The 144,179-nt window shown below is 39.2% G+C and overlaps 1 protein-coding gene, 1 long non-coding RNA gene and 1 pseudogene across 6 annotated transcripts in view; 2 read left to right on the forward strand and 1 right to left on the reverse strand.

The window, feature by feature from the left end:
* Positions 1-4,862: 4,862 nt before the first annotated feature.
* On the reverse strand, positions 4,863-11,267 carry LOC123382913 (annotated as a pseudogene).
* Positions 11,268-21,059: 9,792 nt separating this feature from the next.
* On the forward strand, positions 21,060-71,444 carry LOC109495580. 2 transcript variants are annotated; one of them, XR_006591837.1, is made up of 4 exons: positions 21,060-21,267; positions 55,160-55,198; positions 56,371-56,579; positions 70,129-71,444. It is a non-coding gene; the product is annotated as an uncharacterized LOC109495580 (long non-coding RNA). The 2 variants fall into 2 exon arrangements; XR_006591838.1 differs by lacking the exon at positions 55,160-55,198.
* Positions 71,445-100,103: 28,659 nt separating this feature from the next.
* Positions 100,104-144,179, forward strand: part of RABGAP1L (RAB GTPase activating protein 1 like) — a 762,235-nt gene continuing 718,159 nt past the window's right edge. For all 4 annotated transcript variants that reach the window (XM_023247520.2, XM_023247522.2, XM_023247521.2 and 1 more), the window contains exon 1: positions 100,104-100,237. The gene's annotated coding sequence lies outside the window, so the exon portion shown is untranslated. The remainder of the gene's footprint in view (positions 100,238-144,179) is intronic.

Raw genomic sequence — 144,179 nt, forward strand, 5'->3', positions numbered from 1 at the left:
TGAGATCATGACTCGAGCTGAAATCAGGAGTTGGATACTGAACCAACTGAGCCACCCAGTCGCCCCTGAGAGATATGTTTTAAACAAGATGGAGAGGACACTTTCTTTTACTCCATGCTTTACTTTCCTTGGGGGAATGTTTAGAGTTCTTCATGATGTCCTAAGAGCTTAGGGATTAAAGATGAGCTTGGGGAGACTGACTGGCTCAGTCAGTGGAACATGGGACTGTTGATCTCGGGGTTGTGAGTTCAAGCCCCAGGTTGAATATAGAGATCACTTAAAAATAAAGTAAGTGGGGTACCTGGGTGGCTCAGTCAGTTAAACGTCTGACTTCATGAGTTTGAGCCCCACGTTCAGCTCTGTGCTAATAGCTCAGAGCCTGGAACCTGCTTCAGATTCTGTGTCTCTCTCTGCCCCTCCCCCACTTGTGCTCTATCTTTCTCTCAAAAAACAAATAAGCATTAAAAAAAAAATAAGTAAGAAAGTGCTCTCCCACTTGGGACAGATCATGAATCAGACAGATCATCTTCCTAGATGTCCCTATGGTAGACTCTTCATTGAAGATGAATATTCAGCTACATCGTACTCCATGAGTTTGTTCCCCTTTTGTTATCCTCTAGGTTTGAATAAAATCTTATTTGAATGTTCTAGTGTTTTCTCAGCTGTGCCACTTTCTATCAATAGGAGAGTTCTCTTGTCATCTGTAGGCCAGTCATTCTCATGCAGGCCAATGTAGTATTGGTAATGCGAAATACCTACAGTTCCCCCAGAGGAAAAGCAAATCTCAGGGGATAATAGTCAGTTTTTCTCCACCTGGATATTTGTCTTCTGTTGTCAATCTCGGACAGGTAGGAAGACTAGTACAAACCCTTGCTGTACCACTTATTGGCTGTGTGAGTTTATACAAGTTAGGCTTAGAAAGCTTCAATTTCCCTCCCCATATATACATTAAGGATTGTAAAATGTATCTAACATGGCTTTTATGGATATTAGAAAGAGGAAATACATATAAAGCCTCTAATACAATGCCTGACATCTACCACTCAATGAGCTAGAGTTACTAAAATTATCATAGGTAGTATGTGTTGCATTAGGCTGGTGATTTTCAGTTTTGTGGTGAACGTTTAAAAACTGTATTATATCTTTAGCTCTGACCCTAGAGATTCTGGTTGGAGGTATTAGTTTGGGGCCAGAGATCTTTAATTTTTTTGAATTTTATAGGTGATCCTATCCTATTGTCTGAGGTAAGAACCAGTGATATAGATCAAAGGTCAACAAGCTTTTTTGGTAAGTGGCCAGATAATAAGTATATTAGGCTTTGCAGGCCATACAGTCTCTGTCACAATTTCTCAACTCTGCTGTTGTAGAAGGAAAGTGGCCACAGAAAAAATGTAAATGAGCATGATTGTCTTCCAATAAAACTTTATGTACAAAAACAGACAAAAAGAGATGGTGGGCTGGATTTGGCCCCCAGATTGTTGTTTGCCAACCCTGTCTTATATGAAGAGAGATTTTATTTGCCAAAGTCAGGGAAAGTATTTTATCATTATTATGTTTAACAGTAGCATTAAAAACCTTACATGTAATGATGAATGTTTGGTGTTAAACACAATTAACTAAACAGACAGAGCTCCTGCCATCCAAGGAATTAGTTTCTGAAACAACAACAACACAGACATGATGTTTATAAGTATCCCGTATGACTAATTGTCATATAAACAGATGACTGTACGAGACTAAATGTGAAACTGAGTTCAGAGGTGGGCAGATTTTCCCAATGCTCTTGACTTACAAATATCAGATAAAATAAAAGGAGCATTCAGTAACCAATGGAAAGAGGAGAACAATACCCCAATCCTGCCTCTATAAGCAGGAGGCAATAAGGGAGCATCTTTTAGATCTTTAGAGCACCTGGCTGGCTCAGTTGGTAGAGCATACGACTCTTGATCTTGGGGTCCTGAGTTTGAACCCCACGTTGGGCAGGGATATTATTTGGGGAAAAAAGAAAAAAGAAGGGTCCTTTAAATGAAACTTCATGGCTCTCTACATAGCCAAATTTGCCTTTTCTCAATTGTAATTTCTTCATCAAACACATTATTGTCAGATTTATCCTCTGAGGTAAAGGGCTACATTATAGTTGCAGTTTAATGAAACAAGTGACTATTTCCTTTATTTAACCTGGAACAACAACAACAACAAAAATGTTTCACTTTCTCAATAGGAATGGTAAAATAGAAGAAAAACCAGTGGACCAACTTGTGTGTGTGTGTGTGTGTGTGTGTGTGTGTGTGCACGTATATATGGGTATGTTTAAATCGAGTGATGGGTAATTTAGTAACCTTCTGCCTACATTTGTAGAAATGATGCAATCATAGTTGGGGAGGGCAAGATTCTCCTACATCTCCTTGTATTTCTGAAAGATGGACATACATAATGAGTTATTTATAATTTTATGGCTGCCCAGTTCTTATGCTCCCCTCCTTACACTATTTGGGAGTTTTCCACTTGGGAATGTTGGTAGGTGGCAGGACCTCTTCTCCAGATACTTGCCTTCTGCCCTTCCACATCCCCACCTGCTCCACCCTTACAGTAATCCTAGGATGAGGGAAAGTGACCTAAGCCTGGTAGACTGGATGGTGTTACTTGGGACTTTGAATCTGGACTGTGTTATGAAGAATAAGCAGCATTCACCCCACTCACATGTGTAATATCCAGAGTCTAGTGGCCCAGTGGCAGCTATCTCTGGAGTGGTATTCAGTATTCACTGGCAATGGCAGTGGATACCCTAACCAGGCCATTTCAAGACTGACTTTAACTGTGATTCTGGCTATCTAGCTTCCCTCAACTTCCTTCCTTACCATCAAAACTGTGATCCAAAGTTCCTCCAGAAAATTCCTTTTTCTGAGATGGCTTAACATATAAAGGAAAGTTACAGAAATCAAGGGATTGCAGAAATAATCTATTTTCAGGGTGCCTGGGTTAGTCAGTTAAGTGTGTGACTCTGGATTTTGGCTCAGGTCATGATCTCATGGTTTGGGGGTTCAAGCCCCAAATCGGGCTTTGTGCTGACAGCATGGAGCCTGCTTGGGATTCTCTTTCTCCCTCTCTCTCTGTCCCTCCCCTGCTCACACACACACTCTCTCTCTCTCTTTCCAAATAAATAAATAAACATTAAAAAAAAAAAAAAAGAAATAATCCCTTTTCCCATTTGTCATATAGTTTCCCTTTACTCAGTTTAATTGAAGTTATTCATGTTTGGGGTTTTTGTTTTGGGTTTTTTTTTTTTTTTTGCCCTGATTTTTATGACTCTAGTCATTAGAGTTTCAAAACTTAAGAGTACATCTGTACCTATTTCACTTAAACTTAAGTGAAGGTGTCCTAAATTCAATGTTCCTTTCTGTTACTCAGTTCATTGATTATACCCAAATAATAAGCACTCCTCTCAAGATTTTGATTTGTTTTTTTTTTCACTCATTCTGCCAAGAATGTTTGCTGCCTGCATTAAAAACTGATATTGTGCACATTTCTCGAGGGGAAAGTCTCTATATAAGTCTCTCGTGGCTAAAGATTTTTATGAATGCAAACTACTTTTAATTTTTTTCTTGAATTTCTTTTGCTAACAAGAATCTTCCTAATCGGGGCGCCTGGGTGGCGCAGTCGGTTAAGCGTCCGACTTCAGCCAGGTCACGATCTCGCGGTCCGTTGAGTTCGAGCTCCGCGTCAGGCTCTGGGCTGATGGCTCAGAGCCTGGAGCCTGTTTCCGATTCTGTGTCTCCCTCTCTCTCTGCCCCTCCCCCGTTCATGCTCTGTCTCTCTCTGTCCCAAAAATAAATAAACGATGGACACACACACAAAAAAAAAAAAAAAAAAAAAAAAAGAATCTTCCTAATCAAGCATTTCATTTGAGGCAATCAAAGCCCTCTTTGCTAAATTACATGGAAAAAGGATTCTTTTTTTTTTTTAATTTTTGCAAAAATATTTCAATGAGAACAATTGAAGTGTTCATTTGTGGTTCTTTTCTGCAGAGACTTATAACCTTGTTTCTGCAACATCTAATCAAGCCCCAGATGTTCTCTACTAATGACATAAAAGTCACAGAATGAAATTAATTTGCACCCATTTTATCACAATCACAATAAATATCTGATAACTGGTTATGTCCCAGTCACTGTGCTGTGGTAATACAACAGTGAACATGACAGAATCTATTCCTTCAGAGCTTATAGTTTAGCAGGGAAGATAGAATACTTATAAATAATTAAGCAACCACAAGTGTGAAGGCCAAAGTACATGGCATGTTTAACAGTGAAAAATTGACTGAGTCTAAGATGAACAGAGGCTTCCTCAATAAAATGACATTGAAGCTGAAAGCTACAAGAGGAGTAGAAATGAGGTAGGCAAAGAGAGAGAGAAAGCAAAATGTTTCAGGCAGAGGGGCTACCTGGCTGGCTCAGTCAGTGGAGCATATGACTCTTGATCTTGGGATCATGAGTTCTAGCCCTATGCTGGGCATAGAGTTTACTTTAAAAAAAAAAAAAAAAAAAAACCCAAGACACAGGGCGCCAGGGTAGCTCAGCCGATTAAGTGTCTGACTTCAGGTCAGGTCGTGATGTCACTATTCGTGAGTTTGAGCCCCGAGTGGGCTCTGTGCTGACAGCTTGAAGCCTGCTTCAGATTCTGTGTCTCCCGTTCTCTCTGCCCCTCCCCTACTTGTGCTCTGTCTTTCCTCTCTCAAAAATAAATAAACATTAAAACCAAAAAACCTTATAGTATTTTAAATTTGAAACTCCAGATAACGACAAAGAAATTAGTGTGAGTGCTTTTCCAAAATTTGTTTAAATCACCAAAACTCTTCCTGTTAGACCATCCACTAACTTCCTGTCTATTGCTATAGATGAATCGCTAATTCAAAATCACAGGCATATAATTCCGTGAAGAATGTTTGCTGGGTCTGCTCATATTTATTTGTAATTCCAAAGATACCAGTCCCTTATTTTTCCTTCCTTCCTCTCCACACTCCCCCTGCCTTCTCTCTCTCTCTCTTTCCTTCATACATGTTTTGATTCACTTTATTTTTCTCATATAAAACTCTGTGGTAGCCACAGTTGGAGCCTGGTGTGGGTCTCTAAGATGTCAGTAAATTCCTGATAGGGAAACTTGGTGAACACAGTCTCTTTCCAAAGGTGAGGGGTGAGACAGCTGAAGGTCTTGGAAATGGCATCAACAGTTGCAACAGGTGGCAGTGCAGCCCCTGGCCAAGGTGTAGAGTCATCAGTAGCTTCTTGGGCACAGGGGCTGGGATGATGTCTCTGGGGCAACGATATGGTGCACCTGTGCAGAGATAATAGCAGCCAGTCATCTTGTGAGGGACAGTGTGGGGCTGGCTGATATTGCTTCCCCTCTAGTAGCTTCAGAGCACAGAGATGATGGATAGTTTGGTCAGGATCATGGCCCCACTGGATGGCAGTGGCTACTCCTTGGAGCACTAAACACCCAGACTGACCTGTCCATTGTAATCTCTGATGGCAACAAATGCCTGGAACCTGGTCCACTGGCCAGGATGAGTCTGCTTTTGTACAGGCACAGTCTTCAAAATTTCATCAATGATGAGGGGGAAAAAATGATCTCAGATTCCCTGATGGGCAAGGAGAAGAGATAGACCTACTCCAGGGACTTGATTTTCCTGTACTTGACTAGGCAGTCCAGCGTGGTGACAGGGATCTACTTTTCTTTCTTTCTTTTTTTCCTCTCTATAATTTATTTATTTTTTATAATTTGCATCCAAGTTAGTTAGCACATGGTGCAACAATGATTTCAGGAGTAGATTCCTTAATGCCCCTTACCCATTTAGCCCACCCCCCCACAACCCCTCCATTAACCCTCTGTTTGTTCTCCATATTTAAGAGTCTCATGTTTTGTCCCCATCCTTGTTTTTATATTATGCTTTCCTTCCCTTATGTTCATCTGTTTTGTATCTGAAAGTCCTCATATGAGTGAAGTCATGTGATATTTGTCTTAGTCTCTAACTTCGCTTAGCATAATACCCTCTAGTTCCATCCATGTAGCTGCAAATGGCAAGATTTAATTATTTTTGATTGCTGAGTAATACTCCATTGTATATATACCACATCTTCTTTATCCATTCATCCATCGATGGATATTTGGGCTCTTTCCATACTTTGGCTATTGTTGATAGTGCTGCTATAAACTTTGGGGTGCATGTGTCCCTTCAAAACAGCATACCTGTATCCCTTGGATAAATACCTAGTAGTGCAATTGCTGGGTCATAGGGTAGTTCTATTTTTAACTCTTTGAGGAAACTCCATACTGTTTTCCAGAGTGGCTGCAGCAGTTTGCATTCCCACCAGTAGTGCAAAAGAGGTCCTCTTTCTCTGCATCCTTGCCAACATCTGTTGTTGCCTGAGCTGTTAATGTTAGCCATTCTGACAGACGTGAGGTGGTATCTCATTGTGGTTTTGATTTGTATTTCCCTGATGATGAGTGATGTGGAGCATTTTTTCATGTGTCATTTGGCCGTCTGGATGTCTTCTTTGGAGAAATGTCTATTCATGTCTTTTGCACATTTCTTCACTCAATTATTTGTTTTTGGGTGTTGAGTTTGATAAGTTCTTTATAGATTTTTGGATACTAACCCTTTACCTGATATGTCATTTGCAAATATCTTCTCCCATTCTGTTGGTTGCCTTTTAGTTTCGCTGATTGTTTCCTTCACTGTGCAGAAGCTTTTTATTTTGATGAGGTCCCAGTAGTTCATTTTTGCTTTTGTTTCCCTTGCCTCTGGACACATGTTGAATAAGAAGTTGCTGCAGCCAAGGTCAAAGAGGTTTTTGCCTGCTTTCTCCTCGAGGATTTTGATGGCTTCCTGTCTTACATTTAGGTCTTTCATCCATTTTGATTTGTGTGTGTGTGTGTGTGTGTATGGTGTAAGAAAGTGGTCCAGGTTCATTTTTCTGCATGTTGCTGTCCAGTTTTCCCAGCACCATTTGCTAAAGAGACTGTCTTTATTCCATTGGATATTCTTTCCTGCTTCATCAAAGATGAGTCGGCCATATGTTTGTGGGTCCATTTCTGTATTCTCTATTCTATTCCATTCCACTCATTCCATGAGTGTCTGTTTTTGTGCCAGTATCATCCTGTCTTGATGATTACAGCTTTGTAATACATTCTGAAGTCCAGAATTGTGATGCCTCCAGTTTGGGTTTTCTTTTTTAGGATTGCTTTGGCTATTCAGGTTCTTTTGTGGTTCCATACAAATTTCAGGATTGTTTGTTCTAGCTCTGAGAAGAATGCCGGTGTTATTTTGAGAGGTATTGCATTGAATATGTATATTACTTTGGGTAGTATTGACATTTTAACAATATTTGTTCTTCCTATCTATGACCATGGAATGTTTTTCCTTTTGTCTTCTTCAATTTCTTTCATAAGCTTTCTAGAGTTTTCAGTGTATAGATTTTTCACCTCTTTGCCTTGACTTATTCCTAGGTATTTTATGGGTTTTGGTACAATTGTAAATGGGATTGATTCCTTGATTTCTCTTTCTGTTGCTTCATTATTGGTGTATAGGAATGCAACTCATTTCTGTGCATTGACTTTATATGCTGTGACTTTGCTGAATTCATGGATCAGTTCTAGCAGTTTTTGGTGGAATCTTTTGGGTTTTCCATATAGAGTATCATGTCATCTGTGAAGAGTGAAAGTTTGACCTCCTCCTGGACAATTTGGATGCCTTTTATTTCTTTGTGTTGTCTGATGGCTGAGGCTAAGACTTCCAATACTATGTTGAATAACAGTGGCAAGAGTGGACATCCGACAGGGATCCACTCCTTGTCTTTGACCTTACTTCCTGGAGCTCCTGGCTTCTGACAAAGCTGCCTGGCCTTCCATTCTAGGGCCCTCCCACAGAAGCTCCGTCAGCCGCCATTTGCTGTTTTCTCAGAGAAGTTTCGTACTCTTTCTTAAATGGCTAATATTGTGGTATGATGGTTGCTGTGTACCCAGGCAAGCATTTTATACAGTCATACCTCAGAGATATTGCAGGTTCAGTTCTAGATCACCACAATAAAGCAAATATCAAAATAAAGTGAGTCGAATGAATTTTTTGGTTTCCCAATGCATTAGCATTGCACAATGGCATTATGTCTTTTTCTAAAAATGTAAATACCTTAACTAAAAAAAAATAGTACCTTACAAGAAGCAATCTCCAGTACAATTTAACACTTTCTTGCTTGTGAGCAGGCAAGTGTGCCTCCCGATGGGGATGAGACCAAGGCTGTCTTATCTCTAGGCTGTCTCAGCTTAATGGCAGAGCCTGGCCAAGGTTGGAGGCCTGGGACCAATCCTTTATCCCACCTCAGGAACGGGGTTGGGGAATTTCCTGCCTGTCATGACCGTCTCTGGATTTTAAGTGTGTTAACAGTGTCCTCAATTGTCTCCCATATTGATGACGTGAATGAAACCTTTTAAAATGATGGGGTGCCTGGGTGGCTCAGTCAGTTAAATGTCTGACATTGGCTCAGGTCATGATCTCATGGTTTGGGAGTTTAAGCCCCCTATCAGGGTCTACACTGACAGCTTACAGCCTGGAGCCTGCTTCAGATCCTGTGTCTCCCTCCCTCTCTCCGTCCCTCCCCTGCTTGTGTTCTCTCTCTCTCTCTCAAGAAGTAAATAAATAAACACTGAAAAATTTTTTAAATGTTAATATTGGGGTGCCTGGGTGACTCAGTCAGTTGAGCATCTGACTCTTGATTTTGGATCAAGTCCTGATCCCAAAGTTGTGGGATTTAGCTTCATGCTGAGTGTGGAAATGCTTATGATTCTCTCTCTCTCTCCTGCCGCCCCTCTGCCCCACTCCCCCGCTCACACACACTCTCTCTCATTCTCTCAAAAAAAATATATATATTAAGTAAATAAATAAATCTTAGCCTAAAAATACTTTATTGCTTAAAAATGCTAACCATCATCTGAGCTTTCAGAGAGTCATAATCTTTTTACTGGTGGTGGGTCTCACCTCATGCTGATGGCTGCTAACTGATCAGGGTGGTGGCTGCTGAAGGCTGGGGCAGCAGTGGTGATTTCTTCAAATAAGACAACAATAAAGGTTGCTGCATTGATTGACTCTTCCTTTCATGAAAAATTTCTCTGTATGCAGTTTGATAGCATAAAATTTCTTTTAAAATTGGGTCATTCGGTCCTGTCAAACCCTGCTGTCGTTTTATCAACTAAGTTTATGTCATTCTAAATCCTTTGTTGTCATTTCAACAATCTTCATGGCATCTTCACCAGGAGTAGATTCCAGCTCAAGAAACCACTTTCTTTGTTCATCTGTAAGAAGCAAATTCTCATCAGTTCAAGTTTTATCATGAGATTCCAGCAATTTAGTCCCATCTTCAGACTCCACTTCTCATTCTAGTTCTCTTGCTATTTTCACACATCTGCAGTTATTTCCTCCACTGAAGTCTTGAATCCTTCAAAGTCATCCATGAGGATTATAATCAGCTACTTCCAAACTTCTATTGACATTGATATTTTGACCTCTTCCCATGAATCACAAATGTTCTTTTTTTCTTTTAAATTTATTCATTTTGAGCGAGAGATAGAGAGAGAGACAGAGAGAGAGAGAGAGAGACAGAGCATGTGAGCAGGGGAGGAGCAGAGAGAGAGAGAATCCCAAGCAGGCTCCACACTGCCAGTGCAAAGCCTGATGCGGGGCTTGAATCCATGAACCGTGAGATCATGACCTGAGCCAAAATCAAGAGTCAAATGCTTAACTGACCGAGCCACACAGGTGCCCCTGAATCACAAATATTCTTTTTTTAATTTTTTTTTTTTACATTTTTTTATTTTTGAGAAACAGAGTGAGACAAAGCATGAATGGGGGAGGGACAGAGAGAGAAGGAGACACAGAATACGAAGCAGTCTCCAGGCTCTGAGAAAGCAGTCAGCACAGAGCCTGATGCAGGGCTCAAACCCACAAACTGTGAGATCATGACCTGAGCTGAAGTCGGACACTCAACTGACTGAGCCACCCAGGCGTCCCAAATCACAAATATTCTTAATGGCCTCTAGAATGGTGAATCTTTTCCAGAAGATTTTCAACTGACTTTGCCCAGATTCATCAGAGGAATCACTATCCATGGAAGCTGTAGCTTTGTGAAGTGTATTTCTTAAGTAAGAAGATTTGAAAGTTGAAATTATTCTTTGATCCATGAACTACAGGGTGGATATTGTATTAGAAGTCATGAAAACAACATTAATCTTCATTAAAGCTCAATGGCATCTTCAAATGAGCAGTAATATTTTGAAAGAAATCTGTTTCACTGAACAGTAGTTCTCAACAGTGGGCTTAAAATATTCAGTAAACCATGCTGTAAGCAGATGTGTGGGCATCCAGTCTTTATTATTCCATTTCTAAAGCACAGGCAAAGTAGATTTCACACAATTCTTAAGGGCTGTAGGATTTTCAGAATGTTAAATGAGCATTGGCTTCAAGTTAAAGGCACCAGCTGCATTAGCACTAACAAGAGTCAGCCTGTCCTTTGAAGTTTGAAGCCAGGCATTGACTTGTCCTACCTGGCATTTTCTTAGAATATAAGAATTTCTTTTTTTTTTTTTTTTTAATGTTTATTTGTGAGAGAGTGCAAGTGGAGGAGGGGCAGACAGAGGGGACAGAAGATCCCAAGCAGGCTCCGTGCTGACAGCAGCATGCCTGATGTGGGGCTCGAACTCACGAACCGTGAGATCATGACCTGAGCCGAAGCTGGATGCTCAACTGACTGAGCCACCCAGGTGTCCCAAGGATTTCTTAGAATATAGGAATATAAATGTATTTTCTTAGAATCATTCTCTTGTGTATTGTGGCACCTTCATTAATCATCATAGGAAGATCTGCAGAACCTGCTGCAGCTTCTACGTTAGCACCTGCTGCTTCACCTGCTGCAGTTAGGAGATGGCTTCTTTCCTTAAGCCTCATGAATCTCTGCTGGCTTCAATCTTTTCTTTTTCAGGTTTCTCACTTCTCTCAGCCTTCATAGAACTGGAGAGACGTAGTGCTTGTCTCTGGATTAGGCTTTGACTTAAGGGAATGTTGTGGCTGGTTTCATCTTCTAGCCAGACCACTAAAACTTTCTCCATATCAGCAATAGGCTGTTTTGCTTTCTTACCGTTTTTGTGTTCACTACAGTAACACTTTTGATTTCCCTCAAGAACTTTTCCTTTGCATTCACAACTTGGCTAACTGTTTGGCTCATGTGGCCTGGCTTTTAGCCTGTCTGGGCTTTCAACATGCCTTCCTCACTAAACTTAATCATTTCTAGCTTCTGACTTAAAGTGAGAGACATGTGACTCTTTCTTTCGCTTGGACACTTGCCGCTGTAGGGTTATTAATTGGACTAATTTCAATATTGTTGTTCTCAGAGAAGAGGGAGGCCTGAGGGGGTAAAGAGAGATGGGGGTGGGGCAGGTGGCTGGTGAAGTAGTTAGAATACACACGATATTTATTGATTAGGTTGGCAGTCTTATAGGGGCGTGGTTCATGGCACCCCCAAACAATTATTATAGTAACATCAAAGATTACAGATCACCTTAACAAATATAACAATAATGAAAAAGTTTGAAATATTTCAAGAATTATCAAAACATGATACAGACACATGAAGAGAACAAACACTGTTGGGAAAATGTCACCAATAGACTGGCTCGATGTCGAGTGGCCACAATTTGTATAAAACCCTTCAATTTGTATAAAACACAATATGCGTGAAGTTCAATAAAACGAAGCACAAGACAATGAGGTGTATCTATATGTGTGAAGCACCTCATAATTTCTTTGATAAGATGCAGAAACTTCCATGGCATTTTATCCATTCAGACTTTTTGACCTCAGGTAACCTTGATATTGATAAGGTTACTCAGAGGCCCAGTGACGCTTATGTTTTTAAGTAGCTTGGAAAAAAGCTGCTAAGCCAGGCTGTTGGAGATGCAAAAATGAAACCCAGACCGGAAGGGGCAGGGGGCGACCACCACCACCACTATCAATTACTGTAGTAGTAAAACATTCCTCATGTCTAGACATTGTGTTGAAACTTTTATGTTCGTTATGTCGAGTCTTTACAATCCTAGAAGATTAGTATTATTAGCAGTATCTTGCAAAATAAGGCACTGACGTTTCTAAAGGTGAAGCAACTCACCCCAAATAAAACAGACTAAATAGCAGAGCTAAGATTCGAAACCAGTTCTGTTCATTCCAATGTACTCACTCTACATTATGACAGTGCTGACTCTCTTGGCCATCCCCAACCGGACTGAAGATTTGTCTCAGTTAATAAGATAAAAAGCTAGTCCTGAGCCTGTTTGCCCTGAGATGCATTTCTTGCCTTCTCTGATCTTCTGTTACAGGCAGGACTGGCCTTCTTGTGTCAGCTGGCTTCCTGGTGTGTGTGGCTAATAGGAGGAGTTTAGGGAGCAGCAAGAAAACAAAGCCAGGTCATCTCTCACCAAACCCCCTTCCACCTGTTTTGTGTGGCATCTTGGGCATCAGCCATTTCCTTCCTTCTTTCAGCTGCAGCCAAGCAGGCTTTCACCAGGTAGGTCTTTCCTCCCTTTCTCCCTTTAGCCTAGTGGCATCCTACTGTGGGTAATCTAAAGCAAGAGTCTTGGGTATGGAAATAGGTAGATGCGTTTGTTCCTCTTGGCTCTGTCACCGTGGCCACCACTAACTGGACCAGGGGAGTGGCTCTAACTCGAGAACAGCCCACTATCGGCTAGAGGGCTCCCTGTGAAGGAAACGGGAGCAAGAGTTTTGCCACCGGGTCCTTAGCAACAACCTGTCTGGTGTTTCATCTGTAGATTTTAGGGGGTCAGTTAGTTGGTAGGAGCAAAGGCAGAAAGCAAAAGTTGTTCTGAGTTGTTCTGAGAGAAGTTGTTCAGCAAAGTTGTTCTGAGAGAAACAAAGACAGAGAGAAAATACATTATGTCAATTGCAGAAGACTCAGGAAAGATCAGCAAGCTCTTGTTATCAGGGTGGAGGGATGCTTTATCTGTGCTTGACCCTGAAGAAACTTCTGGAAGAAACTGCCTTCCAGTTTCTATACTGTAGAACCAGGATACCAGTGTACTATCCAGTTCAGCTATACTCAGGTTCCCATCATTCCTGTGTGACCCAGTCGGTGACTATGTCACTTCCTGCTTTCCTGGTTGGCTGAAACTTGTGGCTGAGATTTCTGCTTCTGCTCTTTTTTTAAAAAATTTCCCTGGGTATCTTTCCAATAAACTGTTCACTTCCTGACATAACCTGGGTGTGTTTATATTTTTGTACAACCAGTTTAACCACCTAAAACAGTTTTATATTTCTTCATGTTTATATTTATAGATCATGTTTATATTTCTTCCATCTTATCTACATTGCAACTCCATAAGCTAGGCAGGGCAGAGATTTTTATCACTTAAAAAAAAATTCAAGCTGCAGATTAGCTAAATAGTTTGCCCAAGATCACTGGGCTAAGTGACAGAACCAGGCATTCTTATCCAAAGATGCCATGTTCCCTGTGAACACACAAGCACACACCATCACCAATGATTTGTTTAGCAGGAAAATAGATGTTCAGACATACTAGACATCAGACTTTCACTATTGGGTATCCACGTGTCCTTCGACTTGCGTGGACAACTTACATCACTAGGCATCTTTATGATAATATCTCTCCTATTTGTAGAAGAAAGATCAAGTTGAGTCATAATAGGCAAATATTCTGCAATCAAAAACCAGATGAGCCCATTTATTTTTTCAGAAACATTTACTGGGAACCTACTCTGTGGTGAAAATTTGCTAAATGCAGGGCATACAGAGATGTACAAAACAAAACAAAACAAAACAAAACCACACACACACAAAACAAAAAACAAACAAACAAAAAAACCATCCCTGTGGGAATCTCCAGCCCAAAGGGAAAGAGATACAAATAGCAATAAATAACAATGCAGCACAAAGACAACAAGCCCAGGCAAAGCACTGTCTAGGTCAGATGAAGGTTTGATGAATTCTGTGGGGTGGGTGACAGAGAAGACTTTCTGAAAAATGTAACAATCGCCCAGAGTTTAGAAAGTTGGACTGGAATATCAGTATTTAATGGTAAAAGGGAAAGGACGCTACAAAGGGATTACAAAGGATAGTCAGAATAGAAAAAGAGAATGAGGAGAGGTGATGGCCCAAACGTGAAGGGCGATGGTTTCAAGAAAGGATAGATGAACACCATAAAAGACCCCAGAAGTATCTGTTAAGTCACATATTACCAGTAACAGGCTCAATGGGCCTGGCAAGTAGGAAGTTCTTGGCAACTTTATCCAGGGCAATTTCCCAGGGAGGGTGGGGTGGCAATTAAGCCAGATTTCAGTGGGATCCAGAGTAAAAGGGAGGTAAAATAATAGAGGTATCAAATGTTTCAAGGGTCCCAGAGATGGGGTGCCTGGGTGGCTCAGCGGAGTTAAGCGTCTGACTCTTGATTTCAGCTCAAGTCACGATCTCATAGTTGTGGCACTGAGCCCCGTGTCAGGCTCTGTGCTGACAGCATGCTTGGGATCCCCTTTCTCCCTCCCCCTTTCTTTCTCTCTCAATAAACAAACAAACAAACAAACAAACAAACAAACTTAAGGGGAAAAAAAAAAAGAATTCCAGAGATGAACGAAATCGCGCCAGACTTTTCTAAAGTTAAAGGAGGGTTAGAGAACATAAATGGCATGAGGACTGAATGGAATTTGGGAGAAGAATATCTAAAAAACTAACCTAAATCAGAGAATCTTTGATTACTATAATTTTCTGGTATGCTTTCTGTTTAGTAGATACAGGAATATAATTGGCCTATTTTCTCTTCCCTCTTCCCCATTTTCAAATTAGTACACATGTACTATGTGGACCATTTCCTATGTCCTTCTTAGTGCACGCTATGGAGAGTTTAATTCCTACCCACAAGTGTGACCAGTGACCATTTGACACGTGGTTAGGTATAGAAAGAGTGGACTCCGAATTCAGACCGTCTTGATCTGAATCCTGTCTCCACTTTGTATCTACATGGTCTCCTACAAAGTAGTTAATCCTTTGTTTGTAATACCTGCTTTACAGCACAGTGGGGAGCTTTGACTGAGTTACAACATGTAAAATGCTTAGAACACTTAGAACAGTGCCTGGCACATACAAAGTCACGTTCATGATAGCTGCTATTATTAGTAGTATTAACTGTGGAAATAATAAAACAGAATGTTTGAGATTGGAGTTATGCTGGAAAACCCAGGACTTGTGGAGTGTGTGTGTGTGTGTGTGTGTGTGAATGATAGATGCCCCATTCAAACTAGTTTTACTAAAAGGGTAAACGTATTGGCTCATGTTAACTGTGTTAGATTGTTCATGCAGGGAGAGATTTGTCCTCGCTGCATCTCTAGGGACCATCTGCCCCTCGTTGTCTGAAGGAAGCATTCTCTTCTGTAGCAGAAAGGGGAGAGAGGATGAGGCTGTTGTCCCAGGGCTACATTCTTACAATACACAATGCAAAGGAAGAGAGGCTCCCCACTCGCACCTACATCCTCAGCACAATGTTCAGGGAAGTCCAGGAGAGGAAGGGATTGGCCCAATCCATGGCATGTGCCCACCCTTGTGGTGGGGAAAATGGGGGCCTTAATTAATAACTCCAAGACCACATGGAACCAGAAGTAGTGGCTAAGTAGACTAATCTATGCTATAGTACCTTTTAAAATCACGTGCTCACCACACTTTGCCTTTTATTTTTTTATTTTATTTTTTTTATATATGAAATTTATTGACAAATTGGTTTCCATACAACACGCAGTGCTCATCCCAAAAGGTGCCCTCCTCAATACCCATCACCCACCCTCTCCTCCCTCCCACCCCCCATCAACCCTCAGTTTGTTCTCAGTTTTTAACAGTCTCTTATGCTTTGGCTCTCTCCCACTCTAACCTCTTTTTTTTTTTTTCCTTCCCCTCCCCCATGGGTTCCTGTTAAGTTTCTCAGGATCCACATAAGAGTGAAACCATATGGTATCTGTCTTTCTCTGTATGGCTTATTTCACTTAGCATCACACTCTCCAGTTCCATTCACGTTGCTACAAAAGGCCATATTTCATTTTTTCTCATTGCCACGTAATATTCCATTGTGTATATAAACCACAATTTCTTTATCCATTCATCAGTTGATGGACATTTAGGCTCTTTCCATAATTTGGCTATTGTTGAGAGTGCTGCTATGAACATTGGGGCACATGAAAAGATGTTCAGCGTCGCTCCTTATCAGGGAAATACAAATCAAAACCACACTCATGTATCACCTCACGCCAGTCAGAGTGGCCAAAATGAACAAATCAGGAGACTCTAGATGCTGGAGAGGATGTGGAGAAACGGGAACCCTCTTGCACTGTTGGTGGGAATGCAAATTGGTGCAGCCGCTCTGGAAAGCAGTGTGGAGGTTCCTCAGAAAATTAAAAATAGACCTACCCTATGACCCAGCAATAGCACTGCTAGGAATTTATCCAAGGGACACTTTGCCTTTTAGGTAAGCTGTACTAAAACTCATTTTTATTCATTTATTTTAATTTTTTATCTTCATTTATTTATTTTATTTAAAGTTTTTTTTAAATTTTATTTATTTATTTTGAGAGAGACAGAGACAGTGTGAGTAGGGAAGGGCAGAGAAGGAGAGAATCCCAAGCAGGCTCCGCACTGTCAGTACAGAGTCTGATGCGGGCCTCGGACTCAGGTGAGATGATGGCCTGAGCCGAATTAAGAGTCCTATGCTTAACTGACTGAGCCACTCAGGTGCCCCTAACATTTATTTATTTTTGAGAGAGAAAGAGAGAGAGAAGGGGCGTGAGCAGGGCTAGGGGCAGAGAGAGAGAGAGGGAAACACAGAATCTGAAGCAGGCTCCAAGTCCCAAGCCGCCAGTGTGCCCACAAACTGTAAGAGCGTGACCTGAGCAGAAGTCAGACGCCCAACCGACTGAACCATCCAGATGCCCCTAAAACTCATTTTTAGATAATTCGATAAATGACAATAATAAAAGTAACACTTGCAACTAATACTAGCTGATTGCTTACTATGAGTCAGGCTTTGTTCTAAATGTACTGACATTTAATTCTTACAAAGGACATACAGATAGTTATTTTCAACATCACCATCACTGTCATTATCTCCACTTTACAAATGAGGAAATGGAGGAAAGGGAAAGGTTACGTTGCTTGTCCTGAGGTCATTCAAGAAAAAGTGCTAGAGCTGGGAACTGAGTCCTGATAGTTGGCTCCAGAACCTGGCCGGCAGGCTGTGCCACCAAAGAGGAGGAGGGAAAAAACAGCCCGGTGTGCTCTGATATGAGAAAACGTATTTCCAAATATACTTAGTGGAGATTTTGGAATCAAACCAAAAGATCCATTTGGTTTTGAACTTTTATAAGATGTTGAAGACTCAGAAATGTTTGTTGAAGGCTGGAGTAGCTTTTTAAAAAATTCCATCAGTGTTTTAAATCATCCAAAGAATATATTGGATACAATGTATTTCAATCTCCTAGGAGAATGTCCACAAAAACAAAAAACAAAAACAAAAACAAAAACAAAAACACAGGTTTTGCACATTCTTGGGTATCAGTTGAGAGCCCACTTGTATCACAAACAACTTCATCTACTGAAGGCTTGAAGACAATCTCTTTGTAGAGCTAGCTGAGAGAAAGCATTGAGTAGACTTTTTGTTAAGTTAGAAGCTTTGGTTTGTAAGGAGATCATGGAGCATTTCTGGAGATTCTCCGGCACCTCTGGACACCTTTCTTCCCTCAGGGTTCTGGGATTCTTCCTGTATTCCTTTCTTCTTCACAGTTGCTACCACCCATGTATGTTTTTCCTCACAAAGCTATCTTAGAAACTATGGGACTCCTGGGTAGCTCAGACGTTTAAGTGTCTGGCTTTGGCTCAGGTCATGATCTCACGGTTTGTGGGTTTGAGCCCCGCGTCGGGCTCTGTGCTGACAGCTCAGAGCCTAAAGCCTGCTTGGGATTCTGTGTCTCCCTGTCTCTCTGCCCTTCCCCCACTCATGCTCTGTCTCTGTCTCTCTCTCTCAAAAATACTAATAATAAAAAAAAGAAAAGAAACTGCCTCTTCAGCTTTCTCTAGCCATCTTTAATGACCTCAGGAATGGAAGGCCAGAGGCCCCCCCCCTTTTTTTTTAAGGAATTACTGTTAATTGCTAAGAGGAAACAAACTTGTGACTAAAAAAAACTGACCAAAAAAATGGAGAAGTAACAAATGTTCACAAAATGTCAACAATTTCTTTAAGTTATTCCTCAGATTTTACCAAAATGAGTCTGTAGACTGGGGTTAAACTCATTTTATCAGAGTCCTACCTGGAACTTGCTTTTTGCATAATCATTATTTATTGAGCACTTACATTCTGGGCACTGCTGAAAGTATTTTATGTATATTAGTTCTTCATGACATCCTTATGAGATAACTTATAACTTATCTTATTTCATATAAGGAAATGTAGGCACAGACTGGTTGGTTACTTGCTCAAAGTGACTTATTAAATAAGAGTCATTCAAACTGAGGTTGCCTGGCTCTAAAGTCTACTTTTTTTTTTAATGTTTTTAATGTTTATTTTTGAGAGAGAGAGAGAGACAGAGCACAAGCAGAGGAGGGGCAGAGAGAGAGGGAGACACAGAATCCAAAGCAGGCTCCAGGTTCTGAGCTGTCAGCCCAGAGCCCAATACGGGGCTCGAACCCATGCACCATGAGATCGTGACCTGAGCCGAAGCTGGACACTTAACCGAATGAGCCTCCCAGGTGCCCTTGAAGTTCATTTTCTTGATCATTGCATTGTGTGGGTCCTCTGGTGTAGCACAAATCAGGACAGATAGTTTGATAAGCAGAAGAGTAAAACAGTCCAGGGGACTAAGTAGAAATACAGTTTAGAGGGCTCTGGTAGGCCCTGTTTGTCAGAATACTTGACAGGATCAGAAGTGCCCAGTGACTGGTCCTCTGCTGTTTTTATAAATTGTATTTTCTCAATTATCCAAAGATGATGAATGTCTATCTTAAAAGACGATTTACACCTACCAGACAAAGACACTAATGTAACAGCCATAATGTCAAGTGATGTATGTTCCTTTCCAGTGGCTGGAAACTCTCACCTCCTGTCTGGGACTCACTTTTCCTGGTATCCGGGAAACTGGCAAACCAGAAAGTTTATTAGTAAGAGTAGAATTGTGGCAAGAGAAGTAAAAAATTGGAGGGATAATATTTCTTTAGGCTCAGGACATAGCCAATGGAAAGATTTTTTTTTTGTCTCCCATGTTGGAGGATACAACCTGATGGCTCTTTTTCCCAGATCTGATATCTTCTCCACAGGTCAGGGGTTCAATGGGCATGTCTAATATTTGTCTTGGTAGCTTTTTGGATGTCTGAAAATAAAAATCTTATCCACCGTCATGCATTAGAGGGGGAATTCTCATTCAGTTCTGACTCCGTGCTTTTCTGAGGATCCCACCATCTGGTTTAAAAGGGAGGTGACAGCAGACCACAGTCAAGGTCAGCCATCAGACAAACATTTATTGTGCTTCTTGTAAGTGCTTCACTCTCTCTTGCTAAATGTGTATCAAGAACAGTCCTTGCCCTCACTGTGTAGGTAAGAACAACAAACAGGAAAATCCGTGATGCAAACAAAGTCTAGGTGCCCAGATGCCCAAAAGGTCAAAAGAGAGAAAGATGACTCAAAACTGGTATAGTCAGGGAAGGCTTTAAAATTATTCAAAAAATTTAAGAATGGGTTAAATGTAGATTGGTTGAGGGAAGGGATAGGACATCTCAGTGGCATAAAGATCATGAAGGTGGGGTAACTTTCAAGGAGAATGATGTCACTGAATAGAGAGTTACTGCAGGCTAGGTAGAGGGGAGCCTGATGATCTCAGACCTTCAAAGGCAGCGACAGAGCTTGGGTATGATGAGTGTGGTATACAGGGTAAATGTTCAAGGAGGCCAGCCAGGTGGCTACTGTGGTAATCTGCATCTGAGATGCTGAGGGATCAAACCTGAGCCAGGTGGGAATGGACGGGAGGAACTGACCTTAGGAGGTATTATTAGGCCTTTATTTTCAGATGGAGTGAAATAGAAGGACGGGTTAAAAATAACTCTCAGAATTCTCCTGTGTCCACTGATATTAATGTTTAACCAGTTTTTCTTCCCACATTCCCTTCGCTTTCTTTGAACTCTCTTCCCCCAACCGCATGTAAAACTATGAGGAGTAACATAAGATCAAATATTTCTGATAAACTCTTTTTGGCCAGTTTATCAATGTTTATCTCAATGGGAAAAGAATTTCAAGAATCAAGGCTGCCTTCTTTGGAACATTAAGCATGTGCTTTTCCCCCTTTTTTCTTCTATTTCTTTGTTTCTTTCTTCTTCCCTTTTTGATAGGATGTGTAGTTATCCAAAAGAAAAACGTTTCATTTCCTTAGTCTACAGCAGAATTATTGACTACTACCTTCTTTTGTCGGTTACACGTTTACTTGAAGATCTCTTGAGTTTCATATAGACCTCCGCACACTGTGTGATTCTTCTGCAAACACTAATAAAAATAACCTGAAGTTAATACTCCACCTTTCATTCAGAAGGATCCCAACATTCTTTACAATGTGTACCGATGTTATTATTTTAATGTAGGCACACTACATTTCCTTAGTGCCTTTCATCTGAGGATCATAAGGAGCACAGCACACATTAATTAATTCTTACAACAACCTTCTGAACTATAATTTGTATGTGTCGCTGGTAGATGAATCACCTGAAGGACCAGCAAAACACAGCCTTTGCAGGGAAGCCTTTGTAGGCTTGGCACAACTTATGTGTAAACAACCCAGTCAAATAGTTCAGAGCGGGACAGGCAGCACCATTTTTTCTTTAACTAAAACCACCAATGGAGTTTCACTAAGAGAATTATTACCCAAATAATGACTTATCTAGGTTTCCACAAGCAACACTGGGACCTTTGCAACAAACAGTACCAGAAAAAAAGAAGGAAGTATAGTCTATTAATAGCTACACCCTCAATCTTGTTGTCACTCCCAGGACAAGTGCTTCAGCAACAAAGCAGTTCTTGTCATTAACTGAAGCTTTGATTTAGTATCAACGCAGAGAAAGTGTGCCACCGGCTGACTCATCAACACTTTGCTTCCTACCTAGATTTCCCTAGAGTGTCTTTTCTTCAGGTATGTAGCAGGCCAAGGCCTATTTAGCTAAAGAGAGATTAAATGTTCATTATTGTCATGTGGGATACTTTTTAGAATAAAACAGAAACAAAAATAGAATTTATAGGGGCACCTGGGTGACTCAGTTGGTTAAGCATCTGACTTCAGCTTAGGTCATGATCTCATGGTTTGTGAGTTCGAGCCCCAAGCCAGGCTCTATGCTGATGGCTCGGAATCTGGAGGCTGCTTCGAATTCTGTGTCTCCCTCTCTCTGCCACCCCCCCTCCCCCGCTTGCACTCTGTCTCTCTCTCTCAAAAATAAATAGATGTTAAAAAAAATAGAATTTATAATGGAAAATATTCATAAGATAATGGACTCTTTCTTTTCTAGGTTGACTTACCAAATAATCAAGGATATATATATACCCAACAAATGCATTGCTCAGGGGAACTGAGTTTATACTTTTTCCTGTATTGAAAGTTCACCTTTATGCTAGATTTTTAGTACAGAAATTTTCAAATATATTCAAAAGTAGACAGAATGATATAAAGACCCCATGTACCATCACTTAACTCTAACTGTGATCACCTTGGCTCTTCTTACATATTATGGCCAAGAAGTAAACACTTTGCAGAAAGTCCCAGTACCTTGGTTTGGCAACAGCACAGTTATCTCAAAGAGCCTCATGGAATCCCGAAAGCCTAATTTTAATTCCTTTTAATTGAGTTTATGATACATGTACATGTACATGTCATAAGGCACAGTTATGGGAAGATGAGAAAACTATGTCACAAAATCAAACAATAGAATTGCTAAACCCTAAGTAACAACATTACCTGCCATTTATTAAGTCAAGTGCCAGATGCTTTAGTAGGCATTTATCCCAAATGCTGACCTCTTCTTTAATTTTACTAACGATACCATATGGTAAGATTAGTGTCCCTGTTTTAAAAGTGTGGAAACTGAGGCCTGGAGAAGTTAAGTAAGTGACTCACAGTCATTGCTAGTAAGCAGCAGGATTAATGAGTGTCATTACCTGATTCCAAAGTGTATGCTTTGTTTAGTGCTGGTGGTATAGTGGTGAGCACGGCTGCCTTCCAAAGCCTATGGTTTGTTTTATAAACTGTAGTCAAAGGATCTACTGGAACTCAACTCAACAGACATATGTTACTGATGTTAGGAAGGGAAGGAAAATGGTAAACATCCAATGTGATGGGAACATGGAAAAAACCCCACAAGAACTGTTGAAGTTTTAGCAGCAAAGCTAAGTCAATAGAATTAATCCAGTCTACCTTGCATTTGCTCCATTTAAAAGTAGCCTAGAATTCTCAGGGCATCTGGGTGGCTCAGTTGGTTGAGTGTTCAACTTCGGCTCAGGTCATGGGCTCATGGCTTGTGAGTTCAAGCCTCATGTCAGGCTCTGTGCTGACAGCTCCCAGGCTGGAGCCTGCTTTGGATTCTGTCTCCATCTCTATCTACCCCTCCCCTGCTCGCACTCTGTCTCTCTCAAAATTAAATAAACATTAAAAAAATAAGTAAGTAAAAGTAGCCTAGAATTCTTAACATGACCAAATAAATAAATAAAACATTTGCTCAGCAATACAATAATATAAAAGAGTCATAATTGTATGGTAAGGCATAATTTAACCTTGCCCACTATCATAATGCCAAGTTAAATCAGAAGTCATGCTAAATAAATCAGCACTAATATATTCTCTAAATTCATTATTAGCTCATGCCATTTAACTGCAGTGCATTAAAACTAGAACTTTATTGGTTCAGTCATCCTGACCTTTTCTAACAAACTGTCAAGGTGACAAAAAGCAAGTGGGATTTTGTTTGGCATATTTTTTTAACCAAGTTAGATTATAATTGTAACTATGTACTAACAAGAATTGCATAGTTATCTGACAATTTCTATAACAGCAAGACAGAACATCTTCTACCTCATACATTCTCGTAACATTCTTTACTTCATGTTTGACTTCCTAAGCAAAATTACAAGATTGGTTATTTTGCAAAAATTTCTAGTTTTCATTAATTTTGCCAAATAATTCTTTTTTTCTCAAATAATTGCCAAATAATTGCCAAATAATTCTCAAGTTAGTTAACATACAGTATAGTCTTGGCTTCAAGAGTAGACTTCTGTGGGGCGCCTGGGTGGCTCAGTCGGTTGAGCCTCAGTCAGACTTCGGCTCAGGTCATGATCTAGCAGTCTGTGTGTTCGAGCCCCACGTCGGGCTCTGTGCTGACAGCTCAGAGCCTGGAGCCCGTTTTGGATTCTGTGTCTCCCTCTTTCTCTGACCCTCCCCTGTTCATGCTCTGTCTCAAAAATAAATAAACGTTAAAAAAAAATTAAAAAAAAAAGAGTAGAATTCTGTGATTCATCACTTACATATAATAGCCAGTTCTCATCCCCAACAAATGCCCTCCTTAATGTCCATCACCCATTTTGCCCACCCCAGTCAGCCCTCAGTCTGTTCTCTGTACTTAAGAGTCTCTTATGGTTTGCCTCCCTCTTTGTTTTTATCTTATTTTTCCTACTCTTCCCCTGTGTTCATCTGTTAAGTTTCTCAAATTCCACATATGAGTGAAATCATGTGATATTTGTCTTTGTCTGACTTATTTCACATAGCATAGTACCCTCCAGTTCCATCCACATTGTTGCAAATGACAAGATTTCATTCTTTTTCATTGCCAAGTGGTATTCTCTTGTGTGTGTGTGTGTGTGTGTGTGTGTGTATAATTTTTTTAATGTTAATTTATTTTTGAGAGAGACAGAGCATGAGTGGGGGGGTCAGAGAGAGAGGGAGACACAGAATCCTAAGCAGGCTATAGGCTCTGAGCTATCAGCACAGAGACTGACATGGGGCTAGAACCCACCAACCATGAAATCATGACCTGAGCTGAAGCTGGATACTTAACTGACTGAGCCACCCAGGCGCCCCTATATATAATATATACTATATGTATATATACCCTTGTATATATATATACCCTTGTGTGTACGTATGTGTATATATATATATGAATATATAATATATACCACATCCTCTTAATCTATTCATCAGTTGAAGGACATTTGGGCTTTTTCCATAATTTGACTATTGTTGATAGCACTGCTATAAACATTGGGGTGCATGTGCCCCTTCAAATCAGCACTTCTGTGGCTTTTTTTTTTTTTTAATAAAGGACCTGGGACCATTTTGTACTCAGTTTCTATTGCTCAGTACCTTCTTTTATTTTTTATTTTTTAAATGTTTATTTATTTATTTTGAGAGAGACAGCATGTGCCCATGAGTGGAGGAAAGGCAGAGAGAGAGAGAGAGAGAGAGAGAGAGAGAGAGAAAATCCCAAATCCCAAGAAGGCTCTGTAGTGTCAGTGCAGAGCCTGACACGGGGCTTGATTTCACGAACTGTGAGATCATGACCTGAGCCAAAATCAAGAGTCAGATGCTCAACCGACTGAGCCACCCAGGTGCCCCAGGACTTTGTAAAAAAATATATATTTTATTAGAAACAATTGTTTTATTTTAACTTGTATCTATCTTGCTTCATTAAAAAATGCAAAGTATTTATTACATACACACAATTTTTAAAAAAATCAAGGAGCACTAAATAAGTTATAAAGACAAACAGCAGTTTCTTACCTCACCCTTTTAGACTTCCTCCCAAGTGATTGTCTCAGAAAAAAAATCTTTTTAATTTTCTCCTTTAAATAATTTTAGCTGTTTCTTTGTATGTAGCCATGACTTCCTGGCATGGTAGATGATAACAAAGGGACACATATTGGTTGGGTACCTTACTATATGCCAGACTCTGCTCTATGTGTTGGGGATGCCAGAGGTGACAAAACAGACAAATCCCTGACTTCTTGGAATTTACTATCAAGTAGATTAAATCCTTTTTACAATCCCTCCACCCACTCCCCACGTTTCCAATATAATTATCATAATTTTTAGTTCCACTGATCTATGTTTATATTACACCTATATACATATTAATCATTTCAGTACTCCAAACTACCATGATTATATTTCTTATTTTTGCACTTCCTGAGTACTTTTTTTTTTAACATTTATTTATTTCTGAGAGACAGAGAGAGACAGAACACTAGTGGGGGAGGGTCAGAGAGAGAGAGGGAGACACAGAATCCGAAGCAGGCTCCAGGCTCTGAGCTGTCAGCACAGAGCCCGACGCGGGGCTCAAACCCACAGACTGTGAGATCATGACCTGAGCCGAAGTTGGGTGCTTAACTGACTGAGCCACCCAGGCGCCCCTTGAATACTTTTTTTTTTAAATGTCTATTTACTTTTTAGAGAGAGAGAGAGAGTACAAGCAGGGGAGAAGCAGAGAGAGGAGGGCAGAGGATCTGAAGTGGACTCTGCACTGACAGCAGCGAGCCTGATGTGGGACTCAAATTCACAAACTGTGAGATCATGATCTGAGCCAAAGTTGGTCATTCAACCGACTGAACCACCCAGGTGCCCCAAGAGGATCTCAAGCAGGCTCCATGCTGTCAGTGCAGAGCCCAATGAGGGGCTCAACCACACCAACCATGAAATCTTGACCTCAGGGGAGATCAAGAGTCAGATTCTTAACCGACTAAGACACCCAGGAGCCCCTTGAGTACTTTTAAAATAAAATAAAAATAAAAATAATAGGACTTTAAAATTGCTATAATGCCTCAAACAGATGCACAGTGCACCTATCATCGGTTTTCTCCCAGTGCTCATATATAACAGGAAAGCAACCAGTTCTCTCATTTGAAGCCTCTGTCTTGTTTCAATCTATGTTGATTGTTCTGCAGGTCTGCTTCTTTGGCCATTGCATTACACTGTTTCCTGGATTCCATGTCCTCCTCTGTCTCGACCTATGTCCCTTTTCTGTTGTAGTACATCCTTAGTCAAATCTAGAGGACACACAAGAAATTAACTTCTGGGTCCTTAATACATGAAAATCAGTCAATCAATTAAATAGCACCCAACAACTTGTAAGGACAAATAGTTGTTTCTTGTCCCACCCCTTCAGACTACCTCCCAATGATTGCCTTAGAAAATTACCTTTATCTTTAATCTATCTTCTGGATTGAAAGGAATTTTTCCTTCAGAATTCCGAGAGCATTGCTTCATTATCTTCTACCTTTCAGTGCTGATAACAGAACTATGATGTCGTTCTCTTTACTGTTCCTTTGAATAGGACCCATCTTTTCCTCTCTAGAAGCTTTTAAAATCTTCTCTTTATCTCTGGTGTTTACAGTTTCACAATGACAAAACTTGGTATGAATATTTCTTCATTCCTCAGAATACCTGGATTTTTTCTACTTGTAGACTCCTGTCATTTGGGTCTGGGGAATTTTATAGGATTATTCCTGTGATAGTTTACTCCTCTCTACCTACTCCCTCTGGCAGGAATTCTACAACTTGGATTTTGGCCTTTCTGCATCGATCCTTTCATTTCTTTTATTTTTTTTCTATTTTTTTCTATATTTTTTTCTATTTTCTTTTTTTTTTTCTATTTTTTCTATTTTTCTCTTTCTCAGCCCTTCTAAATATGTTACTATTTTGGCTATTATATTTGTAATATATAGGATAACTTTCATGTTCTCTATTTTTTTAAATAAAATTCTGTTTTGTTTTGAATGGTTGTCATATAACCTCTTCTCTAAAAGTTTTGTAGTTTAAAAAGAGTTTACTTTTCACTACATTGTCTCTGTCTTCTCTGGGTCCCTTTGCTCTATTTACTTAGTTTAGAATGATTAGACAAGAGTCAGTTATTTCATGGGAGGGTCACAGGATTCCCCCCCCCCCCCCCGCACCGGGGGGCTATTCAGTTTCTGTTCTGCAGAGTCAATTTCTATTACTTTATTTGATTTCAGTTTTTCAAAAACTTGTTAAAACTTTTTTTTTATTTGCTGTTGTTTCTTCTCCCATTCTCTTAATTTTAGGGGGAGTCCTAGAGAGGAGAGGAGCTATATCCATATGATCAATCTGCCTTTTTAGCCAGAATCTACTGGAAAAATGTAAAAGCTCTCAAAAAGACAGTTTTTGGATGACTCTTGATGATTGTCACCAACAGAGATAACAAGATTTCCAGAAGCAATCTTTAAATCTCACTTTCAAGTTTTCTGTGTCAGCCCATTAGCTCAGTTGGGCAGAACATGGCAAAATAATGCCAAGGTCATGAGTCTGACCTTCATGAAGGTCAATCAGCCTTACTTAATTTCACGAGCTTCATCATCTCCCCCAACACAAAGTCAAGAATGTTCTTTTGGATAGCCACAAAATGGGCAAGGAATAATCTAGCTTTCATTTTCGGCTACTGTTAAGACTCTGTGTTCTAGGGTATTTCTGCAACATGCTTCTACAGGAACTTAAAAGGGAAAAAAAAGAGAGAGAGAGAGAGAAGAAAAAAAAACATTGGCAAATTAAAGGGAAACAGTGAGAAAAAAGAATACAGACAATATCACTATAAATCAGTTCACTTCTCCTAGGGAGAAATCAACCGATATGTTTTCCAGTGTTTCCCCAGAAGCAGAGTTTAGACGGCAATTTGTGGACAAAGACTAATCGAGGGCTACTCTCTGTGACCACATTGTAAGGGAGTGAGGGCAGCGGTGTGTGTGTGTGTGTGGGGGGGGGGTTGTCGATTTTTGATGAAGCCACACCAGAGGCCTCAGCTGATCTCACAAAAAGCTCTGGAGCCAAAAGTCCTTTCAGAGTTGTCCCGCCTTGAGACCAGGGGACCAGATTTTGTAACTTCACATTGACCTGTTATTGGATGAGGACTACCCAGGAAGGGAGCATGAACTTCTGCAGAAGTTCCAGCTATCAGCTGACAGCAATTTCCAGAGAGTTTTGGTTTTGAAGTTGTGAGTCAGCGGTTAGTATCCAGGCAGATGGTAGAATTCACTATACCATACAGAGTACTGTCCTCTTGAAAGTTCAAGAGCTAAAATATTGGTTCTATTTTCCATGTCTCCTAGATCCTTATGGGAAGAGGAGAATGAGCAGTACATGGCAGAAGTGCAACTATATTTGAACTGAGAAGGAACAAAGGATCTGTTTAGTCCATAACCCAGATAATTAGCTTCCAAGAAACAAAATTAGTGGAATAAACTCTCGGGGCGTTGAGTATTTTATTTCACATTACTTTTGCATTTTGTGCATTTTGAGTATATTTACTATGGTTAACAATCATCCTTGGGTTTTATTTTATTGTTTATTTTTAAAATTGTTTAATGTTTTATTTTTGAGAGAGACACAGTGGGAATGGCGGAGGGGCACAGAGGGGGACACAGAATCCGAACCAGGCTCCAGGCTCTGAGCTGTCAGCACAGAGCCCGACATGGGACTCGAACTCACAAGCCACGAGATCATGACCTGAGCCCACGTCAGATGCTTAACCAACTGAACCACCCAAGAGCCCCTCTTATGTTTTAAACATGAAGCCAACGTTGCCATGTTTAGGTTTATGGGGTTAAATTAGGGCAAATTTCAAAGACAATAGTTCCAGGAAAAAGAAAAACACTCAGAATGTATTTTAACTTCAGTGAACAGAGCACAAAAAAGTAATAGTCAAAAATTCTCATTAGTTTGCACTCTTTATGGAGGAAGAGGAAATTAGTGACTTAATTATATTAGAATAGCTAAGTCTTTAAGCATATATAGAGAAAAACTTTTTTATTAGTACATTGCTTTAATATATACAGCAGGATAGGGGCTTCTGGGTGTCTCAGTGGGTTAAGCATCCCACTCCCGCTCAGGTCATGATCTCTCGGTCAGTGAGTTTGAGCTCTGGGTGGGGCTCTGTGTTAACAGCTCAGAGCCTGGAGCCTGCTTCATGTTCTGTGTCTCCCTCTCTTTCTGTCCCTCCCCTGCTCATGTTCTGTCTCTCTCCCAGAATAAAATTAAAAAAATATATATATATGCATATATATACAGTAGGATGTATAGTACTCCCCATACTTTATGCTCTAAAATTGTGTTTTGTTGTCAGTAGAAATATATTTAATGCTTTCAAAAAAAAAAAAAAAACAACTGAGGAAAATAGGATATCTGCCAAAGAACTCTCATCTCCAGCCTTCCTCTTACTCTATCTCTCTCACTCTTGCCCTCTTCCCAGGCTATTGCTTATACATGTTATTTTATCTCTAATAATTGCATTTTAGTTCTTGGAAAAGGTAGAGTAATTTGATAACATCTCTTGAAGCATTTTGTCAAAAAGTCAGAAATTTAGTTTTTTCTAAGCAAGCATATGTCAAAACCATTCAAGGCAAATAGCTAAATGAAACAACGGTTTGAAACTTTAATTCTGTTGTCTCAAGCTTCAAGCCTGTGGAAAACAGAAGGTGAAGGAAGAAAGGGCACCCTCACAGCCTAAAAATCTTTTTCTCCTTGTTGTTGGGAAACTGAAGAAAATTAGTCAACTAACCCAAAACTTTAAAAGAGGGAGGGAGCAAATTTTTGTCAAGTGGTGAATTAATGAGTTGGGTATGGCAAGACGCAGAGACCAGTGGTGGCTGAGTCACGTGGAGGGAACAGCCGAGCTTGGATTCCAACCAGCAGCTGAATTCAGTGTCATGTGGTCATTGGGAACAAACGCAGTTCATTTCTCTGTGTCATAATCAAGGCTAGGGAGCTGGTTTTAACATCATCTCAGAGAATTTTCAAGAAACTACGGAGGTTAAGCTCATTTAGTTGGATTCTGTTTCAGATGCTCAATGGTTCCTGCCTTTGTGTCAGCAAGGGCTCTGTCACCCACAAAATCTTAGAGCTATAAAATTCTAAATGCACTTTAGGATGGACAATGAAAAGTAAGTTGTCCTCCCTGCTCTGTCCTTCAGACTTCTCATTCCCTTCCCAGAGGCATTGTTTCCAGTTTCTGATATATTTGCCTCTAAGGTATTCTAAAGTGTCAATTTAAAAAATCTACACTTTGCTTTCTATTTTTCCTGCCACCACTACTTGTCACTTAGAATCACTATAATAACCTTGAAAATGAATTTAGTCTTATGAGTTTATAGTAAACCTTAACGGCTCTTGATGATTAATCACTATTTCTTAAAAAAATATTTTAACATTTATTTATTTTTGAGAGACAGAGAGCGAATGGAGGAGGGGCAGAGAGAGAGGGAGACACAGAATTTGAGGCAGGCTGTAGGCACTGAGCTGCCAGCACAGAGCCTGACCCAGGGCTCAAACCCATGAACCATGAAATCATGACCTGAGCGGAAGGTGTAACTGACTGAGCCACCCAGGTGCCCCAATTTCGACTTGTTTTTAAAGTGATCCTATGGGGCGCCTGGGTGGCGCAGTCGGTTAAGCATCCGACTTCAGCCAGGTCACGATATCGCGGTCCGTGAGTTCGAGCCCCGTGTCAGGCTCTGGGCTGATGGCTCAGAGCCTGGAGCCTGTTTCCGATTCTGTGTCTCCCTCTCTCTCTGCCCCTCCCCCGTTCATGCTCTGTCTCTCTCTGTCCCCCCAAAAATAAATAAATGTTGAAAAAAAAATTAAAAAAAAAATAAATAAAGGGATCCTAAAGAGGGGTGCCTGGGTGGTTCAGTCAGTTATGCATCTGATGTTGGCTCAGGCCATGATCCCACGATTCATGGGTTTGAGCCCTGAGTCACCCCTGGAGCCTGCTTCAGATTCTGTGTCTCCTTCTCTCCCTCTGCTGCTTGCTCTATCTCTCTCTCTCAAAAATAAATAAACATTAAAGAAAATAAAAGTGAATCACAACGAATGTATATGTCCTTAAATTTCCCCTGGGACAGATTTCTATAGTTTTCAGGGGTTATACGTCGGAATTTCTTTGGGGGCTAGGCAGGAAATCAAAATATGTAACAAGACTGGGAGAAGCCAGCAGGGAGTTATAGGTAGTGTACGACCTGAAATGCCTAGTCTAACGGTATTTTCAATGACCAAGAATGTTATGTTATGTACCTAGTGCAACTGAACTATATAGCTCTGTGATCCTTCATTATACACTCTACTCTTCTTAAAAATCATGAATATACTTACCCATCAGCAGCCTTCTATACCTAGCCCATTTTCCTAATTCCTTAATAATTATAGAGAGCAGCTCAATAATTTCAGAATCCTGATAGATAATTTGGTTGGGTCCCAAGTATGGAAATGCTATTTTTATCTCATAAGGCAGAATCACAGAATGCTTAAGGACACAGACTCTGAAGCTGAGAGACCTGGGTTTGAGCTTTGGCTTGTACATTAGCCAGATATGGCAAGTTCCCTATCCCTTTGGAAACTTAGGTTCTAATTTATCTATAAAATGGGACTAATAATAGTTGTTTTGAAGATTCTATTAGATAAGGTGGATTAAGTGCCTAGCACAGTGCTTCAAGGCACACCTGCTTGGCACTCAAAAATAATCTCAATTATCATTACTTCAAAGACCTTGATACAAACTTTACACTTCTTTGGGCTGGAATTCCCTCTTAACGAACTTTTTCAGACTTGTTTTAATCCAAAGGCCATTTCTGATAAAAGGTAGAAGCAAGATATTAATTGATTCATTCAATGATAAATATTTATTGAGTAATTTCACACGACAGGTACAATTCTCGACAGAATATTGAAGATGAATTTCCTCTTCTCGGGGAGTTTGCCTTGGAGTGAGGGAGATGGACAGCAAACAAACAAATTAATTAGTATAGGATACAATTTCAGGTACTGACAGGTGCTCGGATATAAAGGGAAGCAGAGCAAGAGCCTAGAGTGTGAAGATGGTGGCATTAGAATGTTGGTAGAATATTGATAAATCACAACTGATGGACACTTGGTTGACACAAAGGCAGAAACAGTGAATTGCATTGCCACTGGAATCAAGAAGTAGGGTGGTTCCTTTTTCTTCACACCCTTCTTAGCATTTTCTCACAAGGCTTAGTTTATTTTGGTTCCACCCTTTCTGATAACTTCATGTTGGATCCAATCTCTCACATTTGCTCTCTACTATAGACCCTACTTTTTGTCTTTTGTATTTTTTTGTTAGGAATTAAGATTACAATATGTTGTACACCTGAAACTAATAATGTTATATGTCAATTACGTCTCAAAAAAAAAAAAAAAACCACAAAAAACCAGCCATAATAGAGGAACAGAAGAACACCACCACCACCACCACCAACAAAAAAAATTAAAAAAAAAATCGAGATCTTCAGAGCACTTCCTGAGTAACCACAGTGACTTCTTTGGGTTCTGCTTGGTGTTAGTCATCACCAGAGACGTGTGCAAATGCTTCCCCTAATACTTTGCTGATGATTACTATAGACATGTAGCCAATCCATGGACCATATCTGGCTTCTCCCTGTACAAACCTTGAGATACAAATCATTTTTTGATCACATTCCCAAAAAATAAATCTCCACAAAATACTGAGAAGGGAAGTCAGTTTTTACTAAAGATTTCATGAAAGGAAAACCGAAGAGTCACAGGCATACCACACAACAGATAAGTTTAACTTCCTGGTTGAACATTTTCCCCTTCCCCAAATGCTACCATCAGCCACAGGGTCTCTCACTCTTTCCTATTCCTTCATATACCCTCTTCTTAGACAGAGTTAACTTAGCACTTTTCAACTTCTCCAAGTTGTAACCGTCAACCTTCCCATAGGAAGCGTCACCTCTCTGAATGGATTTAGCAAAGCAAGTCTGTCCCTAGGAAGGAATTCTCCTGCTCTCTTCCCGTAGTCATCTTATTTATATGTTACATTCCCAACTATCTTTCTCGAGGCCAAATCTTTCTTATGAATTCTTGTTCTCTAGATCTAGTTGCCATTCTTCTTCTCTGCTTGGATGTCCCTTAGGTACTTTATTCAACCATGCCTCAAAGCAAACTTAAATTCTTTCCTGCCTTTCCAAGTCTATTCCTTTTCTATGTCTGCTATAGAAAGCAGAAAATGGCACCAGCAGCCACCCAGGTACTCCAAGGCAGAAACCTGGGAACCATCCCTGACTCATCCTTTCTCACACCTTCTGTGTTATCACTGCCCCCATCCATCAGCAGTTAATCACCAAGTTCTTTTGAGTCTATTTCCTGAGATATTTTCAATTTCTTTTCATCACCACTTGCCATAACAAATGGGTTCCCTTCTGCTCAGAAATTTACCACAATGCTCTATTGTTTGATGAATGGACACTAACATGAGAACACTTTATTATGATGAAAGCGTTGTCAGTTTTCCTCTTAAGAAAGCCATTTACACCTGATTAATTTGTAGAGATACCTTTCACTATACCCTCCCTCTCCTTCTCCTTCTCCTCCTCCTCTTTCTCCTCCTTTTTTTTATTCTTCTTTTTCTTCTTCTTTCTGGCATTTATTTTACTGAAGATACACATGCCTCTAAGGAGAAAAATAGTTTCATAAGGTTTAAAACTAAAACAAGCAGTCCCCATCCCATCTCACCTATTTCTCTGTAGAGGCAGCATTTTTCAGTTCTTTAATTAATTCATTTGGTATTCTAGATCTATATACATGCTGTCTTTCTAATTTTGACTTTTGAGCTTTGGGTCTTATTGGCATCTCACTGTGATAAAATGTTCTATTATGATTATATAAAAACTATTAACAGCTAAATCAAGTAGTAAACTATGATAACCATTCTTGTACTACTTTTTATTTCCCTTAAAATTAATCACTGCCTTAAAAAAATTTTTTTTTAACATTTCTTTATTATTGAGAGACAGAGCATGAGCATGAGAGGGGCAGAGAGATAAGGAGACACAGAATTGGAATCAGGCTCCAGGCTCTGAGCTGTTAGCACAGAGCCGGACGCAGGGCTCGAACTCACAAGCCACGAGATCATGACCTGAGCCAAAGTCGGATGTTTAACCAACTGAGCCACCCAGGGGCCCTAATCACTGCATTTTTGAAGCTTATGCAGTTAGTTTTCTATATACTAATTAGTATTTCAACCCTCAACTCTTTGCCAGTCACTCAAGTCTCTTCTCCATTCCTTCAACTATAACATTACATATCCTTTCAACTTAATCTTCATGGTAAAATGTCCCCAGAGTGTTTTAACCTGCTCTGGTGTGGACCAGCTGTCCACAACATGCCATCCTTGGATGGCCTTCCCCAGTATCATGGGAGTTCTCCTCACACCTCTTCTTGTGTGCCACATATTCCTCTTCCTTATTTTATTTTTTTCCCCTAATTTTGGTGAAACACACATATCAGTAGCTTCCTAAGAAAGAGTACATGGTAGGTTAGTTTTTGAGACTTTGCATGTGTGAAGATATCCTTAATTTACTCTCATAGCTAATTGGTAGTTATGTATGTAATTCTGGGTTTGAAATTTCTTCTTTTCAGAATTTTGAAGGGTGGGGTTCTCCATTGTTGAATAGCTGTCATTATTGCTGAGAAGCTGTATTAGTTTTCTATTTTTTTGTTAACAAATCACCACAAACCTATCAGCTTAAAAGAATATCCATTTATTGGATTACAATTCTGTAGGTCAGAAATCCGAGCACAGTTCTCTGCTCAGGATACACAAGGCCGAAATCAAGGTATTAGATGGACAGATTTCTTTGGGGAGTCTGGGGAAAAATTCACTTTTAAGCTTCTTCAGGAGGCTTGCAGAATTTAGTTCTTTGTAGTCATAAGACTGAGATCCCCATTTCCTTGCTGGCTGGAAGGTAGGGAGAGACCTTTCTCAGCTTCTACAGGTGCCTGCATTTCTTGCCACGTAGCCTCCTTGTCTTCAAAGCCAGTTATGGAGACCCTCCTTTGTGAGGAAGAGCCCCATCACTTTTAGAGGCCCTTTTAATGCTGATTAGGTCAAGCCTTTCTTTTTAAATTTTTTAAAAATGTTTATTTGTTTTTGAGAGGTGGGGAGGAGCAGAGAGAGAGGGAGACACAGAATCCAAAGCAGACCCCAGGCTCCAAGCTGTCAGCACAGAGCCTGAGGCAGGGCTCCAACCCACAAACTGTGAGATCATGACCTGAACTGAAGTCAGACGCTTAACCGACTGAGCCACCCAGGTGCCCCAGGTCAAGCCTTTCTTAAAGTCAATCTGCGCCATATAACATAACCTAATTATGGGGTCAAATGCATCATATTCATGGTACACATATTCATAGTACACATGTACACACAGGATGGGAAATCTTGCAGTTAGATTTCTACCACAGAAGTCCAAAATTATTCTATCTCATGATCTGTAGTTTATGTCCTATTTTTACCTCTGGAAGCCTGGAGAATTTTTCCTTGTCTTCAGGTTTCTGAAATTTCATGATGTGCCTTCCAATGGGTCTATTTTTGATTGAACTGCATGCTATATAAGGTTTTTCAGTCTAGAAATTCACATCTTTCAATTCAATTTGAACATGTTCATTGATTATTTCCTCCCTTTCATTTTCTCTGTTCTTGTTTTCTGGAACTTTAATTATTTAAATTCTGGTCCATCTGGATTAGGCCTTTAATCTTCTCCCTCCTCCACGTTTTCTATCTATGCTTTTTGCTCTACTTATTTTTTCACAGCATCATCTTCCAGATACTAAAATTTTCATTTAGGTTCTCAAAGGTTAATTTACAAGAGCTGATTTTTTGGTTTGGTTTCGTTTGTTTGTAACATGAATGCTTTTTCTATATGGCATCATGTTCTTGCTTTATGGATGCAATGTTTTCTCCTATTTTTTTGAGGATATTAATGAGGATTTTTTTTTTTTTTTAAGTAACCTTCTGTCCCTATAGTCTTTTTTCCCTTTAGGTTACTTCTGCATATTTGTTAGAGGCTTTCCTCAGAAAGCCTGATAACTGATCCTTGCTTATCTGTCTTAAACCACAAAAAGCTGATTGTAAGCTCTGAGCCCAAGATAAAGTCTTGTCAACTGGGAAATTTACTGTACAGAGACCTGCTTTTGACCATCATGTTAAGGAACCCCCAATGCTGGTATTTTTAGGCCTTTCCTTTTGGACATCTCAGACAGTCCTGGAAAGACATCTCAAAGTCTTTCAAATCTTTTGTCTAGAGGCTGTTGGCCAAGTTTTCAACTTCTTGGAGCTGAATGGGGGAAAGAACTGAAGGTGTATATTCCTGGAGGCGTGTCAGGAATTCAAAATCTTCCATGTTTTGGCACCAACAATGTATGTCATGGTTTTCTGTTTTTTAAAGGTTTATTTATTTTTGAGACAGAGAGTGTGAGTGGGAGAGACCCAGAAAGAGAGGGGCCCAGAGGATACGAAGCCAGCTCTGTGTTGACAGCATCAAGCCTGATGCGGCGCTCGAACTCACAAAAGGTGGGATCATGACCTGGGCTGAAGTTAGACACTCAACTGACTGAGCCACCCAGGTGCCTCTATGCCATGGTTTTCTATGTTTATACCCAGTAGAGTGCTTAAAATGTTCTCCTTCCCCCTCATCTTTGTTAATTGAATTTCTACCATTCTTCAGATCTAAGCTCAATTGACCTGTCTAGAAGTAATTCTCCCCACTTGTGTAATGGGTTAAACTATGGTTCATACCACTCATAGTACTTTAATCACACCTGCCTTGAAGTATATATAATTGTTTACTTATCTCTTTACTAGGGACAAACGCATTGAGGGCCATGACTATGTCAATACAATGGAGTCTCCCATCAGGGTATCCTGCCTTTACAGGCTTTTAACAAATGCCTGTTGAATGAGTGTCAGACCAGAGAGTGATTACAAAATTACATCAGTATTTTCCAAGGTGTGTCTCTACTGATTCTTTAATTTAGGACTTTCTGGAGAAACATTTTTGATCTTATTCATTTAGTTTTAGAGACATCATTCAGAAAAGTGCACTGCGTGATTGGAAATGAGACAGGAATACAGAAGTGTAATGGCCCACCATCTTCTTGTGTCAGTCAGGTAACTCCCACACAGAACTGTGAAAGTGTCAAATATATAGATATTAAGATAAAGCTTTTTTTTCCATTTCCTTTTCTGAACCACTGCCAAATTATTGTCAGAGACTTCCATAACAGCAGGCACTACCAATTCTAAAATAGTTTGAAACCAACCAGTAGCATTAGCTATTTTATGGGTAGTTGACAATACATATAAGATGTCCAGTCAAAAAAATTTTTTTTTAATGTTTATTTATTTTTGAGAGAGAGGGAGAGACAGAGTGCGAGTGGGAGAGGGGCAGAGAGAGAGACAGAGAGAGGAAGACAGAGAATCTGAAACAGGCTCCAGGCTCTGAGCTGTCAGCACAGAGCCTGATGCAGGGCTTGAACCCACAAACTGTGAGATCATGACCTGAGCCGAAGTTGGATACTCAACCCACTGAGCCACACAGGCACCCCCTAGTTGTTTTCATTCATTCTGCATTTGTTCACATACAATTCGATCTGAGCATCCTAATCCTGTTCTCCAGGAGAGACTCTCCCAAAAAACCTCCTTTTTCATCCTAGAAAACCCTTTTCTCAATATTAGTCATGTAGACAAGTGCCTGGTATATCAGAAGAACTTTTTCCTTCTATCATTAATTTTTGTGGAGATGTAACCTTCCTTCTCTTTACCTCAATTTTGTTTTGTAAAGATGATAAAGAAAATGCTGTAAATGTTAATCCTTAAAAGTATTTTTTTTTAAATATCTTGGAAGCAGTAACATCTAGAAATTAGGTTTTACCCTGCTTTCTGATGCATTGCAGGAATCGTGATAACAAACCTAAAACCTCCTCGCATTTACTTTCCTGCCAGTTCTTATTTAGTTTCTCCTTACCCTTCAAGCCTCAGCAAAAATTTCATCCCCTTTTCTACTAAGTAATCTAAGTTAAGTGCAAACCAGTTTTGGAAATATAAAAAAGATGAATAAGTAAAACTTGTAATCCTATCATTCGGAGAAAACAATTTATTACCATTGTGGAATATCTTCTAATTCTTTTTGAGGGCACAAATATATACATATTTGAACTTAAAAATTATTTGTGAAGTTAGATCAATATCTTGAATTTTTAACTTAAAAATTATAGTATGCGTATTTTCTCATGTTACAATTTTTTCAGGAGACAGTATAGTTAAGAGGTTAGCTCCTAGAGTCAAACTTTTCTCTGGGTTCAAATCTTACCTCCCCCCCATATTAGCTATATGATTTTGCATTCCACAGTCTGTTTATGCCATAGTCTCCTTATGCATAAAATGGAGATGATAATGAAATATCTATTTCAGAATTTCTTTTTATTAAATAAATTACTATATATTAAACACTAGAACAATACCTTGCACGTAGTAAATAAATGTTTTTGAATTGGAACATAGTACTTTACTATTTGGATATACTATCATTTATATAATTGATCCCTTTTTGAACATTTAGGTTGTTTCCAATTCTTTGATATTGTAAATAGCACTGTAATGTATCAATATCCTTATGCTTACATCTGTGTACATTTACACATCTGATTATTTGTTAAATTCCTAGAAATTATAGGCTATAGAGTAATTGATTTACTATTTATTATTTCTCCCTCTACTTTTTCTCCCTCAAGAGTAAGCTCTATGAAAGTAGAAAATTTGCCTTTCTTGTTTAGTACTTCATTTCCACTATCTAGAAGAGTCCCTGACACATAAGTCCTGTTTGTTATGATAAGTCCTGTTTGTTGAAAAGAGTATATCCATTTTAAGAATCTTGCCAAATTAATTTCCAGAAATTAACACTTCTTCAGAGTGTGTGAGTACCAGACTCATGACTCCTTTTCCTTTTGACAATGTCATTTAAATTCTTCACCTAAAGAATCATTGAAGGGCACCTGGTGGCTCAGGTGGTTAACCGTCTGACTCTTGCTTTTAGCTCAGGTCATGATCTCATGGTTGTGAGTTTGAGCCCTGGGTCAGGCTCTGTGCTGACAACTCAGAGCCTGGACCCTACTTCTGATTCTGTGTTTCCCTCTCTCTGCCTCTCCCCTGCTCATTCTCTCTCTCTCTCTCTCAAAAAATAAATAAATAAACATTTAAAAAATCTTTTGATATCAGCATCCATGGGGGGGTCATTAGTCTTCTGATGTGATGTTTATCATCTGTCGCTAATTGTAAGCTTGTTAAAGAAGGTGCTTAGCCTTGTACTTTTTCTTTCCTCCTCAATGTTTTGTGTATAGAATGTTCTTTTGCTGTAATTAGTCCTGTTTTCATTGTGATCATTCCTATTCTTATGACTACTAGGGTAGGTCAGGACATATTGGTTCTAAGTAATAGCAACTAACAAATTTTAAGGATATGGAGTTTTTTCACAAAACTCAAGGACAAGAATGTAGTGAGAGACTCTGGAAGGGTGCAGTAGGCTCTAGAATGAAGAAATCAAAATGTTTCTCTTCCTCATTCTCTCTGCAGATCAGCTTTTCCCACTTCTCCTGCCTCTTGGGTTTTTCATGTTACAGTTCTAGCCATGTTTAGAGACTAACCTCCCTATTTTGAATCCTAATTCAGACTTTCTGGGGCACCAGGGTTTCTGAGATAGAGAATTTGATTGGCCTGACTTGGTTTGGGTCAAGCTTCCAGTCTAATTAATCTTGCCATGAGAATAGGAATTATGTAATACAACATGGCTACCAGGTGCCCATTTCTGTGAAGGGAGGATCAGTTCTGAGAGAAGGGGGAGAATTAGTTTGAGCTAAGCAGAAACTCCTAAAAGCACTTGCCATAATAATCTTACTCAAATCCGTTCCTCATCTGAATTTGTTGGTTTACATAAACTTTGTGCATCTTTAGATCCCAGAAAGAATATCCAATTTTAGAACTATAAAGATACTTGATAGTCCCAATTATTTTTTTTATCTCTGTCTTTCTTGAGAACTTATTTTCTACACTTAGTATTTGGTATTATATTAAGCAATAGGTTATTTTCTAATGGTTTTATTCAGGGAGCTTTTGATTTCCAAACTGAGTATGCAATCAGAAGTGGAGTAGCATCTCTCAAATTTCATTTCTATATACTTAGGAGGTGTTCAGTTAATATTTGGTCAATAGAGGACAGTATGGTGCTAGCACAAAAACAGACACTAAAATCAATGGAACAGAATAGAGAACCCAGAAATGGACCCACAAACACATGGCCAACTAATCTTTGATGAAGCAGGAAAGAATATCCAATAGAATAAAGACAGTCTCTTCAGCAAATGGTGCTGGGAAAACTGGACAGTAACCTGCAGAAAAATGAACCTGGACCACTTTCTTACACCATACACAAAAATAAACTCAAAATGGATGAAAGACCTAAGTGTAAGACAGGAAGCCATCAAAATCCTCGAGGAGAAAGCAGGCAAAAACCTCTTTGACCTTAGCTGCAGCAACTTCTTATTCAACAAGTGTCCAGAGGCAAGGGAAACAAAAGCAAAAATGAACTATTGGGACCTCATCAAAATAAAAAGCTTCTGCACAGTGAAGGGAACAATCAGCAAAACTAAAAGGCAACCAACAGAATGGGAGAAGATATTTGCAAATGACATATCAGGTAAAGGGTTAGTATCCAAAAATCTATAAAGAACTTCTCAAACTCAACACCCAAAAAACAAATAATCCAGTGAAGATATGGGCAAAAGACATGAATAGACACTTCTCCAAAGAAGACATCCAGATGGCCAACTGACACATGAAAAAATGCTCCACATCACTCATCATCAGGGAAATACAAATCAAAAACACAATGAGATACCACCTTACACCTGTCAGAATGGCTAAAATGGACAACTCAGGAAACAACAGATGTTGGCGAGGATGTGGAGAAAGAGGATCTCTTTTGCACTGCTGGTGGGAATGAAAACTGATGCAGCCACTCTGGAAAACAGTATGGAGTTTCCTCCAAAAGTTAAAAATAGAAGTACCCTACAACCCAGCAATTGCACTACTAGGTATTTATCCAAGGGATACAGGTATGCTGTTTTGAAGGGACACATGCACCCCAATGTTTATAGCAGCACTATCAACAATAGTCAAAATATGGAAAGAGCCCAAATGTCCATCAATGGATGATGAATGGATAAGGAAGATATGGTATATATACAATGGAGTATTACTCAGCAATCAAAAAGAACGAAATCTTGCCATTTGCAACTACATGGATGGAACTAGAGGGTATTATGCTAAGCAAAATTAGGCAGTCAGATAACAAATATCACATGACTTCACTCATATGAGGACTTTAAGATACTAAACAGATTAACATAAAGGAAGCAAAAATAATATAAAAACAGGGAGGGGGTCAAAACATAAGAGACTCTTAAATATGGAGAACAAACAGAGGGTTACTGGAGGGGGGATTGGAGGGGGGATGGGCTAAATGGTAAGAGGCATTAAGGAATCTACTCCCGAAAACATTGTTGCACTATATGCTAACTAACTTGGTTGTAAATTTAAAAAATGGGGGCGCCTGGGTGGCTCAGTCGGTTAAGCATCCGACTTCAGCTCAGGTCATGATCTCACGGTCCGTGAGTTCCAGCCCCGTGTCAGGCTCTGTGCTGACAGCTCAGAGCCTGGAGCCTGTTTCAGATTCTGTATCTCCCTCTCTCTCTGACCCTCCCCCATTCATGCTCTGTCTCTCTCTGTCTCAAAACTAAATAAATGTTAAAAAAAAATTAAAAAAAATAATAAATTAAATAAAGTGGTAAAAAAAAAGTTTTGGTCAATAGACTGAAGTGCTTGATAAGTGCTTTGAATTCTTTGGAAGAGCTAAAAGAACCCATCCTGTCAAGTGAAAAGATTACATCTTGAGTCCTTTCCCCCTAATGTGTACTAGGCATAAAGACACTACAAATACCTAGTAGAACCAGGAATGTCTCTAAAACACATTCCAATTTCATGAGCAACTTTTCATCTCCATCACCACCTTTGTTGAGTTCATCACCATCTATCTGAGAGACTTATTGCATTAGACTCCTGTGCCATCTCCGTGTTGCCTCTCTTGCTCCTTTCCAACCCATTCTTCTCATAATAGGAAAAAGACTCTTCTTAAAATACAAATCTAATCATGTCATTCCTCTGCTTGAAATGCTTCAGTGACTTCATATTTTCCTTAGAATAAAATCCAACCTACTACCCTGGTCTACAAAACTCAGTGTGACCTGACCTCAACTGATCTCTTCAATCTCATTTTTCAAGTCATTCTCCCCTTGCCGGCTGTGCTCTGAGTGTCCAGTCTTCTTTCAGTTCCTCGGGTACATCAAGATCTTTCTCTCCTCGGGACCTTTGCACATGCGATTTATTACCTCTGTCAGGAGGACTGCAACCCCTACAACATTGCTTCTCCTTACAGGTCTCAGCTTGAATGTCACCATATTTTTTTGACCTGATTCTTCCTGAATACCCTCTCTAAGATCATTTTCCTCTGCTCTTTTCTATTTTAGCCTTATGTTTATTTCCTTCAAAGAACGTTTACAACTCACAACTGTTTTATATTTCTCCTTACAGTTTTTGGGGTCTGTCTTCCTCTTTATATTATAAACTGCATGAGTATTTAGGAACTGTGTTGGGTTTCCCCCCTTCTCTATTCTATCTTCAACATCTTCCACAGTGCGTGGCATATAGTAACTGCTCGAAATGTATTTGTTGATTTTATAAACAAATGAGTAATAAGATAAAATAGAAATTAAGATGCTAATTTTCCAGTAGTTTCACGTGGTTCCAGTACTTTCTAGTTGTTCTATGATGGATTAGAAGGCAAACTTCCATGGTTGATACTATGTCATTTTAAGCAAATCATTTCATCTTTCTGCTCTTTAGTGTTCCCATACATAAATAAAATATAATCATACCCTATATGTTTATGGAAACATCAAGGCAATTTGGGAGTGATGGTGAGTGACCATACTAATTATGCATGCAAATTATGTATGTATGTGTGTGTCTAAGAAAATTAAAAGTGTTATCACCTGAATTTCTTTTCCCTGAAAACCGGGACTTTTGTCTATACAAACTAATAGAAGTTTATCTGGCAATAGGTATGATTACATTAGAAAAAGATCTTTTAGTAAATCCCCATGAATCAATTTGTATTTCTTCTTCAATGAGGGTGGGGGTGGAAAAAGGGCTTGCAAAATCTGAAGGAGCTGGGAGGAAGTGTTTTGAAATTGTGACTGTAGAATTCTGTTTTTAACTCTGGACAATTAAGATGTACAGTACTGTCAGAAGTTTCCAAAGCTAATCTTCATAGGCCTGGGATCACAGTTTCTGGAACTTCTTTTTCTAATAGTGTGATTTTTTTATACTTTTATACTTTCTTTTATATTTTTTTACTTTATTAGTATCTTACAAACTTTATTATATTTATGACACTTTGCAACGCATTTTCACATTCATAATCATGGGAGAAATTATCACTATTTTAGAGGTATGGAAACAGAGATTAAGTAATTTGCCCCCAGGCCACTTGGCGGAAGGCATTGGGTGGGAGATGGAGGTAAGGTGGGGAGGTGGACAGGTGCTCTCAAAGCCTTTGGACTTCTTATGCCCTACAGCCATTTCTCTCAGAAGTGCTAGGTCTGCTAAACTGACATTTCCTGGTGGCCCTAATAGAGATCTGCAAGTAAGTAATGGAGGTGAGTTTATAAATGGTACCACTCAAAAAAAATCTATAATTGGGCAAGCATCTGGAGTATTGATCTTAGTGATCTTGCTAATATTCATATATAAAACCTCTTTTCTTTGGTTTATGACTTATTCCATTTTTGGAACACTTGATATGCTTTTTAAAATCATGACTACACAGTTCTGAAAGATTGGTCTATTAACTATTTTGCCACCTAAGTTCAAAACGATCTTGATCTCCTAGTGCCCTCTACTGAAATAGCCATAGTATAACAACTAATTTCTTCTAAGATACAGTATTAAAAGTTCTAAGGATACCAAAACGCCTCTAATTTGGTAGTGACTCTTCAACAAATTCTTAATTTCTAAGTATATTATATTATATTATATTTATTATATTATTATACAAAGAAATTATACTGCCAGTACCTAGCTCAGTGAAACTCAGAGGTTACTCAATAAGTGTTTGGTGAATTAATTTATGTGTACTTTGGTTTATTCTAGCAGCTTTCATGTAACCATCTACTGTGGGATTTTTCTACAAAGTAATACCATTCTTTTGCGGTTTCAATGGGTCCTCATAATTTTCTCTTCTGTTCCTATAGCATTGCCTTGAGACTTGGCAGCCAGAGCGATAGCTAATCTTTTCCCCTCTCACCTCATAGATTGCCATTTTTGGTTTTGCCAAAAATACATAGAAGTTTACAAGAACGTGGGCTCTTGAGTAAGACAGATCTGAGTTTAAATCCAGACTGCCACTTCCTCAAGCAAGTTTCTCACCCTTTTAAAGGTCTTCCCATATGTAGAATGGGGAAATAGACCCAACTCCGAGGATGATTGTGAGGATGCAAATCATATGATGCAAATAAAGGGCTTGGTACAATGCTTGTCACTTGGCAACTGCTCAGTTATTTTTAGCTTTTATTATTTATTATTTTTGTTTTTAGCTTAGGCAGGTTTGGTCTTGAATACTGAATTCACTGGCAGAGTGAATGCATGGGGAAGACCCTCTGATTGTTGCTATACTTGACAGCCTTTGCAGAATGTATCTGTTCAATAAAAATCTATCTACAGCAAGAAAATTTCTGAAGACCCCCACCTTCTAGAATTCTTTTTCGTATCTCACGTTCTAAAAATTTTCAGCCAAAAAGACTTGTCGTGGATTCCTATCCTTTGGGGCTTGTTTATACATATCAATCATTTTTATTAGCTCTTCCTCATTCTTTGTGAATTATCTTCATTTAATAACATGTGAGGGACCTGGAACACAGAGAGGAGGAAACTTGGAAATCATGGAACTGGAAGAAGATAGAAGCAAAGTTTTATTTCTTTCACCATACTAATGTAAAGGAGTTGGCTATATTTTAATTTTGTTTTATTTTAATGAAAGAAAAATCTTTGTTGAGATTTTTAATTTAAATTTTTATCACATTCATGCATGTACATTGTTTAAAAGGCCAAATAGTATTATAAGGTTTATAACGAAAAATGCAAGGGCATCTGGGTGGTTCAATCGGTTAAGCATCTGGCTCTTTATTTCCGTTCAGGTCATGATCTCACCATTCATGAGTTCAGTCCCCACATCAGGCTCTGTATTGACAGCATGGGGCTTGCTTGGATTCTCTGTCTGTCTCTGTCTCTCTCTCTGCCCCTTCTTGCACAAATGCACACACCCACACTTTCTCTCTCAAAGTAAGTAAATAAACTTAAAAAAAAAGAAAAAGAAGAATGCAATCCTTGGTCCCATCTCTCCCCCCAAATGGCCCCCTCCCTCCATTTCCTAGCAGTCACTGCTTTCAAGTCTTGCAGCTGGCTGCTCTGGGATTAAGCTCATATTTCTAAGTAACATGCCTATAGAGCATTTCTTAATATTTCCACCTCCACATTCATAGGCACATATACACTTCTACTTCCCTTCTCTCCATCCCCCCTCGTCTAGTCATGTTGTTAGACGAATACTTAGTATTTGTTATTATGACTTTTATATACACACTACTCACAGTTCAACTAAGTATGAAGACTCTTCTTTTTCTTTTTTTTTTTCTTTTTTTTAAATTTATTTATTTTGAGAGAGACAGAGAGAGCACAAGCCGGGGAGGAACAGAGAGAGGGCGAGAGGAAAAGAGAGAGAGAGAGAGAGAGAGAGAGAGAGAGAGAGAATCCCAAGCAGGCTCCACACTGTTGGTGCAGAGCCTGATGGTGGGGCTCAAACTCACGAAGCCTGAGATCATGACCTGAGCCGAAATCAAGAGTTGGACGCTTAACTGACTGAGCCACCCAGGCGCCCCTTATTTTTCCTTTTTGGTGCTAGTTTTTATTTTCCCTCAGTTAATAGTTGCCTGGTGCCTTCACTTAGTTTGCTACATGATTATGACAAGTTTTCCTCCCAACTCTTAGGAAGAATTTAAATATCCTCTCAGAGCATTATATGTATCAGGAAAGCCACTGGTTTCTTTACATCTTAAGATAATCATCCTGTAATTCTCCAAGGTCTTGTTCCAATCTGGGTTCTGCCATATAGTAGTCATCCAAGGTGACTGTTTGCTCCATCTAGTTGAGAAATCTCTTTGCCTGGGTGCTTTACTGGACTCTGTTTCCTGGGTCCTCTAGCTCCCTCTGTCCTGGATATAGTTCCGTTGCCCCTCTTTCCTCCTTAACTCCTGTACTCTTTTCTCCACTCTGCTGTGTGCCTTCCCTAAGATGCTGACATGATTCTTTTTGGCCTTTGATTGGGTTTGGTCAGTGGGAGACACAACACTAAGTCTGAGGGAGGGAAGAAAGTGAAGACGAGGTATTTATTCTCCTGACTCCTGCCCTATGTTTAAAGCCACAGCTCCTGACAGGTGGCCCTCTTCATAGGTATTGTCTCCAGATACCAGTAACCCCGCTCTCATTTTGCCCCTTTAGGCCTAACGGTGTTAATGGGCTCAGAGTGCTGCACTACCCCTTATTGCTTTCCCAAAACCCTGTCCACACCCTCTAAAACGGTCCCTTTATTAAACTCTCCAGTTTGAGTGTGCCATTTAGTTCATCCTTTCTTTTTGGTGACACATTCTCTAGCATCTTCTTGAGAAAGGGTGCATCAGAAGTGATTTTTTAATACCTCATCTAAAAATGTCTTAATTTTACCCTTACACATGACTGATGATTTGGTGAGGATTGAATTCTAGGTTATAAATCATATTCTCTCATATTGTTGTTTTTGCTTTATGTTTTCTAGCTTTGATTATTGCTGTTGAAAAGTCTGAAAATTTTCTGGTTATTCACACTTTGCATGTGACTCTTTCTTCTTTCTTTCTTTCTTCCTTTTATTTTAGGGAGAGAGAGTGCAAGCAGGGGACAGGGGCAGCGGGAGAAAGAGAGAGAGAAAGAGAGAGAAAGAGAGAGAGAGAGAGAGAGAGAGAGAGAGAGTCTAAAGCAGGCTCCATGCTCAACTCAGAGCCCAATGTAGGGCTCAATCTCATGACCATGAGATAATGACCTGAGCCAAAATCTAGAATTGGATACTCAACCAACCGAACCACCCAGGTGCCCCATTATTATTTTCTTTCTAAGAGTCCTCACAATCTTTTTAATTTTTTTTAAAGTTTATTTATTTATTTTTTTGGGGGGAGGGGCAGAGAGAGGAGATAGAGAGTCCCAAGCAGGCTCTGAGCTATCAGCACAGAGCCTGAAGAGGGAATAAAAATATTTTTAAGTCACTATATTCAGAGAACAGAGCCCCCCCCAAAATTGTAACAATGGGGTGCCTTGGTGGCTCAGTCACTTGAGTGTCTAACTTTGGCTCAGGTCATGATCTCAATGGTTCGTGGGTTCGAGCCCCACATCGGGCTCTGTGCTGACAGCTCAGAGCCTGGAGCCTGCTTCAGATTCTGTGTCTCCCTCTCTCTCTGCCCCTATCTGACTCATGTTCTTTCTCTCTCTGTCTTTCAAAAATGAATAAACATTAAAAAAAATTAAAAATAAAAAAAAATAAAACAATCTTCTGTATATATGTCCAGATTAAAAAAACAAAAAGACTGTAAAAGAGCAGAGAGTCAGCTGTGAGACAATATTAAACAGTCTAGGATATCTGTAATTGGAATACCTGAAGGAGATTTCACTTCAAATATAAATAAGCAGCTGAGAATCATCAGACACTTGAGAAAAGTTTTTAACATGGAAGAGACAAATAGAAATAGTCAAAAGGAACTTGGAGAAAACTGAGACAAATAGGTAACAGAAAAAAAAATCCTACTAAAAAATGTAATTTAACATAAGTGTATAGGAAATTACTGAAGAAGTAATACACGAAATTTCCTATAGCTGAAAGACAAGTTTTAGGACTGAATGAAACTCATTTTGTACTCAGCACAACAAATTTTAAAAACCCACATCAAGGCACATCATTGTTGAATTTCAGACCTGAGATTAAGAAAAGATTATGTGAGTGGCACCAGGGTGGCTCTGTCACTTGAGCGTCCAACTCTTGATTCAGCTCAGGTCATGATCCCTGGGTAGTGGGACCGAGCCCCACATTTGGCTCTGTGCTGTCAGCCAAAAGCCTGCTTGGGATTCTCTGTCTCCACTCTCTCTGTCCCTCCCCCCCTTCTCAAAATAAAGAAACTTAAAAAAAAATTTGTATCCTTTCAAAGCTTGCTTTTAACTTTGTTAAGTGAGACCAGAGTAATCTTTAATACAGAGCTAATTTTTATCCTACTGCTGGGGCAATGCCCCATGAATTATAATTTTTCACCTTCGTGAAGATGGCGGAACAGCATGGAAGTTTTTTGTGTGTCTCGCATCCATGAAATACAGCCAGACCAACACTAAACCATCCTGCACACCTAGAAAACTGGTCTGAGGATTAACACAACAATCTGCACAACCTGAACCACAGAACTCAGCAGGTACGTGGCACGGAGAGGTGAATTTGGGGAGCGAGAAGCCGCGGAAGCTAGGGAACTGCTTTCGCAGGTGGAGAGAGGACAGAGACTGGGGAGGGAGGGAGAATACGGGAAAAGCACCCTTCCCCAAAAGCAGCTGGAGAGAAAGTGGAAAACTGGAAACGGCTGCAGGGACTAAATTAAGAAGGGAGAAAGGAGAAAGGAGAAAGGAAAGGATTTAAATTCCATTAAGACTGTAAACAAGGGGAGTGCAAAGGCTGCAACTCTGCAGCTCTGTACCTGGTGGTGCTCTGGTGGGAAGGGCGAATCCCCAGGAACAGAGTGGGGTCCAGGAGGTTCTCGGACCACATGGGGAAAAGAGGTTCCACTGCTGGAAGGCCATTTGGTAGAGACTGTTGAAGCCCCCTGGTCCCAGCAGACCTCAGAAGGCGGCCACATTCGCTGGTGCTGGGGCAAGGTCCTTAAGGGTGAGGCCTGGTGCCAGACGTGTATTGTGATTTTCCATAATCCCTAAAATGCTGCTGCTCACTGTCTCGCAAACTTTTTCTGGGGCAGACTGGCACCTGGCCGCAGTCTCGGAGCACCGGCAGCAACAGGGTCCAGCAAGCGTTCCTGGGTACAGCCTGGCATTCGGGGTTGCTCGGTGAGACCCTCCCACAGAGGGGCAGAACGGGTCAAAGCCGCAGTCCTTCAGAAGTAAGGGGCTGGGGAAAACAGGCACACCTGAGACAAAACTCCGGAGAGAGGTACTGCTGGGACCTGGCCACAGACAGTGAAAAAGCAGGGAGTGGACGAGAGCTGAAATCAGAGGACGGGTGTGCGATTGCTGATCTGGGAGAACAGAGTTCTGATACTAGAGACTAGGTAGCTGGGTGATGCCATTTTCACGGCTCCCGCGCATGCGCATACGCACCTACGAGCGCCACAATGCTCCACCCCAGTAGGCTAGCAGCGCCATCTAGTGGAGAACAGAGCCATTACACTGATCCCACCCAACTGGGCCAACCTCGCTCTTCAAGAACACATGTCTCACCGCTGGCTTAGTTTATGGACTATAAAGCACTTCATAGTCTGACTTCTAGGGGAAAACAAAGTAATTTCAGTCCTATTTCAATCTGTTAGCAGGCCCATCTATTCAATTTTCTTTCTTTTTTTTCTCTTTTTCACTTCTTTTCTTTTTCTTGAATACAGAAAGAGAAAAACATTTTTATTTTCAATTTCTATTAAAATATTTTTATTTAATTTTCTTACTATATTTTTTACTTTTGTTTAAATTTTTTCAAAATCTATTTTACTTGTATCACTTTATTTTAGTCTACTTCAGTGTATTCACTTTTTCAAATTTTCAAATGATTTCCTTTTTCTTTTTCTTCTTTCTTTTTTTTTGTTTCTTTTCTTTTTCTTGCTATTTACTTTCCTCTTATGACCACCTTTGCTGTGTCCCAGAGGTTTTGGGTTGTGGTGCTATCATTTTCATGGACTTCCATATACTTTTTAATTTCCTCTTTAACTGCTTGGTTAGCCCATTCATTCTTTAGTAGGATGTTAGGTGGGAGGGTAAATCAAGTCTCTTTGCTCCATCTTGGCTGAAAACAGAAGTCCTTTTAAGTCTTTAAAAAAAAATAACACACTCACACCGCACGTGTATGTGCGTGTGTGTGTGTGTGGATTTAATAGGATCTGAATAATATTGTGCATACCATTTTGTGTCCTGCCTTTTTCAGTAATTGTGTATAGTGATCATCTTTGAATATTTTAAACTATTTTAGAAGTATAAGTTCAAAATTCAAAATGTAAAATCCTTAAAACTCTTAATACTGCGTGTATCAATACATCACATTTTAGTGAAATGTTTATAAATGTATACTTTTAAATGATGGCATAAGTGCCACTCTGAAGATCTACAATTTTTGTCAAGCAAAGCTTTGAGAAATTGCCCATGTATTTTATTCTCAGGAATCTCGTAATTATTAATTACTACCATAAATGTCTTGTGTTAAAAAGAATTAACACTACCTCTCTGCAGCTTAATATGGTGATTGTATCTATCTGGTCTCCAGTGGTTAAATGCTGCCATTTGAGCTCCTCCATTCACCTCCCCTGCTATCTTACTATTCTATGGAAATCAAAAATTCCCAAGTTCATGGCAACATTTCCTACAATCAACATTGCCTGCAGAGGACAACCAATACAGGGTTTTTCAAGGATAATGAAGATCCTATCACCAAGGCATTTGTTGACTGATTAAATCTTTCCTATTTAATAATTTATTAATGCTTTGGTGAAAGGAATGCTACCTAGGTGCCCAGGAGGTTAGTGTGTGACTGAGAATCTCTGCCTTAATATATCCATTTCCCTAAACCTTAGGTTTAATTTTTATGATATACCAATTCAGTCTTGCATTTCAGTTTCACTTACTATGGGCCGCCATTGAAGCCAGGCCCACTATCAATCAAGCAAAATGTTAGTCGCACCCAGGGACTGAACAAACATTAAATCTCCAATCCTATATTAATCCTATATAGCACCTGTATTAATGACTTTGGCCAGACCCAACCTTATTGTTTTTCCTTTGGATGACCTCTAGAATATACTCTAAATATGCTTCACAGATTTTTGACAATACAAGTTGTCCTTTAACTGTTAGCTTTACTGTGTATTTCCTCACCTTCAATAGATACTGCAATTTTTCTTCTGAGCTATATGGGAAATTAGTTATTGTCGTGGCTGAAGCTTTGGTAGGATATTTGATGTGGATCTTGAGGAGGTAGGTGTGTTCAAACTTTGGGTATTGTCCACATATAAATTATATTTAAGCCATAAGATTGGATGTGGCCACTTACCAAAAAAGTGAGTACAGATAGGGAAGAAAAGAGGTGCAAGGGCCAAACCCAACTTTTAGAGATCTGGTTGAGGAAGATGAACCAGCAAAGATGGAATGACCAAGAGGTAAGGGGAAACCTGATTCCTACATGCAAGCGAAGAGTGTGTTTCAAGGAGAAAAGAGAGATCAATGAACTGAGAATTAACCATTGGCTTTGGCCACATAAAGTTTATTGCTGATCTTGACAGGCAGTTTGAATTGAATGATGGGGGAATACTGTGATTGGAGAAAGTTTAAGAAAAGACGTGGAAAGAACTTGTAAACAGAATGTAGGCAATGCTTCTGAAGAGCTTTGTTATAACAAGAGTAGAAGAATGAAGTGGGAGCCGAAGGAAGATTCTGTCACTCAGGATAGGATGTTTCACAGCATGTTTCTATGCTCATGTGAATGATCCAGTTGAGATGGAAGAATTGATGTGCAAGAGGGTGAGGGGACAATTACTAATGTCCTTGATGAAGTATGATGAGCTACAATGGCATCCAGCGCTCAAATGGAGGGGTTGGCTTTAGGAGCCCAGACAGTTCATTTTTAGGAACAGGAGAAAAGACAGTCTCTGGGCACAGATGTAGGGTGGGCAGATATGGTAATGTTAGGAACTTGTAGAAATTCTCTTCTGAGTGTTTTCATTTTCTCAGCAAATTAGAAATGTCAATTTGAAAAGAATTACTTTTGAAAATTTCACTAAAATTTTATGAAGATTTTACACAACTTATTTTTCAAATTAATTTTATTGAGGCATAATTTACATACAGTAAGATGTACAGATCATATGTTTGTAACTTGATCAGTTAAGACAAATGTACATTTCCATGTAAAAAACACTCCAGTCAAGACAAACACAAGGTGATTCTATCAACGCAGCAAGTTCACTCCAGCCACCTTCTGTTTAAGCTCCTCATCCCTCTCCCCTACTCCCCTTTCTGTCCAGAAATCCCAGGCAATGATTGTTCTGATTTTTATCACTATAGATTAGTTTTACATATTCTTTTTTTAATTTATTTTTTTAACATTTATTTATTTTTGAGACAGCGAGAGACAGAGCACGAGCTGGGGGGTGGGCAGAGAGAGAGGGAAACACAGAATCTGAAGCAGGCTCCAGGCTCTGAGCCATCAGCACAGAGCCCAACGTGACACTCAAACTCAAGAGCTGTGAGATCATGATCTGAGCCGAAGTCGGACACCCAACCAACTGAGCCACCCAGGCACCCCAGTTTTACATATTCTTAATCTTCATATGGATGGAATAACAAAGTATGTAGTGTTTTGTGTCTGGCTTCATTTGAAATAATCCATTTTATTATGTATATCAGCAGTTCATTATTTGTTATTGCTGCATCGTATTCCATGTAGGAACACACTACAATGAGTGCATTCATTCTCCTCGGGCTGAACATTTGGGTTGTTTCAAGTTTGGGGCTATTATGGATAAAGCTACAATAAACATTCTTGTGCTAATCTTTTTGACAACTGTTTTTCAACTCCAAAATGTGAACATTGGGACAGACCTTTTCCCTTAGCTACAGGTTCATGCACCCTGTTCCCTACATGAAACACCATTTGAATGATTCCTAGATTCCTTAAACTTAAAATGTCCCAAACTGAACTTTCCCCCAAAACTAATCCTCCAGTATCTCCACTCTCAGAAACAGAATCACCCAGTAGCCCCTGCTAGAAACTAGTAATCACTCTTAACTCTCTTCTCCCTCACCTGCAGTGTCCAATCATTCTGTTGATTCTTTCTCCTAAATATCTGTCAAACCCCCTCATTTATCTACACTACAGTCCAATCCTTTATCTACACAGAAAAAAAATTTTTCTGACCCTCAAAGCTGATCATTTTTTCCTGTTAAACTCTTCCATAATATCCCTTGACTTACCTTTAGGATAAAAACCAAACCCCTTAGCAAAGCTTATAGTCATGATCTAGCCCCTGACCACCTCTGTAGCCTGATCTCTAATCTCCAGCCACAGGGAACATGTTTGTATTTTGTAAATGTCCCTTATTGCTTCTTATACAAGCTCTTTACTTTGTCTAAAACATTCCCTCCCCTCTTTTTGTTTGCCTGGATAATTCCCAGCAACTTTTAGGTTTCAGCTAAAATTTCACTTCCCTTGGTCTGTCATCTTTGATCCCTAAAATTAAGGCCAATTCCCCTTACTTCCATGCCTTATAGCACACACTTGATTATAGTTACTTGTTGAGTTTCTTTATTTCCCCGTAGCTCCAAGACAAGTCTTGTTGTTCACTGCTGCATTCCCAATGCTTAGCAAGTAAATAGCAAGTCAATAAATATCTGTGAATTGAATGAATGAATGAATAAATAATGTTTAATGGGTGTTAATGTCCATTGCCCATATTTTACAGCACAACTTCCTCATCTGGAACTTTTATTTTGATTTCATTATTAGTTGAATATATACTCAAGATTTCTTTAAGGGAGAGGAATATGAACGTTGTTCTATTCTGAAGCCTCTCATGTTTTTCTCTTGCCATCACTCCTAAACACGTTGCTTCACACTTGGTTCACACTTAAACAATAGCTTGGATTTCAAATTTTATCCCTCCAAACTCTGTTACAGACTCTGTTACAGTGGAAGCTCTAAATGAAGACTACCTGATGTTTGGTCATTTATAAATGATCTGTCTTAGTCTGTCTGAATGCTTATAAAATTATTTTCATCTCATTCCCATCTCCCACCATATATGTCTAGAAGTGGTTGGGGCGCCTGGGTGGCTCAGTCGGTTGAGCGTCCGACTTCGGCTCAGGTCACGATCTCGCGGTCCGCGAGTTCGAGCCCCGCGTTGGGCTCTGGGCTGATGGCTCAGAGCCTGGAGCCTGCTTCTGATTCTGTGTCTCCCTCTCTCTCTGCCCCTCCCCCATTCATGCTGTGTCTCTCTCTGTCTCAAAAATAAATAAACGTTAGAAGTGGTAGCTTTCCCCATTTATTTTGTAATGTTTCTATTTTATTTTACTAATATTTATTATTTTTTTAATGTTTATTTATTTTCGAGAAAGAGAGAGACAGAGTGTCAGTGGGGAAGGGGGACACAGAGAGAGGGAGACACAGAATCTGAAGCAGGCTCCGGGGTCTGAGCTGTCAGCACAGAGCCTGACCTGGGGCTCGGGCTCATGCACTACGAGATCATGACCTGAGTCCAAGTTGGATGCTTAACCAACTGAGCCACCCAGGTGCCACTGTTTTTCTCTATTTTAAAATCTTCTTTTAGGCCCAAACATTTTTTTATCAGTTTGTCTTTGATTTACTATTACTTTGTCCAAATTCTTTTGGGTTACTCCTCAGACATACTTGTAATCCTCAGTTTGGGGCTTTTTTTTTAAACTTTTAATGTTTTATTTATTTTTGAGAGAGAGAGACAGAGTGTGAGCAGGGGAGGGGCAGAGAGAGAGGGAGAGGCAGAATCCGAAGCAGGATCTAGGCTCTGAGCTGCCAGCACAGAGCCTGAAGCGGAGCTCAAACCCATGAACCGTGAGATCATGACCTGAGCCGAAGTCAGACACTTAACTGACTGAGCCACCCAAGCACCCCTCTCAGTTTGGGTTTTATCTCATCTTCTCTTCTTTTGTTCCTTCTGATTCTCTTTTGTACAGGCCATAACTTCTCGCTTTCTTATTTAGGATGTCAAACAGATTTCTAAATGAAAATCACTTTCAGAGGTAGGTAAATCTTCTGGATTACATTACTTCTCCCTTATCTATATTATTTTACATATCTTTCTTGGGCAAGAAGAGGGTTTGGGTGCCCAATGTGGATCAGGATTGGGGGCAGGTTGTGTGCCTGTAGGCAGAACTGGCCAACAGTTGTGGGGAGGGAGCAAAGGGGAGCCCTGTCTACGAGCCTTGTTAGGGAGCCTTGAGAAACAAACAATAATCTGAAACATGAAATCTGTGGGGGAAAATGAACTCAAGAACTGGATCTTTTTCAAGTATTTTCAGGCAAGACTGACCTTAGCTAGTAGGTTCTAGAGACAGAGCCAGGGATGTTAACGTGAAGAAATTAAACACACAAGCATGTGATAGCTTTTCATAGTGCTAGATTTGGAGGGAATTAAGACCTTAGGTTAGTTTGGGTGGTTTTCCCACTTTATATTCCCACCTATATCCAACATATCTGTCATACACCCAGGCAGGAAATATGGATTTCCTTTCGTACCACTCTCAGATTTCTAACTAGAGGCCAGATTAATACACCCATGTCCACAGTAATTCCCAGTGATTTTTGTCTTCCATGGCCTTGCTATACTGTGATAGGACATTGTGGTCCAAATGTCACTACCTGAGATACAGGAACTAGCTGGTTCTCTGACAAACCAAACCAATGGAATTCCTGATCTATCATCAGCTCTGCAGGCATGTGACCAACACTCTGCCTATAGACTTTGTTCACAGGGACAAATCTGCCAGGACAGATGAACTAGCACCTGCTCTCCATCCCCACCCCATCCTTCCCTACAAACTTTTGGAAGTTGCAGTCTCCAGATGCATGCAGGAAGATGATAGCCTCCAACATTACCATAACCAAAAAGATATGGCTCCACAGAAGGACCAGCTGCTCAGTCAATCTGCAGCTCTGCATGGACCCTGACGTTCTGAGTCAGCAAGCTGACAGCAGGGGAAGGATGCTCAGACTCCCTGTCTTCTTTCAGATGGGTAGATCTGCTCTGTGTAATGATGCAGAGCATGAATGGGCCACCGATTGTTTTTCTGAATCCAACTTCATCAGCCTTATAAGTTGGAGTCTTCCTCCTGACAGTAAGAGGCTTGTCATTTTTTGTGATCTGCATTGGTATGACTTTTATAATTTCTCTTTGTCTTTTTATGTGTTTCAGGCAGCAGTTGGGAGAGGCTGAATCAGGGGCTGCTGGCCAAGTACCATTTAAAGCTAGAAATGCTTCATTGATTTTTATCAATACCGCATCAGCCTGTTCTCCACTCCTCCAGCCTCCAACTGCAGGATTTCCCAAGGCACAGGTTTTGGTTGGCTGCTCAGTCTTCAGTCTAGATTAATGTACTCTTACACCTTCACATCTGGTACCTGGTGAGTCTCAAACTGCTGTCTCCAGTCCTGTTTTCTCATCTGAATTGTGATCCTGCTTAAAAGACATTTCTACCTGTCTACTCCACAAAGTTATTGTGTCCTTGATGGATGTACTTTTACCTTATTTATTCAAATTGCTAAACTAATAGAGCCCAAGTCATCAGGACAGGAAATAAAACACTTTGTGCACGGGCCATTTGGTTAATCTGTGGGAGGCATAACCCCATTTTCATTCCTTTGTTTCTTGGAGAGGAGAAAGTGTACCATATATTTGCCAAGGGTATAGAGCATTTACTTCATCGGGCAGGACCACACCCCCGCTTCCCATCTCAATATAGCATGATCCCCTAGCTGGCAGTGTAACTGAGTTTTCAGTAGCCATGTCACTGTTCTTTAGGGTTTGCACCAACTGCTTCTGGGTGGGAGGGTGCAAGACAAGATCTGTAAATTGAATGAGTGTCAAACTGTTGACTCACAGAATTCATTAGCCTAAAATAATGTTATATGGAAAATTCATATCATGTAGGGTATTTTCAGTTGCAAGAAACAGAATACCCACTGACTTATAGTTCTTGAAATTTTTCCCACGAGAAGGATATCTCTTTTGCACTGTCCTTCAGCATTTGCCTAAATGGAGTTGAATGTCACAGAAGTTCATTTAGAGTGAGAGCTACCATACTGTGCAGAGCTTTCTATAAATTTGGTTGGATTTTTTTTTCTCTTGAGGCAAGTGATCTTAAGGATGTATCCATGAGGTCACAGAAGTAGGATGTGGGAGGTCCGATAGAGAAGTCAGAAAAAAGGCATGTGGAGTGTAAGCCACTGCATGTATAACTTTTTTGTGACTTTGGCACCTGTTTGGGTGTAGTCTTGTTTACATTGTTTCCACTTGATGATGGTGTGCTGATGCTTGGCTTTATGTCTGGCTAGACGATACTAAGTTCATGATGAAAACGAGGTATCTCAGGGGCATGCATTGAGTGTCTCTCATGGATCAATAGTAAGCCACAGGCTGTTACCAAATAAATATACATATGTATTATATATATGTAAATTTTTACTATATTTTATATAATATATTATGTAATTTTATTTTATTTTTTGAGAGAGACACAGACAGAGACAGAGGGAGAGAGGGAGAGAGAATTCCAAGCAGGCTCCACACCCAGCATGGAGCTCGAATTGGGGCTCAGTCCCACGACTGTGAGGTCATGACCTGAGCCAAAACCAACAGTTGGATGCTTAAACAACTGAGCCACTCAGGTGCCAGTATATTACATAATTTTACATAAGGGGTCGTAGCTTTGTTTTGCATCAAAGTCTTGTTGTGGTTCTTCTAACAAACTTTATTCTTTCAACACCATTATAATCTAGCACACTTTGGGCACAACTGGCTCAGAGCTACTTGCACTTCAGCCTGGATAAGTTGGGATTTTCTCTCTAGAATGAAGATCAGGTTGCCACTTGCTCTACCACTAAGAAAGAGACACAAGACAGTTGACCCTTGAACAACACGAGTTTGAACTGCCTTGGTCCACTTATAAATGGATTGTTTTCAGTTAGTATAGTCCAGTATTGTTAATGTATTTTCTCTTCCTTTTAATTTTCTTAAAATTTTTTTTTAATTTTTTTTAAACATATATTCGTTTTTTGAAAGACAGAGAGAGACAGAGTGCAAATGGGGGAGGGGCAGAGAAAGAGGGTGACACAGAATTGGAAGCAGGCTCCAGTCTCTGAGCCGTCAGCCCAGAGCCTAATGCAGGGCTTGAACTCATGAACCACGAGATCGTGACCTAAGTTATAGCCAGATAACTTAGCCACCCATGCACCCCTAAAAATTTTTTTTAACATTTATTTATTTTTGAGAGACAGAGCGCTAGCGGGGTTGGGACAGAGAGAGAAGGAGACGCAGAATCTGAAGCAGGCTCCAGGCTCTGACCTGTCAGCACAGAGCCCAATGTGGGGCTCGAATCCATGAACCACGAGACCATGACCTGAGCCGAAGTCGGACGCTTAACTGGCTGAGCCACCCAGGAGCCCTTCTTCCTTACAATTTTCTTAATTTTTTCTCTTCTCTAGCTTACTTTATTATAAGACTACCATATATAATACAAAATATGTGTCAATAGACTGTTTATGTTATTGGTAAGGCTTCCAGTCAACAGTAGGGTAATAAGTTTGGGGGGAGTCAAAAGTCATACAAAGATTTTTGACTCTGTGTGGGCTTGGCACCCCTAAGTCCCCTGTTGTTCAAGAAACAACTGTCCTTGGTGAACCCCCTTGGATTTGGGAGGTAATGTGTATCACATGGATATGCTGCTCTGACCTATTTTCAGGTTAACACAAAAGGTTCTCAGCTTTAAGAGGGACCCAGAAAAAGAAGTTTCTCTAGCTGAACAGTTAAGGTTACTGGTAATGTTTAAAGTGTTAAAAGCCAGTGTGAAAGGCTCCATACTGTATAATGTGAACAACATGACACTGTAGAAAAGGCAAAACTATTGACACAGTAAAAAACTCAGTGGGTGCCAGTGATTTGGGGAGAGGGAAAGAGGATTGAATAGGTAGAGCAAAGGGGATTTTTATGGTGGTGAAACTATTCTGTATTATACTGCAATGTTGGATACATGATAATGTTGGATACATGCAGTTTTCAAAACCCAAAACATTGTTTAACACAAAGAAGAAACCTTAAAGGAAACCATGGACTTTAATAGTATATCAATATTGGTTTGTAAATTGTAACAATGTATCCTACTAATGCAAGATGTTAATAATAGGAGAGACTATGTGGGGGAAAATAAGGGATATTTGGAACTCTCTGTACTTTTTGTACAATTTTTCTATAAACTTAAAACTGCTCTAAAAATAAGTATATTAATAAAAAAGCAGGTACAAATTTTTACTAAGAGCACAGTCTAAATTAATATTGCAGAAGAAAAGATTTCATTGATTAGTAGTATGCTTTAGCCTACCCATATTTTAATAGGCCTCCATTTTTGTACTCCATTTTTGGAGTAACATGCCATTTTTTTTTTCCTTTTCATTGGGGCCTGCTGGAACAAGAGGAGAGCTATGTTAGTTTCTAATAGCTTCTCTATGATGGCTCTGGTTTTAATTAAATTCCTTTGATTCACTAGTCTCTCGGTAAAAAAATAAATTGGGGGTTCTCAGTAAAAGGAAACACATGCATCTAATTTTCCTCCCTTCAGAAATTCCACTAAAACTTAGTTAAAAAAAAATTTAAGGCCATAAACTGACAAGCTAGTAAAGATGAGAATAAACAACATCAAAGACATTTCATAGGCTATGAAGCAGACAGGTTGGTGGTTACTCAGAGGAGTCCAGAGAAAGTGGGCTCTTAACCTAGTAGGGGAAATAAACTGATTTCCATCGCAGAAATGCTTAAAATGCCAGGGATTATCAGGACCAGGCACCTCTGGAAATGGAAATAAAAGTTGGAGAATGTTAAAAACGGAAGATTAGTTGAAAGCTAATGATGGAACAGATAGCTAAATCTTGTTTCTTACTCCACACTGCTGGTTATCTATTCCCAGCCCCCACCATAGACTAGAGACTCCTTCTTTGGGGAGGGTAAAAATGAGAGTGTCTGGTCTGAGGGTCATCAGTCATAGTGGAACGTGGGGTAACACACCAGACATGTGGGAATGAGAGTGTATCTGAATGCTGAGTTCTCTTACCTTGTCTGACGCCGACATTGGCAGTCAGATTGGAAGATCCTTCTCTGAGGATCAGACCAGCCCATGAAGAAAGCTAAAGATATCAGTTTGGGGGTCCCTCAACAAACAGCCCAGCCCTAAAGCTCAGAACTGACATATACTTAAAAGTTTCTATTTAAAAAGTTTTTAATTTAATTTTAAGTGTTATATTAGTTTCAGGTGTACAATACAGTGATTCAACACTTTCATACATCACCATTGAGTGGTGTCATGGCATGTGCATTCCTTAATCCCCATCACCTACTTCACCCATCCCTGAACCCACCTTCCCTCCAGTAACCACCAGTTTCTTCTCCATAGTTAAGAGTCTATTTTTTTAATTTAATTTTTAATGTTTATTTATTTTTGAGAGAGGGAGAGAGAGAGAGAGCATGAGAGGGGGAGGGGCAGAGAGAGAAGAGGGCGGGGGGGGGGGGGAAACAGAGAATCTAAAGCAGGCTCCAGGCTCTGAGCTGTCAGCACAGAGCCCGATGTGGGGCTCAAACCCATGAACCATGAGATCATGACCTGAGCCAAAGTCTGACACTTACCCGACTGAGCCACCCAGGTGCCTGTTAACAGTTGATTTCTTGTTTTGCCTTTCTCTCTCCCCTTTTTGCCCCTTTTCTTTCTTAAATTCCACATATGAGTCAAGTCATATGGTATTTGTCTTTCTCTGACTGACTTATGTCACTTAGCATGATACTCTCTAGTTCCATCCAGATACTTAAAGCTTTCAATTAGTTTTTAGTGTCATACTCTTAAATATGAGCAAACAATTAACAGAAAGTTGAAGAAAACTTATAAAGAAAGATACAATCCCAAATAAATAAATATAAAGAAGAATATTTGAGGAAATAGCAATGAGGCAAGGAGAGAAAAAACTTAAATACAAGATATTACATTCATGAAACAAGATGCTACATAAAAACAATATTCAGATTGCAAAAATTATTCTTTGGAATTAAAGTTATGGTAGCATAGATGAAAATCTTGGCAGAAGAGTTGGAAGATCCAGTTGAGGAATCATCCAGAAGGTAGAGCAAAAACACCAAGGGCTAGGAAATAAGAGAAGAAAAAAATCCAGAGAACAAGGTCAAGAGGTCCAACATCTGAATAATAGGAGTTTCAGACAGAGAGAAATAAGAAAACAATTGGGGAGGCATTAAGAAGATAATTTACAAAAATTTCCCGGAACTGAACCTCATGAGTTTTTAGATTGAAAGATCTCACTCAGTGTATATGCGCCACCAGGGATGAAAAAAGACCCACACCCAGACACATTACTATGAAATTTAAGAACACAAGAGATGAAGAGAAGAGACTACAAACTTCCAAAAAGGAAAAAAGAGGTCTCATACAAAGGATCAAGAATCAGAATGTCTTTTGAGTCCTCAGTAGTAATACCGGAAAGCAGAAAGCAATGGTGAACTTAACAGAAACCCATGGAGGAGGGGAAGGAAAAAAAAAAAAAAGAGGTTAGAGTGGGAGAGAGCCAAAGCATAAGAGACTGTTAAAAACTGAGAACAAACTGAGGGTTGATGGGGGGTGGGAGGGAGGGGAGGGTGGGTGATGGGTATTGAGGAGGGCACCTTTTGGGATGAGCACTGGGTGTTGTATGGAAACCAATTTGACAATAAATTTCATATATTAAAAAAATAAAATAAAATAAAATTTCTTAGACCTTCAAAAAAAAAAAAAAAAAGAAAGCAATGGTGAAATTGTCTCAAAATTCCCAGGGAAAATTACTTCTATATTCTATATCTCTGTATATTTATGTATTAGTTCCATATCCAGTATGCATGTAGAGGGAAAGAAGACATTTTCAGACATGCAAGATCTCAAAAAATTTACTTCCCAGGTGTCCTTTCTCATGAACTTACTGAAGGTTGGGTTCCATCAAAACAAAAGACCTTTCCTAGGAGAAAAGAGAAAGGAACCTCCAAGATGTTTGCAAAGGGAGATCCTAGGACAACAGCTATGCCACAAGTCAAAGTTGGAGTAGGTCAGAGGCCCTGGGACGGAAATATTTAGCAAGATAAAACTGATAGAATATTTATCAACCAGAAGAGAGACTGATTGAATTAGTGGTTAGAAAATTAAGCAAACATACACATGAAAATTATTAACTCCAGGGAAAGCAAAACATTTGCAGGAAAAAAAAAATGACGATAGTTGACTCTGTTCTGAAATCACCATTGAAATGCCTTAAAAGCATAATGTTGAACAAAAATCAAAATGGCTGCACAAATGCTTCGAGAAGCATTATTTTAAACTAAGTAACCTTTTCCTTCGCTTCTGCAAACCTTGCCTTCTCCCTTCTTAGCCTTTTGTTTTAGGAACCCAGTCCTACCCTGAAGACACGACTAAGGAGGCTGGCAGTACACAATTCCTATCAAGACCAGCTAGATCCTGTATTTCCCTATAAAGCCCCCTCCCCACTTCCTCCAGTGGGCTTGCAGTTTTGAAGGCTTTAGCCTGCTGCAACCTCCTTTGCCTGGCAAAGCAATAAAGCTACTTTTCCTCTTCATCCCAAACTCTGTCTTTGCATTATATTTTGGTTCCAAAGCATGGAGTTCAGTTTTTGTCAACATATATACATCTAATAATATAAACACCATCTATTTATCTAATCACTATACTATGATGATGAGGAATGGGACACTGACTGTATATGCATGTGTTTAATTGTGGTGGGGTGAGGAAAACCAATAGAGAATGCCTACTAAAAGAAAGTGGTGTAGCAATAGAAGCGTGGTATCTAGAGTATAGAGGTGCGTGGGAGGAAAGTCATCTAGAGTTGAAAGTAATTGTCCTTGATATGAGAGGAATGATGGGTAGGACTGAGGACTCTTCTTTAATATATCTTGTTAAAGTTGTTCACTTTTTAAAAAAATGAAGACAAGAGGTGCCTGGTGGCTCAAGTCATGATCTTGTGGTTCTTAAGTTCGAACCTCACATCTGCCAGCAGAGAGCCTGCTTCGGATCATCTGTCCCCCTCTCTGTCTGCCCCTCCCCTGCTCATGCTTTCTCTCTCAACAATAAATAAATCATTAAAAATTTTAAAAAATGAAGACAAGCGTTCATTGGTAATCACAATATTTAAGAGACATTATTTAGGACACTGCAATAATTATTATTTTTCTACCATGTCTTGTACACGGTGAGTACTCTCAGTTGTTTTCTCAACTGAGCCCTTTAAAATGTGTCAGCAATTGTAGCAAGTCATTACTGGCCTGTAAGATCCTTGAGATCAAGGATAATTTCTTATACATCTTTATAGTTTCTTCGGGGCATAGTGTGGCATCATTTGCATTTTACTTGTATTAATGTGTAGGAGTTTTCATGGTTAAGTCCCACGAAGACCCGAGTCAAATTCCTTTATATTCTTAGTTAACGTATAAGTGATACTGAGTTGAACATTTAACTTCACAAATAAGTTCTGCCTCTCAGTCAAGAAGTCAGCTGACAAAATTGTTTTGAGTGGGCAAGACAGATCACATAGTTCTTTATTAACTATATTACATTCCCTAGGAAAAGAATCTGAGAGATTTTCCCAAGGTCACCCAGAGAAGCAGGCAGCACCTCCTCTTCTAAATCAGATCATTCGCCAAATTTTTGTGATAAATACACTTAGAGTAGGTGTGAGGAAAAAGTCAGAAGGGTTTATCCCACTTGAGATTAACAGGCAGTGTAATTGGTCTTTGACCAGAGTGTTGATGGATAAAAGACAAAAACTGGTGTACAAATTCAGCTTTCACTTTGTTGAAAGGGTATTAAAAATAGAAAGGAATTCTATTTAGGTTTAGACATGAAGGTTGAGATATAATAAGAACTTTTGTAAAGGAGTGGGCTTGAGCTCTTTTTTTCTTACTGAAGAGTCCAAATTATGAAGCTGCCAGAATAATCATCCTGCCTGCTTGCTTGTATTTCTGGTGCCCTGATTAATCACACGGCTGTCCTAAATCAGCAGTTTTTAATCTATAAATTCACAGCTCCAGAGAGTTCATGTGAGATTATCCAGGCACTATTTAAAGGACCAGAGAGCAAGGAAACAAAGGAGGCTCTTCGTAGGGGGTATGCAAGTACTTTCCTAATCCCATGGCACTTGGTAATTTTACAAAGTAGATATGGCATCTTTGTCAAGCAAACCTCTTCTAACAGATTCTTCTCTCCATTTGTTCCCTCTCATTATAAACGAAATTTATGTTTTATACCTCCAATAGGGGGCAGTTATTTAAGTCGAACAATTCTACTATCTTCTCTTTGCTGCAGTAATAGCTGCCTCTTGTATGGAATCTTATCTTGGACATCTTAGATTTTAAAAAGCAAAAAACAAAATACAAAAAACCTCAGAAGAGCATCCCAGGACTTCAGGGAATACAAATACAATTCAGAAAACTTTTGAGAGATTGGAGTCTAGGAAACAGCAAGTGAAAGAAAACTGCATTAATAATTACTATTTAAAAATCTGCCACCGAGAAGGTAACCACAAACTTAAAAGGGCTTGTCTATTAGCTTCTATAATTTTGGATTGATTTTCAGAGATATATTTTCTGGGTAAAATCAAAGGAAGCACTCTGCATTTTTGGCATTAATTCAATACTAATACTTTGCATTCACTGTTCCATATTTTTGAAAATGCTGTTCCATCTGTATTTTGAAGTAGATAATGCAGGCATTATTATCATTTATACATTGAGGAAACTGAGACATGAGAACTTAAGTGACATGACCAAGACCTCACAACTACAACATGAAAAGCAGGACCAGAATTCTTGTTCTATTGTTTTATTCGTTACCATCTGTCAGTAAATGTTAATTACAGGCATTCCCACTTTATAGTTTGGAATATAAAGACAAAACCAAAAAATTTAAGGGGTTTGTTCAAGGTCATTCTGTAAGAGAAATGAATAGCTAAGAAAAATACATGAGCGCTGACTTGAAATCCTTTGCTCAAATCACTTAACCACAACAAATGTAAGAGTGAAAGCTAAATAGCTATGTAGAACACACTGTCCATTACTGTTCTTAAGGTTTGTCCTAGATAAAAGGTTTCCATTAAAGTCCATCTCTTCCTGGCAAACACTGTAGCCTTTGTGTAACTATTTGTCTCCTCTAGATGTATTAGAAATGATAGAGAAGCAACAATTTTTTTCCCCTGGGTAAATAATGGAAACAAACCAATCCTTTGTGATGCACAAAAGTCAGAAAGATTAAATTGTTTACAACTCAAATACAGAATTATGTTCATCATACAGATTAAGGTTTATAACAGGCATTGTGTGGCCAAATAATTAAGATAATATTATAGTAACATTCTGTTAATTTGACTTTTAAAACTCAATTTTAAGTCAAAGAAACCACTATACACCAGATGAATGATTGCTTTTGCGTTCTTAGATTTTTTTAAAAAATGGATACTATAGTGGAAATTGGTCATTATTTGGGCCACCCGACCTGCTTCCCTATATTTAGAGAATTCTTCACCTTGTAAATCTTGGTGACCTGCAAAGATTTCTCCCATAATGGAAATAGAAGATCTGAAATACTTTCTTTGCCTCTCTTGCTGCTAAGGTGCAAATATGTATTTAATCACACATCTATGCTCGACCTTTGATTCCAAGTTAAAGATACAAGTTGTTTCTTTCTCTCTTTCTCCTTGTCACTGTCTTTCCTAGTGTCAGTACAGTTACTATAAAGCAACAGTTTCTAACAGCCAAAGTGCATCAAGTACTTGATGTCTGTGGCACCAGCTCTAGGGTGACCACCTTGTCACAATTTGCCTAGCACTTTTTCAGTTCTTGCTTGGAAAGCTCTGAATCCCTGAAAACCTTTCAGTCCCAGGAAAACCACAATGGGAAGTTCATCTTTGCTGTTTAGCTTGAAGCCTGGTTGTCTAACCCTTCCAGTAATTCTGTGAGCCACCCAATATATTCTTTCTTTAAAAAAAAAAATTATGGAGGTGTAACCCTATGTTATTTTAATTAACGATTGTTCTGCTTAAATCAGTGACAGTTGGTCTTTGTTACTGCTGCGGTGAACCTTCACTGAAACAGACACCTTTGTGTGGAAGCAGTTTGGAAACCAACGTTTCACCATGACCGGATGGTTAATTCAGCTGCTTGGGTTACTACAAACCCTATGTGATGTTAGTGAAGTCTTTTAATATTTTAAAGGTGTAGCAAAAGCATCAATAATGATTATTCTTACTGTATTGTTAAATCCTGAGATATTTCTCATGGTTGAGACTGTTGTGAATCGTTTTCCCCTGGTGGTGAGATAAACAAACATTGACAGAATGTACAATCACTTAGAAGTAAAGCTGATGGCAGGAAGTCTTTGAATTTCCCCATCCCATCCCATCCCATCCCATCCCATCCCATCCCATACCCCGCCTTCCCCAAAATTTATGAACGCTTGTTTCTCCAAGAAAAAAAAAATTAAGTCAAAAAAACAGAAGGAAGTGGTGACTTAAAAAAAGCCACTCAACTATTCATCTTTGGAGCATATGTAAAGTTCTTCGTCATTTCTCCTGATAGTTAGACCATCCCTCTCTCATTCGTTTTCTCCTTCATGACATCCTCACACTCCTGTGCTTGGATTGTTTTGTCCTTTGGAGATAAAACCTTCAGTGAGGATACTCACTGTTCCTCAAATGATTATTAAAATGTTATTACAGGGGTGCTTGGGTGGCTCAGTTGGCTAAGCGTCCGACTTCGGTTCAGGTCATGATCTCATGGTTCATGAGTTCAAGCTCCATGTGGGGCTTTCTGCTGTCAGCATGCAGCCCACTTTGGATCCACTGTCCTTTTCCCTCTCTGCCTCTCCCCTGCTTATGCATGCTCTCTCTCTCAAAAACAAATATTTAAGAAAATGTTATTGCATAAATAGTACCTCTCTATTAAAGAAAAATAGAAAGCAGAAGAAGATGACTAGAAATAAGCATCCATAATTCCGCCACTGCCATTTTGGTATTCTTTTTATGTAATTTTTAAAATTTGGGGTCAAGGGTGCCTGGGTGGCTCAGCTGGTTGAGTGTCTGACCCTTGATTTCAGCTCAGGTCATGATCTTACTGTTGGTGGGATAGAGCCCCACATTAGGCTCTGTGTTGACAACACGGAGCCTGCTTGGGATTCTCTCTCCCTCTCTCTCTGCCCCTTCCCCCACTTTTGCACACGTGCACATGAGTACTCTCTTTCTCTCTCAAAATAAATAAATAAACATTAAAACAATTGGGGGCCAAACTGTTTACACTATTTCAAAGCCTGCTTTATTATCAGTACTGTGAATTTTTTTCCGTGTATATGTACACCGATATTTTAAATGATTGCATACTTTACGATGTATGGAAGTATCATAACATGTCATCAATGAACTCTTGGACACTTTTAGTTTTTATCAACAAGACTATTAAAAATTATATAATCTTGGGGTGCCTGGGTGGCTCAGTTGGTTAAGCATTCAAATCTTGATTTCAGCTCAGGTCATGATCTCACGTTTTGTTGAGTTCAAACACCATGTGGGGCTCCACACTGTCAGAGGTTTTTTTAAAATAAACTTTAAAAACACAACACTATTCTTTTAAAAAAGGTTACATAATCTGGGGCGCCTGGGTGGCTCAATAGGTTAAGTGTCCAGCTCTTGATCTCAGCTCAGGTCTTGATCTCAGGGTTCAAGCCCTATGTTGGGCTGCACAATGAGTGCGAAACCTACTTTAAAAAATAAAATTAAATAGTCTATCCCTGAAGGTTTATTTTCCCAAAATAAATATTGGAATTTTTACATCAGAAGCTGTGCTCAATTTTTGAGAATTTTCTTATATTTTGCCAAAGTACTTGCCAGAAAATTTACCTTTTTATGCTCCCATTATTCATCTCTGGGATGTCTACCCTCAATAGCACTGACTATTGTTCCTTTTAACATTTGTAGTTTGATAAACGGATATCTCATTGTTTTACTGGTTAGTAGGGAGGCTAAACATTTTAATATATTTTTTGGCCTTGCATTCCCTCTTTTTTGAATTATTTGCTCCTATCAAGTGCCCATTTTCTTCAAGGTTGATGTTTGAGATTAACCACTTAGTTCTGAAATGCAAAAAAGTATGCTCAAGTTCTGAAAATAATTATCAACCCCTCCAAAAAATTGTCATTGTCTGCTTTGCCATCACCACCTAGTTATTTAATTTTTACAAATTTCTTCCTCCCTGAAATAGGTTTCTGGTTGATTTTCACTCTTATTTCCTTCTCAAGAAGTCCTTAGATTTTCAAAATTTATTTTCTCTTATCCCATGAAGTGCCATATTAATATTATGCTAAGTATATTAAATTTTAATTTCACTTATTTATTTTGAGAAAGAGAGAGAGAGGGGTTTAAAAATACTGTCTCACTTTTGAAAATAAAAAGTACATCTTGAGTCTTATATTTGAGGAGTATATTAAATAAGCTTGAGGAACATATTAAACTATTGAATAAAATAGTTGCAATGCTGGTATTTGTCTCAAGGTGGGAGTTCGGAGGAAGTGGAGTCAGTATCTCTATAGCAGTATTTGCTGCCTGTTTCCCAACTATTTTGCTGCTTTTTGCTGGCCCTCATGTATGTTATTACCTTAAAATCCTTACCCAGGATTTTAAATCATTAAAAATGATTTTAATCCTTAAAATCATTACCCAGTTCTAAAGCCCACCTACTGGACATTGGTGGAGGCTGTTAGTATCAGTCACACCAGAGAGAGAAGAGTGGGCAGGAAACTCATCAGGGGATCTTGGTTGGCCTCTATATCTTAGCTCTATTTTTAACTCTCTGCAATCAACGTTGATGACATTAGACATTTGCTTAATCTCAGTGCCTTCGGTCACTCTTTCTTTGGCTCATTCCTCTCACACCTTAGACCCTTCTCCCAAGCTACACCCTATGCTTAGAGTGACCATATGCTCTCTTTTTCTCGAGTCCCAATTTCAAATATTCTGTCCTATTGCCAAATCATATGTCAGACCATATGCTTCATATTTTCTTTGGGGAAATATATTCACTTACCTGTGCTTCAGTTCCCTAAATTCTGCTCACCAAGATTTCTATTGGTTTTGCAAAACAGTTTATGAAAAATGTCATTAATCCAAAATACAGCTCAGATATTCTCTCTTACGGGAAGCATTCCTTCATAGCCTGCCTTTCTTCAGTGCAGCTCATAAGTGCTCCCAGAGCTCTCTCTATGCCTCCTTCCGCAGGGCACAACCCAAGCCTTAGATTTCCCTCACCCACGCATTAGAATTTCCATCCTTGGCATATCTGGAAAAAGTGAAAGCTGAGGAGGGTTGCTCTACATCTATTATGAATTCACCCACCTGCACTTTGCTGCTCAGGAAAGTATTCTCTGTCCAGTTAGAGAATACCCTTCATTTTTCTACTGCTAATGGTTTGGATCATATACTCTAGTCCACATTCTCTTTCTCCTGCCTGGTAGCCTATTGATCTGAGTATTCCCCAGCAGTACATGTCCCCATCTTGGTTGTTTCAGTCTAGAATAATACCATGGGTGAGGGGTGGGCTTTCCCCTCTAAATCTAGTTGTACAGTCTAGAGTCCAGAAAGAGATTCAGTATTCTAAGGATCTAGGAGACAATTATCAGATCATGCACATACACACATTGATTTCTCAAGGACAAACATCAATTTTCAGAGCAGTACCAATAAAGAGGAAAAGAACATTTGTCCTAATTTTTTTTATATATAACACAGCCCTGGTACACAATGGAGATAGGAATTTGCATTATAATGCAGAATAGCATTAATTTTTGTATTCATCTTTCCTTTCTCTTCTGCTTTTAAACAGGGAGCTCCAGGCTAACAAGAAATAAGAAAATGGACCAACTACTGAGTCTAATTTCCTCCTAATGGATGAGAATATGTTATAAGCTGTGGCCCATGTCTGCAGAAAAGCATACAGCTAGCCAATGCATGAAGAATTTTGCATAGTTTCAAGGCACCCATGGATCTGTCTAAAAGATTTCTGCATCTCAGGATAAGAATTCCTGTCATATTTATATGTGTGTTAGGCACTGGAGAAGCAGATATTAATCAAAGAATCATATAGACAAATGTAAATTACCACTGTAATTTTAGGTGCATAACAGGTTGGTTGTCCTAGGCAGAGAGGTCCCAGAAGGCTTTTCTGGCAAAGTGATGATTGGGGTAGAGTCAAACAGAAGGGTAGAGAGAGTCCAGATAGAGGAAATAGCCTGAAAAAAAGTTCTGTGGCCAGGAGGCATAGGCATATTTAGGGAATGGAAAGGCTAGTGTGGCTGATGGACAGAGAATGAGGGAGAGGAAAGCTTCAGAAAGAGGCCAGTTATGAAGGGCCTCATAGACCAGTTAGGGAATTTAGTCTTTATTCTAGGAGCATTGGGAACTGTTCATGGTAGAAGGGTGATACCTGGTTTTGGTTATGAATCAAAACTCTGGCTATTATGCGGGAATGAATTAGAGGGAAGCAGGAGTGGATGGGGAGAGATCAGTTTGGACACTATGACTCTAGTCCAAGGGAAGGTGGTAATCTCAAGTACAGAGGTGACTGTGGAGGAAAAGAGAAATGGCTGGGTTCAAGGACCAGCCAGAAGTGAAATGATAGAACTGAGAGATGAGTTGGAAAACAGGAGAACAGGTGAGAGAGAGGGAAATGTTAAGAAGAGCATCTGGGTTTTGGGTTCCATGATAGATTAAATGGTGGTTCGGGCGCCTGGGTGGCTCAGTTGCTTGAGCGACTGACTTCGGCTCAGGTCATGATCTTATGGTTTGTGAGTTCGAGCCCTGCGTCGGGCTGTATGCTGACACCTCAGAGCCTGCAGCCTGCTTCGGATTCTGTGTCTCCCTCTCTCTCTGCCCCTCTCCTGGTCATGCTCTGTCTCTCTCTGTCTCAGAAATAAATAAACGTTAAAAAAAATGGTGGTGCCATTCAGAGAGATCATACAATGCTAATAAAGGTCCAAATTTTGGTGAGGGAAGATACTGGGTTCATTTTGCACCAGTTGGAACTGGGTCATAGGGTAGTTCTATCTTTAATTTTTTGAGGAACCTCCATACTGTTTTCCAGAGTGGCTGCACCAGCTTGCCTTCCCACCAACAATGCAAAAGAGATCCTCTTTCTCCACATCCTCGCCAACATCTGCTGTTCCTTGAGTTGTTAATGTTAGCCATTCTGACAGGTGTGAGGTGGTATCTCATTGTGGTTTTGATTTATTTCCCTGATGATGAGTGATGTGGAGCATTTTTTCATGTGTCAGTTGGCCATCTGGATGTCTTCTTTGGAGAAGTGTCTATTCATGTCTTTTGCCCACTTCTTCACTGGATTATTTGTTTTGTGGGTGTTGAGTTTGATAAGTTCTTTATAGATTTTGGATACTAACCCTTTATCTGATTTGTCATTTGCAAATATCTTCTCCCATTCTGTTGGTTGCCTTTTAGTTTTGCTGATTGTTCCCTTCACTGTGCAGAAGCTTTTTATTTTGATGAGGTCCTAGTAGTTCATTTTTGCTTTTGTTTCCCTTGACTCTGGAGACATGTTGAGTAAGGAGTTGCTGTAGCCAAGATCAAAGAGGTTTTTGCCTGCTTTCTCCTCGAGGATTTTGATGGTTTTCTGTCTTACAGTTAGGTCTTTCATCCATTTTGAGTTTATTTTTGTGTGTGGTATAAGAAAGTGGTCCAGGTTCATTCTTCTGCGTGTCGCTGCCCAGTTTTCCCAGCACCACTTGCTGAAGAGACTGTCTTTATTCCATTGGATATTCTTTCCTGCTTTGTCAAAGATTAGGTGGCCATACGTTTGTCCATTTCTGGGGTCTCTATTCTGTTCCATTGATCTGAGTGTCTGTTCTTGTGCCAGTACCATACTGTCTTGATGATTACAGCTTTGTAGTATAGCTTGAAGTCTGGGATTGTGATGCCTCCTGCTTTGGTTTTTTTTTTTTTCAAGATCGATTTGGCTATTTGGGGTCTTTTCTGGTTCCATACAAATTTTAGGATTATTTGTTCTATCTCTGTGAAGAATGCTGGTGTTACTTTGTATAGGGATTGCATTGAATGTATAGATTGCTTTGGGTAGTATCGACATTTTAACAGTATTTGTTCTTTCTATCCAGGAGCATGGAATCTTTTTCCATTTTTTTGTGTCTTCTTCAATTTCATTCATAAGCTTTCTATAGTTTTCAGTGTATAAATTTTTCACCTCTTTAGTTAGATTTACTCTTTGGTATTTTATGTTTTTTTGTGCAACTGTAAATGGGCTCAATTCCTTGATTTCTCTTTCTGTCGCTTCATTGTTGGTGGACAGGAATGCAACCGATTTCTTTGCATTGATTTTATATCCTGCAACTTTGCTGAATTCATGAATCAATTCTAGCAGTTTTTTGGTGGAATCTTTTGAGTTTTCCATATAGAGTATCATGTCATCTGTGAAGGGTGAAAGTTTGACCTCCTCCTAGCCAATTTGGATGCCTTTTATTTCTTTGTGTTGTCTGATTGCAGAGGCTAAGACTTCTACTACTATGTTGAATAACAGTGGCTAGAGTGGACATCCCTGTCTTGTTCCTGACCTTAGGGGGAAGCTCTCAGTTTTTCCCCATTGAGGATGATATTAGCATTGTGTTGTTCATATCTGGCTTTTATGATCTCAAGGTATGCTCCTTCTATCCCTACTTTCTTGAGGGTTTTTATCAAGAAAGGATGCTGTATTTTGTCAAATGCTTTCTCTGCATCTATTGAGAGGATCATATGGTTCTTGTCCTTTCTTTTATTGATGTAGTGAATCACATGTTTTGCGGACATTGAACCAGCTCTGCATCCCAGGTAGAAATCCCACTTGGTCGTGGGGAATAATTTTTTTAATGTATTGTTGGATCCGGTTGGCTAATATCTTGTTGAGGATTTTTTGCATCCATGTTCATCAGGGAAATTGGTCTATAGTTCTCCTTTTTAGTGAGGTCTCTGTCTGGTTTTGGAATCAAGGTAATGCTGGCTTCATAGAAAGTGTTTGGAAGTTTTCCTTCCATTTCTATTTTTTGGAACAGTTTCAAGAGAATAGGTGTTTGGTAGAATTCCCCTGGAAAGCCATCTGGCTCTGGACTCTTGTTTATTGGGAGATTTTGATTACTAATTTGATTTCCTTACTGGTTGTGGGTCTGTTCAAATTTTCTATTTCTTCCTGTTTCAGTTTTGGTAGTGTATATGTTTGGTAGAATTCCCCTGGAAAACCATCTGGCTCTGGACTCTTGTTTTTTGGGAGATTTTTGATTACTAATTCGATTTCCTTACTGGTTATGTGTCTGTTCAAATTTTCTACTTCTTCCTGTTTCAGTTTTGGTAGTGTATATGTTTCTAGGAATTTGCTCATTTCTTCCAGGTTACCCATTTTATTGGCATATAATTGCTCATGATATTCTCTTATTATTGTTTTTATTTCTGCTGTGTTGGTTGTGATCTCTCCTTTTTCATTCTTGATTTTATTTACTTGGCTCCTTTCCTTTTTCTTTTTGATCAAGCTGGCTAGTGGTTTATCGATTTTGTTGATTCTTTCAAAGAATCAGCTTCTGGTTTCATTGATCTGTTCTACTGTTTTGTTTTGTTTTTTTTTTGGTTTCAATAGCATTAATTTCTGTTCTAATCTTTATTATTTCTTGTGTTCTGCTGGTTTTGGGTTTTATTTGCTGTTCTTTTTCCAGCTCCTTAAGGCATAAAGTTAGGTTGTGTATCTGAGATCTTCCTTCTTTAGGAAGGCCTGGATTGCTATATACTTTCCTCTTATGACCACCTTTGCTGCATCCCAGAGGTTTTGGGTTGTGGTGTTATCATTTTCATTGACTTCAATATACTTTTTAATTTCGTCTTTAACTGCTTGGTTAGCCCATTCATTCTTTAGTAGGATGTTCTTCAGTCTCCAAGTATTTGTTACCTTTCCAAATTTTTTCTTGTGGTTGATTTCGAGTTTCATAGCGTTGTGGTCTGAAAATATGCACGGTATGATCTCAATCTTTTTTTACTTACTTAGGGCTGATTTGTGTCCCAGTATATGGTCTATTCTGGAGAACGTTCCATGTGCACTGGAGAAGAATGTATATTCTGCTGCTTTAGGATGAAATGTTCTGAATATATCTGTTAAGTCCATCTGGTCCAGTGTGTCATTCAAAGCCATTGTTTCCTTGTTGATTTTTTGATTAGATGATCTGTCCATTGCCGTGAGTGGGGTGTTGAAGTCTCCTACTATTATGGTATTACTGTCGATGAGTTTCTTTATGATTGTGATTAATTGATTCACATAAGTGTTTACAATTGTTAGGTCTTCTTGGTGGATAGACCCCTTGATTATGATATAATGCCCTCTGCATCTCTTGATAAAGTCTTTATTTTAAAGTCTAGATTGTCTGATATAAGTATGGCTACTCTGGCTTTTGTTTTTTGACCATTAGCATGATAGATGGTTCTCCATCCCCTTATTTTTAATCTGAAGGTGTCTTTAGGTCTAAAGTGGGTCTCTTGTAAACAGCATATAGATGAATCTTGTTTTCTTATCCATTCTGTTACCCTATGTCTTTTGATTGGAGCATTGAGTCCATTGACATTTAGAGTGAGTACTGAAAGATATGAATTTATTGCCATTATGATGCTTGTAGAGTTGGAGTTTCTGGTGGTGTTCTCTGGTCCTTTCTAATCTTTGTTGCTTTTGTATTTCTATCTATCATCTATCTATCTATCTATCTATCTATCTTCATCTTTTCTCCCCTCAGAAAGTCCCCCTTAAAATTTCTTGCAGGGCTGGTTTAGTGGTCACAAACTCCTTTAATTTTTGTTTGGCTGGGAAACTTTTGATCTCTCCTTCTATTTTGAATGACAGCCTTGGTGGACAAAGAATTCTTGGCTGCATATTTTTCTGATTCAGCACATTGAATATATCCTGCCACTCCTTTCTGGCCTGCCAAGTTTCTATGGATAGGTCTGCTGCAAACCTGATCTGTCTTCCCTTGTAGGTTATGGACTTTTTTTCCCTTGCTGCTTTCATGATTCTCTCCTTGCCTGAGTATTTTTGAATTTGACTATGAGATGCCTTGTTGATGGTCGGTTTTTGTTGAATCTAATGGGAGTCCTCTGTGCTTCCTGGATTTTGATGTCTGTGTCTTTCCCCAGGTTAGGAAAGTTTTCTGCTATGATTTGTTCACATAACCCTTCTACCCCTATTTCTCTCTCTTCCTCTTCTGGGACCCCTATGATTCTGATGTTGTTCCTTTTTAATGAGTCACTGATTTCTTTAATTCTTAAATCGTGCTCTTTTGCCTTAATCTCTCTCTTTTTTTCTGCTTCATTATTCTCTACAAGTTTGTCCTCTATATCACTGATTCTCTGTTCTGCCTCATCCATCCTTGGCGCTGCTGCATCCATCCATGATTGCAGCTCAATTATAGCGTTTTTAATATCATTCTGGCTATTTTTTACTTCTTTTATCTCTGCACAAAGGAATTCTAATCTATTTTCAACTCCAGCTAGCATTCTTATTATCGTGATTCTAAATTCTGGTTCAGACATCTTGCTTGTATCTGTGTTGGTTAAATCCCTGGCTGTTCCTTCGTGCTCTTTCTTTTGGGGTGAATTCCTTCATTTTGTCATCTTGAAGGGAGAAAAGGGATTAATGAGGTAGAAAATTTGAAATTAAAAAAAATTAAAATTAAAAAATATTAAAATTAAAAATTAAAAACACACCCACACACAAAAATCGAATAGATGATGCTAGATCCTAGGTGTGTTTTGGTATGGGTGTTGAAAGTGGTTTGACAGATTAGAGGAAAAAAAAGGGGGGGAAGAAAAAAAAAGGAAACCATTTGTGAATTTGAAAACATGAATACACTGAAGTAGACTAAAATGAGATGATGGGGGTAAAATAGAATTTGAAAAATATACAGAAAAGTAATGAATATAGTAGAAAAAAATTAAAGAAAATATTTTTAATAAAAAAATAAGTATGAAGTTTTTCTTTTCATGTATTTAAGAAGAAAAGAAATGAAAAAAATAAAAGAGATAAAAAAGAAAAGAAAAAAGAAATCATCTGAAAATTTGAAAAAGTGAGTACACTGTAGTAGATTAAAATAAAATGATGGAAGTAAAATAGAATTTGAAAAAATTTACATAAAAACAAAAAAATAGTAAAAAATTAAATAAAAATATTTTTAATATAAACTGAAAGTAAAAATGAAGTGTTTATCTTTCTGCATTCAAGAAAAGGAAAAGAAGAAAAAAAGAAAAAAAGAAAGAAAGGAAATTGTTTGAAAATTTGAAAAAGTGAATACACTGAAGTAGACTAAAATAAAATGATGGAAGTAAAATAGAATTTGAAAAAAATTTACACAAAAGTAAAAAATATAGTAATAAAAATTAAAGAAAAATATTAAAAAAATTGAAAATAAAAATGAATTTTTTATCTTTCTGTATTCAAGAAAAAGAGTGTAAAAGAGAAAAAGAAAAAAAAAGAAAAAAGAAAATTGAATAGATGAACCCGCTAACAGACTGAAGTAGGACTGAAATTGCTTCATTATCCCCCTAGAAGTCAGTCTATGTAGCGCTTTATGGCCCATAAACTAAGCCAGGGGTGAGACTTGTGTTCTTGAAAAGCGAGGTTGGCCCAGTTGGGTGGGGCTCAGTGTAACAGCTCTGCTCTCCACTAGATGGCGTTGCTAGCCTACTGGGGTGGAGCATTGTGGCGCTCGTAGGTGTGTATGCGCATGCGCGGGAGCCGTGAAAATGGCGTCACCCAGCTACCCAGTCTCTAGTATTGGAACTCTGTTCTCCCGGATCAGCAATCGCACACCCGTCCTCTGATTTCAGCTCTCGCCCACTCCCTGCTTTTTCACTGTCTGTGGCCAGGTCCCAGCAGTACCTCTCCCTGGAGTTTTGTCTCAGGTGTGCCTGTTTTCCCCAGCCCCTTACTTCTGAAGGACTGTGGCTTTGACCCATTCTGCCCCTCTGTGGGAGGGTCTCACTGAGCAACCCTGAATGCCGGCTGTACCCAGGAACGCTTGCTGAACCCTGCTGCTGCCGGTGCTCTGAGACTGCGGTCAGGTGCCAGCCTGCCCCAGAAAAAGTTTGCGAGACAGTGAGCAGCAGCATTTTAGGGATTATGGAAAATCACAACACACATCTGGCACCAGGCTTCACCCTTAAGGACCTTGCCCCAGCACCAGCAAATGTGGCCGCCTTCCGGGGTCTGCTGGGACCAGGGGGCTTCAACAGTCTCTACCAAATGGCCTTCCAGCAGTGGAACCTCTTTTCCCCGTGTGGCTCGAGAACCTCCCGGACCCCACTCTGTTCCTGGAGATTCGCCCTTCCCACCAGAGCACCACCAGGTACGGAGCTGCAGAGTTGCAGCCTTTGCACTCCCCTTGTTTACAGTCTTAATGGGATTTAAACCGTCTCCTTTCTCCTTTCTCTCTTTTAGTTTAGTCCCTGCTGCTGTTTCCAGTTTTCCACTTTCTCTCCAGCTGCTTTTGGGGAGGGGTGCTTTTCCCATATTCTCCCTCCCTCCCCAGTCTCTGTCCTCTCTCCACCTGCGAAAGCAGTTCCCTAGCTTCCGCGGCTTCTCGCTCCCCAAATTCACCTCTCCGTGCCACGTACCTGCTGAGTTCTGTGGTTCAGGTTGTGCAGATTGTTGTGTTAATCTTCCAATAAGTTTCCTAGGTGTGCAGGATGGTTTAGTGTTGGTCTGGCTGTATTTCATGGATGCGAGACACACAAAAAACTTCCATGCTGTTCTGCCATCGTGGCTCCTCTGCCACATCATTTAAATCTTAATAAAACTGTTAAATTTGGGGAGAAAGAGTCAAAGGAGACTGTTTTCATTCCCTCACAAAGGCTTAAAAGTCTCTTCACCCGTAAGTGAGGAACACGTGGCTTTCAATTCAGGTGACTGTGTGTCTGGTCTGGCCTCTGCTGATGCTCTGGATCTCTCTGGAGGAGCTTTTTTGGGGCCAGCTGAGCTTCTCCACTGTGACCCTCAGTGGGACTGCTGTTGGCCCCACCTTCCTGGTCCCTCAGTTGCTATTCTGAAGCCATAGTTGAGAAAGGATGGTTTACGTTTCTTGGCCCCCAGCAGGTGAGAAATAACATGTACCAATTGATTGCATTGAATGGAGTCTGTATACTTTCAGACTGAAGGTTTTCTTGGGGCACCTGGGTGGCTCAGTTGGTTGAGTGTCCAACTCTTGAGCTCGGCTCAGGTCATGATCTCACAGTTTGTGAGTCTGAGCGCCACATCGGGCTCTGTGCTGATGGCATGGAAACTGCCTGGGATTCTGTCTCTCCCTTTCTCTGCTCCTCCCCAGTTTGTGCTCTCTCTCTCTTTCAAAATGAATAAACTTTTTTTAAAAGAAAATTTTTCTTTTCATTTGTTTGATAAGTATTTACTGAGCACCAGCTAAATGCAAGATGTTGTGGACATATTTCTGAGCAATTTCCCCACACCTTGAATATGGGCCTTGTGACTTACTTTGGCCAACACAATGTGGTAGGAATGACATTGTGTGACAGCTCTTAGCCCAGACGTTGCGTGCTTTCACTTTTACTCTTACAACCCTGACTCCATGAGGCTAAGCTCAGGCTGGTCTGCTGGAGGATGAGAGACATGTGGGTTGTTCACCGCCATTTCCCCAGCTGACTATTGACTGCAAACATATGAATGAGTCCAACTGGACCAAAGGAGCTTCTCATGTAAGCGCAACCCCAACTGTTGACCCATAAAACAATGAGTTAAATAAATAGCTGTTTTAAGTCACACAAACATACACATACATACACACACCTGGTTCCTATGCTTACTACTAGTGCCTAAGTGACTTGGTCAAATTATTTAAACTGTCTGTGCCTCAGTTTCCTCATTAAAAAAAGATTCTAAAAATACCTGGCACATGCGTCTGTTAGTACTAAATGAGGTAGTATGTATAAAGTGATTTACACAGTGCTGGACACCTAGTTATGTATTCAGAATATAGTATCAATGGTTATTTTTCATGTCAGGACCCATATCTTATTCATCTTTGTTTCCCCAACAATTAGCACAGGGTCTTTCTTCTTCATAAAAGGCCCTCAATAAATGCGACTATTTTGAAACATAGCAAACTTAGTGAATGGTCTGATTATGATCTCCTTGAAGATAGTGCCATATATTCATCTAGAAACCATCATCTCTATTGTTGTCACTTTAAATTTTTTTTTTCAACGTTTATTTATTTTTGGGACAGAGAGAGACAGAGCATGAACGGGGGAGGGGCAGAGAGAGAGGGAGACACAGAATCGGAAACAGGCTCCAGGCTCTGAGCCATCAGCCCAGAGCCCGACGCGGGGCTCGAACCCACGGACCGCGAGATCGTGACCTGGCTGAAGTCGGACGCTTAACCGACTGTGCCACCCAGGCGCCCCATATTGTTGTCACTTTAAAAGTCAACAAGTCTTTGTTACCTTCATTTTCTTGAAACTTGGGACCGGTATTGGAATACTTACTTTTTATCTTCTTGACCCTATCAGCAGCATTCAATACTAGCTGATAATTCCTTTCTTCTTGAAACACTGCCTTGCTTTGGCTCCCTGTACACCACACTTGCCTGATTTCCCTTCTATTTCACAAACCACTTTTCTGAGTTTCCTTTGAGAGTTCATCCTCTTCTCCTCAGCCTCCAATTGTTGAACTGCTCTGGGACTTTAGGCTTGTTCCTTTTCTTTTGTCTCCCTTCCTTGCCTTGGTGATCTCATTCTCATGTTTTTGTTGTTGTTTTGTTTTTTTAAGTTTATTTATTAATTTATTTTTAGTAATTTCTACACCCACTGTGGGGCTTGAACTCATGAACCCAAGATCAAGAATTGCATGCTCTTCCAACTGAGCCAGCCAGGTGCCCCTCATTCTCATAGTTGTAAATATCATCCCTATATACTGGCAATCCCAAATTTCCATCTCTGGCTCAGACTTCTCACCTGATTGAACTCTAATCTCATAAATATAACTTCATATATATATATATGTATACACATATATACATATATATATATATATGGTTATATATTTGGTTATTTAATAAGCATCTAAAATGATGCATCCAAAACTTAATTCCTGATTCCTCAAACCTCATTCCTTTGACCTCAAACCTAGTCCTGAAATTTTCCCTATCTTAGTACATAACAACTCCATCTTTCTAATTCCCTGTACTGGTAAAAGAACCTAAAATTCAAGGTGCAATCCTCTTGGAATATTTCCCAACGTTCTGCTTCAGATGACACACAGCAGCCAGGGGTGAAGGGTGGAAGATGAGTCATGATAGTACAACAATTCTCGGGAGTTGTCCATCTCAGCTTGAAGCCATTTGTGATCTCTTGCCTCTGCAGCAAAACTATCCTACCCACCTTGCTTTTCCTTCTCGTCATTCTAGTGATAGGACAGATAGTCTGATGAATTGATTAGTTTTAAAGTGATATTTTTTTTCAACAAGGTTTGTGTCCCTAAAAAATCTCCCTGCCTATCAGCAGGTTCCTCTGCTTCTATCTTATAACAAGCTACTTATTCCAAGATAATATATGTATTTAATGGAAACCTTCAGCATCTTTAATTCAAAACAGTAAACATTAGCCACCATAGCATGACCAGTGGAATATATTGTGGGGCAAGATCATCTTGTGGTACCCATCAAATTGATCATACTTGGCCATCTACTTACACTTCTCATGAACAAATTCCCCCTATCCCTAGAGGCTAATTCTGGCTCACAAGTATCATTTTAACATTTTTTAAAAGTCTTCTTTTCTTCAGATGAGTTTCCTGTGCAAGGAGCTCAATTTTCTTTCCAGTAGTGTGTTTCTGAATGAAATGTAGTCTCTTTCCTTTTTCATAAACTTTATCCAGAGTCTGAAGGGGTTAATTTGCATGGGATGGCTCATATTGCATAAAATTTCAAAATTACTTTCACATTCACTTACTTAATTCCATCACTGTCTTAATTCTAATACTATTCTATCCTAATTCTATTACTGCTATTACTATTGTACAGTTACCTCTGCTGCCTTTCATCCCTGCAATGAACTGGTACCACACCCTTACAAACTGATTATTTGTAGAGCTTCCTACCAGATTCTCTGATTCCATATTCTTTGCTCAAGTTCAGCATGTATTCCACTATTAAAAAACAACAACCCTGATTTATCAATTCTGGACTACTTGTTCTTTCTTTAATCCTTTGCCCTTTGGTTTTGTATAGGGCTTTACAATTTCCAGGGTGTTTTCGTATTTATTTTATTTATTAAATTGCTTAATTCTTGTAAAGCATGATTAATCCTCCTTTAACAGATGAGGCAGCAGCATGTACAGGGAGGAACTATTAGCTAAGAAAATCACATAGTTAATAGTTTTAGATTTGTGATTCAAACCCAGATCTTTGTATTTCCACTCGAGTTATTTTTGAAAACAGAGATGCCTCTATCCCTCTGCCTAGCCTCCTTCTTTTTTTTTTTTTTTTTAATTTTTTTTTTTCAACGTTTATTTATTTTGGGGACAGAGAGAGACAGAGCATGAACGGGGGAGGGGCAGAGAGAGAGAGGGAGACACAGAATCGGAAACAGGCTCCAGGCTCCGAGCCATCAGCCCAGAGCCCGATGCGGGGCTCGAACTCCCGGACCGCGAGATCGTGACCTGGCTGAAGTCGGACGCCTAACCGACTGCGCCACCCAGGCGCCCCCCCAGCCTCCTTCTTAACAAAGTGCACATTATCCTCAGCCCCTTATGTAAAATAGGTCTAGTTTCCATGTTAGTACCATATAACCTCATACTCCCGAACAGTAGCTGGGTGGATATTGATCCAAATGGTGCTATTCAAATTCTCCATTCCAGGAAATTGGAAATGAATCACAGAGACTTGGATATGTTGTTGGGAACTAGTGCTAGGGTGTTTTTTTTTTTAATTCTACATGCATATCTTGGCAATTACTTCTTGGAGGCCCCAAACTGATGAGAGAGAGAGAGAGAGAGAGAGAGAAGTAAAGGACAATGAAATTTCTATAAATAGAAATGAAGGAAAGATTAATCTTGGCTCTTAACTTTCCAGGTTCTGTGTACACACATTTGTGGGGCCCAGATAAACTTCCTGCTCATTCTTAAATCTGTGAGAAATTCTTTTTAAATAGATCCTACTTTATCTAAACTCTACCGAGTGGATTTTTGGTCTTGCCATCAAATGTTATTCTTTCAACTCATTTTTTCCTCCTTACTGGACACAGTTGTGCTTATGCCGCTCCTTATGCCTAGAATGCTTTCTTGTTCTATTCTCTCCCTTTCAAAATTCTGCCTTGCTTCAAGTCCCCTTTAAACACCATGTCTTCCTTAATGCCTTCTTTGTTCTGAACAATCACTCTGCATAACTATAGCATTTGATTGGTATCAACAATATAACACTCATCACAAACTGCTTTATAGAATTCTTTGTGTGAGTGTCTCATCTGGCCTAGTGTCGAGAAAACTTCTTGAGGGTAGAAAGCATAGCATATTAATTTTTATATCCCCCCCCCAATCCCGCAACACAAGACAGTTGTTCAGTTAATAGTGAGGGAGTGAATGAACATACATACAGAGACCTTGACTCACCCAGTTCTGAAAGGGACTGAGGCCTGAGGCACATCTGGATATCAGAAGTGGAGCCATGTGTCATATACATGTAACTATTCTCCCATAGTACCAATGGATTTCCTTATTGGCTTAGTTACGCTATCTTTGGAATGAGATAATAAAACTACTGAGCTAATAGCTATTTGAACTCTTGGCGCTTCAGGACAGAACAGAGGTGAAGTGGACCAAAACATTTAAGTTAATTGCCTCCTGGATCCAAAGGGAAAAATTTGGCTCAGTATTTCTTAAACTGCGTTCAGTTCTGGGGCGCCTGGGTGGCGCAGTCGGTTAAGCGTCCGACTTCAGCCAGGTCATGATCTCGCGGTCCGTGAGTTCCAGCCCCGCGTCAGGCTCTGGGCTGATGGCTCGGAGCCTGGAGCCTGTTTCCGATTCTGTGTCTCCCTCTCTCTCTGCCCCTCCCCCGTTCATGCTCTGTCTCTCTCTGTCCCAAAAATAAATAAAAAACGTTGAAAAAAAAATAAAAAAAAAAAACAAAACTGCGTTCAGTTCTGAGATAAGGACCAATAGCCATTTATTATAGAGCCATAGTTGTATAGTGACAATATTGATGATGACAATGATATCGATTTCTGAATTTATTATTTGTAATTCCTGTACACGTGAACGATATTGTCTCCAAATGTGATTGGCAGTCATAGTTAAGAAGATAATATTTTAGGGGCGCCTTGGTGGCTCAGTCAGTTAGGCGTCCAACTTTAGCTCAGGTCACGATCTCACGGTCTGTGAGTTCAGGTCCCACCTTGGACTCTGTGCTGACAGCTTGAGCCTGGAGCCTGCTTCAGATTCTGTGTGTTTCCCCTCTGCCTCTTCCCCACTCTCTGTCTCTCCTTCAAAAATAAACAAAAAAAGATAATATTTTATTTATATTTTTATATGTTATATATATACACACACACATTACTATGGTGAAATTACTTTATAATTATTTTAATTTTTTATTAAAATGCATTTTAAACATTATGTGGATACCATTTTATAAACTCTTTCATGAGATGATTTGTACTGTGAGCAGTCATAGCTCATGCCCTCAACACCCGCACCCTTCTCTCCATTAGTACTTGCTTGGCAAAACTCCTGGTGTAATACAATTTCCCACCTACTCAATCTTTTTTCTTTTTTTTTTGCAGTTTATTTATTTTGAGAGAGAGAGAAAGAGAGAACCAGTGGGGGATGGGCAGAGGGAGCCAGGGACAGAGGATTGGAAGCGGGCTCTATGTTGACTGACAGCAGAGAGCCTGATGCAGATCATGACCCTGAGATCACGATCTGAGCTGAGGTTGGATGCTTCACCAACTGAGCCACCCAGGGTCCCCTCCCACCTAGTCAATCGAATCAACTAGAGAGAAAAAAATATCATGCTGACTGGACTCACTTTAAAATTGTGACCTCAAGTTTCAAGTGGGTTCTCAATGTTGTCCAGCCATTCTATTTCCCTAGTCATTTGACTCTCCCACTCTTCCCAATGATGCCATTCCCCTCCAGTCTTTTCTTCTCTTTTCCATCTTAACTGATGACTTTGCTTTTTATTTCACTGAGGTAAAATAGGCAGTCAAAAGAGAACTTTCATAACTTCTCACCACTAATTATAACCACTCCCTGTATCTTACCTTTCCTCCTGTTAGGAAGGCTGAACTATTTCTGTTGCCATCTGAATCCAACCCCTTTTTCTGTGCTCTGAGACCTATTCCCTTTTGCCCATTCAAGAACTTCACTTCTAGAGGCACCTAGGTGGCTTAGTTGGTTAAGTGTCAGACTCTGGATTTTGGTTCAAGGCATGATCTCATGGTTTGTGAAACTGAGCCCTGAGGGCTCTGCTCTGACAGTTTGGAGCTTGCTTGGGATTCTCTCTTCCTCTCTCTGATCCTCTCCTGGGCTTGCACACGCTCTCAAAATAAATAAACATTAAAAAAAACACTTCACTTCTAAAATTATCCTCTTCCCTGTATCAATTTTCCTCTTTTTGTGGGATCATTAATACTAACATAGACATATTATTTAATATCTCTAATTTAATAAAAGGAACCCTCTCTTGATCTCTCATCCCTCTTTAGCCACTGCCTCATTTCTTTAATCTTCTTTACAGGATTAAACTCAAAAGAAAATTTTGTAAATGTGCTGTTCCCATGTAATCATCTTTCATTCTGTCTTGAATTCACTGCAATAAGGCTTTTTGCCCTCCTCATTCCACTGCTAATTCTCTCAAGTCTACCATTGCCCTTCATATCATGAAATTCAGTGCTGAGTTGTCAGTCTTCAAAGGCTTCCAAGAAACTTCCCTCTTCTGGTTTTCCCCTATCTCTTTGGCTCCTTCTTCACAGTCTACTTTGTTGGTTCCTCTTCATTTCTTTGACAAATAAATGCCAAAGTTGGGGTTCCCCAAGGCTCAGTTCTCCTTTATTTGTCCTTATTCCCTAAGAGATCCAAGCCAGTTTCACGGCTTTGCAAATCCACATATATGACTTTCTCTTTCCCTTTCCTTTCATTCAGTTCCTTTCCCTTCCCTGTAATCTTGAAGAGTAGCAAGGTCATGAAAATCAAGGTAAGACTAAGAAATTGTTCCAGCATGAAAAAGACTAAAGAAATGATTCCGAACTGAATCCTTTTGATATAAAGGTCATTAGGATTAGATGGTGGTAATACAGTCACCTTAATTTCTGGATTTCAATGGTTTTATTGTGGTTATGTAGGAAAATACCCTTATTTTTAGGAAGAACACACTAAAGTATTTGGGAGTGATGGGGTATTGGGGCAGCATTTTCACTGGGTCAGTATTAAGTCAACATTGACTCAAATGACTAAGGAAAGAAATTGTGCTGTACTTGCAAGTTTTCTGTAAGTTTGAGACTGTTTGTTTTAAAGAAAACCTTATGTTGACGAGTCTCAAATGTCTGTCTCTTGATTGTACCCAAGATCATATAGCTAATTTTAAGGTTGAAATCTTCACCTAGGTGGCTAATTGTTGTCAGACTTAAAATGTAAAACTGAACTTTAGATTATGTACAGCCTTTCAATCCCATTTGTCCCTTCCTCAATGTTCTTACCATTTATCTAGTTGCTTGAATCAAACTCTTAAAATCAGTCCTGACTGCTTTTTTTTTTTAATTTTTTTTCAATGTTTATTTATTTTTGGGACAGAGAGAGACAGAGCATGAACGGGGGAGGGGCAGAGAGAGAGGGAGACACAGAATGGGAAACAGGCTCCAGGCTCCGAGCCATCAGCCCAGAGCCCGACACGGGGCTCGAACTCACGGACCGCGAGATCGTGACCTGGCTGAAGTCGGACGCTTAACCGGCTGCGCCACCCAGGCGCCCCCTGACTGCTTTTTAACTCTCAGGGCATCAGCAAATCCTGTTAGTTCTATCTCCAAAATATATCCAGAATCTAGTCGCCTCTTCCCACCTCTCCCAATACCTCTCTATTTCAAGCTACTGGCACCTTTATCTGGTCTTCTAAACTACTTTTCCTTTTTTTCTTAAGTTTATTTAAAGAGAGAGAGGGAGAGAGAGAATCCCGGGCAGGCTCCATGCTCAATGTGGAACCTGATGCAGGACTCAATCTCACTACCCTAAGATAATGCCCTGAGCAGAAATGTTTTTAGCCCATTGAGCCACCCCGGTGCCCCCAGATTGATATTTTTAAAGCATGAACTGATCTTGTCACTTCTCTACTCAAAATGGCTTTCCACCAACATAGAAAGAAATCTAAGTTGTACATACTAAAAGTGGGCCATGGTCTACAAAGGTCCTCTATCATCTTGGCCACTAGCTTACCCCTCCCACTCCCCCAATCTCATCTCCTATCACTTTCCTTTTAATCACTGGCTCCAGTCATACTGGCTTCTCTTCTGTTCTTAGAGCACACCAAGGACTCTGCCACCTCAGGCCATTTGTATCAGCTGACCCTAACATTATAGATTTTCTAACACTTCCTCACAAAGGCCTTTCTTGACTGCCTTATCTAAAATGGCACTTCCTATTCCTTTACAATGTTTTACTTAAAATTTTTTTATTTTTGGGGCGCCTGGGTGGCTCAGTCGGTTGAGTGTCTGACTGGCTCAGGTCATGATCTCACTGTTGGTGAGTTCGAGCCTCGCATGGGGCTCTGTGCTGACAGCTCAGAGCCTGCAGCCTGCTTTGGATTCTGTGTCTCCCTCTCTCTCTGCTCCTCCCCTGCTTGCACTCTGTCTCTCTCTCTCTCAAAAAAAAATTTAAAAAAATTTAAAAATATAAAATTTTTTTATTTTTTAAGTTTTTATTTTGATCTCAATTGCTTAACATACAATGTTATATTAGTTTCAAGTGTACAATATAGTGACTTAACACAATTTTATTTTTCTTAATTTCATTTATCAGCACATTATATTATACTACCATTATATTATACTGTCTATTTTTTTTTTACACTGGGGGTGTGTTCTACAAGTACCTACAAGTTATCCTGGACTTCTGTCTCATGTTTATTGTTATATCTAAGCACCTAGAATAGTGCCTTCTACTTAAGAAGTACTCAATAAATATTTGTTTAATGAATGAATGGACATATTTACTATTAAAGTGACCAAATGAAAATGATATAGACATCTTTGACCAATGGGGTGCCTGGGTGGCTCAGTCCCTTAAGTCTTGGGTTCTTGATTTTAGCTCAGGTCATGATTCCTTGGTCATGAGATTGAGTCCCACATTGGGCTGTGCACTAACAGCGTGGAGCCTGCTTGGAATTCTCTCTCTCTCTCTCTCTCTCTCTCTCTCTCTCAAATAACTAAATAAACATTAAAAAAAGAAAAGAAAAAGAAAGCTTTGGCTGAGAGGGAAGTAGAAGGTTTTGAAGTAATATCCCTCTAAAGGCAGAGTTTTGGGAGTAAGGAAAGGTCATATATTATTCTGATTAGGAAAAAAGGTAATCAAGGAATCATGCCAGGGACACAAATCTACTATGTGCCTACATATTCCCTTTTCTTCTTTCTGTTTATCCATCCAGAAGGAGAGTTTTTGGGGGTGCCTGGGTGGCTCAGTCGGTTAAGTGTCCAACTTCAGCTCAGGTCATGATCTCACGGTTTATGAGTTTGAGCCCTGCATCAGGCTCTGTGCTGACAGCTCAGAGCCTGGAGACTGCTTTGGATTCTGTGTCTCCCTCTCTCTCTGCCCCTCCCCCATTCATGCTCTGTCTCTTGCTCCTTCAAAAATAAATAAACATTTAAAAAAAAAAAAGAAGGAAAATTTTTGGATAAGAGAAAGTTAAAATATGTAGAAATGTAATTCAGTACCAAGCTGTGTAATATAGTCAGTCATTGGAATTATTCTACAAACTGAAGTAGGTACACATATATCTCGGAGGGCTTTTGATTTTTAAAGATGTGTTTGACTTTTTGAAACAGTGTTTATTTGTTTTAGTGTTTTTTATGTTTATTTATTTTTGAGAGAGAGAGAGAGAGAGAGACAGAGACAGACAGAACACAAGCAGGGTAAGGCCACAGAGGGAGGGAGACACAGAATCCAAAGCAGGTTCCAGGCTCTGAGCTGTCAGCACAGAGCCTGGTATGGGACTTAAACCCATGAGTGGTGTCATCATGACCTGAGCAGAAGTCAGGCACTCAACGACTGAGCCACCCAGGAGCCCCAAGATGTGTTTGACTTTAAAGAGAGCAGCCAAATATGTATTCCAAAGGATTTTTTTTAACTCTGAGATGAAGAATTCAGGGTTTGTTAAAGGAAGGTTTCTTAGGTCTGAAAGTATTCGTGGTGGAGTGGGGAAGAGGATGTAGGCATTCAAATAAACTATCGGTAAAAGTTACTCAGAAAAATACCAACTTTTACTTTGCATAGAAGTGACTACTTTGTGATTATTTTTAAAAATCATTTTTTATTACTGTTATTCTAATAAAGATTTTATTTTTTAAAGCATAATTTATTGGACAACTGCTGGTTCTCCCTTAGTTAAACATGTCCCGGAAAAGACTGGCTATTTGCATCCGGAAGCTGTAAGAAAGGTAACAGGAAGTTGCATAGAAAATTTGAAAGAAGCATTCCAATACGACAGGTGGGATTTTTCACAGTGAAGTACCAGACCACCTAGCAGAAATTTCAAAACAAATTTCCACTGGTTAGATGGTTCTTAAAAACCACAAGAGTCACGCAGTGGAAAGTGAGATTGCATTTGTTAAGTGATATTCTTCAGAGAAAGCAATGTTGTACATCCTATACCCCTCTCACTAAAGTAGAGAAGAGGAGAATGCCTGCTCTTTTACCTCTGGCCTAGTGAGTGAGGATTCTTATCAGATTATTCAGAGAACTATGGTGGGAAGGATGGGGAATAAAGGACTGATACCTGACTCCCCCCCTAGGAAAATCTAGGGGGTCAGAAAGTGATGGCTTGGCAGGTTCTTTGTTATTGGAGAGGATATGCCCAATTGCATTGGGACCAGTGAGCTCTCTCAGTATTTCTCAGGACAAATGATGCATAAAGCTTCTCACAGACTAGATGTGGGCCACACAGGAGAGAAAGAGCCACTCCAGAGATCTTTTTTTTTAATTAAAGTTTATTTATTTATTTTGAGAGACAGAGCATGAGCAGGAGAAGGGCAGAGAGAAAGGGAGAGAGAGAATCCCAAGCAGGCTCCGCACTGTCAGTGCAGAACCTGATTCGGGGCGTGAACTCACGATCCGTGAGATCATGAGCTGAGCTGAAATCAAGAGTCAGATGCTTAACCGACTGAACCACCCAGGCGTCCCCAGAGATCTTTTTTGACTCTTACCCAAGAGAATTGCCTGATATGTCAATTGGGCTCTAACAGAATGAACAGTATGTTGTGGATATCCGAAAAAACCTGTGACTAAGGAAGGAGCAGCCCCAAGAGTAATAGAATATGTGCCCAGATGTTGTTGCAGGAGTTAGAGCTTGACTGATCAAGCATAAGTCTCTGAGGAACTCACAGAGGTTCCCACAAGACAAAGAATCAGTTTTAAACATCTGCCAATCCCAGCAAGTACAAAGTCATCTCACTGTAGTTCTAGCCAAATAAGACCTTTCTGCTCTCTTTTCCCTGTTCCCTCTCTGCACAATAACTCAGGGATTCCATCACAGTAGCTACTGCATAGGGAAGAAAGTAAATAGGAAAAGGAGAAAGGGCTGACCACATTCCTTTTCTCTAAGACTTTCCTTTATAAATGTCAAACTGAGGCTCAATTTTGTGATTTAAAGTGATTATAAGTTAAGGGAGCAGAAAAGTCATGAGACTTGCTGCAATTTTCACCTTGGTGGCAGGGGGGAAGACTTCCCCCCTGAATTCATTTCAAGAGAACAGTTATGTTTTGACTAGATCTCACAAGTCACATTAGCCCAAGGTAACACATACACAGATTTTCCACTGTACAGTTAGTGGAAATATTTCAGAACATGCAGGAACAAGTCTTAGGAGGAAGTACACATCACAAGCCCAAATTTATAAAATAAAAATTTCATAATTTTGGTATTAGTTTCGTTCACCAATTACTACAGTAGAATCCTGAAATAAAGGAATGTAGAAAAAAGCTCTATGGAAGAAATAAATGTAAAATTTGAATGAAAAGAATTCAGTTTTCCTAAAGTAGGGAAAAAAATGCAGTGTACTTTCAGTGAAATTACCAAACCAAAATGTATTCAAAATACACCTTTTAGGGGTGCCTGGCTGGCTCAGTTTGTAGCACATGAAGACTGCTGACCTTGGGGTTATAAGTTCAAGCCTCATATTGGGTGTAGAGATTACTTTAAAAACAAGTATAAAGTATACCTTTTAGCCATGGTTATTAAGAAAATAATTGTTGGGGCACCTGGCTGGCTCAGCTGGTTGAGCATCTGACTTTGGCTCAGGTCATGATCTCATGGCTTGTGGGTTCAAGTCCTGCTTCGGGCTCTGTGCTGATGCTCGGAGCCTGGAACCTGCTTTGGATTCTGTGTCTCCCTTGCTCTCTGCCCCTCCCCCGCTCACACTCCATCTCTCTCTGTCAAAAATAAATAAACATTTAAAAAAATAAAAAAAAGAGAACAATTGCTAAAATTCTCATCCAAGCTCTCTGTATCAGCCATCCTTTTAGATATGATAGATCCAAATAAACAACATCAATTTTAAAGGAATTACATTATTATGAAACTACTTTGACTCTCTATTCTAAAATCAAGGGAATCAATTAAGGAGTATGCATGTAAAATAAGGTTTAAGGGTAGGAACACTAGTTAGATCCAACTGCAGTGAATAAGACCAAAAATAACAAATAATAATGCATTATATAGGTTTTCATTCTCTATAAGTTTTGGAAGTTGGCATTTCAGAGGGTTGGACCTTCTACAAAGTCATAAGGGACCTAAATCCTTTTAGTTCATCACCCCTCCATTCCTATGGTGTGCTCTTGTATTCTGGTTCAAGATGGTTGCTAGATTTAACCATCGTGTCTATGTTCCAGGTAGCAGGAGGGAGGAAAGAAGAGCCCATTCCTCGTCTTTGAAGAAAATGTCTCAGTTCTCTTTGTCAGACAGAATACGTGGCTGCAAGGGAAGTCAGGAATTGTAGTCTTTTAACTCTGCACATTCTAGTCTTGAATAAATTTGGGGTTTTGTTACTAAGGTGGAATGAGAAAATGGATGTTACAGCAAGCACTCAGGAGTCACCAGCATAGAGACTTAAAATATATTTCTTCTAAGAAAAGGGCTAGGTCAAACCTTGATTACTAACAAGTAGAATTACTGATAAAGATCCTTACATGTACTATACGTATGATTTCCTTTAAATGCTTGCTTTCCCTATGAAGAAAGAAAAACCCAAGAAAACCTACAACTAAAGAAAAACTACAATTAGTAGGAAACTCAGTAACTTGTTATATTATTTAAGCTCTCTGTTTTATTGAGAAGAGAAGCATCTCAATAATTTCTGAAACAAATTTGGGAATTTGTTCATTCATGCTATTACTCATACAATAAACACTGAATGTCTAGGGACCAGGGGAAGAAAAAGACATGATTTTAGTCTTCAAAGATCTAAAATCTAGTGGAGATAGTCATGAAAAAATTTAAATGTATGGAAGTGTTATAGGTGCTGTAAGAAAGTATGTACCAGCTGTTGTGGGAGCACAGATAAAGAAAGACATTAATTCCATAAAAGAGATAGAAGGTTATGTATCCAAAGTAAGGCAGAAAGTGATGTGAAATTAAATGAAAAATTATTATGCAATTTATAATATACCAAAAAGCATAGAAAATAACATAATTTACATCCATTTACAAGCTATCCTGAACTCAGATATTAGGAATATAATCACAGGACATACTTTTTGTTACAAATAATACCCAAACCTGGATTTTGGTATAAAGTTTGAACTTACTAGCATTGATGTGTAGAGGTAAAAACATTATAAACCAATGATCTTCCACAAGGGGTTGTGATTGTAATTAAATCAAAGAGTTAAAGAGTAGTAAGAATGTTTCTGAAATTCGAGAAATGCTAGAGAAAGTGTTAGGGATCTTTCAATACATTCTAAAGCAATAGTGTTTATCATTTAATAATTCTCCATTAGTTTTAGGTTAGGTAGACTCTAATAGAACTTAGACATAATTTTTTTTTCTTTCAAATTTGAAGCTTATTTTGTCTGTGGCAACAGGAAAAGGGACTAAAAACTGTCTTGGGGGGAGGGGTGGGAGGTGGTAGAGAGGGTGTGGGTTTCTCTTGACTCAGAAGAGCAAAGTGGTAATTTTCCTCCCTTTACCATGAAAGTATTTGTAATTTTTGAAGTTGCTTTTCTGCAAAACATATGTATTTAAGGAATATTTCTGATATGGCCAAAATCTAAATTCTAGGCCTGTGGCAAGTACTTCAAGGGAACTTGGGGTCACTGCCAGAGCTATGTTTGTGTGCCTCTTGTAGGGAATGCATCAGGGAACAAGAAGTCTGCTAAAATGGCTGACACAACATCAACAGAGGCAGGCTCCCCCTTTGACTATGTAGTTTCTTTCCGTTATTAAAACATAGAGTTCCTTTTCAATTGTTTCTTCACATTGTTAAAAAAGAAGTTACTTTGTAACCATTTTTTCTACATTGTTAAGAAAAAGTAATCCAATCTAGAATGCTAGATAATAACCTAAAAATTTGAGGAAAATATATATTGCCAATTTCAATATTTTAAAAGCTGGGGGTTGCCTGGGTGGCTCAGTTGGTTGCCGACTTTGGCTCAGGTCATGATCATGGTTCATGAGTTCGAGCCCCAGGTCAGGCTCTGTGCTAACAGCTCAGAGCTTGGAGCCTGCTTTGGATTCTGTCTCCCTCTCTCTCTGCCCCTCCCCCACTCACACTCTGTCTCTCTCTCTCTCTCTCTCTCAAAAATAAATAACCATTAAAAATTTTTTTAAAGCAAGACAGGAAATTCCCAGGTTCTAGGAAAAGGAAAACAGAAAAACAGAGCATTAGGGGGAGCTGAAGCCAAGTACATGCTGAAGCCCAATTGGAATAGGGAACATGCTATGAGACTGGAAGACTAAAAGACAATGACCGCTGATACATGCAACAACATGGATGAATCTCAGAATAAGTACGCCAGGTGAAAGAAGCAACACAAAACAGAATGCATATTGTACAATTCCATTTATAGAAAAGTCTAAAAAATGCAAACTTATCTATAGTGACAGCAGATCAGTGGTTACATGAGGATGGGAGAGAGAGTGGGAGAGAGAAATTACAAAGAGGCCCAAGGGAAGTGTTTTGGGTAATGGATATGTTCACTATTTTGACTCTGGTGATGATTTCATAGGTGTATACGTATCTCAAAACTTGTCAAATTGAATACTCTAAATATGTGTAGAAATATGTGTAGACACATTCAAAAGAATGAAACTGGACCACTTTTTCACACCACACACAAAAATAAACTCAGCATGGATTAAAGACATAACTATGAGACTTGAAACCATAAAAATCCTAGAAGAGAGCACAGGCATTAATGTCTCTGACATCAGTCACAGCAATGCTTTTCTAGATACGTCTCTTGAGGCAAGGGAAATAAAAGCAAACATAAACTACTGGGACTACATCAGAATAAAAAGTCTCTGCCCAGTGAAGGAAATGATGAACAAACCAAAGGGCAACCTACTGGGAATGGGAGAAGATATTTGCAAATAACATATCCAATAAAGGGTTAGTATCCAAAATATATAAAGAACTTATACAACCCAAGACACCAAAATCAAGTAATCCAATTTAACAATGGGGAGAAGACATGAGCAGACATTTCTCCAAAGAAGACACACAGATGGCCAAGAGCACATGAAAGGATGCTCAACGACACTCATCATCAGGGAAATGCAAATCAAAACTACAGTGAGATATCACCTCACAACTGTTAGAATGGCAAAAATTAACAACACAGGAAACAACAGTTATTGGTGAGGATGCAGAGAAAGGGAAGCCCTCTTACACTGTTGGTGGGAATGCAAATTAGTGCAGCCACTGGGGAAAAAAGTATGGAGGTTCTTCCAAACGTTTAATGTAGAATTACCCTATGATCCAAGAATTGCACTACTGGATATTTATTGCCAAAATACAAAAACACTAATTCAAAGGGATACATGTTCCCCTATGTTTATAATGGCATTATTTACAATAGCCAAATTATGGGGGCAGCCTAATAGATGAATGAAAAAAGGTGTGGTATACACATACATTGAAATATTACTCAGCCATAAAAAATAAAATGCTCCTATTTGCAATGACATGGATACAGCCAGAGAGTACAATGCTAAGCTAAATAAGTCAGTCAGAGAAAGACAAATACCACATGATTTCACTCAGATGCGGAATTTAAGAAACAAAACAAAATGAACAAAGGAAAAAAAGAGAGGCAAACCAAGAGACACTCTTGACTATACAGAACAAACTGATGGTTACCATAGGGAAGGTGTGAAGGGGGATGGGTTAAATACGTGATGGGGATTAAGGAGTGCACTTGTGGTGATGAGCAATGGTGATGTATGGAATTGTTAAATCACTATATTGTGTACCTGAAACTAATATAACACTGTATGTACACTATATTGGAAGGAAATAAATAAATAAATACATACATAAATAAATTGCAGTCTATCACATGTCATTTATATGTGTCATTTGTATCACATGAAGCTGTTAAAAACAAACAAAATCAACAAGCAAGTTCAAGACATCCTTCTTTCTGTTTTTGTTTATGTAATTTATTTGTTGAAGGAATTTGGTAGTTGGCCCTGTAGAGTTTCCCACATTCTGGATTTTCTTGATTGCAAAAAAAAAAAAAATTCTTATCTTTTAGAACTATGTAATGAAGAATTTATGGGTGAAATCCACATGAGGGGTGGGGAAGAGGAGATTGGGCATATATTGATCATTTTCCAAGCTAAGTAGCACCTGAAGACTGATACTGTTCTCTCTACTTTTTATGTGCTTAAACATTTTTGTAATAAAGAGTTAAAATAAAAGAAGTCCTGAGTCCCCTAAATCTCTTAGAGGCTGAACATAGAGGTCTACATTTTCTAATAATAAACTCCCAGAGTGATTTTGTTATATGTTAAAGAGAATCACTGGCCTAGATCAAAGTAGAGGACTCTGATGGTGAGATGGATGTTGGATACTTGCCACAAAGTATGGGAAAAACAGTTTCTGGTATGTGTACTTTCTATTTCTTATCAAATTACAAAAATTGTACATTTATTCTTTTTCAGAGAGATTTATGGCTCTGCCTACTTCACTGCTGAGAAAATTTTCTGATCCCTACATATATACTGATTTTGTTCTTTTTAAAAATGTTTATTTCTGAGAGAGAGAGCGAGCAAGCAGGGGAAAGGCAGAGGGGGGGGGGGAGAGGGAGGGAGAGAGAGAGAGAGAATCCTAGGCAGGTGCTGTGCCATGAGCACAGAGCCTGATGCGGAGCTCAAACCCATGACACATATTCATGACCTGAGCCAAAATCAAAAGTCGAACACTTAACCGACTGAGCTACCCAGGTGCCCCTAATTTTGTTCCTATTTAATTTTAAAAGTGTGATTTTAATATAGGTTTGCTTTATCATTTGGGCTTAGTATGATTTGCCTGAATTACTCTGAGTTTCAGCCCTACATAAAACTGAAACATAAAAGTTTGTTTTCTGTATCTATAGTCTCCTCTATGACACCTTTGATCTCTCAGATTCTTAGCGTCTCTTTTTTAATCTTCCCACTAGTAAAAAACCACTCAAAAACCATATGATAAACTCATTCATACAAGATTACTGATTAGAGTCATGAAGTCCTCTTCTCAGGGAAAGTAGATTTAAAGAGAGCACAGGATTTAAGTTGTTAAAAAGAAAGTATAGTGATGAATTCTCGGGCATCAAGTAACCTAGTCAGAGAGTTTTGGGGGGTGGTTACCTTCAAGACCCTTTACACTGTTACCAAGCAGGTTGTTACCTATTGATCCATTGAAAATGTATCCTTAGAAGAACTGGATAATGCCTTTTCTTTTGTAACTTGCATGGAAAACTTAACTTTGGCTGCAAGCAATAAAATGCCAGGTTTGAAAATTTTTTAATGTTTATTTATTTTGAGAGAGAGAGAGAGAGCGTGTGAGAAGTGGAAGGGCAGAGAGAGAGGAGAGAGAGAATCCCAAGCAGGCTCTGAGCTATTAACAGGGAGCCCTGATGCCTGGCTTGATTTCATGAACCATGAGATCATGACCTGAGCCAAAATCAATAGTCAGATGCTTAACTGAGCCACCCAGGTGCCCCAGATTTGAACTTTTTAAACAGTCCAGAAAGCTTATTGGCCCAGGAAACTTAGTAAATCTGGAAAGGGGTAGGCTTCAAGCTGGGTTTGAGCTTTTCTGTTATATGTCAGCTTTATCCTCAGGCTGGCTTCCCTCATGGTAGCAAAGTGGCCACAGTAATTATAGGACTTAGGTTCATCTATCACACTAACCAGAGTAGGAAACAGGGCACTTTCCTTCTCCCAATAAACATGAGATCTGGCCTTTCTTATGATTGGACCACTTTAGATCTGCATTAGTGTCTATCCTTGACAGAGTTAAGTGGAGACCAGATTAGGCTAGTTATGGAATCAATTAGGGCCCACACCTGGAGCTGGAGCCGGAGCTTTTCCCGTTCAAATCATTAGCTGCCTCACAATTGCAGAGGGGTAGAAATGCATGCTGGGGAGTCAACCAACAATGCCCAATATAAAAGATATACATTTCCCGCCATTAAATACCATGATTTAAATTCTTCCAGGGGTGCCTGGGTGGCTCAGTCGAGCGTCTGACTTTGGCTCAGGTCATGATCTCAAGGCTCCTGAGTTGGAGCCCTACGTTGAGCTCTATTGGCACCTCGGAGCCTGGAGCCTGCTTCAGATCCTGTATCTCCCTCTCTCTCTCAGAAATAAACATTAAAAAATTAAAAATAAATAAATTCTTCCCTTTTGTTCAATATGTAACTTATTTCTTGGTTTTGATATTATAAAATTTTATAATTTAAAAGTTTTTTCTTAATGTTTATTTATTTTTGAGAGAGCACAAGTGAAGTTGGGGCAGAGAGAGGGAGATACAGAATCTGAAGCAGGCTCCAGGCTCCGAGCTGTCAGCTCAGCCCGACATGGGGCTTGAACCCGCGAACCATGAGATCATGACCTGAGCCAAAGTCCGGCACTTAACCAACTGAGCCACCCAGGCACCCCTAAATTTTATCATTTTTTAAAAAGATCATTTATTTATTTATTTTGAGAGAGAACATGAGTGAGGGAGGAGCAGAGAGAGAAAGAGAATCCCAAGCAGGCTCTGTGCTGTCATGCAGGGCTCTAACTCACGAACCTTGAGATCGTGACCTGAGCTGAAATCAAGAGTCAGATGCTTGACTGAGCCACCCAGGTGCCCAATATTATCAAATTGGGAATTGCAGGCGCCATCTGAAAGAAACAGGGTAAGATAAGGTACACTAGGGAATACAGAGACTTTGAGGAGAGAACACATGTCCTGTAGCCAGCCGATTGTCACTATGTAGGTCCGCTGTTTCCAAATCTTTGTTTTTTTAAAAGAGAATGACTGTGAAATCTTCTGGCTTTTAACATTAACTTTAGCTAGTTTAAGTACTGTGTAGGCCAAACAAAACAAAACAAAACCCAACATGTTTGTGCATTAGATCTGGACCTAGGCTACTAGTTTCTGTCATATTATGAGCCATGCTCATAATACCCTCCTCCAAAGTGAGAGCTTTAGCTCTTTCAAGGACTAGGGCTGCTAGCATTTGCTAATGGCAAAGGAAGCCATAGCGGGGAGAGAAGTGAGCAGCACACATTATATGAAGGATGCTGTTATTAATTCTTTGGCATGTACTTAAAATTGTTTTCTTGGTGGTGAGGATGAGTTTACACCGAATCACCCTCACCGTCTCTTATTTAGGTTCTGTTGTGACTTGTCTCTTATCTAGGTTCTCTTATGGCATCTCTTATCTAAGTTCTATTGTGAAGAACAGTTCAGTTTTGCACAATGACCCCTGGTGATCAGAGGTGTAACATGTGGCCATAGGTCAGAGTTTGCCCTTTTTGTCAAAAAGCTTCTGTCCAGTGAGAGGCTGTCAGAAGGTAGAAACTATGTCTTTCATCTGTTGACTTCCTCATGGTCCCCAGTGTAACTTTACGTGTACTTTATTTAGTAGAGGTTTGGTACTTATCAGCTTATTTACTAATAGGTAGTTGTTTATTAATAGATACACATGATTTGAGTTGTTCTAAACCTAATTTTATTAAATATCAAACTTCCAGCATTTACTGAGTCAGGGCCAGAGCTAGGTAGACTCTTGGAATACAGAGGTTAAAGGACCTTCTGGGAAGGAGCCCAGAAGGGTAGGGGAAACAGAGAATAGTTGTAATACTCTTGATATGTCCTAGTATCTCTAGACATTTAAATCAGGAAAAGTTAAAAAAAAAAAAAGAGAGAGAGGGACCTTTGGACAAATATCATATGTCTCAGAGCAGTTTTCGGATCTAATTGGGGAAATGAGAGCAGGGGAATTGAAGGGGGACAGAGGGGGGAGTATTTTAAACTAAACAATTCATTCTAGAGCTCAAATCATTGGACATACACTGAAAGCTTGCTGCACCAAAGGCACTTATTCATACAATTGCATTTATGGAGTACTTCCTGTGAGTCAGGCACTCTGCTAGGCATTGTGTAAGATAGAAAAATGAATGAAGCAGGTCCTCAAGGATTCTCTAGAGGGATAAAATATTGCACAGATTTACCTAGATAAGGTTGAATATATGCGGTGCCACAAACCGATAGAAACAAAGTGCTATGGAAATTAGGAAAATTTACAGTTCATTTCTGGCTGCAGGATCTAGGAAGGAGGATACCTACACTTGAAGGCTCAGTACACAATACTTGTAGAAGAGAAAGAGTTGGTTTCTTTTCACTCTACTATGTCTATCTACTCCCAAGAATAAAACGAGGGCCAGTTTTCTACCTATAAGTACACAGCAGGTATTTTCCCTCTTCTATCTCCCGAGTCCCACATGACGAACCAGGAAGGGAGTGCTTCGCAAGCACACAAGACACCTTGAGAAAGGCACAGAAGAGAAACTGGCGAGAAAAAGTTATTGTTTAAGGTGACTTCCCTGAGGATTACTGTGCATTAAGAGTGAAGACACGTAAACCAGGTTCCTGAGCAGGAACACAATCGCCCCAAACTTAGAATTATCTAAGAACTGGCTAAGCACTGGGCAGGGCCGTCACCTACCCTGACCGGAGCCCGGGGAGGCCCCTCAACGCGCTCGAACCGGCTGGCCCCAAGGGCGCGGTTACCTCCCCGGAGGGTTCTAACGCCAGGCGAGGGCCTCCCGCCCTTTTCCGGGTCCCTATTCTTACTACCCAGGTTCTATCAGGTCTTCGCTCCCCCGCCCCCTGCCCAACCTCCGCCAGGCAGGGACGTGTACGCGCGTGCGCGCCGCCCCCGAGGGCAGAGAAGGCGCCTCCGCCCTCAGGAGCGCGCACGCCGCGCCGAGGGGCCCTGACGCGCGCGCTCCCGGCCCGCCTCCTCCTCGGCCCGCCCCCTCCCTCGCCTCTTCCTGCCGGGCGGTCCCCCTCTCCCCCCCTCTTCGCTCCCTCCGCCTTGCTCCCTCCGCCCTCCCAGGGCTCTGGCGGCCACGGAGTGAACGGGACGGGCCCGGCCGCAGAGCGCGGAGCGGCGGGTGGGACGTGGGCGCCTGGCAGAGTTGTTCCGGCCCTGCCCGCTGAGACGTGAGGAGGTGAGGCGAGGGCGGCCTCCTAGGGGCGGGTTGGCGGCCGGGCGGCAAGGAGCCGCGGGCCGGGCCGGGGGTGTTGGCGCCGGGGCTGAGCCGTGGGAGGGTCGGTGTGGGGGCCGGGCCGAGCACGGGATGCGAGAGGACTGCGGGGAGGAGGGCACCGGGGCTACGGGACTGTCGGTCGCTTCCTGGACCCCACAGCTCTGCCTGCTGGTCGCTTCTCCCGGCCCGGGCGGAGTCGGGGCGCCCCTCACCTGGGGGCGGGGTGGGGACTTGGGCGCTCGCCCCCAGCTGTGCCCTCCTGACAGTGCCGCCGCCTCCGCCGCTGCGCCTTGCCTGCCGCCTGGCTCGAGGTCCCTGCAGCCCCGCGTCCGGGGGGCGTGTGGTTGGGGTATTTGCTTACCCACACAGGCTTCTGTTCGTGACCGCTTTCGCCCTCGCGCTCCCCCTGCCTCCGCCCGGCACTTTGCTCCGCTCTTGCTGTTGATGCTTGTGGTTTTGCAGTCTGGGAGGGGCTGCGTCCTGGGCAGATCTCTACCTGCAAGGAATGCCCCGCTTCAGACTTGACCTCCTGGCCGCGAAAGTCCTCCGTCCAGATGTGGGTGCTTAGCGTCCTGATAACTGAGTCAAAGTTTCTGAGACTGGTCTAGTACTTTGCACGGGTCGCCAACGGTGCAGGGCTGGGCAGTGCGTCAGCATGTGGAAAGGGGCTACCAGCCAGCAGAAGGTGGCCGAGTGCTAGAGGACTGGACTGACAGGGTTTGTTTCTGACCCTGGGGCAGTGCGTCCAGGTGCTTGTGTATTCTCCTTGTAGCTCTCACGATTATCTTAGAAAATGTACCAAAACGTAGGTGGTCACTTGCAGAGTTGAGGGTTTCCTGCAAGTGAGGAGAAGAGCCAACCTCATTATGCTAATTAGTGGTAAGGAGAACTTTTGCTTGCTGGAGAGATTTCAGCGGTGACTGGAAACTGATTTCAAGGCTTGCATTTTAGTACTGGAAGGTTTAGGGATTTTTAATACACTTAAATTTTCTTGTACTTGGTGGGAGGTAGGTGGTTGCTTGTTACAGTTCTGAAAACACAATTTCAAGAAAACATTCTGACTTTTCTTATAGCAGTGTTTACATATGGCTTCTGTACTGTAGAATAGCCAATACTATGATGTCAGAAAATAAAAAATGAAGTTTGCTTGTGGTCAAATTGGAAGTGGATTTTGTCCATGGAAAATATTGGTCCACCAGCTGCTAGCACTGGAAAACTGGCCCATGATTCATTATCTCAAGAAAGAGCCCCATGTGAAACTCACAATGAAATTGCAAAGGAGCAAGATCAGATGAATTTCATTCGTTTGTATTTAAATGCTCACCTGTTTGGTGAGTTAGTTGAGACTGTGAGTTAGACTGGTGTGTATATTAATTCAAAATGTGCTCTGATATTATGTATTAATAAGTCATCTTGGGAGAAGTGGATGTAGTTGGGCAATGCTGATATGAGAACATGTTATGTAGCCTACATTATATTCTAGAAAGCTGGAAACAAGGTAGTAGATCCCAGTACTATTGGGACATGTGGTGAATAAACCACCCAGCATAAAAAGGTGTGACAATACATGTGTGAAGTTGTTGTTGTTGTTTTTTGGCCTGAGTTATTTGATGGGAACTTTAATATACAGTATTATGGTTTTGCTATTCTGAGAGTTTTTGTTTCTTTTGTTCCTGTTTCATGATTTAGATAGTTTTCTTTTCACTCTAGTAGTTATTATACTATTTTTTGAATGAAACAATTTTATAAGGCATATGAAAAAAGTTTTCATGTTTATCAGCTTACCAGCATAAAATTTGTGACTTGTAAAAAGTTGTAATTAAAAAATTTTTCTTTGCTTTAACCCAGATTTCAACTCAATTCTATATTTATTTGAACTCAGATGATACAGAATTAAAGCTGAAAGTCCTTTTATCCATTCTTAATGGAATAGTTAAGGAATTCTGTTGTGCCAAGCAAAAATATTATGAGTGGGAGACAGCCAAGTTCAAGAGATTAACTTTGAAGACAGTAGTAGCTAACTAGCAAAAATTTCTTGCGTTGAGGGTATAGAACTGGATCTGCTTTCCATCCTACCATTGTCTTGAAGAGGTGTGGGGATGATTATGGCTAGAAAGAGGGTGTTTAGAGAATAAAGTAGAAACTGTAGTCTGTGGGATTCCCAGGCACAGAGCGTTTTTTGTTGTTTTTTTTGTTTTTTTGTTTTTGCTATGTCTCACAAGTTTTAATGAGTTAATGCACATATATAGCTCTTGCTTTGTAGGAATAGGTCAGCCACCGGGTCTGAGTCTGACCAGCAGAAAAAGCTGTTCCAGCCTCTGGTACTGCAAAAGTAGCTCAGCTTCTTATGAAGATAGTCTTATGAGCATTTGCCATGACTAACAGTGGAGGCAGAGAAAGTACTGACTTGAGCCTGAGTTATGGTAAAACATACATTTTGGAGGAGAGGTTTAATACTGTGAACATGGAAGAAGGCCTTTCTTGACTTGTGCCTTTTCAGAGTGGTGAATAATTTTCACTTTGGTCAGTATTTGAGATTGGGTATAAATACATGAATGTCAGTGAACCCCTAATAAGGAAGAGTTCATGGAATTTAGCAGAACTTGTATCTCAACATTCAACTTTTCATATTTCATTTACTTTCCATATTCACTCATTCAACAGGTAGGATGCCATAATTATTTGAGGATAGCATGTTTGTGCTCATGCTGACTCCTTTTTGTCAGATTTTGGTACTTTTTGGTGTAATTTTTGGGGATTTTTCCATAGAAGCTTCTAGGCATATAATTAGTTGATGTGGAGTTAGATTTGGGCTATGATTATTTGAAATTCTGAGCCTTCTTGTTTTCTAAATAGCTTTAAAAATAGAAAACACAATTCTTTATAAACACTCATGAAAAATCTGGTTACAGACTGTGTTGTTGTCTAGAACAGCCAAGAATATATTCAAGAAACTTCCCCTCTCCTTACCTAGTTTAGTAAGCTTAAATAAGAAAGTTTTTTTTTTTTTCAATAAAAGCCTAATTTTCCCAGAGTATCAACTGTTGGATGTGCTGTTTTTTTTTTTTTCCCCCTCCTTGCCTGTTCTAAATTCAACAAGTACGTGTCTCTAGTCCATGGCAAAAACTTAATTCTAGTAGGGAATTCTCAGAAATGGGAGGTCTTGTTTGGGGATGCAAGCTTGTGCTGGAGAATTTGGCTGGAAAACATCAGATATAGAAATTAACTTTTTTATAGCACTGTTTTTTTCTGTACCTAGGGTTCTCAGTGGGGTGGGGGCATGGGCACAAATGTCACAATTACTTGGATTTTTTTTTTCATATTATATATTTTCTCTTCCTCTCCTCCTCTCTCCCCTAACCCTTTGCTAAATGAACCACTGTTACTAGTAGGAGTGTGTTTTGTCCCTAAGGTGTGTGGGGCTGAACAAAGGCTGAGAACCTTGGCCCTTTGCTGATACTTCCTAAGCCAAATTTCCACTCCCTGTAAGTTGCCGTCTGTTGATATCAATAGGGATCTCTGTAACTCTCATTTCTGAGGAGAAATACATTTTGGTGGTAAAGAGATTATGTATATAACCAAACTCAGAGTAAGATTTATTGCATTGTGGAGGACACATGGAAGAGACTAGGAGAGTGTTCAGCTGAACATTTATGAAATTGTTTTGACTGGAACTTACAATAAGAAACATGTTTTATACCTTAACTTAACACTCCCCCACCCACCCCATGTGCCTGTGTACAAAGTTGAAAATTTGGCAAAACTATACTTACCTTTTCAGGACCTTGCTGGAACTGGCTCATTGTACTGGCTTGTAGAAGCAGTGTGGCTTTGTCTTCCTCCCTTGCTCCATGTTCAGTGACATGATCTTGAAATTGGCCGTGGTGTGAGAGCATGTAGAAGCATATAGTTCAGGGCCTTTTTCTCCGCTTTGTATAGCCAGTTTTTAAACATTTTCTGCGCACTACTGCCTACAACACACTTTGATGTTTTCTATTACACTTCATTTATTTAAAAAAATGCTGGGTTTGGACTCCCAAATTGATTTTATAGCCAGCTAATGATAGATAACAGTCTATATTTAAAAACTGGTTTGGTCCACCCTCTCCTCTTTGCAGGTGAACATACCAAAATGTTGAAGTTCAAGGTCAGATGGCTAGTTACTAGTAAAGCCGGGTCTCCAGAATCCTAGTAATCTGGCCTTGTTTCTAGTGGACTTCTCTACTAACCCAAGCCATTTATGTAGCTCAGTTGAAGCGCTTACTATGTGCAAGACATTGGTTAAGCAGTTGGAATAGAGTTTGAATAAGGCATGGACTTTGACCCTAAGGCCTTTATGTTTATGTAGGGATTAGATATGGAAACAAAGCTACTATAAGGCAGAAAGTAATGTGTGGTAAAGAAATAAAGATAAGGCACTCTAAGAATTTAGAGACAGGAGGGGGCGATTACTTTTGGTTGTAAGGATAAGGGAAGAGGTGACATTTTAACCGTGCTTTGAAGAATAGGTAGGATTTGGACATGTGGAAATAGGACAAATAGTATGTAAAGAAAGGCCTTTCTATACCAGGGGCCAAGGGTGATCAAAGATCAAGAGGGAAAGGACTAAGCAAGAAAGAGCATCAGATGGTGAAGAGCCTTAAATGCCAGTTTTCCTTTCTGCTTTTCAGTTTATCTTTCCTTTTTGACTCTGGAGTCATCTAGTAGTACTTCTTAACATTAGGCTTTATGTATATGCCTTGCTCCTGATTAGAATATGACCCAGAGAACACTTGAGTATTCTTACAGTAAAAGCTGAAGGGAAAAATTATTAGTGTTAAGGAAGCAACCTTGTGTTTTCCAATCCTAAAACTATTGGAAAGTAAGGGAAAATATTTTCTTTGTGAGGAGATACTATTATTTTTTGTTTTGCCAGATAGCATCAAATTGGCTGTAGTAGAGGAGGGAGCAGTTTTGAAAGTATTTTCAAAGTGCCTTTAAAATGTGATTTCAGAATGGATGGATCTTAGTTTTTGGAGGCAGATCTGGTTCAGGGAGAAAGGTAGTCTTTACAGATCCATGACTGGGCTGACTAGCTTTCAGAATTTAGGGCATCAAGGCAAAGTATTTTATTTGACATCCAGATGTGAGGGGTTGATAGATTTTTATTTTTATTTATTTATTTTTTTTACTCAAAGAATTTCAGCATTTATGCTATTTGACAGGCTGTATGACTGAGGATGTTTTGAAGTCCTGGATGGACCTTGCCTTGTTCCACAGGTGAATTAGATGGCTAGAAATGAACATAAGTGACAGTAAGGTATGTCTGTTAATCAGATTGGTGATAGCTCTCAAGCTTTTCTGTCTTCAGATGATTTCACACTTTACTGCTTCTAAGTAAGATGATGCACAGTCAATTTGAAGAAGCTTTAGTTCTTTTTGACCTCTCAGTTCTGTAAAGGTAAAAGCCCTTTTAGAGTGTTGCCCAGGTAACAACAAATACACAGACTGGTAGAAGCATGTGGAAAATTTTGGTAATCTTGGTGATGAAGTTGCTACAGTAAATAACTGCTTAGTTGGTAGAAGCTGGGCTACTTCTGGATGGTTGACGAAGAATTTTTAGGATGAGCTTTTGTTCCAAAATAAATATGAATTGTGTCTTTGCCATTCTGTTTTCCTCATTTATTTAAGCTTCTGATACGTAAAGTTTGTCCTGTCATTTCAGAAGGTTTCAGCAGTTTCATATGAACTGCTTCACAGGATAGCACACCCCAAATAGCGTGATAAGAGTTCAGATGCAGCATGCCTCAGATACCTCACACCAGTTGAATGGAGTAGCTAATCGTGTCAGCACAGGGTTGTTTTTTTTTTTTTAATTAATTTTTTTTGAGATGTGTTAGGCTTCACAAATAGAGTTTATATGATATTGATGTCTTTAAGCTGTGTGTTTTCTACAGATATTCACATATGCAAAAATGTGTATTATGTATGTATACAGACATGCACACCACCCACTAATTGTTGGTATTTGTAGTGAGAGTATGGTCTACCTGGCAAATGCCTAAGAACAAGTGGTCATACTATTTGAAGGCTATCATGTGAAACAGTGACAAATATGACAGTAATGCAAACCCAAAGGGACTTTTTGCATGCCAAATTTCCAGGAAAGGAGCACATTTAAAAAGGCAAGTGTAGGACACATTCATGTATCAGTGAAGGATTTCTCAACTTTTCCTCTACCCCACATATACACCCATATTCTGTCCTATTTTTTAGTAGTAAGCAAAATCGCAAGACTTCAAAATCAGACTTCCACCACAGGGGATGCAAAGAACAAACACTATTTTTAGAAAAACTACAGACCTGTGGTTTTCACTTTTGCAGATTTAAGAGATATATAATACTAGTTTTTGATAAACCATACAGAATATTTATTCTGTGCTTCAAGATGTATTCATTTTGAGGTCCTATGCTAAGAGCATTGAACAAATGCAAATCGCTAGTGGTTAATCAGGAATTTCCTTGAGTAGTTTCTCTGTGTAGTAAATTTATCTTGGTATGACATTTTAAATAGATATATTTTAATTTAGTGAAAAGTCAACCACTGAAGGGAACCTATATATATACACTGGCAGACAATATGGTTTCTTAGGTTTTTGTTTTTTTCCTTAGGGTGTTTTATAGTAATTTTGTTACTTTGGCTTCAGAGGCCATCAGACCTCATTCATTTATTATTTCCACCAAGCTCTTCCCTCATGAACTGTATTCTTTCATGTTATTTAAAAAAAAATTTTTTTTTTAAACGTTTATTTCTGAGACAGAGAGAGACAGAGCATGAACAGGGGAGGGGCAGAGAGGGAGGGAGACACAGAATCTGAAACAGGCTCCAGGCTCTGAGCTGTCAGCACAGAGCCCGACGTGGGGCTCGAACTCACAGACTGTGAGATCATGACCTGAGCCGAAGTTGGATGCTTAACCGACTGAGCCACCCAGGCGCCCCTTAAAAAATTTTTAAGTTTATTTACTTATTTATTTTGAGAGAGAGAGGGCAAGTGGGAGGTGCAGACACAGACGGGAAGAGAGAATCCCAGGCAGGCTCTGCACTGTCAGCTCAGTGGGGCTTGAATTCATGAGCTGTGAGATCATGATCTGAGCCAAAGTTGGGACACTTAACCGGCTGAGTTACCCAGGCACCCCCCTGTATTATTTCATTTTAAATCTTTGTCTGATATGTGCCCTACTGTTAAGGAGTGTATGGACTAATGTTTTGATTTGCCTTTGACCTAGTCTTTGTGTAAAGATAAATTACTGCCTATCAAGTTGGTACTGAATTTTTTTTTTTTAATCTTTATTTATTTTTGGGAGAGAGAGATAGAGTGTGAGCAGGGGGGGAACAGAGAGGGAGGGAGACACAGAATCCAAAGCAGGTTCCAGGCTCTGAGCTGTAAGCACAGAACCTGATGTGGGGCTCGAACTCGTGAGCCGTGAGATCATGACCTGAGCCGAAGTTGGACGCTTAACCGACTGAGCCACCCAGGTGCCCCAAGTTGGTACTGAATTGCAATTCAGTTAATGTTTCGTTTCCTCTATCCATTTTTTCCCTTAGTATTCTCGAATATTATTATTCTTCAAATCCTAGGACTGTCTGTTTACCTATACTAGCAAACTAACATTTTTATGCATGAGTTATGTAACTTAATTTTTCGTGAATGAGTCTAGGCCCCAAGTTTTTTTTTTTCTTTTTAATTCTGAAATGCATTTTATATTGTCTACATTGTGAGTAGTTTTGATGGATGAAACAGGTTTCTACAGATGGTTTCACAAACAATAAAATAGCAATCTCTACCATTTGAAGATACCAGATACAGTTTTTAAAAGGTAATTTAGGGGCGCCTGGGTGGCGCAGTTGGTTAAGCGTCCGACTTCAGCCAGGTCATGATCTCGTGGTCCGTGGGTTCGAGCCCCGCATCAGGCTTTGGGCTGATGGCTCGGAGCCTGGAGCCTGTTTCCGATTCTGTGTCTCCCTCTCTCTCTGCCCCTCCCCCGTTCATGCTCTGTCTCTCTCTCTGTCCCAAAAAATAAATAAACATTGAAAAAAAAATTAAAAAAAAAATAAAAGGTAATTTAACAATAGGTTAGAGAAACCAGTTTGTTTAGCAATTAATGTGATACTTGCCATTTTGCATAAAAATTTCATTGTTTGCATGCTAATCATAGTGAAACTTTATTATATTACACAGAGGAGAATTTACTTTTTAAAATAGAGGGCTTTAGTGATTTTTGCATTTTGGAGAATTTCATTTAGAAGAGGATAATAATAGATTTTAAAAATTTTATGTTTCCGATTCTGTGTCTCCCTCTCTCTCTGCCCCTCCCCCGTTCATGCTCTGTCTCTCTCTGTCCCAAAAATAAATAAACGTTGGAAAAAAAAATTAAAAAAAAAATGGGGCGCCTGGGTGGCGCAGTTGGTTAAGCGTCCGACTTCAGCCAGGTCACGATCTTGCCTTCCAGTGAGTTCGAGCCCTGCGTCAGGCTCTGGGCTGATGGCTCAGAGCCTGGAGCCTGTTTCCGGTTCTGTGTCTCCCTCTCTCTCTGCCCCTCCCCCGTTCATGCTCTGTCTCTCTCTGTCCCAAAAATAAATAAACGTTGGAAAAAAAAATAATTTTAAAAATTTTGTTTGGGCTGGGGTATGAATATGGGCAAAAATAATCATTAAACTGCAAATAGCTAAAATCATTTTTTGATTTTATGGAAGACAAGATATGTAGAACACATGACCTTAATTCTTGATCTACTGCTATTGTGAAATTCAGAGAGAAAAAGTTATTTACCGAAAAAGTGATTTCTTTATTGAGTAATAATGAACTAACATTGAGGGTTTAATGGATTACTTATATAAGATACTGTGCACTCTCTAGTTAATCTTGACAATAACAGTGTGGGGTAGGAGTTAGTATAATATTATTCCCAGTTTGTGGATGAGGAAATGGTGAAGGTCAGTAACTTGCTTAAAATCATCCTTCTCACAAGTGGATGATTGCTCCTAAATCTGCCTCATTGTGACTCTCAACTAGTATCAATGATTCTTTAAATGGGGGTGATGATACTTATCTTGCCTATTTCATAGGGTGGTTATGAGAATAAAAATAAGGTTTACAAAAGAACACCTGTAAATATGCCTGGTGTTTTCATCTTACTGGATAATTAGTAAAAAATGCTTACTTATTTTGAGAGAGAGGGGTGCAGAGAGAGCAGTGAGATAATCCCAAGCAGGCTCTGCACTGTCAGCATAGAGCCTGATGTGGGGCTCAAACTCATGAGCGCATGAGGTAATGACTTGAGCTGAAATGAAGAGTCAGATGCTTAACTGACCGAGCCACCCAGGTGCCCCATTTACTTTTGAGGAGCCAAAGAAATCTTGGAAATAGATAAACACTTAAATTACTTTCTGATTACTAAAATGAGTTGAACCATAAAATAAGTTGAACAGATGAATATTTGAAAGGCTGTTTGCACAGAAGACCTATTTTGTGTGGGTCCACAGATCAGTGAATGAAAGATGAAGGAAAAAAATATACGGGTTTATTGAATAACAAGTGGATTGGATGATCTTTAGCAAATTGAATTTATTCTGCAATGAGGAAGAGTATATTAAATAACATGAGGTAACTTCTAAGACCCTTCCAAGATTAAGAATATATGAGTCCTGTAATGGGTGACTTTTATTCTTTATTCTTCTAACAACTTGAAGTAGCTAGATACAGCCAAGATAACTTTTAGCTTGGATCATCAACAGTCACCATTCTTTAATGTCAATTTTTTGCACTTAGGTTGAGCAGAAGTATGTAGTTGCCTGGGAAAAATGTAGTTATGCATTTTTGTCTTTTTCCCTCTAAGATAAAAAGGTATTTTTCATGGTGAGGTGGGTAAAAGATTTTAATAGTATATTGTCACATGCTTGTATTTAATACTTTTCATATTACTTTCCCTTAAATTTAGATTTCCCGAATGTGTATTTGGGAGAAGAAAGGTAATGTCGTCATTGGTATGAAAGGTCATTTTTATTATATGGAATGTTATGGCTTTATGGCCATAAATTCAGTTTCATTCTCTGACATTGTTTTATTCAACAGCATTTATAAGGCAGAGTATGGGTTCTGTGCATAAGAAGCACAGGTAAGAGACTGTTAGTTAAGCTGACAGTCATATTGGAGAAACGTCAAAACAGTGGAGTTTAGCGAGGACGGGGCAGCATAGGATGTGTCTTACAGGAAAGCTTCAGAGTGTCATGTACCCTGGCCTAGGATTTCAGGTAAGGCTGCCTGAAATATCTGAGTTGAGCTGAAAGAAGGCATGAGAGACTTATTTTATTTATTTATTCATTCATCATTCATTCATTTATTCATTTTTTTAAATGAGAGAGATCTTTTATTTTTTTAAGTTTATTTAAAGAAAGAGCATGTGCGGTGGAGGGGCAGAGAGAGAGGGAGATAGAGAATCCCAAGCAGGCTCTTTTCTGTCAGTGTGGAGCCTGATGCAGGGCTTGAACTCACAAATTGTGAGATCATGACCTGAGTCAAAACCAAGAGTCAGTTGCTTAACTGACTGAGCCATCCAGGCGCACTGAGAGAGACATTTTAGATAGAGGTATGAAGATTTGAAATTGTAACTCTTTACCTATGTAGACCCTGTGTAGGCAGCTCCTCATTTCTCTGAATTTTGCAAAAACCCCAGAGTAGATGTCATTTTTATAATTAATTCTTTATAAATCTTTTTATTTCTCACTGATAACTTATTTTTATGTTAAATATGCTTGTTTCTAAGGTAGCAGATTAGAAGGAGGAATAATTTAGAAGAGGTGAGATGTTGTCGTAAGCATACATACTGATAACAGGACAGTGAGATTGCTGACATGATAGCAGTGCAGAATAGAAAAACTATATACAAAAAAAACGAGTCTAAAAACTGTAGATAGTTGCGCTCTGTCTCTTTCTCTCTCTTAAAAATAAACATTAAAAAAATTAAACAAAAGTAAAGGGGTGCCTGGGTGGCTCAGTCAGTTAAGTGTTCGACTTCGGCTCAGGTCATGATCTCACTGCTTGTGAGTTCCAGCCCTGCATTGGGCTGTGTGCTGACAGCTCAGAGCCTGGAGCTTGCTTCAGATTCTGTGTCTCCCTCTCTTTCTGCCCGTCCCCTGCTTGTGCTCTTTCTCTCTTTCAAAAAGAAACAAACATTAAAAAAAAATTTAAAAACTATAGCTAGTATAAGGAAAACAGCCTTGCATAACCTAATTAGCTTTAAGGTATCCATTGTATTTCTAATAGTATAGAGTAATAATCAAAATTTGTCAGGTTCTCACTTACCAAGAGAAGGTTAACTATATGGTCTGTATAGTACATTTATGAAGGCATTAAGGTATTTATCATAGGAAGTTGTTTTATATGGAATATAGTTGAGTGTTGAACAATGTTGTTTTGAGTTGCACAGGTCTACTTATAGCAGATTTTTTACTGTAAGTGTAAATGCTGTAAATGTATTTTCTCTTATGATTTTCCTTCTTTTTTATTTTTAATATTTATTTTATTTTTGAGAGAGAAAGAGTGCAAGTCGGGGAGGGGCAGAGAGAGGAAAGACAGAGGATCCGAAGCTCTGTGCTCTGTGCTAAGTAGTGAGCCTGATGTGGAGCTTGAACTCACGAACCCTGAGATCATGACCTGAGCTGAAGTTGGACTGAGCCACCCAGGCACGCCCTCCCCACCTCCGCCTTATGATTTTCTTAATAACAGTTTCTTTTCTCTAGCTTACTTTATTGTAAAAATACAGTATATAATACATATGACATGTCAAATATGTGTTGATTACATTATCAGTAAGGCTTCTAGTCAACAATAGGCTATTTGTTTTTCATTTTAAACAACTTTTATTTAAAGTTGTCAATTTTTGGGGCACCTGGGTGGCTCAGTCGTTTAAGCGTCCGACTTCAGCTCAGGTCATGATCTCATGGTCCGTGAGTTCGAGCCCCGCGTCGGGGTCTGTGCTAACAGCTCAGATCCTGGAGCCTGATTCGGATTTTGTGTCTCCCTCTCTCTCTGCCCCTCCCTTGCTTGCTCTCTCTCACTCTCTCTCTCTCTCAAAATAAATAAACATTAAAAAAAGTTAAAAAAAAAGGAAACCAGAGGGTAAACTCTTCAGTTATCAAATTGCTGATCCAGAATGATTGATTTCCAAAGGGCTTTGAATAACCGTGGAGTTTTCTTCTTATATATGACACACAGAGACCTGCAGAGTTTACAAAATACTAGACAAAGTTCAGCAAAGTATTTGCCATGTAACATTGGTTAGAAATGATTTGCTTATAAGGTATCAGAGTTATGCTTCTTGACCATTTGAGTCCCAGGTGTTTTTAAAGAGTGTGGATTAGATCTCTTTTCTCTTCTGGGTGGCTTGTAGTTGTGGTCTTAGCATAGATACCATCATCTGGAAAGCCTTCACTGAAACTGTAGACTATTATACGTGTTTTCAGAGCATTCTGTTTTCTTCCCTGTTGTGATACTAACACATTGTTTAGTAACTTACCTGTTTCTGCATTAGACTATGGTATAGGCTTAAAGAAAATTTTTTTTAAACATTTATTTATTTTTGAGAGAAAGAGACAGGGCATGAGCAGGAGAGGGGCAGGGAGACAGAAACACAGAATCCCAAGCAGGCTCCAGACTCTGAGCTGTCAGCATAGAGCCCCACACTGGTCTCGAACCCACGAACTGTGAGATCATGACCTGAGCCGAAGTTGGATGCTTAACCAACTGAGCCACCCCTCAATAACACTTTTTAAGTGAATTTGTAAACTATGTTAGAACTGAACTGGGTCTATCATTAACCTTATTAAATGAAAATCTCTTCAAATGAATAATAACTAGTTTATAAAAATACAACCTTTGAGCTAGATGGCAGCAAATTATTTAGTTTCCAAATTGGATTACCAACCAGAAAAACTTTATCTAGCCCTTGTCAAGATTGTAATTGTTATGATGGCTGTGTGTTTATTTTTTTATTTTTTAACATTTTTATTTATTTTTGAGACAGACAGAGCATGAACAGGGGAGGGGCAGAGAGAGAGGGAGACACAGAATCTGAAACAGGCTCCAGGCTCTGAGCGGTCAGCACAGAGCCCGACGCCGGGCTCGAACTCACGGACCGCGAGATCATGACCTGAGCCGAAGTTGGATGCTTAACCGACCGAGCCACCCAGGCGCCCCAATGGCTGTGTGTTTAAAGTAGGTGGAAAAGATTGTAGAGTTTCTTTTCCTGGACTTGCTGCTTTCTGACCTTGTTCATTCGTGTTGGTGGTTATGCCTCATATTGCCATCATCTTACTTTATGATGGGATTGTTATTGATCTCTTGGGGAATGAAGGATCCTGAATCTGACAGACTTACTAGCTGTGGAACTTTGGATAAATAACCTTACTTCTGGGTTTATGTATCTGTAAAATGAAAGTAATAATAGCTCATGACTCTATGAAATTTAAGAAATAAAATAGGTGTATAGAAAGTGTAGAGAGTGCCTGGTGTATAGAAAGTGCTCTATACATGATAGGTATTATTGGCTCTGTTACCGAGCCAGAATCCTCAGTATGCCTTACTTTTAGTAACTTTAATTGACAACAGCAAACCAAAAAATAGGGGGAGTGAGGTGCACCTGGATGGCTCAGTTGGTAGAGCATGCAACTCTTGATCTCAGGGTTGTGAGTTTGAACCCCATGTTGGGCATAGAGATCATTTAAAAAATAAATGAATGAAGATTAAAAAATAGGGGGAGGGATACTTGGATGATCTGGGGAATGAGAGAAGAAATTTTATCCCAGTGATCTTGACCTCACACAGAAAACATGGATGGGGAGGGCCTGTGGCTTTATGTGAAGGCTTAGGGTAGAACCAGATTGATCAGATGTGGCATAACATTTATATTCTGGCTTAAAATCTCATAAAGCAGATGAGTGGCTTTTTGTTTTTATTTATTAAAAATGCTTATGATACTAAACTACTTACTTTATTAGGTAATTATTTTTCATTGAGCTGAGCCCAGTTTATTGAAGGCTTATGGATTGTTGAATTGTTCCTTTGTGATGTTATGTTAAGATAATCCAAGAATGATATATTTTTTTCCCCATCTTTTTCTCTTTTAATGCCATAAGCTGTTGAGATCTGTACTGCTGCTACTGCCCCAGTGTCGGGGCGGGGGGCGGGGCTGCCATTTCCTTATATCTCTTCTGTTTGCAAGGCCCTGTGGTGGTGCTGTGGGGAAATGTATAGAAGTACCAGGCGTAAACCATGTCTTTTAGGAACTTGACTGTAGTGGGGAAAGTAATATATACGTGTATTAAAAATAACTGATTTTTAAAAAGATCAGAATTATTGGCTGAAACAACCATCTTATTCTCTGACCCCAATATCCCTAGCATCATTTAAGATCTATAGTTTTGCTGGAAAAAAGTCCTAAGGTGTTATATATGCTGGTGTCGAAAAGTAATAGGAAAGTTGAAAATGGAAGTTTCTGATTAATGTTAATTTTTAAATCTTATTTCAAAATCTTCATTAGAATTATCTTGTCCTGATTCTTTCACTAATATCTTCTAAGGATTTAAAAAATTACCAATAAATCTTAAAATGTGCTTACTTTGTCACCTTCAAATGTGATCATTGAAATGTTGGTTAATTACTCTAAGTAGATGAAGTGAAATCATCATTAAGATATTTTCCTGTGATAATATTTTATCTCGATTTGTGTATCACTTGAAAAACAAGTTTGTGCCATATTTATTATTGAATCTTTTGGTAATATCCTTTTTACTTAAATGGTCCATGTTGTGATAAAAAAAAAAAAAAAAAGCATTGCCAGGGTGGCTGGCTGGCTCAGTTGGTGGTGTGTGTGATTCTTGATCTCAGGGTTGTGAGTGTGAGCACCACATTGGGTGTGGGGATTAATTAAAAATAAAATCTTAAAGAAACAAAATGGAAAACATTGGTGCCTCCCCCACCTTTACTCCTTGCTGTACCTCGAGAAATGCTTGGATATAAGAGAATCTCTAATCAGAATGTTCTCTCCTTCTCTTTTTCTGTTCCTGTTTTCTTGTCATTCAGATCTCTGCTTTTAATTTTCTCCAAGCCTTTTCCAAACCACCCAATCTGAAGTGGTCCCTTGATCTAGTCATGCTCTGCCACGTTGTCCTCAAAATACTTATCCCTGTCATAGAAATGTCCTTCCTTCTTTCCTACCTTCCTTCCTTCCCACCCCTTCGTAGCATGTAAGCTTTTTGAGAGCAAGGACTTAACTTTTTCCTACTTTTGGTATCTCTCGAGCTTCGAATAAAGCACTCAATAAAATTTTGCTGATTGCAGAATGAAGCAGATATTCTTGCCCTTAACTAACTTTCAGACTTTCTTGAAAGTTGTTTGACTTCATTTTGCCTTGGTTTCTTCCTTTGCAAAATGGGTGGCGGGTGGGGGAGGAAAGATAAATTAGGTTATCTCAAAAATCCCTGACATTTAAAGTCCCCCTCTTAGCTTTTGAGCTTTGAGTTCTGTTCTAATGGTATAGATGAATTTGTGCTGAGTTACTTAATTACTTTCTTACCCTGTCTTCTATTGAAACCAGTCATGCATATTTATATTTGCAGGATTACTGATAGTATTGGAAAATCAACTCTGATTGCAGAATCAAGTTCCTTCTGGATTATTTAAAGAGATTAGATCTGCAACATGATTTCTGTTTCTATACTCAAATAAGATAAGATTCTTTGGCATATCCAAGTATTGGGTTGAACTGATCTTTTTGGTATTTAAATCGGGAAATTTGAGTCAGTTCAGCTTCTTAATTATTTTTAATCATGAAAGTTATTTACATGAAACTTGAGATAATATATGTATATACAATGAGAGTATATAACAAATGTTTGTACTAATTTCTGGAAGATGAGGATTGAAGAAATAAACTATAGTTTTTTGTTTGGTCCATGTGACTAGAATTTTAGACAGTTGACCCTTTCATTCTTCACTTGGGAAAGCTTTATTATTGTAAAGAACAAAAACATTTTTTGAAATGGGTAAAGGAAATGAGCAGTTGATAGCAGAGGAAATATAAGCAACTGGTGGAAGAATGTTAGATCTTATCAGTAACCAAAGAAAGGCTTATTAAAACAAAATGAAAGGCTATTTTATACCTATTTCAATTTTTTAAAGAACAGTAAAGGCTATATGGAAGGCTGGTTAGATTTTAGTAAAGTGGGCATATTCAAATATTGCTAGTGAGTTGTAATTTAGCAATATGTATCTAGAATTGTTAGAGTGCTCATAACCTTTTACTAAACCTTTGATTTAGTAATTTCACTTCTGAGAATATTCTAAAGAAATAACTACAGAAAAAGAGGAAAGAGATAAAAAAAACAGGTGTTTGTAGGAGCACCTGGGTGGCTCAGTCAGTTAAGTATCCAACTTCAGCTCAGGTCATGATCTCAGGTCAGGGTTCGTTGGTTCAAGCCCCACATTGGGCTCTGTGCTGACAGCTCGGATCCTGGAGTGTGCTTTGGATTCTGTCTGTCTGTCTGTCTGTCTGTCTCTGTCTGTCTGTCTCTGTCTGTCTCTCTCTCTCTCTCTCTCTCTCTGCCCCTTCCCCACTTGCATTCTCTTTCTCTCTCTCTCTCTCTCAAAAATAAACAAACATTAAAAAAAAAAAAAAGCAAAAAAAAAAAAAAAACACAAAACACCCCAGGTGTTTACAGAACATTCAGAGCAGCATTATTTATAATAACAGCATACTGGAAGCAACTTAAAGTCTTCTATTGTAGGAAATTTATCATCCATCTATTCTGAGAACCATTATATAGCATGAAAATAATTATACTGACTGTTAACATAAGGAAATGCCTGTCTTTTAAGGAAGGGCGAGTATAAAATTTAAAGTAATTAAGAAAAAGAGAATGCACTAAAATGCTAATTGTGTTAGTGTGATTGGATTATGGGATTTTTTCCCTAAATGTAAGTAAACTTTATAATGAAAAAGTATAAATAAGTCAGAGTTTGTTAGCTGTGATAATTTTGTTAGTATAACTAGGGTTGCCAGATTTAGCAAATAAAAATACATGTGATATTTGGGACATATTTATATTAAAAGTTATTGTTTATCTGAAATTCAAATTTTAATTGACCTGTGTTTTATCTGACAACCTTAAGTGTAACATACTTTGGTGATAGTTGAATGTTATAAAGAAGTGTTGGGACCCTATGCTTCCCAAATCATTGTAACTATTGTTTTTAATTCATGTAACTTTTGTTTTCTAAACCAGCTGGGAGAATTACTCCTATGGGCTAGTTTTATTTCAGGACCAGCTTTTGAGTGATGCTTGAAGGAAATATGGTTCAGTATGTGGAAAAAGTGATTTAAAAATCTTGTTTAACAAAGACATGGTGATATTGGATGTTGTCTGTTTACCGTAGGTAGAATGAATTTGGAGAGAAGTAAGGTTGGAGATAGGGCCATTTAGAAAATGATTACAGTAATCCAGGTAAGTGATCTAGTGTGGAAGTAGTGAAGTTGGAGAGGAATAAGCAGATTTAAGTTTTTGTGAAGTAAGATCAATAAGACTTTGAGATATATTAAATTTAGGGGTTAGAGAAAGAATCATTGGTTTTTGGGCCTCTATCAGGAGAGATTAAAGGAGGAACAGAGTTTTGGGGAAAGAAAATATGAGCTCAAGTTTTGATGTCTATGCAGTAAATATTATAGATATCTATAGGCAATATGACATATGGTTATAAAACTTGAGAGAGATGTTTGAGTTTGAAATGTGCTAATTGAGACTAAGTAGAATAGAAGAGACCCAGAATAGAATTGTGAGGAACTCCTTTTTAGAGATGGAAGAGAAATTTGTTAAAAAAAAAAAAAAAAAAGATTGTTTCTAAAAACTTACATATTTATATATTTTTTCTTCTGTTTATATTTATTCCTGTTTGTTTATTACATTTCTTTCCTCTATTAGATTAGACCGGACCACGTCTCTTTTGTTTACCTCCCTGTATATAGTACTTGGCACATACTAGGCACTCAACAAATAGTTGAGTGTATAATTAAAGTTTTGTGTATCTTTGTATTCCTTTTGTTCCTCATTTTAATGTCTTTTAGTTGGGAATCATTCTATTGTATGATCAGTTTTTCTCCATAAATCAGTTTCATACAGATAAGTTTTTAACTTTTCATTATAGAAAGTTTCAAATTTATAAGAAAGAGTAGTTTACTTAATATTCATGTAATCATCTACATTGAACAGTTTTTATTTGCCATCTTCATCTCTTTTTTTTTTTGGTAGGTCACTGCAAATTACAGAAGTTGATTTATTTTATACCTAAATATTTAAATGCATCTTAAAAAAATTAACATTTTCTGGGGCACCTGGAGGGCTCAGTCTGTTAAGCGTCCGACTTCAGCTCAGGTCATGATCTCACGGTTTGTGGGTTTGAGCCCCGCTTTGAGCTCTGTGCTGACAGGTCGGAGCCTGGAGCCTGCTTCAGATTCTGTCTCTGTCTCTCTGCTCCTCCCCCACTCACACTCTGTCTCTCTCTCAAATAAACATTAAAAAAAAAAAAACATTTTCTTACATAACTATAATCACATTCTCACATTCTCACACCTAACTAACAATTCCTTAGATCATAAAAAGCCAAGCCCGTATCAACATTTTGCTACCTGTACCTGAAATGTCTGTATTAGTTTACTAGGGCTGCTATGACAAAAAACCAACAGACTGGCAGCTTAAACAGCAGAAAATATTTTTCACAGATCTGGAAACTGTAAGTCCAAGATCAAGGTGTTGGCAGATTTTAATTCATCTGAGGACTCTCTCCTTCCTTGGCTTATTGATGACTACCTTCTCTCTGTGTCCTCACATGTTCTTTCCTTTGTGTGTACATCCCTGGTGTCTCTGTGTCTTCCTAGAAGGACACTAGTCAAAATGGATTAGGGCCCACCCTAATCGCCTCATTTTAACTTAATCACCTCTTTAAAGGTCCTACCTCCAAATATAGTCACATTCTGAGGTATTGGGGGTTAGGGCTTCAAGATAGGAGAGAGAGAGATGCGGGGCTTGAACCCACCAACTGTGAGATCATGACCTGAGCTAAAGTCGGACACTTAACCAACTGAGCCACCCAGGTGCTCCTAAAAATATGTATTTTTAAGTGTATTTATTTTTGAGAGAGCAAGAGAGACAGACAGAAACAGGGGAGGAGCAGAGACAGAAGAAGAGAGAGAATCCCAAGCAAGCTCCATGCTGTCAGCGCAGAGCCCCCAATGAGAGGCTCAAACTCGGGAACCGTGAGGTCATGACCTTAGGTGAAATTGAGAGTCAGTTGCTTAGCTGACTGAACCACCCAGGCACCCCTGAAAGTTTGTTTAAATTACAGCATTTTGGGCACCAGTATTTATAGTTGTTGGTGTGTAGATCATAATACATTATATTTGGAGGCACATGTCTGATTGTCCTTGTCTTAGTGATGCTGAGATTGATCACTGGGTAAAGTGGTGATAATCTCTAATTGTTCTGTTATAAAGCTCATTTTTTTACCATATAACCAACAAATTATTTGTGGTGTAATATTTTGACTCTAAATTTTATAGTTTTTTTTTTTTTTTTTTTTTTTTAAGTAGGCTCCATGCCCAACATGGGCTTGAATGCATGACCCTGAGGTCAAGAGTCTCAATTCCACTGACAGAGCACTGGTGTTGTTATGAATAGTGAATATTTGTCTTTTTTTTTTTTTCTTTTCGGCATTTGAACTCCTTCCTTGTGTTTGGCATATTCTCCCAATTTATGAGTCAGAGCTTTCACTAAAAGCTAAAAATGCTGGATGCTTTATTCCCAGCCCCCCCCCCTTTTAAAGTTTATTTATTTTGAGAGGGAGGGAGGGGCAGAGAGAGAGGGGGGAGAGTGAGAATCCCAGGCAGGTTTTGCACTGTGCAGAGCCCAATGTGGGGCTTAAACTCATGAACCATGAGTTCATTGTCAGATGCTTAACCCACTGAGCCATCCAGGTGTCCCCCCCCCCCCCCCGCCTTTTCATCTAGGGCATGGATACATACCTAGGTCCCATCAGTCAGATACATGTATATCTAAAATTGGATGACCTCTTAGGGCTCATAGACTTCATTGAAATGTGATTTTAGTGAGAGGAGGGATTTGTTAATGCTCCCCTTTGTCCTGTGTTTGATGCCAGGGTCTGGGAAGTGTGGAGAAATCTGGAGATGCCTTAATCATTTAACTCTAACTTCAGAGTCTACTGGTTAGGGACTATTCAGGAGGTAAATACTCCACTTGAGATGGAGAAAATTGTATGCACCTTGCTTTGAGAATGACAGAAGTAAAGTACTTTGGAGGATAATTTTAAATTTTATTTCTTTTAGGTTTTACTTAAAATGACGTTTTTGTTTTATTTCAAGGAATGTAAAATTATACCTTCAAATAATTATTTCTCGAAGTTTCCTGCCTTTATTTTAAAATCCTGGGTAGCACATTGTAATACATTTAAAGTAAAAATGAAATTCTACTTTCCCCCTATATTGTTTAATAAACACACACATTAAAAAAAAAGAAATGAACTTATAATAGACATAGTATATTTTGAATATCTTACTGTGACAATTCTGTGCCAGCTTAATACCGTGGAACTTATTGAACTATTTTTTTTTTTTAATTTTTTTTTTAACGTTTATTTATTTTTGAGACAGAGAGAGACAGAGCATGAACAGGGGAGGGGCAGAGAGAGAGGGAGACCCAGAATCTGAAACGGGCTCCAGGCTCTGGGCTGTCAGCACAGAGCCTGACTCGGGGCTCGAACTCATGGACCACGAGATCATGACGTGAGCTGAAGTCGGACGCTTAACCGACTGAGCCACCCAGGCGCCCCCAAGAACTATTTTCTTATTAGATATTTAGATTGCCTGCCCCTTCACCCTTCCCCCCCCCCCCAACCCCCCAGGCCCCCGGGGCCAGTTGAAAACAATGCTAATATGTGTGCCTTTGTATTTTCACATATTATTGGGTATTTATTTGGGACAGATTTTTGTGGATGGATCACTGGGTTGTTATGTACATTTTCTTTAAAATTTGGCTTACAAAGCATAAGAGACTGTTAAAAACTGAGAACAAACTGAGGGTTGATGGGGGGTGGGAGGGAGGAGAGGGTGGGTGATGGGTATTGAGGAGGGCACCTTTTGGGATGAGCACTGGGTGTTGTATGGAAACCAATTTGTTAATAAATTTCATATATAAAAAAAAATAAAATTTGGCTTAAAATTAAAAAAAAATTCTGATAGAGTTAAATGTTGGCTTCTAGCCTTTTTTGGACATTAATGTTCGGACTCATTTGGTAGAGATGAAAGGTGTTCCATTGAACAGTGGAATAGAATATTGTAGGTTGAAACTTCCAAGGACATTCTCAGCATACTTGAGTTTCAGGTAGAAGATGAAGACACAAAAATTGTTAATCTCAGAAAATAAGAGCTAATCCTCACTTTTTCATTTTGATGAAAAATTAAGTAGAAATAATATTTGAAAGATTTGGTGATGTTTTGGTAAGTAGTTATATTATTTTAAAAGCTTTCCAGTGAGAAATGGAATTATAGTCCATGTTTTGATTTAAAAAATAATGTAAGTGATAAAAATTTAAACAGTTCAGAATGTCTGTATCTTCTGCATAGACCTGTGTTCTCATTTCATTCCAACCTGTAGAAGAGCTAGTCAGCTCAGTTATTCAGAAGTTAATTTTCCAGTTTGTCATTTTCCCATGTACTTTTTACTTTTATTCTCTATTTTTTTATTTAACCATTTTACTGTTCTAATGTGGACATGGAAAGGGAGGAGAGTGTGATCATGTCTGGTAGGTGATGGGTTAGTTAAAAAAAAGTTGATTAAACTAGGGAATCATGAAAAACCTAATGTATACACCTTAAACATGTTAACTTGAAATCTATGTGTACCTTACTAAGATTTTAAATTTATTTTTACTTTATTTTTTAAAGTTCATTTAGTTAGAGAGAGAGAGGGAGGGGGAGAGAGAGAGGGAGACAGAGAATCCCAAACAGGCTCTGAGCCTGATGTGAGGTTCGAACTCACAAACCCGTGAGATCATGACCTGAGCCAAAATCAAGGGTCAGACACTTAACCAAGTGAGGCACCCAGGTGTCTCTTTTTATTTTAGAGAGTGAGTGAGCGGGTGAGGGGCAGAGGGGGAGAGAGGGACTCTTATGCAAGCTCCATGCTCCGTGTGGAGCCTGACAAGGATTCAATCACAGGACCCTGGGATCATGACCTGAGCTGAAATCAAGAGTTGGACACTCAGGTGACTGAACCACCCAGACACTCCCCCCTGCTTTTTTTTTTTTTAATTATTTTCCTTTCCAAGCTTTTGATGTAGGACCAAGGACTTCTGACATTCTAAACCTTGGTTTTTCTTACACACACCTCATCTATAATGCTTTATTTTAGGTTTTTTGGTGCACTTAGAATAAATCTTTAAGTTTTAACACGTGGGAGCGCCTGGTTGGCTCAGTCTGTTAAGCATCTGACTCTTGTTTTCAGTTCAGGTAATGATCTCACAGTTCGTGGGATTGAGCCCTTGCGTGGGACTTTGCTAACAGTGTGGAGCCTGCTTGGGATTCTCTGTCCCCCCCCCCCCCCCCCCCGTCATTCCCCTGCTTGTGCACGCACGCTTTCTCTCTCTGTAAATAAATAAATAAACTTAAAAAAAATCTTTAACATGTGCTACAAAACTACATGTCTCCTTGCCAGTTTCTAAGAAATCTATTCTTTTTCTGGTTTTCTGTGATCAAGTTGTATTGACTTTTCAATATCTGAAACTTAGGGCCTTTCCACATGCTGTTCCCATAACCTGGAATGATCTTGTCTCCAGATCTTTGGATGGAGAATCTTCTTTCAAATGCCCAGATTCAGAGACGCATCTTTAAGTAGTCCAAAGTAGGATACCCCACCCCCTGCTAATACAACCTTGTTGTTTTGTTTCATTCTACTTGCCATATTTGAGAAGTACATATTTGTGTGTTTGCTTATTTTCTGCCTTCTTCACAAAATTGAAGGCTGCATGAAGACAAAGTCCATATCTGTTAGGTTTACCATGCCTGTGCTTAGAGCAGTGTCTGGCATGAAAGCTAAAATATTTGCGGACCTAATTAATCAAATGTTTATTAATTGCATACAATGTGTTAGACACTGTGGGAGCATTAATAATATGTATATATAAACATATAAAAAATATAACATTTTTAAGTGGAAATGTGTACATCAAAGTATGTATCTATTCAGTAAAATATAGGACATTTAAATTTTTGAGATGATAATACTAGAACATTCAAATTTTACACTAAAATAAATAGAATCCTTTTTAGAATGTAGGTAGAAATGTTGCTTTTAAAAATAGTTATCCATTTTTGATTGACACTACCTTGAGAATTCTGATCAGATGGAAAGCTTTGCAAAGATATGAAGATTGTAGTCACTATTTTTTAATAATTATAGCTTCCCCCCACCCCCCAAAGTAATTAAGGTTTTCCTTTTGAGTCTGCATAGAGACACTTGCCCTCTGGAGAACCAAATAGGTTTAAAGTGTAGAGTTAGAAGTAGAACATAGGTAATTAAAGCTAAACTAATATACTGTAATTCAGATTTGTTATGTCTTGAGATCTCTTGCCCTTAATGAGATGTGCTGAGATAAACAGAATGGCAGCATCATTTGTAAAGGTTTTCCATTTTAATCACAGTTTTGTTTTTGCATCACCAGAAATTCTCTGATCTGAAAGGACATACTTTATGTAAAGAACTGTGTGTGGTTAGTGTTTTGCTTTTCCTTTATATTAAATCTGAAGGTGGTTTCCTGATTATGGGTAAGTGAATTAGTTTTTCAAATCCCATTATAGTTGTAAAGTGGATTTGGGTTTGGTATTTGTATGTTGTCTGATGCAATTAAAATATTAAAAAAATTCTTTTTGTGATCTTGCTAGAAAGAAATTATTATTCTTTGAAATGTTTAAGTTTAACCCATTCATTCATTTATTTAACAAGTGTGATATTGTCAGATGGGGTGCTGTGTTCCTGACACTTTCCTAGGAGCTGGAAATACAAAGTTGAATAAAGGGTACTAGTTGTAATTGATGAGATAGACACGTAAATAATTATGTGGTATGATAAATGCTAGAGTAGGAATATAAATTAATGTAAAATTTTGTAGAAGCACTATTGAGGCAGTGGTTGACTCTTTTTGGGGGGGGTTGGAGAAAGTTTCTAGGTTTGTTAATCCAGACAAATCCAGTTGTTAGGATTTTACCCCCCCCCCCCCACATTTGTGTAAAATAGGGCTTTTTAAACTTCCTGCAAAGAAGTCCAAAGGCAAAGAGAGTAAGACTGCCCCTTGGAAGTTCAGGACATATCTGGGGTAGCTTGAAAATTTCTTAAATTATCTGTTTTATCTTAAGAATTCATATGAAAATTGCATTTATTTGCATACTGATTCTATAAATATAGAAATGTTTTAATTACTAGCAGGAAAAAAAACACTACTGGCCTATTAATTTTGGAATACTGGAGTGAATGAAGAGTGCTAACGCTGTGTGCCAGTTTTAGCATTCACCTTCATTTTTGTAGTATGTTCCCAGCATGTCTCAGTTTACGCCTTGGGATGCAAGTGTACTTGTTTGAGAAAAAGCAGATTGGTCAGTCAGAATGTGGAACATCACATTCTTCCTCCTTTGCCTCCCACATTCTTGCTGTGTTCTTTCTCCTTGGTTTTATTTTACGACTGCTTGGTATGCCATGATCAGCTTGCTTACTGCCCTACTAGTTTTTATCAGCCAGTGAACAGAGAACAATATTAGAAGATTCTTGGGGCATAACCAAGGAAGTTTCTGGAATAACAGAAAACTTGAGTTAGGAGCACTCAGTACATGAGGAAACCATCAGATTTGGCTCAGCAAAGTAAGTAAAGGTCTAGGAGGGCTCCTATATTAATAAAGGGAAGATGGGCCAGACTGATAAGGCTTGGGGTTAGAATGTGGGGCTAAGTGCACTGGTAGAGTCCAATTTTTGCAACAAAAAAGCTGCTGGTGGTAATTTTTTCAAAGTGGCCAGACCAAATGGTCTGAAAATTTCATAGATTGAAGTAGGTGCATGTTAAAAAATAGATTATCTCTGAAACCATATAGTTAAACATAAAAGTTATGTTACTAACTTTCTTTGTAAATGCTAATAGCCTTCCTGTGGTTCACCTGATGTTAGTATGTTTCATTAATGATAGCTGCTTGATCTCAAACCCCTCTATTTCTCTAACTGTATTGCACATGTCAGTAGGAGATTTAAGAGGGCCTAATTGAGTCACTTCTGCATCTCTCCAGGTTCTTAACTAATTGAGAACGGAAACATAGGCTCTGAATGTGTGACAAAATGAAGTATTGGGCTTTATTATTGGTAAAGGGAGGTTGGAAAAGTGGTGAGGATTCCAGTATTGTACTCTTCCTAGCAAGAAGTGAAAGCCCCATATAGAAGTAGGAGAACAGAAGAATCTATTTTCTTTTCAGTGCAATGAGTCATGACACCTGCCATAGCCACAGTCCCTTCAGATGGAAACTTTAGTCAGGGAACTAGGCAAACATGTTTTACATCATTTAACCGGGTCTCCCCACCTCCTAACCCACCCCACCCGCCCATGCCTACGAGGCTTGAGATGGGCATCTGGCCTATGAGCAGTCATTGTAGGAGACAGATCATTGCAAAGTGGTATTGATTTGGTTGCTTCAAATCTGGACTCTGTATTTTAACTAGGTGTATTAACTAGAACAAATTATTTAATCTTTTGAATGTAGTCCTTCATTTGTAAGGTGGGAATGCAATTAGTTCAGTGATTGTTGTGAATATAAACAAAAAGGTAACTAAAATGTCCAGCACTGTTTCATTCATAGTAAGCATTTAATAAATAATACTATAAAGTGATAACTATTATTTGTGAATTATAGTAATCTCAACAAACTAGACTTAGTTTATTTAAATCTTTAAAAATTACAACTGCCACATAAAACACATAGTATGTGATACTTGTTACATTCCTAAATTGTATTGTTAATAGAAAACGGGTATCCCTTCAGATTCATATTATTTCTTTGACTTACTCATTTCCTGAAAGCAAGAGGCTATCTTTGTATGCTGATGTATCCTATATTGCAGACTTGGCCATATGAATGTTATCCATATAGGATTTCATTTTCATGTCAGAATGAAATCTCAATAATGTTCTGTATATTTTTGGAGAAGGGTTGCATATGGATCAACTGTGCATTAGTTAATATTCTTTGAGGGTCGTAAGTGTCATTTGAAATAGCTTTAGTTTATTACTATTTTGAAAAAGAGGTGTTATATAAGTTATATAAGTTATATAAGGTGTTATATAAGTGTGTATAGCAAAACCCAGAAAAGTCATTGACTTGCCTTAAAATTTATGTGAATGTTTTGCACATAATTATTAGTACATATTTCTTGAGTGGTTTCTTCCTGTACATTCTTTTAATTGGATGAGTTAAGGGAGATCCTAAGACATTAAGATTTAAATATGTGTAACATGGTAGATAAATAGTCCCTTTATCTATAGAATGAAGTAAGGTTAAAACATAAGTTTAGTTGTATATAGCCTGTTTGATGCTAGAAACTGTAACAAGAGCTAGGATTCCTGGTACTAAATTGTATTGTTCTTTGGGGACAGAATTCTGGAACTCTTCTTGAACCAGTTACTATTTACTGATTTGGTTTTAAAAATGTACTTGAAATGCTTTAAAACACGGTTATGCTGAGTTTTCTAAGTTGTTTGCATTAGGCCTGTCTCTTCTTCCCTCCCTTGTTTTTTTCTTTCCGCTCTCTTTATCTGTCACTAGTTAAGACATTTTATTTAAAAAAAATTATTTTGCAGAAGTTAGCTCTGCCTTATGAAGTATGCTAATCTAAATTTTGAGCTTTGAAGGGTAGAAAATACCTCATAGTGGAACTGAGCTGAAAGGACAGTAGTTCCTGTAGGGGATTTCGATCCATAACTGGTTAGAAACCAGAAAGTGAGGAGATACGAACTAGAAGTTAGTATTTAGACTGCTGGAAAATGCCTTTAACTGTAGTTAAGTGGAGATATTTTCATAGAACCCAGACTTGGTCCATTATGATGCCATTGGATGTCCTCATTGTCCTGACAGCCTCACTTTCTGACCGCTCCTTTTCTTATTTTTAGGGCACATAGGAATCTTCTACAATGTGTATAAGTACATCTTTTTGTGACCTGGGATTTGGGATACTGTTGTACTCTTGTGAAGCAAGAAGGATATTGAGAATTCCATTCCCCTCCCCCCCAAGTACAATGTATAGTTACTGGGTAGCTATATCTAAAACAGATTAGAATATACTTCAGATTGTAGTACTTGAGTTTTATTTCAGGATATGTCAAATATGAATTTCATTTCTGTGTTTCTCCCAAGTGTTTATTTTCATCATTTTTTTTTGATAGGACACATTGAAATATGTTCTTTACTCACAGAAGTTTGACATATTTTGACAAAACTATGACAAATTGTAAAAGGCTTCATCTTTTCTTTTTTAAACTTTTTTTGTTTTTAATGTTTATTCATTTTTGAGAGAGAGAGAGAGAGAGAGAGAGAGAGAGAGAGAGACAGCGCGAGCCAGGAAGGGGCAGAGAGAGAGGGAGACACAGAGTCTGAAGCAAGCTCCAAGCTTTGAGCTGTCAGCACAGAGCCTGAAGTTGGGTGTGAACCCATGAACTGGGAGATCATGACCTGAGCCAAAGTCGGACACTTAACTGATTGGGCCACCCAGGTGCCCCTCATTTTTAAACTTTTATCTCCTACTAATGGCTTGTCATAACATCAGGTGTAATTGGAGTGTGCTGGGACTATATGAAAGGCCAATAATATTTAGCATATTAGGTACAAATAACTTAAATGACATACATAAATAAAGAAGTCAGAATTGAAGGTAGAGATTGGCTCTCTGACAGGAGGGAGGAAAATTATTTGCTAATATTTGAAAAAAAGTGAAGTTCAGATGTGGAGTTAATTACTCTGGTTTCTATGCTGATTTTCTTGGAAATAATTTTCCATTTGTAAGACTTGATTTAGAGATGGTAATTTTTGATGTAAAATATTTGAGTTTTTATCTGAATTCCTTTGTTCAGAAGCAGGAGAGAATTTCTGCCTCATTTTTGCCCTTAGGAAGAAAATACAACAAATAACATTTAGCTGTGTGTTGAGATAAGCTGGAAAGTTGAAGTGGAAAAAGAAAACTCTTTGGCTTCTTACTTTGTGCTTGGGTTTTGGTTATAATTGGTAAATTCCCAAGTGTAAACTTTGGGAATCAAGAAGGGATTGCTTGTATAAAGTAGCGTTACTATGTTTATGGCTATGTATTTAATATCTGGGCCTAAATATACCCATTTAGAGCAGTCAGTTTTTTATTTTGTATTTATAACTAATGCTCTGTTTTTTATGGTAGAAATACTTATTTTACTGTCATCTCAGCTGTAACTTAAGTAGATTAAAATAAAATACCTCTGGTTAAGCAATATAGTCATGTGAAAATGCCTTGGGAAAACCAGAATTTATCTTCCTATGTTGGAAGATAAGTCTCATGTTGGGGCATCTCTACCAGTTTTTTTTAGCTTATTAATTGATAGGTTTAGACTGAACATGTTGGCATACTTCTTACATTTGAAGTTTAGTTTTAACTCTGGCTTTAAAATGTAACAGTAGTTAGACTTGTGAGCCAGTGAAGTCACTTTACTCACTTCTATGTTAATCTCAGTTAACAAGTTAATTAACATATATAAAGCTATTGGCAGAGCAAATGACAAAAAGCAAAATAGTAAACGCTAGTAATAACTACCAGCTTCTGACTATGTTTACTAAAGGGAAAGCAGAGTTAATCATGCAAGATTAGCACATGATGATTAAGGAAGATTATACGATTGGTAAAATTGTGGCAGTATAAATTTCTATTTTTGAGCTATTATGGACTCCATTTGTCTTCTGGGTCTAGGCTTTTTTTAATGTTTACTTATTTGGCGGGGGGAGAGAGAGAGGGCAAGCACAGTTGGGAGAGGGGCAGGGCAGAGAAAAGAAGAATCCCAAGCAGGCCCCTGAGGGGCTCAAACTTAGGAACCATGAGAGCAAGCCTGAGCTGAAATCAGGAGTTGGATGCCTAACTGATTGAGCCACGCAGGTGGCCCAAGTTGCTGAATTTTTAAAAATCTCGAGTTTTTTAGGGGGCGCCTGGGTGGCGCAGTCGGTTAAGCGTCCGACTTCAGCCGGGTCACGATCTCGCGGTCCGTGAGTTCGAGCCCCGCGTCAGGCTCTGGGCTGATGGCTTGGAGCCTGGAGCCTGTTTCCGATTCTGTGTCTCCCTCTCTCTCTGCCCCTCCCCCGTTCATGCTCTGTCTCTCTCTGTCCCAAAAATAAATAAACGTTGAAAAAGAAAAGTAAAAATCTCGAGTTTTGTTTCCTTGTTCTTAGAGGGATTATATGAGAAAGAAAAGTATGTAGCACAGTGTCTGCTACGTGACAAGCTTAATGAGTGGTTGTAAGTGTGTGTGGTGAAGTATATGGCCTCTCTGGTCAGGCTGCCATGTTAGTTTTGGGACCTTGGATAAGTCATTTTAGTATTTGTTGTTTCTTCATTTATAAAAATGGATTAATATTAGATCTGCCATATATTGTGAGGGCAATTGAGATGGAAAGTAAAGTGCATAGTACAAAATAAACACTCAGTTAACAGTAGGTATTACTACTGTATGCATTTTATTTTAGGAGGCATTATTCCATAGTGGAAAAAGCAGGATTTTTGGAGTCTTGTTGAGTTGCTTCTGAGTTTTGTCTCAGCTATATACTAACACTGTGACCTTGGGCAAATTACTTAACTATTCTTTTCCTGTTTTCATATCTCTAAAATGAGGATAATAGCTACCTTGTAGAGTTTTTAGAAGTATTATAAATACATAGATACTCAGTAAATGGTAATTATTATTGGCATGATACCTGTAATTCAGGTCAATAGTATTTTCTTGGCAATGTGAGCCAGCTAGCTAGATTTTTTTTCCATGACACTGATGGCTGTCTGAATTGAGGACTTAGTCTACAGTCAAGTCAATTATGCTCTTTCTATGAAAATAAAACTTTATAATAACAGCTTAACATTTACTTAATAATATTTCCTTTTATTTAATCTATTTTTAAAATGTTTTTATTTATTTATTTATTGAGTGAGAGAGAGAGAGGAAAGAGGGAGACAGAGGATCCTAAACAGGCTCTGTGCTGACAGCAGAGAGCCCGATGTGGAGCTCCAACTCACGAGCTGTGAGATCATGACCTGAGCTGGAGTCAGGCCCTTAACTGACTGAGCCACCCAGGAATCCCCTATAATATTTTCATGTGAAATTCAAATTAATTTATATTAGGGTGTACTTTTTTTTCTATTGTCTTATTGATTTTTTGTAGAACAAAGGCAAATGCAATGTCTCTTTGGGTTTGAGACAAGGAGATGCTATTCTCACTTCCCCTGGATGCTTCCTATCCTCTGTATCCTGGAAGAGAGAAATCCTCACATGGGATTGTTTCTAGGATGTAAAGGCTTTATAGAGAAGTGACAGTCATCTGCCTATTTGGGGTAGACAGCTTAGAACTTGTCTTGCCTAGAAAACAGAACTCCTGATCAAAAGTGTTAGGTGAATGTTGTTACATTCTTTATTGTATGACGAAAGCTGTCAGTGGGATCAGGCAACTCAGTTTCCAGCCCAGGTCTGCAAAGGCATAAGCAGTTTTCCCATGGGAGGATCCAGCTGTTAGAATTTACTGAACACCAGTGACCACTCTGAAAAGAACAGATAATCAGCCACTCTGAACTGAAACTACAACAGGCTTTCACAAATTTGCGGATGTAGAGACTGTTTATGGAGGATGTTACCAAAGGGTCTGCATGTCCATTCAGATACTCAAATCCCATGGCTTATTAGGGTGACAGTGTATATACCTGGATCCCTCCGCACCCCCCTCCCACTTTTTGTTTTGAGAAAAGAAATCTTGGAACATACAGAAACTACAGCTCAATAATAGATTCTTGGTAAACACAAAACTTGTGATGAATAAGTCATTTTATATATAATTTTCCTTATCTTTTTGGACGGTTTTGCATGTAAATGTCAGTTACATGGATTTTTTTTTTCTGAGATCTAATTCACATACCATAAAATTCACCATTTTAAAGTATACAGTTGGATGGTTTTTAGTATGTTCACAAGATTGTATACCACTAATTCCAGGTAGAGTATACATTTTTAAGAAAGGCATATCTTTTACCACATTTAGATGAACTTACCTCTGATTTTCTTTTCTGCTTTAAGAAACCCTATTTTGTCAGGGGCCCCTGGGTGGCTCAGTTGGTTAAGCATCTGACTTTTGGCCCAGGTCATGACCTCATGGTTCATGGGTTCAACGCTCTGTGCTGACAGCTTGGAGCCTGGAGCCTGCTTCGGATTCTGTGTCTCCTTCTCTCTCTACCCCTCCCACGCTCACGCTCTGTCTCTGTCTCTCAAAAGTAACTGTAAAAAAAGAAAAAAATAAACCCTATTTTTGTCTTTGGGCTTATCTCTGCCTTTTATTAAGTCATTTGGAGTGTTGGCTGTAGTCTCGGTTTAGAGTGCTTGGTGGAGCCAGTGGGTTTTCACAGTAGTCACTGGTTGGTACTCAGTAAACTCCAACACCTGGATTTTCTTTTTTTTTTTTAATTTAATAAAAAGTTTAGAGAGAGAACACGAGCAGGGGAGAGGGGCAAAGGGAGACACACAGAGAGAGAGAGAGAGAGAGAGAGAGAGAGAGAGAGAGAGAGAGAGAGAGAGAGAACGAATCTTAAGCAGGCTCCACACTCAGCTCAGAGCCTGACTTGGGGCTTAATCTCCTGACCTGAGGTGAAAATCAAGAGACACTCAACTGACTGAGCCACCCAGGCACCCTTATCTCTCTCTTTTTTAGAAGTTTATTTCTTTATTTAAGTAGTTTCTACCCCCAGTGTGGGGCTCAGATTTCACAACCCTGAGATCAGTAGTGACCTGCTTTTCCGACTGAGCCAGCCAGGCACCCCAGCTTGAGGGAGAACTATCACCAGTTTCAAGAAGTCCTCAAACACCTATCTCTGCACTAATTTCATTTTTATTCTATTTCATAATAAGAGAAGATAGAAAATAATATCATTTTGGATGACTTTGCCATAAGGCTGAATGATGGTTATTCTTTGACAGTGGAGCGTTTGTTTGATAACTTAATTATTCACTTCTTCCTCTTGCATGAATAATTAAGTTTTACCATAAAAGCTATTTTTTTAGACCAGATAAAGATGTTTTTCCTTAGCAACTCATGATACTGTCATGCATGCATTTTTATAAATTGCTATAGTTCTCTTAAATAATTCCCTTCATTTTTAGAGAAGCTTTATTTACCGTTCCATCTGAACATTTTCTTTTTTTAATATTTTTATTATTTTTGAGACAGAGAGAGACAGGGCACGAGCAGGGGAGGGGCAGAGAGAGAGGGAGACACAGAATCCCAAGCAGGCTCCAGGCTCTGAGCTGTCAGCACAGAGCCTGATGCGGGGCTCGAACTCACGAACCATGAGATCATGACCTGGGCCGAAGTCGGACACTTACCCAACTGAGCCACCCAGGCGCCACCCATCTGAACATTTTCAATGAGATTTGTACAGGGCATTATAATTTTCCAACACATTTACTTTCCTTGCGCAATGAAAATGTTTGTTTTTACATCTGAGAGAGATCAACAATAGTTACAGAATTTAGCTTTGTCTATTTTGTCTACCCTATTATGTCTCAAAATTAAAAAAAATTAAAAAAATGTTTTTTTTTGAGAGAGGGGGGAGTGAGTGAGTGGGGGAGGGGCAGAGAGAGAGGGAGACACAGAATCCAAAGCAGGTTCCAGGCTCTGAGCTGTCAGCACAGAGCCTAATGTGGGGCTGGAACCCACGAACCTGAGGTCATGACCTGAACCGAAGTCGGAACCTTAACTGAATGTGCCATCCAGGCACACCTACCCTATTATATGTCTTAATAGCAGGTTCTCTGAAAAACAATTTAGGTGTTATATTCCAGTTTACTGTTATTTTTGACTTAAACTAAATGTAATTCTCATTAACTGCAAAGCATATCTCCTCAAGTTCTTTAACTTTAATGAAGTCAAAACTTTGTTTCCTCTCCCTCCCCCTCCCCCTCCCCCTCCCCTCCCCCTCCCCCTCCCCTCCCCCTCCCCCTCCCCCTCCTTTCTGTTTCAAGAACAATTCTTTACCCTTTCTCTGACATCTGCAATCTCTTATAGACCTTATATCTGTATGCCATATTGTCCAGAGGGAGGACAGCTTCTCTCTCCTACTACATTCTCTTTGTGGGTTTAATCTGATGAGACAGTTTAGTTCTTAAATTCTTTCCTGTACTGTTCAAAGGAAAATGCCATGTTAATTGGCTTAAAGCTCCTTTTGGAACAAAGTGTTACAGTAAAAGGTATTAAGTTAATTGGCTTAGATTCAGTTAGAGGCCTGCCCCCTCTCTTCCTCCTGCATCCTTATCCCCACCACCAGATGCTCTGGGGCTGCTGTACAACTGAGGGAGAGAGAGAATGGAAACTAGAAAATACATAATATGGATGTTGGTCATTTGTATTTTTATGTTCTTTAGTTCATTTCTATTGGAGTACTCATCTTTTTTTTCTTTCCGTAACAACTTGTTATAATACCATTTGTCATGTTCCAAACTTTTGCCTTTATTTATCTTATTAAAATTTTTTTTTAATGTTTATTTATTTTTGAGAGAGGGGAGCAGACAGAGGGAGACAGAGGTTCTGAAACAGGTTCCACACTGACAGCAGAGAGCCCAATGAAAGGCTTGGACTCAAAAATTGTGAGATCATGACTTGAGTGAGTCATCACTGAGCCACCTAGGCAACCCAACCCAAACTCTAGCCTTTAAATGTTGCTCTTATTATATAATATGCAGAAGTCTTAAAATTTTATAAGTTACATTTATCAGTCTTTTTATTCATGATTTCTTCCTTTGCGTTATGCTTATTTCTTTCCTACCCTGATAACAAAAATAGTTATAGTTTTTTTCTTAGTCATTTAACAAAAAATCAAAATCCTTTTGATGTTTGTTTTGAGTTTGGTTTCTGGTAGGTGTCACTTTGAATTTTTTCCCCTAATAGCCATTTGTCCCACCACCTTCTTATTGAATAATCCCTCCTTCAGTAATGTTTTGAATGGACCTGTCCTTTCACAAATGCTTTGTAATTTGCCACTTTTATTGGATACCAAAATCTCATGCTGGGAAGCTCTTGAATTCTCTATTCTGTTTCTTTGATTTGCCTGCAATTTCTTATATCACTCTTAAGTAATTTCAATTAATCTTTCTATCTGGTGATTATGCCTTCTTTCCCTTTCCCCATATTTTCTTGATTGTTTTCCCCCATGTTTTCTTCCAGATGTTGACACTACTTTATACGTATTTACTGAGTACGTGATATATGTCAAATTTTTTTTTACATGTGTTAGCATGTTCAGTCCTCAATAACAAGCCAATGATGTTGGTGTTATGTCACAATTTTACAGATGAAGAAATTGAGATACAGATGGGTTTAATACTTAGTTTAAGAGCACATTAAAGCTGAGGAACTAGGAATCAAGCGCTGGTAGTCTGACTATAGAGCTCATGTCCTTAACCACTATCCCAAAGGTTAGATCATTGTGTGAATTTTCAAGTAACTTTTTTTTTTTTAAAGTAATCTCTATACCCAACATGGGGCTGAAATCAAGAGTTGCATGCTCTACTGACTGAGCCAGTCAGGGACTCCCACAAGAACTGCTTTTTAAAGTTTTGATGGAATTAGATTGAACCTGTAAATCATCTGGCATCTTTACAATATATAGTTATATAATAGTCTGTTTTCTGAATTCTGCTATCCTGGAAAATTATATGTATCTGTGTTTATTGGATATTTTAAGTACTTAGGTAGAATTTACTAGTATTTTTTATAAGTACTGTCTGTATAAGAAGTTTATTCTTACTGGCTTTCTGAATGGGTTCCTCTCACCCTCTTTTTGGTGTAATGAGATACTACTGGCCTAAAAGAAAGCTATTGAATTTGTGTATTTTGTATCTGGCAGGCTTGCTTAAAAATAAAAACACATGGGGCGCCTTGATGGCTCAGTCGGTTAAGAAGCTGACTTTGGCTCAGGTCATGAGCTCACGGTTGGTGAGTTCAATCCCTGAGTCGGGCTGTGTGCTGACAGCTTGAAGCCTGGACTCTGCTTCTGTCTCCCTCTGTCTCTGCCCCTCTCCTGCTCACCCTCTGTCTCTCTTTTTCAAAATACACATTAATATGAATAAATAAAAACAATACTGATCATCTATTTTCATAGAGAATATATTTCAGAAAATGTTTAAAAAATAAATCTCTAATAATCTGATAGATTTATGTGTGTGTGTAGGGGGGTGGATGTATTCTATTTATAGGTAGCTAAGAAACTGCGAAAACTCTAGATAATAGTTAGATACTGCTTTTAGGTTGGTTGAGATTCTTTCCAGGGATTCACGGTCCCTGGGGAGGGAGGCCCAGTTACTTTCTTACTGTACTGTTGGCCAGGAAGCTTTTGCATGGGATTATACCCCTGTCCATGGTAGCGGTGAAGATAGGCATTTTACTTGATGGGCATTGCTGCAGAGGAGATCTGGCCTTTTTCCTCAGGGGCTGATGATGTTATCAGAGAAGAACAGGAAATAATTTTTGTCCTGTGGATGTAAATTGCTGCCTTTGGCATGAGAAAGGCAGAGAGTGTCATTATATAAAGTACAAAAATATCAAATGTGTGAAAGTAGAGAAACATTTGTAATAATAACAACCAGCACTGTTTTGTGTACTTCATGTGCTCTAAGAACTGTTATTTTTCTGAAATCTTTTATTAGTTGGAATAGATTTTCAGTTGATGCTTTCAGATTGTGATAGTTTAATAATATTACTATAAAGGTATGCTGGAACAAAACCAGAAATATTTTGACATGTAGTATTCTCATTTTTACATTTTAAATAGTCTATGATTGTAGCTTTGAAGTCCCTATTGTCCTGAGTATTTAGTGCTTTTTAATTTCATTCAATACATATTTATATAGTGTTTACCATGCGTCAGACATTCTTTTAGGTGTTGGGGAAGCATCAGTGCACCAGACAGATCATCTGTTTTAGTCAGGGTTGGGGAATGTTTGTCAATAAATGACCAATTAGGATCCCCTCTACTTGACATAAACTCTTACTGATACTCAGTTTTACTGTATTTTTGTCAGAGAAGTATCCTAAACAATCTCTACTCTAAAAATTTGAGTGTGTGTGTGTATGTGGTGTGTGAGAAAATGAACCTTTATGTTTGGCCAAAATGATAGAGTTTACGTACATATCTATTAATGAACCATACCAATTAAACTTCATGTCTGTATCCTCATTTCTTAGAAGGCACTTGATTTGTTAACAGCTAATTGTCTTCTGCTTGAATTGTCTGTCAGTTTTTCATTGTATTTTGAACAGTTTTGCTCTATGGATTTGATATTACACTATTTGGTGTATATAGGCTTTTGACTAAGAGATTTTTCAGTGTGACTTGTACTGCTTATCAATATAAAAATACCTCATTTGTCCTATTTAATGCTTTTAGGCCAAATTATACTCTGTTATTGAATCTGCCTATCTCAGTATCTTTTTTATTTTAATTTACCTGATATGATTTGTCCTTTCCCCCCCAACTTTCCATGTACTTTTAAGTATGTCTCTTTGAAGTATATATTAGCTTGAATCACATGAAATTACCATTTCTATAGGTCAAAAAAAGTCATGTATTGGTGATTTCATATGGTCCAACTATGGTTAGCCACCAGCTTTTTTTAAATTTTTATTTTATACTCATCATATTTTGACCCCATTTAAGAATCTTTTTAAAAAAATTAAAAAAATATTTTTAATTTTAGAGAGTGCAATCAGGGGAGAGGGGCAGAGGGAGAAAGAGAATGAGAATGTTAAGTGGGCTTCATGCCCAGCATGGAGCCTGATGTGGGGCTCCATCCCATGACCATGGATGGGATCATGACCTGAGCTGAAATCAAGAGTTGGACATTCAACTGACTGAGCCACCTAGGTGCCCCAAGAATCGTATTTTATTTATTTATCAACGTTTATTCATATTTACAAATTTTTTTTTTAACGTTTATTCACTTTTGAGAGACAGAGCATGAGCGGGGAAGGGGCAGAGAGAAGGAGACACTGAATCTGAAACAGGCTCCAGGCTCTGAGCTGTCAGCACAGAGCCCGACGCGGGGCTTGAACTCACGACTGTGAGATCATGACCTGAGCTGAAGTCAGACGCTCAACCGACTGAGCCACCCAGGTGCCCCCGTTTATTCATCTTTTGAGAGACAGAGACAGAGCATGAGTGGGGCGGGGGGAGGGCAGAGAGAGAGAGAGGGAGACACAGAATCCAAAGCAGGCTCCAGGCTCTGAGCTGTCAGCGCAGAGCCCAATGCAGGGCTAGAACTGTGAGATCATGAACCGTGAGATCATGACCTGAGCTGAAGTCAGCCTCTCAACCAGCTGAGCCACCCAGTTGCCCCAAATCTCTTACTTTTTTTAATTCTTTAAATTTTTAAAAATGTTTTTATTTATTTTTGAGAGAGAGAGAGAGTGTGTGTGAGTTAGTGAGTGGGTTAGAGGCAGAGAGAGAAGGGGACAGAGGAACTGAAGTGGGCCTGATGCGGGGTTCAAACTCATAAACTGTGAGATCGTGACCTGAGCCATAGTTGGCCACTTAACCAACTGAGCCACCCAGGCACCTCTCAGGAATCTTTTAATAGATAATATAGATATCAACAATAAGTAGCATTCATTAAGTTCTTAAATGTATTGTTTGTTCTAAGCACATTACTTATGCTAGCTCGTTTTATATTTGCAACAGTTCTGGGGGGGGGGTAACATCATCCTCCCTATTTTATAGTTTAAAAAAAATTAAGACATGGGGAGATTAAGTAATTTGCTCAAAGTCATAAAACTTGTCAGGGTAGAGGTTGTGATTCAAAACCAGTTATTCTCAGCTGTCAACGCTGACCACCTTGGCTTTGGCACCTATTAAGTTGAACTCTGAGCATTCAATTGGTAGTAACCATTTTGTTCTCCCAGGTGTGATGGTGATGGTGGTGAATAAATCTGCATGAACAGGCTTCAGTTAATTATAAATGCCTGGTTCTTTCAGTAGGATTATACACCTCAGGGACTGATTCTAGGAAATTGACCTGTGGTTCTGTGCTGTTCTGGGGGAAAAGTGCTGAGATTGTTATCACTTACCTAGCAGCTGGAGGGAGGCATGCACTAGATAGTCTTTTGAATAGTCAGGAAAGGCTAGAAAGTTACAAAAACAATAAGCAATGTGAAGAGATAGCAGATTAGAGGTTGCTGGGGATAAGGAGGAATGGGGAGCGACTGCAAGTGGGTAAAGAGTTTCTTTTTGGAGTGATAAAAATGTTTTGAAATTAGACTGTGGTGATAGTTGTACAACCTTGTGAATGTACTAAAACCCACTGAGTTGTTTTTATTAAAATTTTTTTAATGTTTATTTTTGAGAGAGAGTGCACGTGTGCGCACACACATGCACACAAGTTGGCGGGGGGTGGAGAGAGAGGGGGACAGAGGATCCAAGCAGGCTCTGCACTGACAGCAGTGAGCCCGATGTGGGATTCAAACTCAGGAACCATGAGATCGTGAACGGAACCAAAGTCTGATACTTAATTGACTGAACCACCCAGGTGCCCCTCACTGAATTGTTTTTAGAAAGAAGAAAAAGAAAAGAGCAATGTGAGCTTTTTGGCAAATGCTGCAGCACTTTGGGTGGGGACTGAAGGCCAGGGGAGCTTGCCCCTCTTATGGGGAGGATGTATCTGACTTACTACTTTATTTTTAAAAATAAGCTTTATGTTTTAGAGCAGTTTTAGGCTCACAGCAAAAGTGAGCGGAAGACACAGATTTTTGTATATACCCTCTGCCTTCACACATGCGTAACCTCCATTATCTACATTTCTCATAGGATGATACATTTGTTAGAATGGATGAATCTGCATCGTTACTGCTCAAATCCATAGTTTACATTAGGGTTCACTTTTCCTATGAATTTGGACAAATATATAATGACATATATCAACTATTTTAGTGTCATACAGAGTGTTTTCATTGCCCTAAAAATCCTCTTTTTTGTTCTTTGCTTCCTCAGCTCTTGTCAACCACTGATCTTTTTACTGTCTACATAATTTTGTCTTTTCTAGAATGTTATATAGTTGGACTCCTACAGTGTGCAGCTTTTTCACACTGGCTTATTTCACTTAGTAATGTACATTTAAGTTTCCTACATGTCTTTTCATGACTTGATAGTTTATTTCTTTTTAGCTCTGAATAATGTTTCATTGTCTGGATGTACTACAGTTTATCCATTTGCCTACTGAAGGGCTGTAGGACAGAAGGACTTTGTTGCTTCCAGGGTTTGGTAATTATCAGTAAGGCTGCTCTGAATATCCATGTGTGGGTTTTTGTGTGGACATTATCATATTTTCAACTCCTTTTGGTAAATACCAAGGAGTGCTGGATTGTATGGTCAGAATATGTTTCATTTTGTAAGAAACTGCCAAACTGTTCTCCACAGCGGATGTCCACTTTTCATTCCCTCCAGTAATGAATGGGAATTCCTGTTACTCCGTATTCTTACCAGCATCTGGTCTTGTTACTGTTCAGGATTTCAGCCCTTGTAATAGGTATGTAGTGGGATTTCATTGTTTTAATTTGCATTTTCCTGATGACATATGGAGCTTCATCTTATTTCATAGGCTTCGTTTTCATATGATTATTTGCCATGTTTGTATCTTTGATGAGGTAGGTGTCTGTTAAGATCTTTGTCCATTTTAAAAATCAGGTTATTTTCTTACTGAGTTTTGAGAATTGTTTATTTTGGATAAGTTTCCTTTGTCAGATATCACTATTACAAATATTTTCTCTTAGTTTGTGGCTTGTCTTTTCACTCTCTTGACAGTATCTTTGCAGAGTGGAAAATTTTAATTTTAATGAAGTCCATCTTATCAGTTTCTTTAATGGCTCATGCCTTTAGTGTTGTATCTTAAAGTCATCACCAGTCCAAAAGTCATCTAGATTTGCTTCTGCGTTATCTTTTATAAGTTTTATAGTTTTGATTTTACATTTAGGTCTGTGATCTATTTTGAGTAATTTTTAAAAAATGTTTGTTTATTTTTGAGAGAGAGAGAGAGAGAGAGAGAGAGAGAGAGAGAGAATATGAGAGAGAGAATGAGAGGGGGAGGGGCAAACAGAGAGGGAGACACAGAACCCGAAGCAGGCTCCAGGCTCTGAGCTGTCAGCACAGAGCCCCACTCGGGGCTCAAACTCAGGAGCTGTGAGATCATGACCTGAGCTGAAGTCAGACGCTCAACCAACTGAGCCACCCAGGTGCCCCCGTTTATTCATCTTTTGAGAGACAGAGACAGAGCATGAGTGGGGCGGGGGGAGGGCAGAGAGAGAGAGGGAGACACAGAATCCAAAGCAGGCTCCAAGCTCTGAGCTGTCAGTGCAGAGCCCCACTCGGGGCTCAAACTCAGGAGCTGTGAGATCATGACCTGAGCTGAAGTTGGATGCGCAACTGACTAAGCCACCCAGGTGCTCTAATTTTGAGTCAATTTTTGGGAAAGGAGTAAGGTCTGTGTCTGTATTCCTTATATTCTGGCATGGATGTCCAGTGTTTCTGTACCAATTGTTAAAAAGGCTGTCTTTTCTCCATTGTATTGCTTTTGCTCCTTTGTCAAAGATTGTCCGACTATATATGTATGAGTCTATTTCTGTGCTATTTTGTTCTGTTCATCTATTTGTTCTTTTGCCAATAACACACTATCTTGATTACTTTCTCTTTATAGTAAGTCAGGTAGTGTCAGTCCCCAGATTTTGTTCTTCAGTATTGTATCAATTATTCTGGGTCTTTTGCATCTTTCTGTAAACTTTAGAATTAGTTTTCGACGTCCATAGGGTATCTTTCTGGGATTTGGATTGGGATTGCATTGAATCTATAGATCAAGTTGGGAGGAACTGACAACAATATTGAGTCTTCCTATACACAAACATGGAATATCTTTCCGTTTCTTTAGTTCTTCTTTGATATCTTACATCACAGTTTCCTAGCTTTTCCTCGTATACGTCTTGCATATAATTTTTTATATTTATACCCAAATATATAATTTTTGGGGTGCTATTGTAAATGGTATTGTGTTTTTAATTTCACTTGTTCATTGCTGGCATATAGGAAAGTGATTGATTTTTATGTTAACCCTGTAGCCTGCCACTTTGCTGTAATTGCTTGTTCTAGTAATTTTTTGGTCAGTTCTTTCAGATTTTCTACATAATTATGTCATCTATGAACATATTCTTTATCAATTGAGGAAGTTCCCTTAATTCCTAGTGTACTAAGAGTTTTTATTATGAGAGTGTTAGATTTTGTGAAATGCTTTTCTCCATCTACTGATATAATCATGTGATTTGTCTTTTGTAGCCAGTTGATGTGATTTTTGATTGTTGGATCAGTTTTGCATACCAGTTTTTGCAACTGTCACCCAGAAAACATCTCCAGATTGCTTGGTCTGGTGGCCAGCAGGGCTTATCCTTGTGGTCCCACAAGACTGTCTATATTTATGTACTTGAAAACCTGCTGCCTGAGGGTCTGGCTTCTAGTTAACCTGATTCTAGGTGCTGACTAATATTCCCTTCTGCTCCCCATTTTGGGACACAGACAGGTCTCAGCATATCCTCAACAACTGGGAGCTATTAAAAATAAAATAGGCTGAGGTACCTGGGTGGCTCAGTTGGTTAAGTGTCTGACTCTTGGTTTCAGCATAGGTCATGATTTCAGGGTTTGTGAGTTCCAGCCCCCCATTGGGCTTGGTGCTGACAGCATGGGGTCTGGGATTCTTTTTCTCCCACTTTCTGACCCTCCCCTGCTTGTGTGTGACCTCTCTTTCCCTAAATAAATAAATAAATAAATAAATAAATAAAGTGCATGCCCTCTCTCACCCCAAACAAACAAACAAACTAAAAGAAAAATAGGCTGCTTGGACAATCACAAAGGTTCAAGAGACAACCAGTATGATTGAATGATAAGGTTCATCTCTTACATGAGACCAGTCTTTCAAGAGTGGGAGAGGTGGCAGTTTTATCTAAAACAGGAATAAACATAGAAAGTCAAACAAAATGAAGAAAAAGAGGAGTAGGTTCCAAATGAATAAGATAAAACCTCAGAAAAATGGCTTAATGAAATGGAGATAAATAATTTACATGATAAAGAGTTCAAAGTAATGATCATAAAGATGCTTACTGAACCTGGGAGAAGAATGGTGAACACAGTAAGAACTTAAAGAGTTAGAAAATATAAAGAAGTACCAAATAGAAGTCACAGAACTGAAGAATACAATAACTGGTCTGCAAAATATAATGGAGGAGTTCAACAGCAGGCTAGATGAAGCAGGAGAAAGGATCAGTGAACTCAAAGATAGGGTAGTGGAACTCATTCAATCAGAGCAGGAAAATGAAAAGAGAATGAAAAAAAGTGAAGCTAGCTTAAGGGACCTATGGGACAACATCAGGTGGTCTAACATTCATATTATAGGGGTCCCAGAAGGAGAAGAGAGAGAAATGGGCAGACTTATTTGAAGAAATGGTGGCTGAAAACTTTCCTAACCTAGAGAAGGCAATGGACAATTAGACCCAGGAAGTCTAGAAAGTTCCAAAAAAGATGAACCTAGAGAGACCCACACCAAGACACATTATATAATAAAATGTCAAAAGTTAAAGAGAGAATCTTAAAATCAGGAACAGGAAAACAACTTGTTACATACAAAGGAACTCCTATAAGATTATCATATTTTTTTAGCAAAAACTTTGCAGGCTTGAAGGGAGAGGCATGATATATTCAAAGTGCTGAAGGAAAGAAACTTCCACCTGGCAAAGTTATTCAGAATTGAAGGATATGAGATAAAGAGTTTTCCAGACAAAAGTAAAGGAGTTCATCATCACTAAATCAGCCTTACAAGAAATGTTAAAGGAACTTCTTTAAGCTGAAGACAAAGTTCCCAAGGTTGTAACAAGAAAACATATAAAAGTATAAATCTCACTGGTAAACATAAATATATAGTAAGGTAGTTGACTAATCACTGACAAAGTTAGTTTGAAAGTTAAAAGACAAAAGTAGTAAAAATAACTATAACTACAATAATTAGTTAAGGGCTATACAAGATAAGATGTAAAAGGTGCCACCAAAAACATAAAAGGCAGAGTACAGGAGGATAAAATATAGAGCTTTAGAATGCATTCAAACTTAAATTGTTATCAACTTAAAATAGATTGTTACAGGTTGTTATATATAAGCCTCATGGTAACCACAAAGCAAAAATATATAGTGGATACACAGAAGATAATGAGAAGGGAGTCCAAGCATACCACTAAAAAAAACCCTCATCAAATCACAAAGGGAAAGAGCAAGAGAAGAGAGGAATTACAAAGCCTTCAGAAAACAATAAAATGATAGTAAGTACAGATCTATCAGTAATTACTTTAAATGTAAATGGACTAATTTTCCAATCAAAAAGCATAGGGTGCTGAGTGGATTAAAAAAAATCCATTTATATGCTGCCTACAAGAGACTCACTTC

The sequence above is a fragment of the Felis catus genome, chromosome F1 (genome assembly GCF_018350175.1).
Source record: "Felis catus isolate Fca126 chromosome F1, F.catus_Fca126_mat1.0, whole genome shotgun sequence".
NCBI classification, from domain to species: Eukaryota; Metazoa; Chordata; class Mammalia; order Carnivora; family Felidae; genus Felis; species Felis catus.